General features: G+C 43.2%; 5 protein-coding genes and 1 long non-coding RNA gene across 9 annotated transcripts; 2 read left to right on the top strand and 4 right to left on the bottom strand.

Annotated features, from left to right (window-relative positions):
• Nucleotides 1–11,108: 11,108 nt before the first annotated feature.
• Nucleotides 11,109–37,003, bottom strand: LOC100136463 (growth hormone receptor isoform 2 precursor). The gene is given in 9 exon segments (NM_001123594.1): nt 11,109–12,789; nt 12,909–12,978; nt 13,102–13,192; nt 13,306–13,450; nt 14,259–14,437; nt 24,717–24,886; nt 25,065–25,206; nt 29,681–29,773; nt 36,994–37,003. Coding segments are annotated over 8 exon segments (1,773 nt in total). The 5' UTR covers nt 29,763–29,773; nt 36,994–37,003; the 3' UTR covers nt 11,109–11,895.
• A 2,291-nt stretch (nt 37,004–39,294) lies between these two features.
• Nucleotides 39,295–52,274, top strand: LOC106563327 (succinyl-CoA:3-ketoacid coenzyme A transferase 1, mitochondrial). 4 transcript variants are annotated; one of them, XR_001319233.2, is made up of 18 exons: nt 39,295–39,470; nt 41,920–42,046; nt 42,283–42,373; nt 42,524–42,659; nt 42,836–42,985; nt 43,167–43,273; nt 43,506–43,566; nt 43,693–43,800; nt 43,906–44,020; nt 47,988–48,082; nt 48,217–48,265; nt 48,413–48,485; nt 48,598–48,673; nt 48,768–48,857; nt 48,986–49,066; nt 49,166–49,267; nt 49,401–49,568; nt 51,848–52,274. XR_001319233.2 is itself a non-coding variant. In XM_014128841.2 (17 exons), the coding sequence occupies exons 1-17, from the start codon at nt 39,372–39,374 to the stop codon at nt 49,434–49,436; spliced, it is 1,596 nt and encodes a 531-aa protein (XP_013984316.1). In that variant the 5' UTR covers nt 39,295–39,371; the 3' UTR covers nt 49,437–49,752. The 4 variants fall into 4 exon arrangements, 2 of the variants coding, with proteins under 2 accessions (XP_013984316.1, XP_013984317.1); XR_006757649.1 differs by lacking the exon at nt 49,166–49,267; XM_014128841.2 differs by lacking the exon at nt 51,848–52,274 and having other exon boundaries at nt 49,401–49,752.
• Nucleotides 50,195–51,463, bottom strand: LOC123725189 (uncharacterized). Its single transcript, XR_006757650.1, has 2 exons — nt 51,035–51,463; nt 50,195–50,290 (listed from the first exon to the last, which is right to left on the bottom strand). It is a non-coding gene; the product is annotated as an uncharacterized lncRNA (long non-coding RNA).
• A 4,413-nt stretch (nt 52,275–56,687) lies between the features above and the next one.
• On the bottom strand, nt 56,688–79,008 carry c6.2 (complement component 6, duplicate 2). The gene is made up of 18 exons (NM_001173575.1): nt 78,991–79,008; nt 75,944–76,144; nt 65,353–65,509; nt 65,116–65,257; nt 64,871–65,012; nt 64,534–64,675; nt 64,231–64,440; nt 63,708–63,948; nt 63,477–63,599; nt 63,145–63,311; nt 62,718–62,943; nt 62,301–62,469; nt 59,812–59,926; nt 58,555–58,687; nt 58,171–58,365; nt 57,914–58,001; nt 57,456–57,697; nt 56,688–57,250 (listed from the first exon to the last, which is right to left on the bottom strand). The coding sequence occupies exons 2-18, from the start codon at nt 76,087–76,089 to the stop codon at nt 57,066–57,068; spliced, it is 2,823 nt and encodes a 940-aa protein (NP_001167046.1). The 5' UTR covers nt 76,090–76,144; nt 78,991–79,008; the 3' UTR covers nt 56,688–57,065.
• A 4,709-nt stretch (nt 79,009–83,717) lies between these two features.
• On the bottom strand, nt 83,718–105,643 carry r7bpb (Regulator of G-protein signaling 7-binding protein B). Its single transcript, NM_001139948.1, has 6 exons — nt 105,148–105,643; nt 104,366–104,538; nt 93,987–94,117; nt 93,570–93,714; nt 84,827–84,897; nt 83,718–84,322 (listed from the first exon to the last, which is right to left on the bottom strand). The coding sequence occupies exons 1-6, from the start codon at nt 105,295–105,297 to the stop codon at nt 84,231–84,233; spliced, it is 762 nt and encodes a 253-aa protein (NP_001133420.1). The 5' UTR covers nt 105,298–105,643; the 3' UTR covers nt 83,718–84,230.
• An 11,928-nt stretch (nt 105,644–117,571) lies between these two features.
• Nucleotides 117,572–119,466, top strand: LOC106563372 (5-hydroxytryptamine receptor 1A-beta). The gene has a single exon (XM_014128875.2). It carries the CDS (start codon nt 117,928–117,930, stop codon nt 119,161–119,163), a length of 1,236 nt encoding a protein of 411 aa, XP_013984350.2. The 5' UTR covers nt 117,572–117,927; the 3' UTR covers nt 119,164–119,466.
• Nucleotides 119,467–128,221: the final 8,755 nt, after the last annotated feature.

The raw sequence follows: 128,221 nt of genomic DNA, 5'->3' as shown, positions 1-128,221 counted from the left end.
AAGTCGGCACCAACAATGTTAGGATGAAACAGTCAGAGGTCACCAAGCGCTACATAACATCAGCATGTAAATCAGCTAGAAAGATGTGTCGGCATCGAGTAATTGTCTCTGTTTCCCTCCCAGTTAGGGGGAGTGATGAGCTCTACAGCAAAGTCTCACAATTCAATCGCTGGTTGAAAACTGTTTTCTGCCCCTCCCAAAAGATAGAATTTGTAGATAATTAGCCCTCTTTCTGGGACTCACCCAGAAACAGGACCAAGCCTGGCCTGTTGAGGAGTGACGGACTCCATCCTAGCCGGAGAGGTGCTCTCATCTTATCTATGAACATAGACAAGATTCTAACTCCTCTAGCTCCACAATGAGATAGAATAAGAACAATCAAAAATGTCTTATTGATACTGTTGAAAAGCTAACTAAAAAGCAGCATTCCCCAAGAGAGGATGGCTTTCACTTCAGCAGTGATACATTCATGAACTTCTTTGATGAAAAGATCATGATCATTAGAAAGCAAATTACAGACTCCTCTATAAATCTGCGTATTTCTCCAAGGCTCAGTTGTCCTGAGTCTGCATAACACTACCAGGACCTAGGATCAAGGGAGACACTCAAGTTTTTAAATTCTATATCTCTTGATGAAAATAGTCATGGCCTCTAAACCTTCAAGCTGCATACTGGACCGTATTCCAACTACACTACTGAAAGAGCTGCTTCCTGTGCTTGACCCTCCTATGTTGAACACAATAAATGGCTCCCTATCCATTGCATGTGTACCAAACTCACTAAACGTTGCAGTAATAAAGCCTCTCTTGAAAAAGCAAAACCTTGACCCAGAAAATATAAAGAACTATCGGCCTATATCAAATCTCCCATTCCTCTCATTTCTCTGCAGCAACTCACTGCCTTCCTGAAGACTAACAATGTATACGAAACGCTTCAGTCTGGTTTTAGACCCCATCATAGCACTGAGACTGTCCGCGTGAAGGTGGTAAATCTGTCTTCGTGCTCCTAGACCTTAGTGCTGGTTTTGATATCATCAATCACCACATTCTGTTGGTGAGATTGGGACCCAAATTGGTCTACAGGGACAAGTTATGGCCTGGTTTAGATCTTATCTGTCTGAAAAATCTATCAGTTTGTCTCTGCGGATGGTTTGTCCTCTGAAAATAACTGTACATTTCGGTGATCCCCAAGGTTCCGTTTTGGGACCTCTATTGTTTTCACTATAAATTTTACCTCTTGGTGAACTTTCACTGCTATGCTGACAATTCACAGCTGTACATTTTGATGAAACATGGTGAAGCTCCAAAATTGCCCTCACTGGAAGCCTGTGTTTCAGACATAAGGAAGTGGATGGCGGCAAATGTTTTACTTTTAAAACTCGGACAAAACAGAAATGCTAGTTCTAGGTACCAAGAAACAAAGAGATCTTCTGTTGGATCTGACAATTAATCTTGATGGTTGTACAGGTGTCTCAAATAAAACTGTGAAGGACCTTGGCGTTACTCTGGACCCTGATCTCTCTGTTGACGAAAATATCAAGACTGTTTCAAGTACAGCTTTTTTCCAACTACATAACATTGCAAAATTCAGAAACTTTCTGTCCAAAAATGATGCAGAAAAATGGATCCATGCTTTTGTCACTTTTAGATTAGACTACCGCAATGCTCTACTTTCCGACTATCTGGATAAAGCACTAAATAAACTTCTGTTAGTGCTCAACACGGCTGCTAGAATCTTGACTAGAACCATTTTTTTTTTATCATTTTACTCCCATGCTAGCCTCTCTATACTGGCTTCCTGTTTTTTTTAAATGTAGTTATTATTTCACATTTATTTAACCAGGTAGGCCAGTTGAGAACAAGTTCTCATTTACAACTACGACCTGGCCAAGATAAAGCAAAGCAGTGTGACAAAAAACAACACAGAGTTACACATAAACAAATGTACAGTCAATAACACAATAGAAACATCTATGTACAGTGTGTGCAAATGTAGAAGATTAGGGAGGTAAGGCAATAAATAGGCCATAGAGGCGAAATAATTACAATTTAGCATTAACACTGGAGTGATAGATGTGCAGATGATAATGTGCAAGTAGAGATACTGGGGTGCAAAAGAGCAAAAAGATAAATAACAATACGGGGATGAGGTAGTTGGGTGTGCTATTTACAGATTGGCTGTGTACAGGTACAGTGATCGGTAAGCTGCTCTGACAGCTGATGCTTAAAGTTAGAGAGGGAGATATAAGTCTCCAGATTCAGTGATGTTTTTAAATTCGTTCCAGTCATTTGGCAGCAGAGAACTGGAAGGAAAGGCGGCCAAAGGAAGTGTTGGCTTTGGAGATGACCAGTGAAATATACCTGCTGGAGCGCATGCTACAAGTGGGTGTTGCTATGGTGACCAGTGAGCTGAGATAAGGCGGAGCTTTACCTAGCAAAGACTTATAGATGACTTGGAGCCAGTGGGTTTGGCGACGATATGTAGCGAGGGCCAGCCAACAAGAGCATACAGGTAGAAGTGGTGGGTAGTATATGGGGCTTTGATGACAAAACAGATGGCACTGCCGTCCTTAAGAGGGGTGCGTCACTTGAGTGGGTTGAGTCACTGACGTGGTCTTCCTGTCTGGGTTGGTGCCCCCCCTTGGGTTGTGCCGTGGCAGAGATCTTTGTGGGCTATACTTGTCTCAGGATGGTAAGTTGGTGGTTGAAGATATCCCTCTAGTGGTGTGGGGGCTGTGTTTGGCAAAGTGGGTGGGGTTATATCCTGCCTGTTTGGCCCTGTCCAGGGGTATCATCGGATAGGGCCACAGTGTCTCCTGACCCCTCCTGTCTCAGCCTCCAGTATTTATGCTGCAGTAGTGTCGGGGGGCTAGGGTCAGTCTGTTATATCTGGAGTATTTCTCCTGTCTTAACCGGTGTCCTGTGTGAATTTAAGTATGCTCTCTCTAATTCTCTCTTTCTCTCTCTCGGAGGACCTGATCCCTAGGACCATGCCTCAGGACTACCTGGCATGATGACTCCCCAGTCCACCTGGCCGTGCTGCTGCTCCAGTTTCAACTGTTCTGCCTGCGGCTATGGAACCCTGACCTGGTCACCGGACGTGCTACCTTGTCCCAGACCTGCTGTTTTCAACTCTCTAGAGACAGCAGGAGCGGTAGAGATACTCTCAATGATCGGCTATGAAAAGCCAACTGACATTTGCTCTTGAGGTGCTGACTTGTTGCACCCTCGACAACTACTGTGATTATTATTATTTGACCATGCTGGTCATTTATGAACATTTGAACATCTTGGCCATGTTCTGTTATAAACTCCACCCGGCACAGCCAGAAGAGGACTGGCCACCCCTCATCACCTTGTTCCTCTCTAGGTTTCTTCCTAGGTTTTGGTCTTTCTAGGGAGTTTTTCCTAGCCACCGTGCTTCTACACCTGCCTTACTTGCTGTTTGGGGTTTTAGGCTGGGTTTCTGTACAGCACTTTGAGATATCAGCTGATGTAAGAAGGGCTATATAAATACATTTGATTTGATTTGGTAGACTACATCCAGTTTGCTGAGTAGAATGTTGAAGGCTAATTTGTAAATGACATCGCCGAAGTCAAGGATTGATAGGATAGTCAGTTTTACGAGGGTATGTTTGGCAGCATGAGTGAAGGAGGCTTTGTTGCGAAATAGGAAGCAGATTCTAGATTTAATTTTGGATTGGATATGCTTAATGTGAGTCTTGGAGGAGAGTTTACAGTCTAACCAGACACCTAGGTATTTGTAGTTGTCCACATATTCTAGGTCAGAACCGTCCAGAGTAGTGATGCTAGTCGAACGCGCGGGTACAGGCAGCGATCGGTTGAAGAGCATGCATTTAGTTTTACTAGCATTTAAAAGCAGTTGCAGGCCATGGAAGGAGTGTTGTATGGCATTGAAGCTCATTTGGAGGTTTGTTAATACAGTGTCCAAAGAAGGACCAGATGTATACAGAATGGTGTCGTCTGCATAGAGGTGGATCAGAGAATCACCAGCTGCAAGAGCGACATCATTGATATATAGAGAAAAGAGGTCTGGACAACAGGCCCTCCAATTTGACACACTGAACTCTATCTGAGAAGTAGTTGGTGAACCAGGCGAGGCAGTCATTAGAGAAACCAAGGCTGTTGAGTCTGCCGATAAGAATGTGGTGATTGACATTGTAGAAAGCCTTGGCCAGGTCTATGAAGATGGCTGCACAATACTGTCTTTTATCGATGGTGGTTATGATATTGTTTAGGACCTTGAACGTGGCTGAGGTGCACCCATGACCAGCTTGGAAACCAGATTGCATCGTGGAGAAGGTACGGTGGGATTCAAAATGGTCGGTGATCTGTTTGTTAACTTGGCTTTCGAAGATTTTAGAAAGGCAGGGCAGGATGGATATAGGTCTGTAACAGTTTGGGTCTAGAGTGTCACCCCCTTTGAAGAGGATCACCGCGGTAGCTTTCCAATCTTTGGGGATCTCAGACGATACAAAAGAGATGTTGAATAGGCTAGTAATAGGGTTTGCAACAATTACGGCAGATAATTTTAGAAAGAGAGGGTCCAGATTGTCGAGCCCAGCTGATTTGTAAGGATTCAGATTTTGCAGCTCTTTCAGAACATCAGCTGTCTGGATTTGGGTGAAGGAGAAGCAGATCACTATCAGTCACTCAGTGTGTTTGTGTAATATGTGCTTATGTTTGCTCTTTGAGCACTGTCCACCTCTCTCCTGCGCTGCTGTCACAATCTCCTGCTCCCTCTGGTGTCTCTGTCCCACAGCTACAATCTCTGCCACCAGCCTCTGAACCTCAGCCTCCCGCTCCTGACCACACCCGGTCACAAGGGGGAAGCTGTGGCAACACATTTTGTTTCTCTGTTTGAATCCAAACTATTTAATTATGCAAGGATATAATTGTTCGATTCAGTTAATTTAATCCTTCTGGCCTAACCTCTACTGTCCTCTCACGCTGCTTTTTCAGATCACACACATCTTACAGAGGATAATTAAAAGCTGAAAAGCAGAGTGTTACCATTTAATTTTATTCCAACCTTTTCAAAACAGCTTAGAATTAGACAATAGATAAAGTACTGTATCTAATTGAGGAGACTATTCCCTCTGAGCTCACATGGCTGCTGTTGTCCCCTCACAGTCTCATCTCTCTCTGCAGGACGACATCTTCAGGTGGACTGATGTTACATTACAGTACCACCAGAGGGAGACACAGACTTTAAATATAGTTGTTAAAATAGCGTTTATCATTGAGGCCTATTTACCTTTGAGAAGGACAGCTCCAATACAAGTTCATGTTTGATTGGAACTGGACTTTAGTAAAAGTTCAAGTACTAATGTAAGTACCAACTTTCCTAGTATTGGTCACTTGGTTGGTTATTCACACCAGACCAAAGAGCTATCATTTCAATTCAATTCAAGGGGCTTTATTGGCATAGGAAACATATGTTAACATTGCCAAAGCAAATTAAGTAGATAATAAACAAAAGTTAAATAAACTATGAAAATGAACAGTAAACAGTAAATATGGGTTGTATTTAAAATGGTGTTTGTTCTTTGCTGCTTGCCCTTTTCTTGTGGCAACAGGTCACAAATCTTGCTGCTGTGATGGCACACTGTGGTATTTCACCCAGTTGATAAGGGAGTTTTTCAAAATTGGGTTTGTTTTCGAATTCTTTGTGGATCTGTGTAATCTGAGGGAAAGATGTGTCTCTAATATGGTCATACATTTGGCAGGAGGTTAGGAAATGCAGCTCAGTTTCCACCATTTTGTGGGCAGTGTGCACACAGCCTGTCTTCTCTTGAGAGCCAGGGCTGCCTATGGCAGCCTTTCTCAATAGCAAGGCTATGCTCACTGAGTCTGTACATAGTCAAAGCTTTCTTTAAGTTTGGGTGAGTCACCATGGTCAGGTATTCTGCCACTGTGTACTCTCTGTTTAGGGCCAAATAACATTCTAGGTTGCTCTGTTTTTGATAATTCTTTCCAATGTGTCAAGTAATTATATTTTTGTTTTCTTATGATTTGGTTGTGTCTAATTGTGTTGCTGTCCTGGGGCTCTGTGGGGTCTGTACGTGTTTGTGAACAGAGCCCCAGGACCAGTAAGTGATGGCTTTGTTGTGGAAGGTTTGGGAATCGCTTCCTTTTAAGTGGTTGTATAATTTAATGGCTCTTTTCTAGATTTGGATCATTAGAAGGTATCGGCCTAATTCTGCTCTGCATGCATTATTTGGTGTTTTACGTTGTACACTGAGGATTCTTTTTGCAGAATTCTGCATTTAATGGCTCTGATGCAGAGTCTCAATTTGGTATTTGTCCCATTTTGTGAATTCTTGGTTGGTGAGCGGACCCCAGACCTCACAACCATAAAGGTCAATGGGTTCTATAACTGATTCAAGTATTTTTAGCCAGATCCTTATTGGTATGTCGAATTTTATGTTACTTTTAATGGCATAGAAGGCCCTTCTTGCCTTGTCTCTCAGATCGTTCACAGCTTTGTGGAAGTTACATGTGGCGCTGAGGTGTCTAGATGGTGTCTAGATGTAATTTGTATTTGTGGTCTGGCGACTGGACCTTTTTTGGAACACCATTATTTTGGTCTTACTGAGATTTACTGTCAGCGCCCAGGTCTGGCAGAATCTGTGCAGAAGATCTAGGTGCTGCTGTAGGCCCTCATTGGTTGGAGACAGAAGAACCAGATCATCAGCAAACAGTAGACATTAGACATCAGATTCTAGTAGGGTGAGGCCGGGGGCTGCAGACTGTTCTAGTGCCCTCGCCAATTCGTTGATATATATGTTGAAGAGGGTGTGGCTTAAGCTGCATCCCTGTCTCACCCCACAGCCCTCTGAAAATAAATTTAACCACAGACTTGTTGTTTGTGGACATTGATTTTATAATGTCGTATGTTTTTCCCCCAACACCACTTTCCATCAATTTGTAAAGCAGACCCACATGCCAAATTGAGTTGAAGACTTTTTGAAATCAACAAAGCATGAGAAGACTTTGCCTTTGTTTTGGTTTGTTTGTTTGTCAATTAGGGTGTGCAGGTGAATATGAGGTCTGTCGTACGATAATTTGGTAAAAAGCCAATTTGACATTTGCTCAGTACATTGTTTTCACTGAGGAAATGTACAAGTGTGCTGTTAATGATAATGCAGAGGATTTTTCCAAGATTGCTGTAGATGCATATGTAACCGATGTGAAATGGCTAGTTAGTTAGCGGTGGTGCACGCTAATAGCGTTTCAATCGGGTAACGTCACTCGCTCTGAGATCTGAGATAGTTCCCCTTGCTCTGCAAGGGCCGCGGCTTTTGTGGAGCGATGGGTAACGATGCTTTGAGGGTGGCTGTTGTCAATGTGTGCAGAGGGTCCCTGGTTCAAGCCCAGGTTGGGGTGTGGAGAGGGACGGAAGCAATACTGTTAAACATAACCCACGGTAGTTATTTGGGTCAAATTTTATTTTATTTACTTCTCTGCTCTTTTGCACACCAGTATTTCTACTTGCACATCATCATATGCTCATTTATCACTCCAGTGTTAATCTGCTAAATTGTAATTATTCACTCCTATGGCCTTTCTTTTTTTCTACTGTGTCATTGACTTGTTTATTGTGTTATTGGCTTGTTTATTGTTTACTCCATGTGTAACTCTGTGTTGTTGTCTGTGTCACACTGCTTTGCTTTATCTTGGCCAGGTCGCAGTTGTAAATGACAACTTGTTCTCAACTAGCCTACCTGGTTAAATAAAGGTGAAAAAATAAAAAATAAATAAAATGTTGTTGGTCATGTGGTTTGGCCTCAGGCCAATAAGTCAGAGCAGAGCCTGCTGAGCATCTGGTACATGCCATTGGCTTGGGCTAGTGTAAGAGTGGGGCTTGGGCCTGTTTGCCTTCTCACGGTCTAGGCGTATGTGTGACTTCCATGTTGACGCCCTCTTTGCGGGAGTGGAGGGACATAGGTCTGATCTGAGGGGGCCTAAATGGGGTGTGGGCATGGTTGACTTGGGGGGGTTGATTGATTGGGGTGGGGGTGTGGATGTGGCTGGTGGTGTTGTGGTCTGGATGTAGGTCCTCTCGGCATGGGTCCTCTATGTGTAGGTCCTCTCGGCGTGGGTCCTCTATGTGTAGGTCCGGGGGCCTACACATAAGCGGGGTGTCTATTGATTTGTTGCTCCTATGTGAAGTGTTGGGGCTGCATTTGAGAGCGATATCCTTAAAGCGTCCGGGCGAAGGTGGGCACTGCTGCCTTGTATAAGTGGACCTGGTCATAAAGGCTGTTCAAGTCCAGGGTTGAGTGGTGGGCCAGGTAGACATTTGGTTTTGTGGCACAGTCACAGGAAATACTTGCGTTTACCTGCTGTATGATAGCAGGGTGGAAGCATTTTTGTGGTAGCAGGGTGGATGTAACCACTTGTGTGTTGGAGAAAGTAGAAGCTTTTTCAATCACTTCCTTTCCTGCTGTGCCCACCCTTTCCTGCTGTGCTCTCAGGTCGTTTGTGCCTGTGTGTATTATTATGTGGCCGGGTGACCCTAGTTGGTCCTCAAACAGCAGGTCTAGGGCGCGCTGGGTGTTTGGACACCAAAGTTTAGACACTGTGTTTGGTAAAACGTTTTTTTCTTGTATATATTTTCTGTTTGAGTCCATAAGAAGCACAATCTGTGTCTTGTGTATGTCGTCAATGGGTGTGTGTGGGGGGGGTTGTCAGGAGGGCTATCAGGGTGGCTGATTGGGGTGGGTCTGGGGTGGACTGTTCTGCTGTGCTGTCGAGACTTTTGTCGGGAGCTGAGGTGGGCTGTTCTGCTGGCTTCTCTGCGGGGGTGGCCACCTCTCTAATGGGTTGTTCTCTGTCACACGCCATCCCCCTCTCCCTCTCCTCCAGCAGTCTGATCCTTTCCTCCATCCCCCTCTCCCTCTCCTCCAGCAGTCTGATCCTTTCCTCTAGTGCTCTGTTCTTCTCCTGCTCCTGCTCTTTCTCCTGTAGATGTTGTCTCACTACAGTCCAGAATACAGATATGTCCTCTCCACCTCTAGCTCTCCAGGTCTAGTTAAGGGGGTGTTGTTGTGCTGAACTGTTGTCTGGGTCTGTGCTGACTGGAGTGTAATCACCTGCTGTTCCAGCTCCACCTGCCTTACCTCCAGCTGGGTGAATGTATCCATTTCAATGAGGGAGTAGTACTCTGTGCTGGGAGGTTGACTTTCTGCTTGGGGTTGCTCGTCTGTGGGGGTTATGTAATGAAGAGGTCTGGTCTGACCCGCTCATGGTGGGGGTATCGTTCTCAAGGGAGAGCTATTTCTTTGATTAGGTGAAAGTCCAGCTGAAACTGTTTGTGGTTGCCCTGTACTAATACTATTCCAGACTTATAGAGATTCATATTAGCAGACTCAGAGTCCTCGTTGTCTAGTATCCTGAGTTTCCACCCATCGGTAACACCCCCCCCCCCCCCCTCCTCTTAACAGAGGGGTACTGTGTTAATATAGCACTGTGCCATGCCAGGGGATGGTCTGTGTGGAAGATAATGTTGCTCATGTTCCCATTTTTATAATAGTCAGCAAAAAGTATATTTGTATTATTCTTTACATACAGAGGGTACTGTATTTGAATTACCTCTGAACAGCAGGAGGGTGCTTTTAAGACCTCTCCATTTGGTTGGGGCTCTCCTGCCATTGTTGGGCTCAAGGGCTTTGACACCTCTCGTTTCAAACGTCAGTGCAAATTGAAGTTGTATCTGTTTTTCCTAGCAAGCTTGGTAGCCTTAGCATTCAGTCCTTATAAAGTAAAATATATAATTGTAATGTATTTTTCTTCTGGCTTTTGAAAGTAAAAAATAGCTTCAGACTAAGCATTACTTACTCAGTTCCAGGTTGGATGGTGTTTTCAGGTTTCTGTTTGTTTGACACAGCATTTGCTGTATAGTTTGGGAATAATAATCCTTGGGTGTTGGAAGCATTCCAGGTAATTCCGTCCAAAATCAGGTTGTAGGTCTGGAGTTTTGTTTAGAGTAGCATCTTGTATATGTCCCTGCCAAAAAAATCCAAGTTTGTCTAACTCTAGATCATTTTTTTTTTGACATGCTGAAAAATGTGGGAGCTCATCTGCTCATGACCCGTCTCTCTCCCTCTATCACTAAAGATAACACAATCCTGATAGGTGGCTACTTTAAAATCCATTTAAATGCTACAGATCATAGATTCAAAAGTTTGAAGGCGAGTTCAACATAGCCTACTATGACCAGGATATCTTAACAGTTAACGTTAGTTAGCTAGCTTAACGTTAGTGTCAGTAGTTACTAGGAGTGGTAGGAGTCAGGCGCAGAGAGCAGAGGTAAGGAACTGTGTGTTTATTAAATAAAACACAACACGATCGACGCCAACACAACCGGCGTGAAAAAATGCAAAGTGCCCAGAACAGGTGCACAGCATGCATAAAAATATAACAATAGTAAATCGCCAGCACATCCAAATACAAAACACAACCTGACGCTAAATAATCCCGCACAAACCTGGGCGGGCTAACCAGGTTTAAATAACCAAAAATCAAAAGACCCAAATGAGGAACAGGTGCAAACAATAAGACATACCAAACGAAAAGGAAAAAGGTATCAGCGGCGGCTAGTAGGCCGGTGACGACGACCGCCGAGCGCCGCCCGAGCAGGCAGGGGAGCCACCTTCGGTGGGATTCGTGACAGTTAGTATACTGGCTAGCTAATAGCTAGCTAAGTTAATTGATGAACTAGCTATGTCCTCCTACTTCATGCTAAAGTTACCGGTTCCAGAAAGTTGCAATTATCAATAAACTTGCTCAGACTTACTGCTGTAAACTTAATCTCTAGTTTCAAAATGGGGCAGTTCAGAAAAGAGAGAAACAGTATTTTATTCTCCAATATGCTAAGTTACCTATCAAGTTTATACATCAGTTTTAAGCAATGGTGGGAAATCTTGTCTGTGCATGCCATGGGGTCAGTGTTGCAGGTGAGTGCAATCAGAAGATGTTCACCAAGCGATCGGTATTTGTTGACGCTGTGAAATCAAATGGAGCCTAGTCCAACGCTACAACTCAAAGCATCAGTACTACATCAAATGAATGGAATCAGTACAGTTTAAATGTGAAAGATGTTTATTTATAACATTATAGCTGTACAGTAAAGAACCGTTACCATTTACTGCTACCCAGAAGGATCATCTGACACTCATTCGATAGTCCCCTTTTTGTAAGCGAACATCATAGTAAGCAGAAAAAAATATATAATTTTTGATAAAACACATTTGTGTATATATGGAAAAACAGACAATGACCTACTCATAGACTGGTTGAGAAGCCACAGTCAATCAGCAGAACACAGATGGTGTATTCCCACTTGTTCACCAAATGTTTCCCCTTTGACAATATTCCGATCTGTAAATACTTTTCAGTTGTAAGAACCAATAATTGGGATTATTGTAAACAACATTATCAACAATACCACTAAGTTAACTATCTGTATCTTGTGCTGGCAATTCAAGTCACTTATAGATAATGTTCTTCAAAAATATTAGTAATGTGTTAAGATATTTCATACGGCCAGCTCCTATGAGAGACCATAATCCCTTCTTGTCCTTCTATATCCTTTGTTTTCTCAGTTAAGGTGTTAGCAGACAGGTGTGGCACATCAGTTCAGACCTTGAAGAACAGACCCCTCCCCTGACCTCCCTATCCTTCTTACCAAACCTCAAAATGTCTGTAGCTGTCATGTTGGGAGAAGGAAGGATAAGAGGTGGGGCAGGCAGGGGAACCCCCCTCATTTTTGAAGGTATAACATTTGGCACCCTACTCTTTGATTTATAGTCACTGAATTCCAATGCCACCTCTGATCTGTGTGCAATAGCATAGTCTCTACACCTCTGAGTTATGGTGTAATATTGCCCAGTAGGTCAGGGGTCAGGTACCCCTCTGGTGTAGGAAGGGGCAGCTTGATTAAGACTGGCTGGGGTGCAGGTGGGGGGCTGGGCTTCAGAATTAGGCTGTTCTGTCTGTCTACTTCCTCCACCATGGTGTAGACAGAGACAGGGGGCAGTGGGGAGACGGGAGAGGCAGGTGGGATGGGGGGCATTTCAGCCTCAAAGTACAGGCTCTGGTACTCCCCAAAGGGCTGTCCCTGCGCAAGCCTACTATCCTCTGTTCGAGCAGGCTGGTTGCCTCTCCCAGTGGGGAGTTTAGCACTCATCTTCTCAGCATCTAACTCTGTGGTGTAACCTCCCCCGTCAGCATTCACCACCAGCAGCTGAAACTCCTTCCTCGGCTTCTCTTTCTCCTTTCCCTCAGCCTTCTCCTCTGCATCCTTCTCAACCTTGCTCTGCTCCTCAGGCATCAGCAGCACTTCGCCCGTGGGTCTCACCTCACTCACCTGGGTATAGAGGTCCTCCCTGCCAGGGACAGCCCAGAGATTCTTCCCTGTGGTGGGGGTCTGGACTGGGGAGCTGGCCTCAGTGCTGGCACCAGAGGGCTCCAGGCTGGTGTTGGAGAGGAGGGGATGGAAGGGGAAGGCCTCTGGTTCAGGCAGATCAGGGTCACAGCAGCTGGCCCGGCCAGAGTCGTCATCACCGAAGCCAATGGTGAGAGGGGGACAGTCTGAGGAGGGCGAGCGGTCCATCAAGCACTGTGTGTCCAGCTCAGTCAGCCTGTCGTTGGGCTCCTCCATGTCCAGCTCGATGAACTCCACCCAGGGGTCTTCACAGTACAGCTCTGGCCTCAGGTCAGGGTGGCCGCCCAGGATGGAGGTCAGCTCAGCCAACTTACCTTTCTATGGACAATGACAGATAATACCTCAGAGTTAGTTTAAAGGGGAAACATACATTTATTACAACCTCGCTGGTACTTCATATTGTCTCCCCGCTTTTTTTAATTGTGTCAAATTAATACCTTGAAGAGCTCAGGGTCGATTCCTTTGATTTTGGGACCAGGAATTGGAGGCAGGAGAATCATCATCAACCTTGAAGAAAGATAGAGGAATAATTATTAACAGGCACACATCTTGCATAAGACTTTATATTTATCTGAAGAGGTTGAACATATTATTTTAAGACAGCGTAACAGGCAAAAGTAAATATCTTACTTCTGTTGCTGGGAATAGATGACCAGTATTAGGATGACTGCTAACCCCAAGGCAGCAAAGACAAGCAGGACAGTAACTGGAAATCGGGACTCTGAGCACACATATATATAGAAGGCAATAAATATGATTCAAAACAGAGACATCATATATGTTATAACATGTAACATTTATATGACAGTATATAAAAACTATACATGTCAGTACCTTTAGTGGGGATGTGTATGACTATGGAGTCGCTGAATTCCCCAAAGTTACGAGATGCCAGCGTCTTGCACCTCACCCTGACCTCGTGATCTGTGTTGGTGCGCAGCCCGTACAGCGATCGCTGCATCCCCTTCTCAAGGTCCACCTGGGGGGTGCAGTCAAAACAGAGGTTTCACACCAGTAAGCTGGTGAATAGCACCCACACAGCAGGCGAGACGAACTTACACCTGCAGGTTTCATCCATATAAGGACCTGAATCAACAAAAGCAGTAGAGCCTTGGTATGTCACTTTGGTAGATTACCCCCAAGATTAGACTCATGTTCTCTTGCATGGAGGGAGATAACATGAAAGAGGGAGAATGAGAGGACAGTGGGAAAGAGGCAGTCTGTTCTAAATTACAACGTGGGAGGAGGCATAAGACTTTTGATTATTAGGCACTTTTAAAATAATGCCGTAAAACTTGGTCATGTCAAAATTACATGGACAGCAGTCTTAGCAGGTCTGTCCAGATGAAGGTGTATATGAGCACTGAAAACTACATTTAGGAATCTATTCAATCTGTGTCGCTGAAGCGTTGCAGATTGCCTGATAGAAATGGTAAGGTCAAGGTTAGCTGACAATATACACCGTTTACACCGTAAATGCAGTCTCCGCTAACGTGGGAATTTAAACCATGCTGAACTTCCTCGATACGGATTGAATAGAGCCCTGTGTAAAGATTCTGAAATGACAAAATGGTGGGATCTGCAACAGTTTGACCAAACGAGTCAGAGTCCTCATGGAAGGGTAATCAAATCAAAGTTAATTGGTTGCATACACAGATTTGCAGGTCTTCTGGCAGGTGCAGTGAAATGCTTGTGTTACTTTATCCATAAGTGCAGTAGAATGTCTCGCAAATGTATCATGCAGAATAGCCACCGCTAGTCAGCTAACTGCTAGGGTGTAGACTCACCATCCTCCACAGTGTTGAATTGACCTCACGGTACTGCACCTCGTATTGTAGCGTCATCCAGCCCATCGGCACGTCTGCAGAGTGTGGCGGCTCCCAGCTCACCATGATGTCAAAGTGGCTCCCGGTTAGACCCACATTCAGCAGGGTCCAGTTCAGCGCTATTGGAGGGTCTGGTTCCACTGGAAAACATTCGTAGGTTCATCACTTGAAATGCAGAATGGCACATACAAAATTCAATATATACACACACACACACACACACACACAACTAGGCAATATACTGTACACACACAAAAGTATGTGAACACCAGCTTGTCGAACATCTCATTCCAAAATCATGGGCATTAATATGGATTTGGTCCCCGCTTTACAGCTATAACAGCCTCCACTCTTCTGGGAAGGCTTTCCACTAGATGTTGGAACATTGCTACAGGGACTTGCTTCTATTCAGCCACAAGAGCATTAGTGAGGTTGGACGATTAGGCCTGGCTCGCAGTCGGCATTCCAATTCATCCCAAAGGTGTTTGATGGGGTTGAGGTCGGCTCTGTGCAGGCCAGTAAAATTCTTTCACACTCGTCTGGTAGGCTCACTGGGCAGCCACGCGCTGCCCAGTAAGCCTACCAGACGAGCTAAATGCATTTTATGCTTACTTCGAGGCAAGCAACACTGAAGCATGCATTAGAGCACCAGCTGTTCGGACGACTGTGATAACGCTCTCGGTAGCCAATGTGAGCAAGACCTTTAAAACAGGTCAACAATCACAAAGCCGTGGGGCCAGACGGATTACCAGGACGTGTACTCAAAGCATGCGTGGACCAACTGGCAAGTGTTTTAACTGACATTTTCAACCTCTCCCTGACCGAGTATAATACCTACATGTTTCAAGCAGACCACCATGGTCCCTGTGCCCAAGGAAGCGAGGTAACCTGTCTAAATTACCGCCATGGAACACTCACGTCGGTAGCCATGAAGTGCTTGAAAGGCTGGTCTTGGCTCACATCAACAGCATCATCCCGGATACCCTAGACCCACTCCAATTCGCATACTGCCGCAACAGATCCACAGATGACGCAATCTCAATCGCACTCCACACTGCCCTTTCCCACCTGGACAAAAGGAACACCCATGTGAGAATGCTGTTCATTGACTACAGCTCAGTGTTCAACACCATCGTGCCCACAAAGCTCATCATTAATGACCCTGGGACTGAACACCTCCCTCTGCAACTGGATCCTGGACTTCTTGACGGGCTGCCACCAGGTGGTAAGAGTGGTTAACACGTCTGCCACACTGATCCTCAACACTGGGGCCCCTCAGGGGTACGTGCTTAGTCCCCTCCTGTACTCCCTGTTCACCAATGACGATTGGCCCAACACCATCATTAAGTTGCTGAAGACAACAATGGTAGGCCTGATTACCAACAAGAATGAGACAGCCTATAGGGAGGAGGTCAGACCTGGCAGTATGCCAGGACAACAACCTCTCCCTCAATGTGAGCAAGACAAAGGAGCTGATCGTGGACTATAGGAAAAGGTGGGCCAAACAGGCCCCCATTAACATCGACGGGGCTGTAGTAGAGCAATTTTAGAGTTTCTTGGTGTCCATATCACCAACAAACTATCATGGTCCAGACACATCAAGACAGTCGTGAAATGGGCACGACAACACCTTTTCCCCTCAGGAGACTGAAAAGATTTCGCATGGGTCCCCAGATCCTCAAAACAATTCTACAGCTGCACCATTGAAAGTGTCCTGACCGGTTGCATCACTGCCTGGTACGGCAACTGCTCGGCATCTGACCGTAAGGCACTACAGAGGGTAGTGTGTACGGCCCAGTACATCACTGGGGCCAAGCTTCCTGCCATCTAGGACCTATATACTAGGCGGTGTCAGAGGAAGGCCCAAAAAAGTATCAAAGACTCCTGTCGCCCAAGTCATAGACTGCTCTCTCTACCGCACAGCAAGCGGTACCGGAGCGCCAAGTCTAGGACCAAACGGCTCCTTAACAGCTTCTACCCCCAAGCCATAAGACTGCTGAACAATTAATCAAATGGCCACCCGGACTATTTACATTGACACCCACCCCCATTTGTTTTTACATTGCTGCTACTTACAGTTTATTATCTATGCATAGTCACTTTACCCATACCTAACCTGTACCCTGCACATTGACTCAGTACCGGTACACACTGTATAAAGCCTCGTTATTGTTATTTTACTGTGTTACTTTTTAGTTTATTTGGTAAATATTTTCTTAACTCTTTCTTGAACTGCATTGTTGGTTAAGGGCTTGTAAGTAAGCATTTCATGGTAAGGTCTACACCTGTTTTATTCGGCGCATGTAACAAATAAAGTTTGATTTGATCTACTGCTTAGATTTTTTAAACATGACTTAAATGTATTTAGCCTATGCAACATTAACCAATTAAAAACAGTAACTAGCGGTACTGTAGAAACTAAATACATTACAACGGAACGATTTGATTAGTGTAACGTTAGGTAGCTACATAGTTGTCTTTGTATCAAAGATAAAGGTAAACACAACCACTGCTTGCTAGCCAACTCTACCAGCTACCAGTACTGTATTATTTTTAGTCAATAAGATTTTTGCAACGTAAGCTTTCGAGTTGTGTAGTCCACTTGTGTAGCTAGCAGGACTGACTTTGTTAGCTAGCCAACGTTTAATTATTTCTGCGTTATGAAAGGAACTAGACACGGACACGAATGATCCATTGGTAGTTTGTTGTAACCAAGTATTGGTGCTAACCGTGTGTTATTGGATGCTAGTTAGCTACAGCGTCATAGGACACGGTGCACTGGGTGGGTTTCACGGAAGAATACTGTACCAAGTTATCTAGCTGAATAAACTAAGTTTGAGCCTATTCCTGGACACATTGAACCACTGTAGTTTACATCAATTATAATTTCTAAGTGGAAGTTGGAATAGTTATATTTGAGTGTTTCAGCGAATGGTTAGTGAGGGAGGCCCTGCTCTCACGCTTCCCCAGTTGTTTAGTTAATTTTCTTTCCAATCTCCTTTGCATTAGCGTAGCCTCTCCTGTAGCCTGTCAACTATGTGTCTGTCTATCCCTGTTCTCTCCTCTCTGCACAGGCCACACAAACGCTTCACACCGCATGGCCGCTGCCACTCTAACCTGGTGGTCCCAGCGCGCACGACCCACGTGGAGTTCCAGGTCTCCGGCAGCCTCTGGAACTGCCGGTCTGCGGCCAACAAGGCAGAGTTCATCTCAGCCTATGCTACCCTCCAGTCCATCGACTTCTTGGCGCTGACGGAAACATGGATTACCACAGAAAACACTGCTACTCCTACTGCTCTCTCCTCGTCTGACCACGTGTTCTCGCATACCCCGAGAGCATCTGGTCAGCGGGACTGGAATCCTCATCTCTCCCAAGTGGACATTCTCTCTTTCTCCCCTGACCCATCTGTCTATCTCCTCCTTTGAATTCCATGCTGTCACAATCATTAGCCCATTCAAGCTTAACATCCTTATCATTTATCGCCCTCCAGGTTCCCTTGAAGAGTTCATCAATGAGCTTGACGCCTTGATAAGTTCCTTTCCTGAGGATGGCTCACCCCTCACAATTCTGGGTGACTTTAACCTCCCTACGTCTACCTTTGACTAATTTCTCTCTGCCTCCTTCTTTCCACTCCTCTCCTCTTTTGGCCTCACCCTCTCACCGTCCCCCCCTACTCACAAGGCAGGCAATACGCTTGACCTCATCTTTACTTGATGCTGTTCTTCTACCAATCTCACTGCAACTCCCCTCCAAGTCTCCAACCACTACCTTGTATCCTTTTCCCTCTCGCTCTCCTCCAACACTACTCACTCTGCCCCTACTCAGATGGTATTGCGCCGTCGCAACCGTCGCTCTCTCTCTCCTGCTACTCTCTCCTCTTCTCTCTTCCCTTTGCTCAATCCTTCTCCAACCAATCTCCTGATTCTGCCTCCTCAACCCTCCTCGCCTCCCTTTCTGCATCCTTTGACTCTCTATGTCCCCTATCCTTCCGGCCGGCTCGGTCCTCCCCTCCTGCTCCGTGGCTTGACGACTCATTGCGAGCTCACAGAACAGGGCTCCGGGCAGCCGAGCAGAAATGGAGGAAAACCAACCTCCCTGCGGACCTGGCATCTTTTCACTCCCTCCTCTCCACATTTTCTTCCTCTGTTTCTGCTGCTAAAGCCACTTTCTACCACTCTAAATTCCAAGCATCTGCCTCTAACCCTAGGAAGCTCTTTGCCACCTAGGAATCCTCCCTCTCTGCGGACAACTTTGTCAACCATTTTGAAAAGAAGGTTGACGACATCCGATCCTCGTTTGTTAAGTCAAACGACACCGCTGGTCCTGCTCACATTGCCCTACCCTATGCTTTGACCTCTTTCTCCCCTCTCTCTCCAGATGAAATCTTGCGACTTGTGATGGCCGGCCGCCCAACAACCTGCCCGCTTGACCCTATCCCCTCCTCTCTTCTCCAGACCATTTCCGGAGACCTTCTCCCTTACCTCACCTCGCTCATCAACTCATCCTTGACCGCTGGCTACGTCCCTTCCGTCTTCAAGAGAGCGAGAGTTGCACCCCTTCTCAAAAAACCTACACTCGATCCCTCCGATGTCAACAACTACAGACCAGTATCCCTTCTTTCTTTCCTCTCAAACTCTTGAGCGTGCCGTCCTTGGCCAGCTCTCTTGCCATCTCTCTCAGAATGACCTTCTTGATCCAAATCAGTCAGGTTTCAAGACTGATCATTCAACTGAGACTGCTCATCTCTGTGTCACGGAGGCTCTCCACACTGCTAAAGCTAACTCTCTCTCCTCTGCTCTCATCCTTCTAGACCTATCTGCTGCCTTTGATACTGTGAACCATCAGATCCTCCTCTCCACCCTCTCCGAGTTGGGCATCTCTGGCGCGGCTCACTCTTGGATTGCGTCCTACCTGACAGGTCGCTCCTACCAGGTGGCATGGCGAGAATCCGTCTCCGCACCACGTGCTCTCACCACTGGTGTCCCCCAGGGCTCAGTTCTAGGCCCTCTCCGATTCTCGCTATACACCAAGTCACTTGGCTCTGTCATATCCTCACATGGTCTCTCCTATCATTGCTACGCAGACGACACGCAATTCATCTTCTCCTTTCCCCCTTCTGATAACCAGGTGGCGAATCGGATCTCTGCATGTCTGGCAGACATATCAGTGTGGATGACGGATCACCACCTCAAGCTGAACCTCAGCAAGACGGAGCTGCTCTTCCTCCAGGGGAAGGAATGCCCGTTCCATGATCTCGCCATCACGGTTGACAACTCCATTGTGTCCTCCTCCCAGAGTGCTAAGAGCCTTGGCGTGACCCTGGACAACACCCTGTCGTTCTCCGCTAACATCAAGGCGGTGACCCGATCCTGTAGGTTCATGCTCTACAACATTCGCAGAGTACGACCCTGCCTCACACAGGAAGCGGCGCAGGTCCTAATCCAGGCACTTGTCATCTCCCGTCTGGATTACTGCAACTCGCTGTTGGCGGGGCTCCCTGCCTGTGCCATCAAACCCCTACAACTCATCCAGAATGCCGCAGCCCGTCTGGTGTTCAACCTTCCCAAGTTCTCTCACGTCACCCCGCTCCTCCGCACACTCCACTGGCTTCCAGTTGAAGCTCGCATCTGCTACAAGACCATGGTGCTTGCCTACGGAGCTGTGAGGGGAACGGCACCTCCGTACCTTCAGGCTCTCATCAGTCCCTACACCCAAAGAAGGGCACTGCGTTCATCCACCTCTGGCCTGCTCGCCTCCCTACCTCTGCGGAAGCACAGTTCCCGCTCAGCCCAGTCAAAACTGTTCGCTGCTCTGGCACCCCAATGGTGGAACAAGCTCCCTCACGATGCCAGGACAGCGGAGTCAATCACCACCTTCCGGAGACACCTGAAACCCCACCTCTTTAAGGAATACCTGGGATAGAATTAAGTAATCTTTCTAACCCCCCCCAAAAAAGATATCGATGTACTATTGTAAAGTGGTTCCACTGGATATCATAAGGTGAATGCACCAATTTGTAAGTCGCTCTGGATAAGAGCGTCTGCTAAATTACGTAAATGTAAATGTAATCTAGCAATGAGGTTTGTGCAGTAGGCATTCTCACTGCATATTGGCTGTGTGTGAATTTCCCTGCCAATGTTGTTCTCAGACTTTTGAAATGATATAAAACGGTACCAGATCACTAGTAATAGATAAGTTGTACCTTAGAAATAATACAAAAATGAGTGAGCATAATAATTCGCTTTTTGTTTTATTGGACTGATGGCCTGCATCTGATGGTCAGTCTGAGGGAGGGAAGGAGTGGGAGCAGCGGTGAGTCTGCCTCTCACCCAACTCACCGTCCCTCCGCTCTGCGTCCCTCCACTGAGAAAAGAGGACAGTCTTCCACCTGATGGCTGAATTCAAGTTGCACTGCATTATTTCTGCCTCATGCACCAATTAATGTTGTTACTCCTATGACCAGAGAAAGTGAGATTCATCAATATTAAAAGCCGCTAACAACTACAACGCAAGCTTACCGGAACACTTTGCTATACTCCTTCATTGCAGCTCCAGTGCATAAGTGGAAAGAGAACGTGCATTTTATGGCTTATAAAAATGTTGAACAAAGTATTGTTGACAGTACTGAATAACAACGTTGCGCTCCGACTAGTCGACTCGTGAAAACAGCAGCTCTTAATTCGTTGTCTCTATCTAGTCATAGTTTTAAACATTTTAAAATCTCAGTAGGTACATGTGATTTGCTCTCTGGCCCTGCTGGTTAGGCGGAGTTCTACCTTCAGACATATGAAATGGTTAAACAAGGAAAGACTTTGCCTTCCTGGGGCTAGGGCTGCTGAATCAAGTGCACCTACCGTCAACAGCGGCAAAAAATAAATAGGAACGCAAGGCTTTATCATTGTTTTTTTTACAGAAATGTTTGGTGATCAACTAAGAATGCCTTGGAGATTGACTAGTCGATCGCGATGGACCAGTTGGTGACCACTGGTGTAGATTTTATACATGCGTGTACTGTGCAAAAGTTTTAGACAGGTGTAAGAATGCCATAAAAAAAAATACATGTTAATAGTTTATCAATTAACAAAATGCAAAGTGAGTGAACAGAAGAAATCTACATCAAATCAATATTTGGTGTGACCACCATTTACCTTGAAAACAGCATCAATTCTTCTAGGTACGCTTGCGCACACTTTTTGAAGGAACTCAGCAGGTAGGTTGGCCAAAACATCTTGGAGAACTAACCACAGCTCTTCTGTGGATTTAGACAGCCTCCGAAAGCTTCTCTTACTTCATGTAATCCCAGACAGACTCGATGTTGAGACCAGGGCTCTGTGGGGGCCATACCATCGCTTCCAAGACTCCTTGTTCTTCTTTACGCTGAATATAGTTCTTAATGACTTTTGCTGTATGTTTGGGGTCGTTGTCATGCTGCAGAATACATTTGGGGCTAATCAGATGCCTCCCTGATGTTATTGCATGATGGATAAGTATCTGCCTGTACTTCTCAGCATTGAGGAAACCATTAATTCTAACCAAATCCCCAACTCCATCTGTAGAAACGCAGCCCCAAACTTGCAAGGAACCTCCACCATGCTTCACTGTTGCCTGCAGACACTCTTTCGTGTACCGCTCTCCAGCACTTCGGCAAACAAACTGCCTTCTGCTACAGCCAAATATTTCACATGTTTACTCCTCAGTCCAGAGCACATGCTGCCATTTTTCTACACCCAGTTCCTGTGTTTTTGTGCATAGTTGAGTTTCTTGGCCTTGTTTCCACGTTGGAGGTATGGCTTTTTGGCCGCAAGTCTTCCATGAAGGCCACTTCTGACCAGAGTTCTCCGGACAGTAGATGTGTGTACCAGGGTCCCACTGTTTTCTGCCAATTCTGAGCTGATGACACTGCTGGACATCTTCTGATTGCAAAGGGAAGTAAGCATCATGTGTCTTTCATCTGCTGCAGTAAGTTTCATTGGTCGACCACTGCGTCTACGGTCCTTGTTTCCTTGTGCTTCTTCAAAAGAGCTTGGACAGCACATCTGGAAACCCCTGTCTGTCTTGAAATTTCTGCCTGGGAGAGACCTTGCTGATGCAGTATAACTACCTTGTATCTTGTTGCTGTGCTCAGTATTGCCATGGTGTATGATTTGATAGTAAACTGTCTTCAGCAACCTCACCTTGTTAGCTGAGTTTGGCTGTTCCTCACCCAGTATTATTCCTCCTACACAGCTGTTTCTGTTTCAGTTAATGATTGTGTTTCAACCTACATATTGAATTGATGATCATTAGCACCTGTTTGGTATAATTGTTTAATCAGACACCTGACTATATGCCTACAAAATCCCTGACTTTGTGCAAATGTACCTAGAAGAATTGATGCTGTTTTGAAGGCAAAGGGTGGTCACACCAAATATGGATTTGATTTAGACTTTTCTTCTGTTCAATCACTTTGCATTTAGTTAGTTAATTGATAATATAATCTATTAACATGTCTAATTTTGAAAGTATTCTTACTTTACAGCATTTTTTCACACCTGCCTAAAACTTTTGCACAGTACTGTATATACACACACTACCGTTCAAAAAGTTTTAGAACACCGACTAATTCAAGGGTTTTAATTTATTTTTACAATTTTCGACATTGTAGAATAATAGTGAAGACAACAAAACTATGAAATAACATATGGAATAATGTAGTAACCAAAAAAGTGTTAAACAAATCAAAAAATATTTTATATTTGAGACTCTTCAAATAGCCACCCTTTGCCTTGATGACAGCTTTGCACAGGCTTGGCATTCTCTCAACCAGCTTCATGAGGTAGTCACCTGGAATGCATTTCAATTAACAGGTATGCATTCTTAAGTTAAATTGTGGAATTTCTTACCTTCTCAATGTGTTTGAGCCAATCAATTGTGTTGTGACTAGGTAGGGGGGTATACAGAAGACAGCCCTATTTGGTAAAAGACCAAGTCCATATTATGGCAAGAGCACCTCAAATAAGCAAAGAAAAACGACAGTCCGATATGAAGGTCAGTCATTGCGGACCATCAAGCGCTATGATGAAACTGGCTCTCATGAGGACCGCCACAGGAATGGAAGACCCAGAGTTACCTCTGCTGCAGAGGATAAGTTCATTAGAGTCACCAACCTCAGAAATTGCAGCCCAAATAAATGCTTCAGAGTTAAAGTAACAGACACATCTCAACATCAACAGGCCTTCATGGTCGAATTGCGGCAAAGAAACCACTACTAAAGGTCACCAATAAGAAGAAAAAAAGACTTGCTTGGGCCAAGAAACACGAGGAATGGACATTAGACCGGTGGAAATGCGTCCTTTGGTCTGGAGTCCAAATTTGAGATTCTTGGTTCCAACCGCTGTGTCTTTGAGATGCGGTGTGGGTGAACCGATGATCTTCGCATGTGTGGTTCCCACTGTAAAGCATGGAGGAGGAGGTGTTATGGCATGGGGTGCTTTTCTGGTGACACTGCCTGTGATTTATTTAGAATTCAAGGCACAGTTAAACAGCATGGCTACCACAGCATTCTGCAGCGATACGCCATCCCACCTGGTTGCCCTTAGTGGGACTATCATTTATTTTTCAACAGGACAATGACCCAACACCCCTCCAGGCGGTGTAAGGGCTATTTTACCAAGAAGGAGAGTGATAAGTGCTCCACAATCCGACTTCGACCAAATTGAGAGGTTTGGGATGAGTCGGACTGCAGAGTGAAGGAAAGCAGCCAACAAGTGCTCAGCATATGTGGGAACTCCTTAAAGACCGTTGGAAAAGCATTCCAGGTGAAGCTGGTTGAGAGAATGCCAAGAGTGTGCAAAGCTGTCACCAAGGCAAAGGGTGGCTATTTGAAGAATCTCATAAAATATATTTTTATTTGTTTTTTTTGGGTTACTACAAAAAAAAACTTTTTGATTAACTTTTTTGGTTACTACATGATTCCAAATGTGTTATTTCATGGTTTTGATGTCTCCACTATTATTCTACAATGTAAAAATAAAGCAAAACCCTTAAACGAGTAGGTGTTCTGAAATTTCTGACCGGTAGAGAGTGTATAAAGGTTAAAAATAACCTGTTTACCAGATCCTTTCCTACCAGGAACTCCCTTAGAATTAAGAGGAAAAATCTATCCAACACCTGGCAACGCTCAAATATATATATATATATATATACACACACACACACACACACAGTACCAGTCAAAAGTTTTAAAACACCTACTCATTCAAGGGTTTTTCTTTATTTTGTCTAATAAGTGATATGTAAAAATCTGTATTTCAAAATGTCATTTTTTTTTTAATTCAGGCTGTAACGCAACAAAATGTGGAAAAAGTCTAGGGGTGTGAATACTTTCTGAAAGCACTGTATAGGTAACTATGGTTTAGGAGGTTAGAGGCCAGGCTCACCGATGTCTTCCACAGTGAAGATGACCTCGTCATAGAGATTATCCTGATCTCCAGAGCGGAGTTGGACACTGTAGGTCATCCAGACCTTCGTGTAGCTTTCATTGAAGAAGCACTCGTCTATCCTGTCAGCCATGTAGTTAGGACACTCACTCCACTCTTTGGGAGATATGCTGCAGGCATGGGGAGACAACATGGGGGGTTTAATACTGTGCTGATTGCACGAAAGACTAACGTCATGCACCTGACATGTAGGTAAGAGGGAGAGACTCACATACTGCTAATAACTACAAATGATTTCACAAGAAAAATGATTTGGCTCATCAGTGAACAAACTCTTCCTTCTCTCACTTCTTGTTATTGATGTAGTAGAACATCCGCAGGTCTCTGGGTTCTGTGAGGTTCTGGAATGTTCCGACATTCCATCTGCAGCGGAACGTGTTCATGTCATGGGAGACACAGCCAGTGATCTGGGGGCGGATCTGGGGCAGGGCTGAGAGGGAGAGCGTGAGAAAGAGAGAGAGGTGAGCACACACAGTCTATAAGGCTTGCAAACAGTCAAAACTAACTTAAACATTAACATTTTCAATTATCCTAAAATGACACACACCCAGTCAAGTTGAACTACGCCCGTTGCTGTATATCGAGACCATTTACGGGGCTAAGACAAACAGAGCTTAACATAACTCATCTGAGCGGCATAGCCACAGGGCGGACAGCTGCGTTTTCCTGGAAGTATCCGTAGACCTTCAAATTGTCAGCCAGACTATACTGCCCACAGGACTTTCGGGTAAATCCTCTCCATTACCGGTTCTCAGAACTACATAGTACAAGGTGTGAAACCTCCACTCACAGTAATGGACACTACTGTTCAGATATCTTCTGTTTCTGCAGGAAATGACAGCGGACAATTAAATTGCTCAATTGGAATGATTTTCTCAGAAGCCAATTACTACCTCTACACATGAAAACGCTGTAATATTGCTTATCTTGTTACCTTCTGCTCATTGAGATAATAAAGGAACCAATAAATAAGCTGTAGGAATGGTAAATGAAGGTAAACACTCTTGTCTGTTCACAGCCCTGAGGAGGGACTTAAGTACCATCTCCCATAATGACACTGGGAAGAGCTGTCAGTCTGCCACATCAACACCGATGAGTGGGACAGCACAACAGCTGATTGAAGGGCCCTGGGGCCTAGGGAGATGGCAGCTTCAACGGTGTATTGCTCTTCTGAGGAGTGATGCATACCACTGGCTTGGTTAGCAGCTCAACAAGGGGGGAAGGGGGCGCAAAGGTTAAAAATAACCTGTTTACCAGATCCTTTCCTACCAGGAACTCCCTTAGAATTAAGAGGAAAAATCTATCCAACACCTGGCAACGCTCAAGAGTTTCATACTAGGTACATTTCCTGAGACTGATTAGGATTCAGGGACTAGTTTGTGTGTGTGCGGGCGTGCGTGCATCTGTGTGTGCTATGCAGAAATTGAGACTCTACATCCAGTCTCCATTTTGACTTACCCAATATTTTCTGAACGTAAATGTGCACGTGTAAATATATATGTGAGTACTTGTGAATGTTCTTGAATGTGTACGTGAGCGAGTGCTGTTTGATTAGTGTTCGCCAAGTTCAGGTCGCTATTTTTCACAGAAGCAAAGGTGCGCAGCAGATATCACTGGCTCCAACAAAACGTTGAAGCTCTAACTTCAAAACACTTTCCAAGAAAACATACACTTTTGAGTTCCAGTTATTCTAGTATTTCCAGTCGCTGGAAGGTGAACTCTTTTCCATTACAACCCGTTTACCCTGACATCCCTGAGGTGCAGAGTACATTTAATTGCCTTTAATAACGATACAAAACGTACTCATTTCTCATAAAATCTCTCAAATTAGGACTGAAATGTCAAAACATTCATCATGACTAATCAAAGGAAAGAGAGCGTTGTGTTTGATTGGCTGCTGTCAAATAGGAGGTACGGAGGGAGGAAATGTCTATTTTAATCAAGGGGCTTCTAAATGCACATGTCCCTTTAAATGTAATTCCCTGTAGAGTACACATGCAAGGAGTGCTAGAACTGGATGCTTTAGAGGCAAATTCCCTATTATCTCTCTACAATGTCACTGACATATCCCATATACACATTCACAACTATACAGATGAAAGGGATGGTGCTATTGCCTTAAACTCTACAAATGAAAAACCCTTCCGGGTCTGTTTTTTTTCTCCTTCAATCGCTCAAAACCACTTTTTGTTTAACTCTGATTGGGCTGGGCTGTTTTTTTTGTAGGTAGCTCGTCCTCCACTTTAGGAACATGCCGACTTAACGCAGAAGCTAGAATGACATAGTTATCTGAGAAAATGTATGTGTTACTTTCGTCCCGGTTCTCCCCTTCACACCAGGGGGTATCATCATACTGTAACTGCCTGGCACACAGTTAAACAACTCTGAGGACTAGATCACAGATATACAGTATGAATGATTTAATTACACACTCTGGTTTAAATGTTAAATAACTGCTATATTCAATTATTTATGTGTGAAAACTCAATATGTTTTAAGATAATGCAATGGCACTGTGTTTAGTGTATTATACAGACTAATACAATCTGTTAGAACATGTTCTTTAAATAAGCATGCACGTATGGGAACATGGTGTTGCACAGGGCACGCTGCACATTGAGTGCTTTCCAGGAACTGGATTCCCAGGAATTCTGAAGGGGGGCCGTGTGGGAGCAGTGAGTAGTGCACTGTGGGAAACGGTTTAGATATTCAGAGGCCCCCTTCATTCAAGAGTGTTGAATGAACAAAGATGGAGTGCAGGAAGTTTTATTCCTAGGTGGTTCAGGCCTTTATGATGAAGTCACACTTTCATAAGTGTTCCTTCATGTTACGTAACATTATACACTTTATATTAGAGCTCTTTAGCGATGACTGATTGAGTAGAGGCTTTCCCTCTACCGTGAGTCTGTTTTGTCTCAGATTTGTATAGGCTTTGACAGTGTTGCTTCGACAAAGTTCCTCTGTTTCCAGTAAGTGTTACTTCACTCTGTCAGAATAGTTGGAAGAATTTAAGATCTCAGACAAAAATATAATTGACACTTTTTTCTGAGAATCAGCAGTACTCCAGCCTAAGAGGTTATTGTCTGAGAGAAATGGGTGGGAGGTGCAGGAGGTGGGGACACAAACAGAAAGAAAAACTTTTTAAGCCAAGGTTTTACCTCTCAGTGCTTTAAAGCTGTTCAATTGAAGGAGAATACCTTGGTTGCAGCTACTGCTTTAAAGTGCCCACATAAGTACAATATATAACAGATGTGCTTCACTCAAGCTTTCCTCTACCATAAATGGGAAAATGGCACATTGCACATGTAATTCACTTTTATTTCTTGAACAAAACAGAACAGGTAAATGCTTGCTGTATATTTATTTTAGATGCACATTTATTTTTGGACATTATCATCATTTACTCTCTCACGTTAGGACTGAAACGTCCAAACATTCATCATGACTTTAATCAAAGGGAAAGAGAGGGTTGTGTTTGTACAGCTGCTGGGTAATAGTAGGGACGGAGATAGGAAATGGCTGTTTTAATGCGGAGGGGGACGAAGCGTGCTCCCCTGACAGCCAAGGCAGCTGATTGATGAAGCTTGAACATGTAACTCTCTCTAAATAACCACTGGCCTCCATGTTCTTCGGGAGGCCATTTATTAAATACATCACGCCAAATGAGGAGAAACAACATTGAGAGGTTGTTAAGGTTCCAAATATGTCACTTTCTTAACCCATCTAGTGACTAAATGACAGCATAGGTTTCGAGTATCATGCTAGCTAGTCTTGGGTGTTAGCCTGGGAGAAGTTACAGGAGAAAGGGGTGGGACGAAAGTAACAATGTTAACTGATGAACCTGGAATAAAACGTTTACCACAGTTCATATTGCTTTTATAATGTTAGCAAGATATCAACAAGTGACTGAATGTTTGAACATTATATGACATTAGATTTATGCCTTAATAAATTGACTTGATGGATCCGCTTCTCACATAAGCTTTAAATCAACAAGTTAGTGGTTAAAAATATATACATATATTTATGATTATGTGGGTCAATTACCTTGTGGCAAGCCATGGAAATGTGATAAGCATGATGAGTTTGCCATTTGTGAAGAAAATAAAAAATGTTTTATTCTTTCAAGACACGAGGAGTGCACATGACAAGGACCGCTGGAGCACACCTGATTGTTAGGGCTATGCATGAATAGTCATTTAAATGGTGAAACACATTTCTTTCTACATTCCCATTAAAGTGAGATTAGGAAATTATGATTAATACAGCTATTATGTGATTCATTTTAGTCTGATTAATATTGTACGTCAAAATATTGTGATTGCGCAACATTGATGTTGACGCAAGGTTCATTTTCATACACTTCTAACCTTTAACATTAATTATTCAAATCGACACATGAAATGATGTCTGATAGTACATTTGTTGAAAGTAATGAGCATCACAAACCAGAAACATGGGGATAAGACAGATATTGTGCACTTTCCACAAGCTGTCACTTCCACCCCAAGGCTGTGTTACTCTCGCCCCGCCGGCAGTTACAAAAGTAACATTGCGGTAGTTCTGGTCTTGGTCTATATAATTTCAACTAATTTACCCTAGAGACGAAATTACAGTTGCTTATGGTAGAGGACATATTTCCTGTAAGTTGTTTGTCAAAAAATATGGTGTCTCTAGCTTTATCGATCTCTAAGTAATTAGGGAAATAACTAAAAGTGTTCCTTCCATCCCGGTTCTCCCCTATGTATATAATACCACATAGTGTACATACAAGACTGTCCTTACTACGAATTATACATGCATAAGAAGTACTTGACTTCTAGAAATCTGATAAGTCTGTATTGATCGTCCAGTGAAAGGAAAGCCTCTCTGGTTTGGTCTGGTTCATCATTTATCAAAGGTACCTTGTTCAGAAGTTGGCGACTCCTGCGATACAACCGTTAGGCTGACGAGAAGGCAGATGAAGAGAATGTGGGAGGTTGCCATGCTGTTCATCCCTAGAAAAACATTAGAGAAGAGTTAGTCATTTGACTGTGCTAACCCCACTGAACATCACTCTAAAGCTGGCCCGCTGCCATTAAGTAGGGCGTGCTTACAAACCGAAACATACAGTATAAGTCCAGAGTCTGGTACTGTGATCCCCACCATTGCCTGTATATTTTATATGTATTCATAGTAGCTGATCTATTCTTCTAGGTCTCAGCATATCTTTTGCTGCATTTGAGCCTATTGTCACGTCTAAATATTATGTTACATTCTTGAAGTTTGAACTCTGAGCTTCCATGAAACAAACTGCTCTCCCACTATACACAGAGTATACAAAGCATTAAGAACACCTGCTCTTTCAATGACATAGACTGACCAGGTGAATCCAGGTGAAAGCTAAGATCCCTTATTGATGTCACTTGTTCAATCCTCTTCAAACAGTGTAGATGAAGGGGAGGAGACAGGCTAAATAAGGATTTTTACATTTTTCCTGTGTATTCCGCCTGATAGTAAATGTGAATATAAACAGAGGAGTATATCATGCCGAAGAAGTTATACAAACTACACAATAATTCATACAAAATTATACAAACTAGGTTGTTTTTTTCTTCATAATATACAATTAGTAGGTACGATCTTGTCTCATCGCTGCAACTCAGCAGGGCTCGGGAGAGGCTAAGGTCGAGTCATGCGTCCTCTGAAACATGACCCGCCAATCCGCGCTGCTTCTTAACCCCTGCTCGCTTAACCCGGAAGCCAGACACATCAATGTGTAGGAGGAAAAACTATTCAACTGATGACTGAAGTTAGGAGTTGCTAGAGCACGTTGAGCCAAGAAAAGCCCCCTGGCCAAACCGGACGACACTGGGCCAATGGTGCGCCGCCCTATGGGACTCCCGGCCAGCTGTGACACAGCCTGGGATTGAACCCCAGTCTGTAGTGACGCCTCAGCACTTCGATGCAGTGCCTTACCCTTCTGCCCCACGCGGGAAGCCACAAGATGGCGCCGACAGAGATGGTCGCATCGCTTCGAGTCCTTAGGAAACTATGCAGTATTTTGTTTCTTTATGTATTATTTCTTACATTGTTACCCCAGGAAATCTTAAGTCTTATTACATACAGCCGGGAAGAACTATTGGATATAAGAGCGATGTCAATTTACCAACATTACGACCAGGAATACGACTTTCCTGAAGCAGATCCTCTGTTTGGACCACCACCCAGGACAACGGATCTAATCCCAGAAGCCGACCCAAAACAACGGTGCCGCTGAAGGGGCAGATGGGGCAGCCTCCTGGTCAGGCTCCATAGACGTGCACATTGCCCACCGCTCCCGAGTATACTACTCGCCAATGTCCAGTCTCTTGACAACAAGGTAGATGTAATTCAAGCAAGTGTTCCCTTCCAGAGAAACATCAGAGATTGTAACATCCTCTGTTTCACGGAAACATGGCTCTCTCGGGATATGTTGTCGGAATCGGTTCAGCCACCGGGCTTCTCCATGCATCGCGCTGACAGAGAAACACCTCTCTGGGAAGAGGAAGGGCGGGGTGTATGCTTTATGATTAACGACTCATGGTCTAATCATAACATACAGGAACTCAAGTCCTTCTGCTCACCCGACCTAGAATTTCTTACAATCAAATGTTGGCCATATTACCTCCCAAGAGAATTCTCGTCAGTTATCATCACAGCTGTGTACATTCCCCCTCAAGCAGACACCACGACGGCCCTCAAGGAACTTCACTGGACTCTATGTAAACTGGAGACCATATATCCTGAGGCTGCATTTATTATAGCTGGCGATTTTAACAAAGTGAATTTGAGAACAAGGCTACCTAAATTCTACCAGCATACTGATTGTAGTACTTGCCGGGGTAATACACTCGATCACTTCCACTAACTTATTCCCCCCACAAGGCAATTAAACAAGCGAAATGCCGGTACAGGGACAAAGTGGAGTCACAATTCAACGGCTCAGACACAAGACGTATGTGGCAGGGTCTACAGGAAATCACACACTACAAAAAGAAAACCAGCCACGTCACGGACACCGACGTCACGCTTCCAGACAAACTAAATGCCTTCTTTGCCCGCTTTGAGGATAATACAGTGCCACCAGCGCAGCCCGCTAACAAGGACTGCCCCCCCCCTCCTTCGCCGTGGCCGACGTGAGTAAAACATTTTAAACGTGTTAACCCTCGCAAGAATGATGGCCCAGATGGCATCCCTAGCCGTGTCCTCAGAGCATGCGCAGACCAGCTGTCTGGTGTGTTTACGGACATATTCAATCGCTCCCTATCCCAGTCTGCTGTCCCCACATGCTTCAAGATGGCCATCATTGTTCCTGAACCCAAGAAGGCAAAGATAACTGAACTAAATGGCTACCGCCCCATAGCACTCACTTCTGTCATCATGAAGTGCTTTAAGAGACTAGTCAAAGATCATATCACCTCCACCTTACCGGCCACCCTAGACCCACTTCAGTTTGCATACCGCCCCAACAGGTCCACAGACGATGCCATTGCCATCACACTGCACACTGCCCTATCCCATCTGGACAAGAGGAATACCTATGTAAGAATGCTGTTCATTGACTACAGCTCAGCATTCAACACCATAGTACCCTTCAAGCTCATCATCAAGCTGGAGGTCCTGTGTCTCAACCCCACCCTGTGCAATTGGGTCCTGGACTTTGAAGGGCCACCCCCAGGTGGTGAAGGTAGGAAACAACATCTCCACTTCGCTGACCCTCAACACTGGGGCACCACAAGGGTGTGTGCTCAGCCCCCTCCTGTACTCCCTGTTCACACACTGCGTGGCCATGCACGCCTCCAACTCAATCATCAAGTTTGCAGACGACACAACAGTAGTGGGCTTGATTACCAACAACGACGAGACAGCCTACAGGGATTAGGTGAGGGCACTCGGAGTGTGGTGTCTGGAAAACAACCTCTCACTCAACGTCAACAAAACAAAGGAGAAGATCGTGGACTTCAGGAAACAGCAGAGGGAGCACCCCCTATCCACATCGAAGGGACAGCAGTGGAGAAGGTGGAAAGTTAAGTTCCTCGGCGTACACATCACAGACAAACTGAAATGGTCCACCCACACAGACAGGTTGGTGAAGAAGGCACAACAGCGCCCTCCAAACTACCTGCCTTCCATGACACCTACAGCACCCGATGTCACAGGAAGGCCAAAATGTTAACCAAGGACAACAACCACCCGAGCCACTGCCTGTTCACACCACTACCATCCAGAAGGCGAGGTCAGTACAGGTGCATCAAAGCTGGGACCGAGAGACTGAAAAACAGCTTCTATCTCAAGGCCATCAGACTGCTAAACAGCCATCACTAACTCAGAGAGGCTGTTGCCTACATTGACACCCAATCACTGACCACATTAATCAATGGATCACTAGTCACTTTAAACCAAGGCTCTCCAACCCTGTTTCCTGGAGAGCTACCCTCCTGTAGGTTTTCTCTCCAACCCCAGTTGTAACTAACCTGATTCGGCTTATCAACCAGGTAATTACTAGTATCAGGTGTGCTTAATTAGGGTTAAAGTGAAAACCTACAGGACTGTAGCTCTCCAGGATCAGGGTTGGAGAGCCTTGCTTTAAACAATGCCACTTTAAATAATGCCACTTTAATAATGTTTACATATCTTACATTACTCATATCATATGTATATACTATTTTATACCATCTATTGCACCTTGCCTATGCCGCTCGGCCATCGCTCATCCATATATTTATATGTACATATTCTCATTCACCCTTTTAGATTTGTGTGTATTAGGTAGTTGTTGGAGAATTGGTAGATTACTTGTTAGATATTACTGAAGCACAAGCATTTCGCTACACTCGTATTCAAATCTGCTAACCATGTGCATGTGACCACAAAATTTTTATTTGATAAACTATAGTTGTGTTTGAATACACATACTAACCGCTCTAACCATACTATTTGTGATGTAAATTGAGTGTGTACTATGCTTATTGGTCATAGTATGGATATAGTATGCCAAAAGTTCCCGGATGTCGTCCTACATTCACCAAAATACGAAGTATACAAGCAGTGGGCACGATTTCTGTGCTTTTAGGGCCCATAATGCAATGGCCGTGGCTTCACAACATTTTCTGATTTTAAGAAAATGGCGGAAAATATGCAGCTAAAAATGACGTGAGTGGATACAAATTGCTTTAACTATAAAAATGTATTTTATGACAAATGTTAAGAAAACGTTGAGCAATGTAATAAAGTAATTACTTTTTAAATAAATTAAGTTACACTTTATGTTCATTTGTTAGCTACGCCACAGTAGCCACCCTTTCGAACAGTATAGCATAGTATTACAGTTGCTTGTATGTACCGTTAACGTTAGTTGGCTACTAACACATCAAACTTTCCAGTATATTAACTATATGCTATCCAACTAACTACCCAACGTTTATTGACTTGATTATTCACGTCATTCTTAGTGGTATAGGTGTTGTGCCTTCTCAATGGACATTGTCGTCGTATGATGTCGTAAGATGTCTAGCTAGTATTTGTTATGCTAACAACCTAGCAAGAAGTTGCATAGCAACAGCATAAACTTCCGGTAGACAGGTGAAGCACTAGTACACTCAACTGAAAGGATACTGTTTGTTTATAGTATACTAAAATTAACTAGTTGTATGTAGTATGTTAGTATATTGGTATTCGAACACAGTTTAGGTCTTTTAAATGTACCCTTCGCTAAGCCCAGCCCCCCTTGGTTACTGTCGCAACCTCCGATAACATTTTCCCGGAATGCCCAATTCCCCATTCAACCACTGGAGAAATCCCTTCACAATGATCTCAAAAACGGTGTGTCTAATACACATTTTAATTAAACACAACTACCCCTGGCTGATCAAGAAACTATTGGGTATCTTGTGGTGGACTGTCATTACAATTGCTTCACGGGAACCTGGTTAAAATCTGTAACATTAGTGTAGCTAGCTGAATGGCTCTGAAGTCAATGTGAGCGTGCTGTCAAAGCAAAACTGTTTTATAGCCCTCACTGGCTTTCATGGGATTTAAACATGAACTTGTCGGAGGTGTCGAACTCGACGACAGTTGCAATCCATTGGAGTGCTGCGGTTGGTTGCAGAAACATTTAGGCGCCGGGCTTAGCGAAGGGGCAATTGCACACGCCTATCTGATGTCACGGACAACGAGAGACTTAGTAGTGTGAGCGCTGTCCACAATTCCTGGCTTTCCTGGGGGGTATTGAGGTTGACCGTTCGGTCGCGTTACGAAACATGACAAAGTCAACAGTCCACTGCTGAACATGACATTCAAGATCTGCAGCCAACAACTCTGGGCTGGGTTGTGTCCAGCACTTGTTTGTGAAATCAAACCCTCCTACATCCTGGCCCGATTCAAGTTATTTTCCCCGCTCTATGGAAAATATAGGCGTTGTTCTTAAACAACAATCCTCTCATTTTTATTCAATCACTATTGCTGTATGCCAACCAAAACATATCAGTCTTTAAAAAACTGCCGCAGAGTGGAAGATGTTAATCTTAAACGACAAACAGATTTGTATGTGTTTGTTTTCACTGAAAGATGATCTGGGAAAACACGGTTCGATCGAGGGGAGAGGATATGGGAGGGGCGTGGGGAAGGAAAGGAGAATGGGGCACTATAACGCCACAATAACACAATGGTCTAAATAGCGTACATATTTTAGGTGTGGTGTACTAAGACACTTCTTGTTGTTGTCTTCCTGTTTTTATACTAACAGTATAAACTCAAGAAGTAATGTGTTAATATAGTAAATGCCTAACCATAAAAATACAAAAAATGTTTTAGTCATTTAGCATTCACTCTTATCCAGAGGGCCACACAGTAGTGAATATATACATTGTTTGTACTTCTTCCCATATTGATCCCACCTGGGAATCAAACCCACAACCCTGACGTTGAACTACATCATCACGCTCAGACTTTTAATCGCAACAAGTACGTTTGGTAGAAACCCCTAATACATACTACACACAATTACTTGTCATGTGAACTAATGGTAAATATAACTCCCTTCATGTGACTATAAGCAGAGAACTTAAATTTGGATGCGTTTATTTTCTGTATTCATCAACAGACAGTGTGAGCCATTGCATGCTGTCCCCTCTCTCCTCAATCTAGAATCCCACAGGAGACAGAATGGGTACACAACAAACACCAGTAGAAATCATTAGTAATGATACCAATGACTGTTTTAATTTCTTTTTAACTGTCTGGCAAAGGGCCCAATGGACAATTACACTAAAGAGGGTGGCAGACAATAACATCTGTTCAAAAGTTGATAAGACCTTTTATTAGAAATGTAATTATGTCAATCAGAGTGCATTTGGTGATTTAAATGTACACATTCATATTGTATTGATATTTTAGTATGTTTGAAATGGCATATCTTATTCCTTAATACATACACATGAGGTAAATGATCATTTAGACTGATTGTTGATATCTTACTTGTTCAACAAACATTACATTCTTAGTTTTATATGAGGACAGTTATGTGTTTCAGTCTCCATCTGAGGAGTTCAAGGTACTGCATGCAAAGCTGAATCAGAGGGTTATCATTTATCAATGGATATAAATGAAGACAGTGTAATTGGTGAATACTGTTGTGGAAAAGTCCTGATACTCATTATTTACTTTGGCAGTGTCAACTGTTCTTGTGAGGCCGCCATATGTGTTATTTTATTTCGTTTGGTGTAGGCTACAATTATGAATACAAAACGTGACTTGTCATTGCTTAGCCTATGTACTTTTTTGCACACATTTTACATGTAGGTCTACAGGATTTAGACATTGGAATAATTGAATTGACCAATTCATAGGCAAATTACGTTGAGAGATTGTTTTGAAATTTAGCCATTTGGCTTTAAATGAACAGAACGTGCACATATGCAGTAGAGATTGTATATAGCCTACCGTGAAGAACAAAATACTATAATCTTAACAGTAGGATTTGCCTAGTAGACAAGGGTTCCCAAACTCTGTCCTGGGGCCCTCCGGGTGCACGTTATGTTTTTTTTGCCCTGTAACTACACAGCTGATTCAAATTATCAAAGCTTGAAGATGAGTTGGTTATTTGAATCAGCTGTGCAGTTCTATGACAGATATGGTTGAGAAATCCCTGTACTAGCCCAGTTAGCAATGAGCAATTGGGAGGCCGGTGTCTACTCACCGTATAAGCAAGTTGTAATCGCTGCTGGTTTCTTCAAGACTTGATCAAGCGGAACACTCGTCTCAGCCACGGACTGCAATCTGCTAGACCACCAACAAAAACGGTCACGCCTTGGTAGAAAAAATCCCCAAACTCAACATTTAAACGTTACCATATTCAAAAAATGACATATTGTAGCAAGACGCATAGCTTTCTCTATCTCGTACACTCTTCCCCTTGATTCAATTCTGTCAATCTGTGGCTGTGCGATCTGCGTGCGTTACTGCTGCCATTAAGGGGATTCGATTAATCTGGCCGGGTAAACGTATGAGGCACCGGGTGAAAGTAAATTGCATTCGTTCGTGAGTCGGGTGTCCAGTTCACAGCATACGGCGAAATCGGTTAAAAACAAAAGGGATGTGGGCCTAAAACATAAGTGACATAGGCCTAATTAATCACGTGCTGTAATGAGTAGGATTCTGTGTTTTCACATGCAAAAGTGAATGCTTTTGATAAAAACATCCCCCAATGAAAACTAGTTTGAAAATTCAAACAGAGATGTATGTTTCTGGACGATGCACCATGCTGCCTTGTTGACAACACAACCGAGCTGTGCAGAATAGGCTAGTGTTCGATTTGAGAAGGGGGTGCCTCCCTCACCATGTTTTCCGGTTCAAATCACGAGCCCAGGACCAGATTAAGAAATTTGCAGAAGGCAAACTGACAACCATATAAATATATGTATATCAATGGCAGCCATTGCTAGTGTGCCTGTTAGTTTAACAGTCAAATTGCCAGGTAAAGAGGTTCCAAAATCCCTTCTATGGATTATATGTCTATGGCCACAACAAACTGTTCTATATTTGGCCCACATGCTGCCCAAATTGTGGCCCTGCCGACTGTAGGAATACAGTACCTGCTTGTGTTATACCACAGCTGTTTTTTTTTTTTTTTATAAACTATTGACAACCTGTGGGAAAAATATGCTCTCTGGTGTATTTTGAACATTGTGAGCAGGCTCCTGTGGTTGCAGTAAAATAATATATATTTTTACTTTAGCTGTATTTTTTTCTGACTACGGCCCCCTACAAGATCCTGCATTAATCCGGTCCATAAACTGGTGCCCCGCGGATCAGCATAATCGAATCTACCACTCTGTGGCATCGTGAAAGCGCCACGTGCTGGTAAATATTTAACATAACAGGCAAGACCACAAATAATTTCGGAGAAGTTGTTTACGCATTTTACGCACACAAATTAAATACCCTACAGTTCAGTAGTGAATAGAAACCTTTGTCATAATTTACACCCGGGGACAATTGTCCTCAATTATTTAACGGAAATGCCTTTCGAGATTGTGCAAGTTATTTTTCTTGTTCATCTGTGAGTAGTCTGACCTCTTCATGTCCGCTCTCACAGACGCACATGTGGTGGCTATGGGGCATGTAAGACCCATCCATTGATTTAGGACCCCATTTCCATTGATTTTTTCCTCGCAGTATGGATTGAAGAGTTCAATGAAGAGGAATACTCACTTTCACCTATTCAACGTTAGGTTATAAGGAAGGGATGAGTCCATATTTTTGAACCCTCAGTCTCACCTACTAGAGTGGGCATAGCCTGCACACAGAAGTGCACTCACAACTGCAAGACAAACATTTAGCAGAAAGTGTATACCATGTGTATTTTGTTCATACAACTTGAAATGTATTCCATGTTATTGAAAGTAACATATGGTTTTGACTTTTGTCCCTTCACAAAACAAATCATAGCAGCTGTGGTAAATCTATGTCTAGGCTACTCAAATTACAGTAGATGGAATACATTCTCCTCTCATGCCACTCAGCCCTATGAGAGGTTCTATTATCTAAAAGATAGGGTCTGAAGATGTATTCCTTCACAAATCTGCCCCACTGTTCAGAGTCATTATCTCGCTGGCTCTATAGAGAGAGTGTTTGGCATGTGAGCCCCTGACTCAACTCATTCTCTGAAGTCTGTCAAGTGAGACGCCCTAACCTCCATGCACATGCTTTCATAAATAGACAGTCTCTCTCTCTCTCTAACAAAGTTTGGAATTGAAAGCTTGAAATACTTCTCAAGATGTGGTCTTCCATGTTGATCCTGTGATTATGCTACCTGGTCTCATGCCTTTTTAGGTTTTCACTTGAATGTGGGGGAAACAGGGACTTGCCCTTTCACCGAGGTGCTTTGAAAGCCTACATTTAAATCTTTAGGTCAAGATGGTACTAATAGTCACTTTTAATTGGTCAATTTCTCTGTCACTCCAGGGATGCCCCCACCCCTCCTGGCCTGATTGTTGACTGGGCCCAGGGGGAATGACCTGTACTGCAAACCTCCACCACTCAGTTTTCTGAAAGACTGACAGACAGATTCCGAAAATGGCGTCCTTCAGAATTCTGTCAAAATCAGAGCAATTTCATAGAAATATATCTTCAGTGAGAAGACAAAAAGGAATACTCTCTATGCAGTATGGCAAGGTATGAACAACTTTATAATTTTACCACAACAAATTGTGTTGTGTATAATAAACCTGAACATTAGGTAATATGTTGTTTATTAATCCAGTATATCAAGCTAGTATTGTATTGCTCCATATACAATGTAACGATTGTGTGCTAAATTGTGACTATTGATAGTGTTTAATGTTATGGAACTGTTAGGAACCTCACAAGGGTAGCTGTTCTAAACCTTGAGTGTTTTATTCTTCTCTCTGAAGTACATACAGTGCATATGGAAAGTTTTCGGACCCCTTCTCCTTTTCCACATTTTGTTACCTTACAGCCTTATTCTAAAATTGATCAAATATTTGTTCCCCCCTCATCAATCTACACACAATACCCCATAATGACAAAGTGAAAACAGGTTTTTAGAAATTGTTGCACATTTATTAAATATAAAAAACAGAAATAGCAAAGGGTCTGAAACAGCAAAGGGTCTGAATACTTACATACATAAGTATTCAGACCATTTGCTATTGTATGAGACTTGAAATTGAGCTCAGGTGCATCCTGTTTCCATTGATCATCCTTGAGATGTTTCTACAACATGATTGGAGTCCTCCTGTGGTAAATTCAATTGATTGGGCATGATTTGATTTTTTTCCAGCTAGCAACTGGAACGAGCTGCAACAAACACTCAAACTGGACAGTTATCTCAATCTCTACATTCAAAGGCTCAATCATTGTCATACGCGTCGTAGTGAGTGGACCAAAACGCAGCGGGTATATGTATGCTCATCTTCTTTTATTGAAGAAAATAAAAACAAAAACACTTATACGAAACAAATGACGAAAAACAGTCCTGTCAGGTGCAACATACACAAAACAGGAAACAACTACCCACAAAACCCATGGAAAAACACCCCTACTAAATAGGACCTTCAATTAGAGGCAACGAGGAACAGCTGCCTCCAATTGAAGGTCAACCCAAGAAACTTAAACATAGAAATAGACACACTAGAACAAACATAGAAATATACTAACATAGAACATAAACCAAAAACCCCGAAACACATAAAACAAACACCCCCTGCCACACCCTGACCAAACTACAATAACAAATAACCCCCTTTACTGGTCAGGACGTGACAATCATGGACACTCTTACTGACAGTTGTGGCTGCTTTGTGTGATGTATTGTCTCTACCTTATTGCCCTTTGTGCTGTTGTCTGTGTCCAATAATGTTTTTACCATGTTTTGTGCTGCTACCATGTTGTGTTTCTACCATGTTGTTGTTATGTTGTGTTGCTACCATGCTGTGTCATCATGTGTTGCTGCCTTGCTATGTTGTTGTCTTAGTTCTCTCTTCATGTAGTGTTGTGTTGTCTCGTTGTGATGTGTGTTTTGTCCTATATTTATATTGTATTTATTTTTTATTTTTAATCCCAGGCCCCAGTCTCCGCAGGAGGCCTTTTGCCTTTTGGTAGGCCTTCATTGTAAATAAGAATGTGTTATTAACTGACTTTTCTAGTTAAATAAAGGTTAAATATTAAATAAAAAAATACAATTGGAAAGGCACACACCTGTCTATATAAGGTCCCACAGCTGACAGTGCATGTCAGTGCAAAAACCAAGCCATGAGGTCGAAGGAATTGTCCGTGGAGCTCCGAGACAGGATTGTGTCAAGGCACAGATCTGGGGAAGGGTACCAAAACATTTATGCAGCATTGAAGGTCCCCAAGAACACAGTGGCCTACATCATTCTTAATGGAAGAAGTTTGGAACCACCAATACTCTTTCTAGAGCTGGCTGCCTGGCCAAACTGAGCAATTGGGGAGAAGGGCCTTGGTCAGGGAGGTGACCAAGAATCCAATGGTCACTCTGACAGAGCTCCAGAGTTTCTCTGTGGAGATGGGAGAACCTTCCAGAAGGACAACCATTTCTGCAGCACTCCACCAATCAGGCCTTTATGGTAGAGTGGCCAGGCAAAAGCCACTCTTCAATAAAAGGCTCATGACAGCCCGCTTGGAGTTTGCCTAAAGGCACCTATAGGACTTTAATCCATTTTAGAATAAGGCTGTAACATTAAAAGTCAAGGGGTCTGAATACTTTCCGAATGCACTGTATGCGGGAGTGCTATAATACTGCGAATGGGTCACTCAGAGTTCTTATGGATGAGAACTGTTTGAGTGGAGAGCATTAGAATAAATCAAGTAGGAAACCTACAAGCTTTTCTACAAGTTTTTATTCTAGAATGAATCCTAGTCCATGAGAAAAACCAGGCACTGGGCTACATGAATCACTTTGAATGAACCATTTTTGCCACAACTCTGACATACCCTTTTCCTCTGACAAAATGGGGGCACGAAATAACGACATGCAAATTTGTCTCAATTTCATTGGGGATTGAACTAACTCTATTGATTCACTGGTAAAATCCAGGTTTACTGTGATGTCCTTGTTCAAATTGTCATGTGGTTATTTCAGTGTGTTCCTCACCCTCGGGTGTGTGGCTGTTATTTCTCCACCTCCTGCCCCAGGGATGCCCGTTTCTTTACCGACCCCACAGAGGCAGTGAAAGACATCCCAGATGGCTCCACTCTACTGGTGGGAGGTAGCATACTGTTCCTGCTCTCAGGCCTTTTTCATCACATAGTTATGCTTTAGTCAAATGTCAAGTTCAAACGTTTTGCGTTTCAAACCTCATGCATATCTGCTGCTTCTGGGAAAACAATCTGTCATATTTGTCTAAGCGCTAATCATTAACGCTCCATGTTTGCGCTTGTACATTAATTTGGGTAATGTATAGAATAATTCAGAGTTTAATGTATTCTTCTGAATGTTTTCCAGGGTTTGGTTTATGTGGAATACCCGAGAATCTGATTGGGAGTTTATTGAAGACTGGAGTGAAAGGTATCACAGCAGTCAGCAACAACGCTGGGTAATTAGGCTACTACAAAATGAGTGTGTGTGCGAGTGCCTTTGAGTATAGTTGTTTTTGTGCATGTGTTGTATGTATCTAAGCATGATAGAAATGTATTTGTGTTATTCTAGTGTGGATAAATATGTGGATAAATCTGTGTGTGTGCAGCGTGGATCATTTTGGTCTTGGTCTGCTGCTGAGGACCAAGCAGATCAAGCGAATGATTTCCTCCTACGTTGGGGAGAATGCAGAGTTTGAGAGGCAGTACCTTTCAGGGGAACTGGAGGTGGAGCTAACGCCTCAGGTTAGACTCTAAAGACTGTGTGTCACTCTAAAGTAATTTCTCCATCTGGTTTGTAATGAAAAATGGATTTGCCTGTCATGCTCGCTATAACAAGTTTGTTATAACATGTTTGTATCTTGTTATAGTCTACGTGTTAGATCGTGTTATGATTTTCTTATACCATACATCTACTGAAGGGTACCCTGGCAGAGAGGGTACGTGCCGGCGGTGCTGGGGTCCCTGCCTTCTTCACGCCCACTGGGTATGGCACACTGATCCAGGAGGGAGGCTCACCCATCAAATACAACACAGACGGCAGTGTGGCCATCGCTAGCAAGAAGAGAGAGGTATGCAAAAACGCACAGAGATATTCATATTGAACCTTTATTTACCCAGAATAGTGTCACTGACTTGACATCTTTTTTTCCAAGAAAGACCCGGTAATATTAGAGAGATAGAGGTGGACACTATGGGGTCAGCTCAGCTTTTACTCCTGACCCTGACACATGTGATGTCATTATCCCACAGGTGAGGGAGTTCAATGGCATCCACTATGTCATGGAGAGAGCCATCACAGGGGACTTTGCTCTGATCAAGGCCTGGAAAGCTGATCGAGCCGGTAACATTGTGTTCAGGTGGGGTTGGCTGAGTTTTCGTCAACAATCATAAGAACGTGTTTTATTCAAACTCCACAAGAGGTCAGCATTTTCTAGCATGATGTTGCGCCACTGCTAGTGCTAACATTCAAAATCAATTACAACGGACAACGACTGTCACTGTGAATGATTATATAGGTAATGCACTGACTCTACTTAGCATATCAGCATACAATAAACAGTTCATGATACTGTCTATGTCTTTCTATAGAAAAACAGCACGGAACTTCAACCAGCCCATGTGTAAAGCAGCTAAAGTCACTGTAGTGGAGGTTAGCATGTCAATGAACCAGTTTCAATTAACAGTTTCTTCAACTATCATGTGTGGCCTAAGAGTTTACTGAACCTTACCCCAGACTTTTAAACCCTAACTGGGTCTTCGGTTACTGCTGTCTTAGGTAGAAGAGATTGTAGATGTGGGGACCTTTGCTCCTGAAGATATCCATGTCCCCAGCATCTATGTTGACAGGATTGTGAAGGGGGCAGTCTATGAGAAGAGGATAGAGGTAAGCCTGATTGTCTGTGTCTGTCAGTCTGTTGGTGGCAGATAATGTGCGATCAGTTGTTTTCTCTGTGCTATTGAATGGCAATAATCTCTGTTCACTGTGCAGAAGAGAACGGTCCAGAAAGGTTCTATGGAGACACCCAAACCCAAGAGGAAGGCAGACCTGCTCCGAGAGAGGATCATCAGGAGGGCAGCACTGGAGTTCCAGGATGGGATGTATGGTATCCTTTACACAGGATCAGGGCCAGAAGGAACAGTGTGGATTGATATTGATACATGTGAGGTAAATATAGGGCTGTGGCGGTCACGAAATTTCCTCAGCCGGTGATTGTCAAGCAAATAACTGTCCGGTCTCAAGGTAATTGACAGTTAATTAACAAACACATGTAGCATCTCCTGGCTTGCACACAGCCTACAAGCCACTGATGCAGACCTTTGGAACATCTACATTTGGAAAAAGTCTAATAAATCCATGTAATATAGCCTACACCTTCACAATAAATCCATTCTTTATTTTAGATAGTTCTAAAGAAACATGATATGAAGAAAATGTAGTCTATTTCAGAAGAACAGAATAGTATACTCTGAGTTGTCCTTATGTTAGGTCCTGATCTGGCTATGCCAAATGGCTGTGGGCTACACTAGTTCATTAGGCAGACAAGATTTGCTTAGAATTCCATGGCATTATTTTATAGTATGAAGAATACAATTGAACATAGCTGAATTAAATTGAAAGGATATCTTCTCCAAACGATTTCCAGGGAATGTGCACATGCGGCTATTCTGTGTTGAGAGGTAAACAAAGAAATAGGTACTCCTATATGCTTAATTTTGAAAGACATGAGCTCATGACCTCTGCTCTGTTTTTTTGCGCAGGCTGTTCACATTTCAGTCTCTCATTCACAATTTGACGATGCCTTGAATTTCCCGGCGGCATCCCCTTTGTGGCCGTAATGCATCCTAAAAAAATCCATGCCTTTTGTGGCCAGTGGCCGTTGTGCCCTTCTCCCTGAGTGCTGCGTGCTCCGAAGCACCTCTCACTCACATGGCTCTCCATCACGTGATCGGGTCTTTCATACAGGCTACAAGTGTAGACAGACACATCGGGGACGCAACTGTGCGCGTCCTTATCCAATTCTGAGATTCATACTGGAATAACTGTCCACATTTACTTTTCGTCAGCCAACAAGATGAGAAAGGCCTAACTAACAGCAAAAGCACTAGCCTATGTCAATCGACTATCCCCCATAGTACAAAAGTTGACCTATTCTGTGTGAGAAATAAATATTCCAAACATAGTCTGGAACAGTAAAATGCGATAGATCCAAAATGAATTCAACCACTAGCATCAAAAACGTTTTTTTTTTTACACAATGTGGTGGACCCAACAGATCAGAACATGTGGCAGAAAATGTTGATAAACTATTAGGGTATTTCTTCACATTATAAGCGCAGCAATGCGCACACGGCAGAAGGCTATAAGCGCGAATGTTCCATTAGCGCGAAAACACCTTTATCAAAATAAAATGTATTGGTCACATACACGTGTTTAGCAGATGTTATTGCGGGTGTAGTGAAATGCTTGTACTTTTAGCTCCGACAGTGCAGTAATATCTAACAGTTTCACAACATATACCCAAAATACACGTAAATCTAAGTAAGGAATGGATTAAGCATATATACATATGTCAGAGGGGCATTGGACTAAGATACAGTGACATAGTATAGAATACAGTATATACACAGGAGATGCAATATTTAGGAGATGCAATATTTACACACAATTAAAGTGACTAAGATACCGTACAATTGTACAGAGTACAGTTTATACATATGAGATGAGTAATGCAAGATACGGAGACATTAAAGTTGCTAGTGTTTCATTTCCTTAAAGTGGCCAGTGATTCCTAATCTATGTTTATAGGCAGCAGCCTCTGATGTGCTAGAGATGGCTGTTTAACAGTCAGTGGTGTAGTATAGAATACAATACAGTTTATACATATGAAGTGGGTGATGCAATATGTATTTTTTTTTTAAAGTGACTAAGATACCGTAGAATAATGTGGAGTGCAGTTTATACATATAAGCTGAGTAATGCTAGATACGGAAACATTATTAAAGTGGCTAGTGATCCATTTCTAAAAGTGGCTAGTGATTCCTAATATCTATGTCTACAGGCAGCCGCCTCTGATGTGCTAGTGATGGCTGTTTAACAGTCTGATGGCCTTGAGATAGAAGCTGTCTTTCAGTCTCTCGGTCCCAGCTTTGATGCACCTGTACTGACCTCGCCTTCTGATGATAGTGGGGTGAGCAGGCAGTGGCTCGGGTGGTTGATGTCCTTGATGATCTTTTTGGCCTTCCTATGGCATCGGGTGCTGTAGGTGTCCTGGGGGGCAGGAAGTTTGCCCCTGGTAATGCATTGGGCAGACCGCACCACCAGCTGGAGAGCTTTGCAGTTGTGGGCGGTGCAGTTGTGGGCGGTGCAGTTGCCTTACCAGGTGCTGATACAGCCCGACAGGATACTCTCAATTGTGCATCTGTAAAAGTTTGTGAGGGTTTTAGGTGTTAAGCCACATTTCTTTAGCCTCCTGACGTTGAAGAGGCGCCTTCTTCACCACACTGTCTGTGTGGGTGGACCTTTTCAGTTTGTCAGTGATGTGTACGCTTTCCACCTTCTCCACTGCAGTCCCATCGATGTGGATTGGGGGGTGCTCCCGCTGCTGTTTCCTGAAGTCCACGATCATCTCCTTAGTTTTGTTGATGTTGAGTGAGAGGTTTCCGCAAATGCGATTACGCATATAATGCTTTTATTATACTAATAGTGCATTTTTTAAGGTAAATTCTTCCCCAAACTTGAAACTCACGCGGTCCTTATGTATGACACCACTTGTAAGCAGATTAAATATGCTTAAAATTAAAAAGCATTGTTTCTTGCCTTATGCTGGGCATCATTCACAAGTGAAAATATATAATTCACAAGTGATAGGCTAATATTGGGGGGGGAATAAATGTAATCTATGCACTTAAACAGTGAATTTAGGACACTTCTCCCGTGGTTCATTTTCATGCCAGCCAGGTAGCCTATACTCCTGTTGTAAAGATAAACAATGTGCTTAATATAAGGAAAGTTGAGAAATAAATATAGAAGGCCTAGCCTATAGAAAGCTGAGAGGCCATCACTCTGTTTTCTCATGCATAGCCTATAGAAATGTTGGGTAATCATGAAGTGTTTGATTAGATTTTCGATACATTTGCATTGATGTCAGAGTGATTAGAGGGACAGTAGTGCTGAGTACCAGGCAGTTATCACACAGGAAGCGGCGCAGGTCCTAATCCAGGCACTTGTCATCTCCCGTCTGGATTACTGCAACTCGCTGTTGGCTGGGCTCCCTGCCTGTGCCATTAAACCCTACAATTCATCCAGAACGCCGCAGCCCGTCTGGTGTTCAACCTTCCCAAGTTCTCTCACGTCACCCCGCTCCTCCGCTCTCTCCACTGGCTTCCAGTTGAAGCTCGCATCCGCTACAAGACCATGGTGATTGCCTACGGAGCTGTGAAGGGAACGGCACCTCCATACCTTCAGGCTCTGATCAGGCCCTACACCCAAACAAGGGCACTGCGTTCATCCATCTCTGGCCTGCTGGCCCCCCTACCTCTGAGGAAGCACAGTTCCCGCTCAGCCCAGTCAAAACTGTTCGCTGCTCTGGCACCCCAATGGTGGAACAAGCTCCCTCACGACGCCAGGACAGCGGAGTCAATCACCACCTTCCGGAGACACCTGAAACCCCACCTCTTTAAGGAATACCTAGGATAGGATAAAGTAATCCTTCTAACCCCCCCCCTTAAAAGATTTAGATGCACTATTGTAAAGTGGTTGTTCCACTGGATATCATAAGGTGAATGCACCAATTTGTAAGTCGCTCTGGATAAGAGCGTCTGCTAAATGACTTAAATGTAAAATGTAATGTAAATGTAATGAAGTTTGGTAGGCTACTAATGACCATCAGCAGCATCAGAGCTTGGAGAAGCCTAATTACCATGACTAAACGTGGAATTTGACTGCTTTCATGACTCATGACTGCCGGTGTGGCGGTAATACGGTCACCAAACAGCCCTAGGTATATACAATATTCAGACATGGTGTATGTGATTGGTTATTAATAGGTCCCTTGACTACAGCCTCTTCAGCAAACCTTGGTATTGGGATCCCCATGCTGGCCAGCAACTTCATCAGCTCTGACATCACTGTGCACCTACAGAGTGAGAATGGACTTCTGGGCCTGGTGAGCCATACTAAACTGTTAGATTTACAGATACAAATAGAAAGTGCATTCAGGAAAGCGGGCACCCTCTCTTTGACATAGCCCTGTGTGTGTGTCTGTGTCATTGTGTCGTTTTGTCTATGCATTATAAAAAGGGTCCTTATCCCACCGAAAGTGAGGTAGACCCAGACCTTATCAATGCAGGTGCGTACAGCAAGCCCATACGTAAACACTACACCTACAAAGTTGTAGAAAGTCTTTGGTTGGACATGCTATCCTCAAATCAAAGCTTTCTTGGAAAATCTTTCCTGGCCTTTACCCTCCGAACCAGTCTCTGTTTGTGTTATTTAGGTAAAGAGGTTGTAACTGTGGTTCCTGGAGCTGCGTTTTTCTCCAGTGATGAATCATTTGCTATGATCAGGGGGTGAGTGCTCAAACCACCTACTGTACTCCCCGATCTTTAGCTCCGCTAACCTTAGTATCACTTTTTCCTTTGGAGTAGCTGAAGGTAACATGAACCACCTCTCTACTTTCAGTGGCCACATTGACCTGACCATGTTGGGGGCCATGCAGGTGTCTAAGTATGGGGACCTGGCCAACTGGATGATCCCGGTACGATCATGTCTCTTTCACCCTGGCTGATCGTAGGAATACGTGTATATAATGTGTTTCAACATGTGTATGCTCTCTTCATTGACTTCCAAAGGGAAAGATGGTGAAAGGAATGGGAGGGGCTATGGACCTAGTGGCAAGTGCAGGAACCAAAGTGGTGGTGACCATGGAGCATTCTGCTAAGGTACACAATGACACTACCTCTGGTACTTCATACATATGGTTTTAGACCTTACAACTGTACCTAATACACTATAGGAGTGTACCCTATACTTAACCCTATAGTAAACCTTTTCTCCTTACAAACTTAAGGGGGACAAACACAAAATCCTGGAGAGTTGTACTCTCCCACTGACAGGGAAGCAGTGTGTGGATAGGATCATCACTGAAAAGGTGAGCTTTTTAATTAAAGTTAGGCTTGTCAGCTGCAGGCAGTGTCAATCTCCTCTCCCTGTATGCACAGTCGCTTACACTCCCCCCCCAATCGCCCAGGCAGTTTTTGATGTTGACGAGGCCAGCGGCCTCACTCTCATAGAGATCTGGGAGGGGCTGACTACTGATGACATCAGAGCGTGCACTGGCACAGACTTTGCTGTGAGTTTGACAAACCCATCATCGACAGATGAATCATGGGATAACTACTGACTCATTAAATAAACACTGAATGTTCTGTGCTTCCATTATAATGAATGACTCAACTCTGATCACTGTTTGTGTTTCTTGATAGGTGTCCCCAAATCTAAGACCAATGCAGCAGATCTGAACCCAGTGACTCCAAACCTTTCTGCAGTGCACAGAAGCCTTCTTTTAACATTCCACATGACCATAGTGCTACAAATTCATGTACACAACGCAACACTGGGAGAGAGTTATAAATAGACCTGCGGACTTGAAGGTATTGATAGTTAAGAGTCAGTCGGCTACAACGTGCCTGTGACTTAGAATCAGCTTGCTGAAGTCTAGGCCTACAATGCAATGACTGGTCATTCAAAGCTGTATATGGTATGATCCATGGCAGATTGTTTTACTCTTTAAAATGGCATAACTAACTCTAGTTGAATAAATTTGTTCTTGAGTGACTCTGTAAAATTATGAAACTCAAGTGCTAAAATGTTGGTTTTTTTGGTTCAGGATAGGATGATACAGCAGCAGATGGCACAGCGATGTATTGTCTGCATGATATACAGTAGATACACTTGAGAGCAACTGGGGTAGTCAAACTCATACAATGTGTCTCTCCTAACTTGGGTAAATTCAGCATTGTGACCTTTGCACTAATGGTGCGGAGCAGAGAGGCTCAACCAGGAAAAACAATTGTTACGCAACCTGTTCCCTACTCAGAAACAAAGTCCCAGTGCTGTTTGAACAAAACCACTTACATTTCATGATTTTACATGCAGTGTTACACAATACCATCATAAAAACAATGACACCACCTAAAGCGAAAGACTAGGGTGGACCAAGTTAAGTACAGGATTGTTGCTGCCACCATTGGTCAGAATGCAATGACGAGATTTGCAGTCTCAATTAGCCATTTAATTTCACACACAGCAAAAAGCAAACTGAGGCGGGGGGGTTGCTCCTGGATTGTAAGGCCAGTAGGTAGGGTGTGATGGTCTAGGAGGAAGAGAGAAAATACGTCAGGGGCAAATCAACATAAAAGTGCATGAACCGAGTAGTGCCAGGTGAATAAACAGGAAGGAAATATGTATTTAACTCAGAGCCGATTATCCTTTTGGGGGCTCCAAGCGAGATTTGGTTGCCCCCTTGTAGCAAAACATTAGTTTTAGTGGCCGCCCCTCTTAAAAGTGGGGATAATGCGTTTTAAAAATGAATTTCCTGCAATTCTACACCTTTTTGCCATGGGGCAGAGAAACTTTGCAATTTTATAACAAATGTTATGCTTTTTCTAGACATGATTTATGCCACGTTAATAGAATATCTGAGTGAGAATGATTTTGTTAGTCAATAGGGAAAGTCAGGGCCCCTGGACACGTGCCCTGTGTGCCCAGTCGGACATGATTACTTCAAGTTTAGATCAAAATTAAGTGACTGCCAGTGGCAAGAGTATAACTGCTGATGCACAACCAAATTGCAAAATTGAGGAGTGGGGCATATAAGCAGACAATGAAAGCTCTTACAATATTCAATGATTATATTTCTCTAAAACAGGCTATAAACTACATGTGCACCACCAAGTCAGAACAGTAGGCGAAAGTAGACCAAATTATCAGGGTGAGACATTGGCTACTAACATCTACACAACATACACTTTGTATTACTTTCTTAGCTACAGTATACATATCTCCCTGGTAAATTCAATCATTTATACAGCAGCATACAATACATTTTTGCACTCACCTGGTTGTGCTGTGCTCACAGGAAGGTGGCGCAGTGGTCCTTCGTGGGCAAATTGTCATCAAAGTCTGGCATTCTCTGGATTTATGGTGCTTTCAAAACAACTGGTAACTGAAAAAACAAGGTCGAATCATGATGTCATTAATCTTCAGGTCATAGCTCTAGATAGAGGCTGGATTTACAATTCCGAGTTGGATGACCTTTCAAAACGTATTTTCCCAGTCGGAGCTCGTTTATTCCCAACTTCCCAGTGGTCTTGAACTCACTGAAGTCAAGTTCTCGCAGTTCCGAGTTAACAGTTGTTTTGAGGACGGCACAAATCATTCTTCATTGACAGCATGGCCAATGTTGAATGTTTACCATTTTAACAGACCCTTAATCCCAGATTTGGGACCATACAGCCACTCCACTGAATAGCAGCCTAGTGATTGCTTTGCTTACAGTTAGCCACTGTCACTGATTCCTTCCAAACCACTGTTGAATTTGCGATTTCCAACTTGTGTAATGTTTGCTCAATGGCTGATGAGCACTGATACATTTTAGCTTTAATTTCTCTTCATATGACAAGGATTAAAAAGGATTTGCCAGTAGATAGTCGACTTGATTCATGACTGATAGCTAAGATTTTGAAAGTAGGATGTTGACATGATCAGTCCAAGCAAAGCTACTGTACATATTTGATGTAATCTTATCTGTGGCCAATGACCTTGAGCCTTCTTGGATTGGCACTTCTAATGTAACTATGGCAGCAACCAAAGGGGCTAGAATTTTCTAGCACCTGGACTTAATCTCCCTGATTACTTCCCCTCTATATAGCAACTCCAGATGTCGTGGGGGTCGGTTCCGGTACCTGTTGGACTGGGAGGGGTATGGTCTGGTGTTGGGTTCCAGTGGACGACATTCTTGAGCCCAACATCATCCGAGATTTCCATCTGGACCGGCACGTTTCTCATCCGTCGTCGTTCTGCTGCTGGAGCCGGGGGTACTGTCACGTCCACTCCCGATCCCCCTCTTTGGCACTCGACATCGCCGGTTTACTAACCGCCGGTCCTGCCAACCCATCCTTATGCACATCTGCACCTTATTAGGCACACCTGGACTTCATCTCCATGATTACTTCCTCTTTATATAGCACTCTATTGTTATCTCCCGCCAGGCAAATATTGTTTGCTTCCGTGCTTAGACGCTATTCTAGTTTTGTATAGTTCAATGTTCTTAGTCATTAAACTCTAACTGCACTTGCTTCCTGACTCCCTGCATCTACGTAAAAAAATGAACAGATTAACACAATTTGAAAGTGCCGAAGCCTTCAGAAAGCCTAATAATATATATTTAGCAATAGCACTTACATATAAACATTCTGCTAATATAACAAGGCACTGATTGTTTCACACACAAAAAGAAAGGAAAGAAACTATGCCATCAAAGGATTTGCTGTGTTCAGGAGTGGAGAAGGTGTTTTAAGGTGAGTTGTGAGAAAAAGGCTGAAGAGTGGTGATTTGGGATTGACAACAGATGTGGGAAAAGGTGTAGAGAGAAGGGGTGTGGCCTGGACTAGAGGTCGACCGATTAATCGGAATGGTCGATTAATTAGGGCCGATTTCAAGTTTTTATAACAATCGTAATCGGTATTTTTGCCCACCAATTTGCCGATTTAAATGTTAAAAAAACATATTTCTTTTACACCTTTATTTAACTAGGCAAGTCAGATTAAGGACACATTCTTATTTTCAATGACGGCCTAGGAATGGGGGTTAACAGCCTTGTTCAGGGGGGATTCGGGGATTTGTTTTTGCAACCTTCCGGTTACTAGTCCAACGCTCTAACCACCTGCCTTACATTGCACTCCACGAGGAGCCTGCATGGCAGGCTGACTACCTGTTACGTGAGGGCAGCAAGAAGCCAAGGTAAGTTGCTAGCTAGTAATAAACTTATCTTATAAAAAACGATCAATCTTAACATAATCACTAGTTAACTACAAATGGTTGATGATATAACTATTTTATCTAACGTGTCCTGCATTGCATATAATCGATGTGGTGCCTGTTAATTTCTCATCGAATCACAGCCTACTTCGACAAACGGGTGATGATTTAACAAGCGCATTTGCGAAAAAAGCACTGTCGTTGTACCAATGTACCTAACCATAAACATCAATGCCTTTCTTTAAAATCAATACACAAGTATTTTAAACCTGCATATTTAGTTAATATTGCCTGCTAACATGATTTTGTGTCACTTCTCTAGCGTTCCGTGCGAGCAGTCAGGGTATATACAGCAGTTTGGGCCGCCTGGCTCATTGCGGACTGTGTGAAGTCCATTTATTCCTAACAAAGGCCGTAATTAATTTGCCATAATTGTACATAATTATGACATAACATTGAAGGTTGTGCAATGTAACAGGAATATTTAGACTTAGGGATGCACCCGTTAGATAAAATACGGAACGGTTCCGTATTTCACTGAAATAATAAACGTTTCGTTTTCAAAATGATAGTTTCCGGATTCGACCATATTAATGACCAAAGGCTCGTATTTCTGTGTGTTATTATGTTATAATTAAGTCTATGATTTGATATTTGATAGAGCAGTTTGACAGAGCGATGGTAGGCAGCAGCAGGCTCGTAAGCATTCATTCAAACAGCACCTTCGTGCGTTTTGCCAGCAGCTCTTCGCAATTCTTCAAGCATTGCGCTGTTTATGACTTCAAGCCTATCAACTCCCAAGATTAGGCTGGTGTAACCGATGTGAAATGGCTAGCTAGTTAGCGGGTGCACGCTAATAGCGTTTCAAACGTCACTCGCTCTGAGACTTGGAGTAGTTGTTTCCCCTTGCTCTACATGGGTAACGCTGCTTCGAGGGTGGCTTTTGTCGATGTGTTCCTGGTTCGAGCCCAGGTAGGAGCGAGGAGAGGGACGGAAGCTATACTGTTACACTGGCAATACTAAAGTGCGTATAAGAACATCCAATAGTCAAAGGTATATGAAATACAAATCGTATAGAGAGAAATAGTCCTATAATTCCTATAAACCCTCAAGCTGCATGCTGGACCCTATTCCAACTAAACTACTGAAAGAGCTGCTTCCTGTGCTTGGCCCTCCTATGTTGAACATAATAAACGGCTCTCTATCCACCGGATGTGTACCAAGCTCACTAAAAGTGGCAGTAATAAAGCCTCTCTTCAAAAAGCCGAATCTTGACCCAGAAATTATAAAAAAACTATCGGCCTATATCGAATCTTCCATTCCTCTCAAAGATTTTAGAAAAAGCTGTTGCACAGCAACTCACTGCCTTCCTGAAGACAAACAATGTATACGAAACGCTTCAGTCTGGTTTTAGACCCCATCATAGCACTGAGACTGCACTTGTGAAGGTGGTAAATGACCTTTTAATGATGTCAGACCGAGGCTCTGCATCTGTTCTTGTGCTCCTAGATCTTAGTGCCGCTTTTGATACCATCGATCACCACATTCTTTTGGAGAGATTGGAAACCCAAATTGGTCTACATGGACAAGTTCTGGCCTGGTTTAGATCTTATCTGTCGGAAAGATATCAGTTTGTCTCTGAATGGTTTGTCCTCTGACAAATCAATTGTAAATTTCGGTGTTCCTCAAGGTTCCGTTTTAGGACCACTATTGTTTTCACTATATATTTTACCTCTTGGGGATGTCATTCGAAAACATAATGTTAAATTTCACTGCTATGCGGACGACACACAGCTGTACATTTCAATGAAACATGGTGAAGCCCCAAAATTGCCCTCGCTAGAACCCTGTGTTTCAGACATAAGGAAGTGGATGGCTGCAAACTTTTTACTTTTAAACTCGGACAAAACAGAGATGCTTGTTCTAGGTCCCAAGAAACAAAGAGATCTTCTGTTGAATCTGACAATTAATCTGGATGGTTGTACAGTCGTCTCAAATAAAACTGTGAAGGACCTCGGCGTTACTCTGGACCCTGATCTCTCTTTTGAAGAACATATCAAGACTGTTTCAAGGACAGCTTTTTTCCATCTACGTAACATTGCAAAAATCTGAAACTTTCTGTCCAAACATGATGCAGAAAAATTAATCCATGCTTTTGTTACTTCTAGGCTGGACTACTGCTATGGTCTACTTTCCGGCTACCCGGATAAAGCACTAAACAAACTTCAGTTAGTGCTAAATACGGCTGCTAGAATCCTGACTAGAACCAAAAAATTTGATCATATTACTCCAGTGCTAGCCTCCCTACACTGGCTTCCTGTTAAGGCAAGGGCTGATTTCAAGGTTTTACTGCTAACCTACAAAGCATTATATGGGCTTGCTCCTACCTATCTTTCCTATTTGGTCCTGCCGTACATACCTACACGTACGCTACGGTCACAAGACGCAGGCCTCCTAATTGTCCCTAGAATTTCTAAGCAAACGGCTGGAGGTAGGGCTTTCTCCTATAGAGCTCAATTTTTATGGAATGGTCTGCCTACCCATGTGAGAGACGCAGACTCAGTCTCAACCTTTAAGTCTTTACTGAAGACTTATCTCTTCAGTAGGTCCTATGATTAAGTATAGTCTGGCCCAGGGGTGTGAAGGTGAACGGAAAGGCTGGAGCAACGAACCGCCCTTGCTGTCTCTGCCTTGCCGGTTCCCCTCTTTCCACTGGGATTCTCTGCCTTTAACCCTATTACAGGGGCTGAGTCACTGGCTTACTGGTGTTCTTCCATGCCGTCCATGGGAGGGGTGCGTCACTTGAGTGGGTTGAGTCACTGACGTGGTCTTCCTGTCTGGGTTGGCGCCCCCCCCCTTGGGTTGTGCCATGGCGGAGATCTTTGTGGGCTATACTCGGCCTTGTCTTGGGACGGTAAGTTGGTGGTTGTAGACATCCCTCTAGTGGTGTGGGGGCTGTGCTTTGGCAAAGTGGGTGGGGTTATATCCTGCCTGTTTGGCCCTGTCCGGGGGTATCATCGGATGGGGCCACTGTGTCTTCTGATCCCTCCTGTCTCAGCCTCCAGTATTTATGCTGCAGTAGTTTATGTAGGGTGGGAACCACTCGATATGATTGGTCATTGCCCAGCGGTCGCCGCTGGTGATTTGCATAAAGTTGAGAAAAATTTATATTTTTCACCGCACCGCCCACAGGTCCCTGCTTCTCATTGCTTTCCTTCCATTGAAATGAATGGGAAGCAGTGTTTCACCGCACGGCATCCTGTGCTAGTGTATCATGCCCATTTTACGGAGATTCTGGAGCGGTCCCTGAGACAGGGTTTTCCACCACCATCTACAAAACACCAAATAATTTGGAATTTCTCATTGAAGAATGGTGTCCCTCCAATAGAGTTCCAGAACCTATTTTAATGCGCATTGAAGCTGTTCTGGTGGCCCAACACCCTATTTGTAACGATGTATGCTGAGAGTCGGGAAGCAAGTTCAGGGAGTGAATACAGTTAATAAATAAATGAACAAAACAAGAACCACAAACAGCGCACCGACATGAAACAGCAACAATGACGACTGGGGGAAGAAACCAAAGGGAGTGACATATAAAGGGCAGGTAATCAAGGAGGTGATGAGTCCATGTGAGTGTCATTATGCACGTAACCCTGGTGACAGGTGTGCGCCCTAACGAGCAGCCTGGTGACCTAGAGGCCGGAGAGGGAACACACGTGACACTATTAAGACACTATGTTGGTGTATCCTTTATTTTGGCAGTTACATGTAGTTGCAAGTTGTTGTAAATAAAATATTGGATAAAAAAATATTTGTTTTTGTTAAATTCATTTCAACACCACATTTTGCTAAAATTTATTTGATTTCATAACAACACATAAGCAAATAGTCATAAAAGGACATCAAAAAAGACATACAGGTACAAAATAACCTGCAAAGAAGTTAACTTCAAGCTAGATTTTTAACAAATTAAGTTGAACAAAGCTGCAATTGAAACGGGACAAAAATCAGCTCCTTCAGAACGTCAGTCTTTACAGTTAAATTGTGCTGTATGATATAATGGAGAGGGTGATAGAATACAGGAAGAGGAAAGCTACACTATGACCTGGTTATGTGGACTCTTCACACAGGCCTTCGTTGAGAATCTCAAACTCCATTTTTCTACACTTGATGGCAGCCATGAAACACAGATTCACACTCCTCTTGCTCTGGGTCTTCAGCAGCTTCACACAGAACATGTGTTCTCCCTCCTTAGGACAGTCCCGGGGAACTTTACACTGACATTGTTTGGACTCTGATTGCACAAAGACAAAAGGGAAAGAGCACAGGTATATGAAATGATTTTGCTATGTTGAAACCGTATTGACACATTCATCCTTGAAACATAATTAATTGTATTGCATGTAAACTAGTTAACTTTTTGCAGATTAGGTTATTTCAGCTGAAGTGGTCAAGTGCTATCTAAATCTGAGGGGGAATCTGTGGTCAGTCAGTCATACCGGTGCAGCTCTCCCACTCGTAGCAGGTGTCAGAGTCGCAGGGCTCCTGGACTGAGCTCTTGGCAGCCATGCTGACCCTGAACTTGGCCCAGTCCAGGCTGACCACATCCTCGTCACACGGTCCCACATTCATGAAGAAGAGCTGGTCACCATGGCAACGTCCCGAGTGGAAACCACAGTAAGACATCATCACACCCCTGCCAACTTCAGCATTGAAGATGCAGAACTCAGTTTTGTATGGGCTGCAATACACACACACAGGTGGAGCACACACAGACATGGAAATCATTAGTCAATCCAAGAAGAGGACAAATCTAGATGAACAGACTGATTCGGGAACCAAATTATTATGGTGGCCTTCAGATGCATGTGATTAGCTAACGTTAAAAGGCAATTAAAAGTCCATTAATATTGAATTGTTCATGACTTAATTATGATTGATAGGTAAAAGTGCTCACAGGCATGTCTCACGTGCCACGCAGATACATTTGGATCCAACGTGCCACTCTCCTCTCCCACATTGATTGTCCGGAACAAATGGCTTATCTGGACAGACACATTGACAGGACAAACATCCAATTACGTAATTTAATTATATTGTCAATCATGTGATCTCCACTTGATTGCGAAAAACTCTATGAGGACTTTAAAAAGACGCCAACTTTCCACCAACATCCCTTTAATGTTTCTTCAAAGTCCCTTTGAGACAGACTACCTATTTTGCAGTGCAGGTCTTTAGGAAGTGGAGGCTCCCAGGTTAGACTCTTGGCACAGGTGTAGAAGCCCTGTTCGGACGGAACCATGCCTCTCTCCGTGCATTCAAGTCCCACGGAGTGGTCCACCTTGTACTCCTTCTTGGAGGGGTACAGAGTCATACCCTCAGGCACGGCAGGCGGGGAGCACACCTTCCCTAAGATGGAGGACAATATACTCAACAAGACTGGTTTAACATGATTTTTTAATTTTTTTTATTATGCTATTGTATTGGCAAAACATGGATTCCAAAGTCTGTCCATACAAAAGAGGTTTGGTATGGACAGAGTGTTATGCATTCTGTCCGCATTCTATGCAGGGATTGTTCCTAAGAGGACAGACTTACTGATGCACATCCCTGTGGGTGGGGTCCAGGTCCCGTCAGGGCGACAGTTGATGAACTGGTAACCTTCCATTTCAAACCCTGTGAAGCACAGGAACTCCTCCATGTCGCCAAACTCATAGTAACGCTTATCTTTCTGTCATTGAGAAGACAGAGAGAGAGAGACCAAACCTTCCATCATAAAGCCCTAACCTGCAGAGAGATGAACCTAGAGAAGAGGCCCCTCAGCCAGCTGGTTCTGGGGCTCTGTTAAAAAATCCAAACAGATACCACAGAGCCCCAGGATAATTAGACCCAACCAAATCATGTGGGAAAGAATTCATTCCAAAAACTGAAAACATTGGAATGCCATCTCAAATCAAATCAAATCACATTTATTTATATAGCCCTTCTTACATTAGCTGATATCTCAAAGTGCTGTACAGAAACCCAGCCTAAAACCCCAAACAGCAAGCAATGCAGGTGTAGAAGCACGGTGGCTAGGAAAAACTCCCTAGAAAGGCCAAAACCTAGGAAGAAACCTAGAGAGGAACCAGGCTATGAGGGGTGACCAGTCCTCTTCTGGCTGTGCCGGGTGGAGATTATAACAGCACATGGCCTAGATGTTCAAATGTTCCTAAATGACCAGCATTGTCAAATAATAATAATCACAGTAGTTGTCGAGGGTGCAACAAGTCAGTAACACAAGAGTAAGTGTCAGTTGGCTTTTTCATAGCCGATCTTTGAGAGTATCTCTACCGCTCCTGCTGTCTCTAGAGAGTTGAAAACAGCAGGTCTGGGACAGGTAGCACGTCCGGTGAATAGGTCAGGGTTCCAGCAGGTCTGGGACAACAGGTCTGGGACAGGTTGTCCCTAAACAGAGAGTACACAGTGGCAGATATATCTGACCACTGTGACTGACCCAAAACTAAGAAAAGCTATTTGCTTATTGTTACAACACTGTAGTTAACAATATAACATGTCAAACATTTCTTTTAAAATGTTTGTGTGTGTAATGTTTACTGTTAATTTATGATTGCCAAAGAAAGTGAAATAAACAATGTAATTGTTTACCATGCCAATAAAGCCCCTGAGAGAGAGAGACTAAATGAAGAAAAAGAAGAAGATGCTAATAAGTGTATAAACAGGTAAAGGTCACTAAGACTGTGACATCATTGAGAGCTGGCCCAGAGCCTTTGGAAATATCACTCTTTCAGAGATCTTAGTGAGCTCTGTCTCTGTTAGCTTTGTTAGCAGTTAGTGTTGTTAGCTTGTGTCTACCCTGAGGTGACTGTTGGCAGGACGCTTGGGTCTTGGACAGCCCTCCACGCCGGGAGGCAAGCCCTCCGCCCGCCCCTCTGTGGCAAAGTCCTCATCATTAACACATACATTTTGCCTGTGGAGAAAAGACACACCAACAGAAAATCAGAAACGCACTCAGGTATATAAATCAACAGTACGTTTTTAACTAGAAGACCAACACTCTTGTATGTGCAGGTAACTGCCAAAATAAAGGAAACACTAACATAAAGTGTATTAATGAACACTGGAACCACACCTGCTTTCAATATATACTGGGTATACCAAACATTAGGAACACCTTTCTAATATTGAGTTGCACCCTGCCTTTTTTCCCTCAGAACAGCCTCAATTCGTCAGGGCATGGATTCTACAAGTTGTCGAAAGCATTCCACGGGTATGCTGGTCCATGTTGACTCCAATGCTTCCCACAGGTGTCAAGTTGGCTGGATGTCCTTTGGGTGGTGGATAATTTTGATACACACGGGAAACTGTTGAGTGTGAAATACCCAGCAGCGTTGCAGTTCTTGACACAAACCGGTGCGCCTGGCACCTACTACCAAATCAAACAACTGTAGACTTTACCGTGAAATGCTTACTTACAAGCCCTTAACTAACAGTGCAGTTCAAGAAGAAAATATTTACCAAGTAGACTAAAATAAAAAGTAATAATAAAAGTAACACAACAAGAATAACAATAATGAGGCTATATACAGGGGGCACTGGTACCAAGTCAGTGTGCAGGGGAACAGGCTAGTTGAGGTAATCTGTACATGTAAGTGGGGGCGAAGTGACTATGCATAGGTAACAAACAAACAGTGAGTGTACAAAAGGGAGGGGGGTGGGGGTGGGGGGGGGGTCAATGTAAATTGTCCGGTGGCGATTTTATGAATTGTTCAGCAGTCTTATGGCCTGTGGGTAAAAGCTGTTGAGGAGCCTTTTGGTCCTAAACTTGGCGTTCCGGTACCGCTTGCCGTGTGGTAGCAGAGAAAACAGTCTATAACTTGGGTGACTGGAGTCTCTGACAATTTTATGGGCTTTCCTCTGACACCGCCTATTATATAGGTCCTGGATGGCAGGAAGCTTGGCCCCAGTGATGTATTGGGCCGTTCGCACTACCCTCTGTAGCTCCTAATCGTCAGATGCCGAGCAGTTGCCATACCAGGCGGTGATGCAACCGGTCAGGATGCTCTCGATGGTGCAGCTGTAGAACGTTTTGAGGATCTGGGCGCCCATGCCAAATCTTTTCAGTCTCCTGATGGGGAAAAGGTTTTGTTGTGCCTTCTTCACGACTGTCTTGGTATGTTTGGACCATGATAGTTCATTGGTGATGTGGACACCAAGGAACTTGAAACTCTTGACCCGCTCCACTACAGCCCTGTCAATGTTAATGGGGGCCTGTTCGGCCCGCCTTTTCCTGTAGTCCACAATCAGCTTCTTTGTCTTGCTCACATTGAGGGAGAGGTTGTTGTCCTGGCACAACACCGTCAGTTCTCTGACCTCCTCCCTATAGGCCGTCTCATCGTTGTCGGTGATCAGGCTTACCACTGTTGTGTCGTCAGCAAACTTAATGATGGTGTTGGAGTCGTGTTTGGTCACGCAGTCGTGGGTGAACAGGGAATACAGGAGGGGACTAAGTACACACCCCTGAGGAGCCCCAGTGTTAAGGATCAGCGTGGCAGATGTGTTGTTGCATACTCTTACCGCCCGTCAGGAAGTACAGAATCCAGTTGCAGAGGGAGGTGTTTAGTCCCAGAGTCCTTAGCTTAGTGATGAGCTTCGTGGGCACTATGGTGTTGAACGCTGAGCTGTAGTCAATGAACAGCATTCTCACATAGGTGTGCCTTTTGTCCCGGTGAGAAAGGGCAGTGTGGAGTACGATTGAGGCTGCATCATCTGTGGATCTGTTGGGGCGGTATGCGAATTGGAGTGGGTCTAGGGTGTCCGGGAGGATGCTGTTGATGTGCGCCATGACCAGCCTTTCGAAGACACTTCATGGCTACCGACGTGAGTGCCATTGGGCGATAATCATTTAGGCAGGTTACCTTCGCTTCCTCGGGCACAGGGACTTTGGTGGTCTGCTTGAAACATGTAGGTATTACAGACTCGGTCAGGGAGAGGTTGAAAATGTCAGTGAAGACACCTGACAGTTGGTCCGCGCATGATTTTAGTACATGGCCTGGTAATCCGTCTGGCCCAGCGCCTTTGTGAATGTTGACCTGTTTAAAGGTTTTGTTCACATCGGCTACCAAGAGCGTTATCACACAGTCATCCAGCTCTCGTGCATGCTTCCGTGTTGCTTGCCTCTAAGTGAGCATAAAAGGCATTTAGCTCACTGGGCAGCTCACATCTATACCCCGTTCAAAGGAACTTATTAAATCTTTTGTCTTGCCCATTCTCCCTCTGAATGGCACAAATACACAATCCATGTCTCATTTGTCTCAAGGCTTAAACATGTCAGTCTCTCTTACTCTTGGAAGATGGAGATGAAGCATCCCTCCTCCTGTCTGGCCGGTCCCTGGCAGAGTTTGCCCCCCCTCAGGGGAGCGGGGTTGTTGCACTCTCTGGTACGATGTCTCTTCATGGATGCATCACAGGTACTCCATGTCCCCCAGCAGCTCCAGTAACCATCTATTGCCTCTGAGGAAACCACACAGCAAACCACACTCAGACCTGCCTGGTGTTTACAGACCAGAAGCCAAACCACATTCAGCACTGTTTGGTGTGTACTAATCACCAGGAGTCAAACCACATTCAGCAGTGTCTGGTGTCAGTCAAACATACTGAGCACTGTCAAATGACTGTGCAATACACAACAGGGACTATACATAATCCTCATCTTGTATAAAAATGTGTATATCAGTGAGTGAGTGGGTGCTGCTGTGTACCTGAGGTGTAGTCTTTCGCCCGTTGCTCACAGTTGGGCCCGTAGGTGCCCGTCTGGCAGATGCACTGACAGTCTGTGCCAGAGAGGACAGCACGGGCATTGTTAGGGCAGGGGGCACACTTGCAGGAGTCAAAGTCCTCCAGGTACTCCACCAGAGCTCTGGTTAAGTGCCTTCTTTTAGTGGCAGCACATGGGATCCCCTTGACCAGGTTGATGATGGGCAACAGCTGGAGACAGATAGGAAGGAGACCAATTTCTCACAGGAAGTGACCTGTTTTATGTCTTAGGAAAGAGCTGTCATAAACAGAAAGTATCTCAAAAAGATGGTATGGATTCACTATATCACAACTAATCATAAACAATCAATGAATTAACTGGATTCATTGTTTCCATCCTATTTCATTATATTCCATGGAGGGAGTTCTGACCTCATATTCCACAACAACAAGGTTGTCTATGAGTGATTTGACCCAGTTCGTATAAGTGGTGCTGTCAGGGGCAGGCCCTGTCTTATCCCAGGCCAGGGCTTCAGCCTCTCCGCTCCTGCCTCCACGCACCATGGAGAAAGACTTTTCTGACGACTGCACGAAAGAGCCTGACCAACACAGAAGTATCAGTAAATGGTGAAAAGCCAGTTCTCAACAAAACTATTGAGAGAGATACTTAATGAAACCGAACAAGTGAAAAGTCAAGACGACTAGAGCAAGGTGGTCTATCTTGAATGTTCAATTTGTATGTAACGGTAATTAGAAAAACCAACCTTCATGTTTTTCAGTCATTGTATTGTCGGAGCATCTTACAACATTTGATCTTTGCGAGTATATTATTATAACCATGCTCGACTCAGACTTTAGGCATCCTTTGGTATGCTCTTCTGTTAAACCTGTGACAATGAAACACAAAAGAATGAACAGTTTATGAAATCAGAGAGAACAATGCACTAGCAGTGGGTATTGTACCTCCTTTTGACTACAAGGTTGTGCTCTCGTACCACTGTTCTTAAGCTCCAGTCTGCTGTATTGGTAAAGCAGATCATAGTGTCCCCCTAAGGTCCCGGAGCCAAAGTAGTGGGTCCCAAAGTGCTTGAAGATCTCCCTGTAGAGGGCGTAGTTGTACTCCAGAGGCAGGCTGGTCAGAAACTGTAAGAAGTTCTCTGTCAGGTACAGGTCTGAATCCTTCACCCTGAATCTGGATACAGGTAACACCTGGTGCACTCGGAAGAACTGGGAGTCCTGCAGGATAGGGTGAGATTACATAATCATAACGTCAGTGTTACTTTCCCAGCTTTGAAACGCAGTGATTGTATGCCTGCCTCACAGTAAATGCCAGTCATACTGCTTGGATAGAGGGTATGGTAATGTGATCTTAGATCTGTGATTGAGGAAAACCTCTACTTCAAGGTCTGCCACTACATTGTAATACTGTGATCAGGGTGTTTATTTTTGTGTGTGTGATTGCATGCATGTAAGTGATTGTGAATATGTGAGAGTGCATATACTGTAGATGCAGCTTGCCGTCTTCTTTGAAGCTGAAATAGCCTGCTTGAAGTCGCGTGTGTTGGATTGGTGGTGCTTTCTGGAACCAAAGAAGAAGATCGGGAACCAGATTAAACTAGAGTCACCACTGGAGGTACTACTGCTGGCCGAGACTGGTGGGGAGGCCAGGTTGACGGTCTCACTGAAGACTGGCTGGGGTTCCTGTTTAAAGTCATCTGGGATCTCGACCTGTGGAAGCAGAACCACAACTAGAACTGATCCCAGACCAGTCAAACATGGGGAAATAGAATAAGATGAGATCTCTATGCAGTAGTACTGTACCTTGATCTCAAAGCTTTCTACATTGGCTGGGACGCGGTAGTACAGCCTGTAGTTGCCTCTGCTCTTGTTCAGGTTGCAGGTGTCCCCCATGAACATGTTATCCAGTACCGCCCCCCTCAATTCCTCTGCCATGGCATCAAACCTGAAACAGGAAAGTAACACAAGCCAGCAGCATTAACCCTGAAGTTATGTTACTTTTCTTAAAATCACAGGATACGTATCAAGAAATTACATGAAGCAGTCCTGCTCTGTATTCACTGACTACTGCTAAACATCTACTATGAGATTGACCACTGCTCCAGGCAATGTCTTATGCTGGCCTTTGACCTTAACCTACCCATTTTCTATGAGGTCAGCTCCAGGGACCACTCTCTTCTCAACAGGACACACTATTTTGAATTCATCACAGTTCTTCTCGTCTGAGTTGTCCCCACAGTCATTCTGTTTATTGCATGTTAGTTTGGAGCTGATACAGCGACCTGCGACAAGGGGAAATGTACATGAGCAGAGTTTTGTTTAAATGTGCACATGCAGTATTTTGTCTATACTGTATATGTAGTAGGTGAATATATGACTGTTTACCATTGCCACACTGAAACTCTTTGCAGTTGAGTGTTTCCATCTTGCACTCTGTTGATGGGTAACACGCTCTGTCTTCTGTCAGAACAGCATCGCACTCCACACCTCCAAACTGGGAAGGCCTTAGCAGTGACCGAGTCCTTAACTACAAAATCAGAAAACTAGTCAGAGACAGACGGTGGAAGTGTGTGCGTGTATTTCTGTCTGTGTGTCTCTGTGTGTGTATATTCTTTCACTTGCCTGTTTTTTGGCACACGGGGAGCACCCGGACCAGTTGGCCCAATCAGTGAGTTGACAGTGGATGAAGCAGGCCTGGACATTACATGCCCGACTCTCATGCTTCTGACACAGCTGCTCACAACTATTCTTCCAGTAATAGTCATCATATTGGATACTCCTGCAGAGGAGGGAATTGTGAAAACACAGAAAGTCGTATTCTATTGTATTTCAAAAGAGTTTTGTTTAAAACTGAGGTAGTCATGAAAACACTTTTGGCCAACTGACCTCAAAATGAAATGCATAAATCATAAATTACATACAGTAAAATATCCTTCCTTTACGGGGCTTGCGAAGCAAGAAACCCACTTTAAATCATTGACATACTTCTGACTTATTATAGTAAAAAAAGAACAATAGTCAATGTCTGCGGCCCGACGGAAATCTAGTTAGCATAATACCAAAATCCCCATTAAAAATTAATCACTTTAAGCTAGAGATATCTGGTTCTTTGCATGGGCTGCATCTCAATCCACTACATCCCCTGATGTCGCCATTCCGGATCTGCAGGACTCGTCTGAAGTCGGTACATCTGATCTACTGTAAGTCGCTCTGGATAAGAGCGTCTGCTAAATGACTAAAATGTAAATGTAAATCTGCCAACTTCTGTCTGTAGTGTCTGAACCGTTTGGGCTACACACTAACTTAACAACTCGGTGGAAACTTGAGTCTCTCACGAACACGTACAGTTGAAGTCGGAAGTTTACATACACCTTAGCCAAATACATTTAAACTCAGTTTTTCACAATTCCTGACACTTAATCCTAGTAAAAATTCCCTGTTTTAAGTCAGTTAGGATCACCAGTTAATTTGAAGAATGTGAAATGTCAGAATAATAGTAGAGAGAATGATTTATTTCAGCTTTTATTTCTTTCATCACATTCCCAGCGGGTCAGAAGTTTACATACACTCAATTAGTATTTTGTAGCATTGCCTTTAAATTGTTTAACTTGGGTCAAACATTGTGGGTAGTCTTCCACAAGCTTCCCACAATAAGTTGGGTGAATTTTGGCCCATTCCTCCTGACAGAGCTGGTGGAACTGAGTCAGGTTTGTAGGTATCTTTGCTCGCACACGCTTTTTCAGTTCTGCCCACAAATGTTCTATGGGATTAAGGTCAGGGCTTTGTGATGGCCACTCCAATACCCTGACTTTGTTGTTCTTAAGCCATTTTGCCACAATGTTGGTCATTGTCCATTTGGAAGACCCATTTGCGACCAAGCTTTAACTTCCTGACTGATGTCTTGAGATGTTGCTTCAATATATCGACATAATTTTCTTTCCTCATGATGCCATCTATTTTGTGAAGTGCACCAGTCCCTCCAGCAGAAAAGCACCCCCACAACATGATGCTGCCACCCCCGTGCTTCATGGTTGGGATGGTGTTCTTCGGCTTGCAAGCGCCCCCCTTTTTCCTCCAAACATAACGATGGTCATTATGGCCAAACAGTTCTATTTTTGTTTCATCAGACCAGAGGACATTTCCTCAAAAAGTACAATCTTTGTCCCCATGTGCAGTTGCAAACTGTATTCTGGCATTTTTATGGCGGTTTTGGAGCAGTGGCTTCTTCCTTGCTGAGTGGCCTCTCAGGTTATGTCGATATAGGACTTGTTTTACTGTGGCTATAGATACTTTTGTACCTGTTTTCTCCAGCATCTTCACAAGGTCCTTTGCTGTTGTTCTGGAATTGATTTGCACTTTTCGCACCAAAGTACGTTCATCTCTAGAAGACAGAATGTGTCTCCTTCCTGAGCGGTTTGATGGCTGCGCGGTCCCATGGTGTTTATACTTGCGTACTAGTGTTTGTACAGATGAATGTGGTACCTTCAGGCATTTGGAAATTGCTCCCAAGGACGAACCAGACGTGGAGGTCTACAATTTATTTTCTGAGGTCTTGGGTGATTTCTTTTGATTTTCCCATGATGTCATGGAAAGAGGCACTGAGTTTGAAGGTAGGCCTTGAAATACATCCACAGGTACACCTCCAATTAACTCAAATTATGTCAATTAGCCTATCAGAAGCTTCTAAAGCCATGACATAATTTTCTGGAATTTTCCAAGCTGTTTAAAGGCACAGTCAACTTAGTGAATGTAAACTTCTGACCCACTGGAAATGTGATACAGTGAATTATAAGTGAAATAATCTGTCTGTAAACAATTGTTGGAAAAATGACTTGTGTCATGCACAAAGTAGATGTCCTAACCGACTTGCCAAAACTATAGCTTGTTAACAAAGAAATTTGTGGAGTGGTTGAAAAACGAGTTTTAATGACCCCAACCTAAGTGTATGTAAACTTCCGATTTCAACTGTATATATATGTAACCGATGTGAAATGGCTAGTTAGTTAGCGGTGGTGCGCGCTAATAGCGTTTCAATCGGTGACGTCACTCGCTCTGAGACTTGAAGTAGGGTTGCCCATTGCGTTGCAAGGGCCGCGGCTTTTGTGGCGCGATGGGTAACGATGCTTCATGGGGTGTCAGTTGTTGATGTGTGCAAGGGTCCCTGGTTCGAGCCCAGGTTGGGGCGAAGAGAGGGACGGAACCTACACTGTTACATTGATGCTGTTGACCCGGATCATTGGTTGCTGCGGAAAAGGAGGAGGTCAAAGGGGGGGTGAGTGTAACTGATGTGAAATGGCTAGTTAGTTAGCGGTGGTGCGCGCTAATAGCGTTTCAATCGGTGACGTCACTCGCTCTGAGACTTGAAGTAGGGTTGCCCCTTGCGTTGCGCGATGGGTAACGATGCTTCGTGGGGTGTCAGTTGTTGATGTGTGCAAGGGTCCCTGGTTCGAGCCCAGGTTGGGGCGAAGAGAGGGACGGAACCTACACTGTTACATATAGACAGGTGTGTGCCTTTCCAAATCATGTCAAAACAATTACATTTACCACAGGTAGATTCCAATCAAGTTGTAGAAACATCTCAAGGTTGATCGATGGAAACAGGATGCAGTTGAGTTCAATTTCGAGTCTCATATCAAATGGTCTGAATTGTTCGGTATTCTTTGTTTTTTATTTTTAATACATTTGCAAAAATGTCTAAAAACCTGTTTTTGCTTTGTCATTATAGGGTATTGTGTGTAGATTGATGAGGATTTTTTTATTTAATCAATTTTAGAATAGGGCTGTAATGTAACAAAATGTGGACAAAGTCAAGGGGTCTGAATACTTTCCAAATGCACTGTATGTTATCTGGCTATGCACCATGCTATAGGCTTGTTAATTTAGCAGACAAAAAATGCTTATAAGTGCCTTTGCCATTATCTTACATTATATGATTTTATAGTAGCAATAATTTAAATTAATTTATCTGAATAAAATAGAAATAATATTTTTTTCCATTCCCGGAACGAGAGTGCGCACATGAAGTAGCTTTGATGAGCGTGAAAGTGATCATTTGAAACAGGTTCTACCTATAAGCTAGATTTAGAGTTATTTGGCAACTTAAGTTGTGAATGTTGCAAACCATAGAATGCCTTATAAATTAAGATATATGGGCTGTATTATGACTAGGCTATCGATGATTTGAGAAAGTCGAAAAAAACCCAGCCTGTGCTTTGTTCCTTGCTGCACACGTTGTTCTCTCCTCAAGTGATCATATTTTCACCCATCAGACTATTCTCAATTTAAATGTAATCTTGTGTTTACTCATATGTACAATTTGTTTAGATTTAGAATGACCCATTAGCAAATGTACTGGAAAAGGTGCAAGAGAAAAAAGACATGTCATCCTTTTGCAACGGAGGCCACTTTCCCGCAGGGTTCGTTTCACTCATGTCGGGTAGACTACTCCGGTTATTTCGCAGTTTCACTCATGTTGGTAGGCTACTCCGGTTATTTTGCAGATGTGAGGTGATATTCCGCCCAAACTCTGTATGCCATGGTCTCTCCAACCCTGTTCCTGCAGCTACCCACTGCTTAATTTGGGAAACCAAATGAAATCTGTTCGTGAACATCGATAGTAACATGTTTTCACAGCAAAACATATTTCATTAAAACGGTTGACTGCCCTTCTCTGCTTTCTGGAGAAAGGAATGAAGGAGAGAGGGGAGATCTGGAAATACATGGTGGTGAGCTGTTTTGTAGCTAAAGGCAATGTGTCAGCCTATTAATCATTAAAATATTTTTTTTAAACCCAAGTACTAGGCTATTTAAAATACAATACAAAAGTCTTATAATTGTAGGCTAACTCTGAGTTTGTTATTATTAGATGGGACTTGCTAAACTGTAAATCTTCATCATACTCTGATTTTTTATAAATATTATTATTGTTGTTATTTAACACGCTACTCCTCTTAAACCGTTTAACCCTTGTGTTGTCTTAAGGGTCAAAAATGACCTGCCACTGTGTTTAACAGCAGAGAAAACCCCCTAAATTATCTTTCTTCAACTTGAAATTTGATGACTTTTCCTAGAATGACCCCAACATTAGAAAAAGTGAAACATCACCTTTGTTCATATTTCCATGAAAGCTGTACACCACCAGGGCACAAAGATTGTCTTTGGGTCATTTTTGACCTGGCAGTTATAAAATAATTTACACACCACAACAACCACAAAGATACACACACACACACACACACACACACACACACACACACACACACACACACACACACACACACACACACACACACACACACACACACACACACACACACACACACACACACACACACACAATGAGAAATGTAGATTATGTGTGCTACTGATTGAACTCAGCCAGTAGCTCTTGAAGAGGAAGATCACCATGGTTGGCGAAAGAACAAGCCTAAGCTCCCCCCTGCACTCCTCGCAACAAGGGAGAGAGAGGCCTTCTCATCAAAGTTTGCCTTCACCCCACCACCACTCTAGTGTCTTACCTCTCAAAGAGGAACAAGAATGTGGTCCTCCTGAGCACACTGCACAAAATGGCTGAGATCAGTGATCGTGAGGACAGGAAGCCAGCCATCATCCTGGACTATAACCACAACAAAAGAGGCGTGGACAACCTGGACAAGGTGATTGGAACTTACAGCTGCAGGAGGATGACTGCCAGCTGGACCATGGTCATCTTCCATAACATCATTGATGTGTCCTCATACAATTCCTTTGTGATATGGAACAAAATCAACCCTACCTGGATGCCTGATAAGCGGAACAAGAGGAGGGTGTTCCTGGAGCAGCTGGGAAAGGCACTTGTAACACCATACATTCAAAGAAGGGAGCACCTCCCCCACACAGCAGCCTCTGCAGCGCTTGTGAAAGCTGTTCAGGGGGCTGAATCTTGTTCTGATCCACCTGAGGTTGCAGATGGGGCAGGCAAGAGGAGGAGATGCCAATTCTTCTCGCCAAAGAAGGACTGTATAACAAATACTATGTGCTGAACATGTGAGAAATACATCTGCAAAGTCCATGCACACACACATGCACACTGTCCTACATGTGCTACAAATCAGCTACTTTGACCACTTTGCCAAAACCTTAGACAAAAAGTTTGAGGATATGACATCTTGGTCTCCTTCCGTGCTATTCAAATCTGAAATCAGAACAGAATTATCTGGAATGGATCAAATGTTACAGCAGTTTAAATAACTGCATCAGCAACATTTTAAGTTAGAGGGTATGTCTCCTTCTCTGCTATTAAAATCTGTCGTCAGAACAAAAATATCTGTTACCAATCTAACCATACATCTGTATTAGTAGCTGCATTAAAAAAATTGTTTCCTAACTTTTTCCAAACAACTGCGGTTTTGACCACTCCCCCAACAAGACAGTCAAAAATGTATAGCGTATGAATTCTCTGCATTTCACATCTGAAAAAATAACAGGAATCGCTTCTACTAATCAAGAGGTAAAGCTGTTTTAGTAACCCATCGACTGCTTTCATTACAGATGCAGTAAGTGATGTCACAAGCTAGCAGATTCAGCTATGGTCCTGGGCATAGCTAGCTAGCGCTGGTCTAGCTCTTGTCTGCACTATAATGTATAACTTCTTAAATGTTGTCGTGTCTTTGGCTATGCCGGATTAAGTGATATGACATGCTATTCTATAAAATAATTTCTCTGTAATTAATATTACCTGATTAAGCTAATCATGTAAATGTAATTAACTAGAAAGTCGGGGCACAACGAAATAATGTTTATAGAGCTGTTATCTTCCGAATAAACTCTTAAAGACGTAGTCATTTTTTACATCAGTAGCAGTCAATATTTAATCGTTACTTTATTCAGTCTCATCTGAAAGTTATAAATTCTTGGTTATCTTCACGAACCCTGGCTAACAAGTTGAAACAGCAATACAAAATTTGGTTTAATTATTTATTTACTAAATACCTAAATAATCACACAGAATTACATATACACAGAATGGATCATACATTGATTACAAATTATGTCATAAAGGAAAACGTCCCTAGCGGACGGAACAGATATGATGGCTGGTTACACAAAGAAAGGGGGTTGGGTTTGAGTGAAAGAGCGGGAAGACTGAGGAGCAAAAAGGTTTTGTGTCTCTATCGGGCTGTAGGCAGCTATGCTATCGTAAATACAGTATTTTATGCATTCTAAATAACTGGCCATTTGAAAAAGGAAAATGCAATAAATATTTACTCTGAGCTGCGCTTCGATCGGTTGTTCGTAGATGGAAGGCCGGGTGGTCCAGCATGGATCTCTTGTCCTCTGAAGAATGTCTAGTGGTGAACTGGAGCGTGTTAGAATGGATACTCTGTCCATCCTCTCCTAGCCCACGTTTAGCGGGCGGAGAGGGTATCACTTCTTTAGTGAATAAGAGTTCAAAGTTCATACCAAGTTGCCATACTTTTAAGCTCATGCTATATTCTGGCTGGTATAGTCGAAATTCATCCTTTCGGCGTGTGGATCGTCATCTTCACATTGAAATTTGATGCTAATTTTGTTAGGTTCTTGTCGTTCAACCAGAGCTCACGCTGAGGGTGGCTTAGTTCTATAGGTGATCTTTGTCCTTTCAACGTGGGGACCGCAAGTCCGCACGTCCTTGGAACAGGAAGTTGAATTTTCGTCAACGGGTTTATATTGTGGTGAAAGAAGGGCGTGTTTCATAGTTTACAACCAATGTCTGTTCACTTGGGCAGGGCCTCTGAGTGAGCAGAGTTTCTCTATGACAAACCGTTCTCTCATTTAATCTTTAGGATAGGGGGCAGTATTTTCACGGCCGGATAAAAAAACGTCACCGATTTAATCTGGTTATTACTCCTGCCCAGAAACTAGAATATGCATATAATTATTTGATTTGGATAGAAAACACCCTAAAGTTTCTAAAACTGTTTGAATGGCGTCTGTGAGTATAACAGAACTCATATGGCAGGCCAAAACCTGAGAAGATTCTATATGGGAAGTGCCCTGTCTGACCATTTCTTGGCCTTCTGTAGCCTCTTTATCGAAAATATAGAATCTCTGCTGTAACTTGACATTTTCTAAGGCTCACATAGGCTCTCAGAAGGCGCCAGAATGGGTAATGATAACTCTGCAGTCCCTGGGCGAAAAACAGTAGGGCTTTTGGAAAGTGGTCGTTCTGAGAACAATGACACTGGTGCGCGCGTGCATGTGAAGACTCCATTTTCTATTTTCAGTGTTTGAACGAAAACAAGGTCTCCCGGTTGGAATATTATCGCTATTTTACGAGAAAAATCGCATACAAATTGATTTTAAACAGCGTTTGACATGCTTCGAAGTACGGTAATGGAATATTTTTAAATTCTTTGTCACGATACGCGCCGGCGCGTCACCCTTCGGATAGTGTCTTGAACGCAAGAACAAAACGCAGCTATTTGGATATAACTATGGATTATTTCGATCCAAAACAACATTGGGTGTTGAAGTAGAAGTCCTGGGAGTGCATTCTGACGAAGAACAGCAAAGGTAATCCAATTTTTCTTATAGTAAATCTGAGTTTGGTGAGTGCCAAACTTGGTGGGTGTCAAAATAGCTAGCCATGATGGCCAGGCTATCTACTCAGAATATTGCAAAATGTGCTTTCACCGAAAAGCTATTTTAAAATCGGACACCGCGATTGCATAAAGGAGTTCTGTATCTATAATTCTTAAAATAATTGTTATGTTTTTTGTGAACGTTTATCGTGAGTAATTTAGTAAATTCACCGGAAGTTTTCGGTGGGTATGCTAGTTCTGAACGTCACATGCTAATGTAAAAAGCTGTTTTTTGATATAAATATGAACTTGATTGAACAAAACATGCATGTATTGTATAACATAATGTCCTAGGAGTGTCATCTGATGAAGAATATCAAAGGTTAGTGCTGCATTTAGCTGTGGTTTTGGTTTTTGTGACATTATATGCTAGCTTGAAAAATGGGTGTGTGATTATTTCTGGCTGGGTACTCTCCTGACATAATCTAATGTTTTGCTTTCGTTGTAAAGCCTTTTTGAAATCGGACAATGTGGTTAGATAAAGGAGAGTCTTGTCTTTAAAATGGTGTAAAATAGTCATATGTTTGAAAAATTGAAGTTTTTGGATATTTGAGGTGTTTGTAATTCGCGCCACGCTCTATCATTGGATATTGGTGAGGCGTTCCGCTAGCGGAACATCTAGATGTAAGAGGTTTTAAGAAGCTAAAATTACATTTCTTCTTTACACAAATAGTTTCATATTTAAACATTTAAATTGCACAACAATTCCATGTGAATCTGATAACTAGAATGTGTAGATTTTCCAAGATACAGTTTATGTCATCCTATCATCAGTAATCATGTCTCAGACGCCAACTGATCTGACATCATATTCATTAAGTACCAACGCATATTTTCAACTGGTTGGATTACCGAAATATGGTTCCGTTTCCCACCCTTTGATGTCACCAGACTCTCTATGTTAACAAAGGCTTTACAAGAGTCAACTCTAGAAAGTAGAGAGAGAGAAAAGGGGAAAGGTATTTATGGGGGTCATAAACCTCCCCCATCAAGCCAACATCATGACAGTGTGCATACATATGCATATACTGTAATACCCACCAACAATAATTGTAACTCTTGAACCGTTCAAGCAAGAGACACCAAACTAACTTTCACATGTTCAGGCTGCCCATTCATCTCAACCAACCAATCAATCAATCAATCAATATTTTAGTCGACTTACTTTTTCAACTATTGGGCTCCCGAGTGACGCAGTGGTCTAAGGCACTGCATCTCAGCGCTAGAGGCATCACTACAGACCCTGGTTTGATCCTGGGCTATAACACAGCCGGCCGTGACCGGGAGTCCCATATGGCGGCACACAATTGGCCCAGCATCGTCCAGATTAGGGGAGGGGTTGGTCGCGGTAGGCCGTCATTGTAAAATAATAATTTGTTCTTAACTGGTTTGCCTAGTTAAATCAAGGTTAAATAAAAAATTAAAACAGTCACCACCATTACTCTTGCAAACACTATCACTACTATACCATTTAAAAACCATACATACTTTAAAATAAGCTAGCAAGCACACCACTTTTCACTGTTAGTCTAAAGAGTTTATTTATTAGATAGAACTACAACTAGCTATCATTAGGTCTACATACGAACCTATTGTACACAGTTCTTCAACTACAACAAAAATACTCTTAAAAAGCTGTAATCACTAGATGCACCATCATATTTCTCTCCCCAAATAGCCTAAAACTTTCTAATCATTACATCGTCGTTCAACTGTTGTTAGGTTAGATTACTCGTTGTTAGGTTAGATTACTCGTTGGATATTACTGCATTGTCGGAACTAGAAGCACAAGCATTTCACTACACTCGCATTAACATCTGCTGTGTATGTGTATGTGACAAATAAAATTTGATTTGATTTGAACTAAAACTAAACTTAATTTACACTGAATGTTTTACAAAAGCAAATCTATCTATTTATCTGAAACCCACAGCATTAATGATTCAGAGTTGCTTTGCACATTCAGAGTTGCTGTGCACATAATCCTGCCTATTATTCCCATCTTCTGACAGAAGATCACATTGTCATACAGATGTAGGATCTTAATTAGATTATTCTTTTGTTGCAGAGAATTTTCCTGCACAGCAGAAAAAGCAAACTTGTATTGTATTCAAGGTTTAAAAAGGATTCTAAAGTTTGTAATTTCCACTTAAAATGTAATTATTTGCCTCCATGATAAATGTATCAACCCCTACAGAAAATGTCCATTAATTACAAACCACATAATAATTCCCATTTCCTGTTGCTGCACAATTATTTTCCTGCTGTAGCAAACTGGCTCAAATTAAGATCCTACATCTGTATGTCTTCTTTCAGTGTTCAAACGCATCAACTGTAGTTTATACATTTTTGTGATCTAAGTTCCCAACAATCCAAAGTAATCAGGTTTATATAGTAGTATATCAAAGTAATCAATTATTTTACAAAATGTTACTTTGACTATACAGTATGTAACTACTTTACTTTAAATAGTACAGTAAAACATTTCAGCTTCTTCCACTATCATAACAATACTTGGACAGAGATAAAGCAAGCCCCACAACTTTACTTCATGTAAAGTTACCATTTAGTTCTGCGCTATCTCTCTGCTCATACTAAGTTGTGTATTTTACCTGCGGCGCTCCTGGGTCCCGTAGTTGCAGGTTCTTGTGCAGGTGGACCATGAGCTCCAGGCGTAGTGGTCACAGAAGCAGCCCAGGCTGACCGTAACTGAACCCAGGACATGCAGCAGTACCAGGAGACTGTTGGTACGGTCCATGGAGAAGGATGGTCCAGGAACAGCTCACACTGTGGTCAGGACACTTCTGAAAGAACTGGATGGAGAAAGATAAGGAAGTGGAGGAGGAAATAGATAGTTGAGCAGGATTTACATCCAGGCACACTCAATGAAATCCATGCACTTCATCCCACATGATACCAGAGGTAGGACCAAGTCACTATTATTCGAGTCACAAGCAAGTCTCAAGTCACAAGGTCAGAGTCTCAAGTCGAGTCCCAAGTAGAACAGGTCGAGTCTCGAGTCAAGTGCAAGTCGTGCATTCTAACAGCAAGTCGAGTCGAGTCACAAGTTTTTTCAAGTCAAGTAAAAATGATCTATACATGCAATGACTTGTTCAACTACAAATTGTTGTCTATTTATTGAGGCTACCAGACAACCCTTTTCATTATTTTGTCTACAAAATGTAATTGATGATGTAATTGTAAAATAGGGTCCTTATAGCAGTCGTAAGGGAGTGACATTAGCAGAAGGCAAGGCAGGTTGACGTGCTCAGAGTTTGAGTTTATTTTATTTTTACAGGGACAGTGCACATTAATCAACGTTTCAGTAAAAGTGCCGGTTTTAGCCAGCCGGCTAATTTTCAACCGCAGTCCCTGGGCGTAGATTTATTTACTGGTCTTGGTGATCCAATGGCGAAAGCTTCATATCATACAAAATATACAAGTAGATTTACCAAATATACATGGGTCCAAAAGAAATAGCCTCTGTATCAGGCTTAACCTGTCCTATCTGAACGGACACAGGTAGAGGGCAAGACTGCACAGTCTCCCCTTGAGAAACCAAATCGACTGTGTCTAACAGGAGCTCAAACAGGTACATATAAGCACTTAGCCCCCCCCAGGACCATACAATTACCCAATTGACAATTACAACTAATAAACTGGTTCTACAATGTAAAAGGCAATTTCCACATCCATTGTTACATTGGTACATTAGACTTCATTATTATTAATGACATTTCATCACAATTCATACTTGGAACACCAATTTTCTCTTATTCAACATACTAGCCTATTTCTATATGGACTGAGGCACACTCGCTCCTATTAGCATAGCCAGAATGACAGAGACATAGGACACAGACACACGGAATTCCGACATAACCTGGGAAATATGAACAAAGAAAACCCATAGAGAATGATAGAGGCCACTAGTGGCCAAAAGGCTGCTTTAGCATGGGTGGTGCCATTGAGGGCTTCCACCCTGCTTCTGCCATTTTAAAGTAGTCTAAGTAGTCAACTTGGTAGGGATTCCTGTTGGTTTGAGCCTCAATGGTGCTGTCACAGACACTGTAGTGGCACAGATATAAAGATGAGTGTTCTATCTATGAGGAAACCATACAATTAATTAAATAAACAGAACTTCTAGCTCATGAGTCTTGCAAACCTTCATGTGCACAATAAACATCAAGCCCAGTCAGAGAACATTTTTAAATAAAAATGTATAGTATCAAACATGAAACAGAAATGTGTAAGTGTTACAATAAACAGTACAAGGCATAGCTGTGAGAAGTAGGGCTGCTGAGAGCACCCCTTGAACCTCCCCCACCAAAAGTAATTTTATGTTTTACAAAAGTAGTGCACTGTGCCTTTAATATTCATGTATGTAGCGTGGACATTTTTTTTATCTGCACCCCCCCAGCCCCCTCCCCCACCCCTGGGGGGTCATATAAGAGGGATGTGTACATTTCACTAGCCAGTCTGTTGCAGTTTTTTTTTGCAAGGGCGATGCTGCGGCTACTGTCTCTGGCTGAGTGTAGAGTAATCCACAGAAACTCTGTGTCACAAAATGAGTGACAAAACGTTACAATACCAGGCCAGATCATTTCAAGTCATCAGTCTCAAGTCAAAATCGAGTTCCGAGTCTTGAGGCTCCAAGTCCAAGTCAAGTCTCAAGTTATTTTATGTTCTATCAAGTCGAGTCCCAAGTCGACAAATTTGTGAGTCCAAGTTAGTGCTGAGAGATTAGTGCGGTTCGGTTTCGTTTAGATTATAAAAAAAATAATCAGTTTTCGTTTTCTATACTTTTTTTTTTTTACATTAAATGCACTTTGCATTATGTGGGTTGAATGCTGTAAGAACAGAATAAACAATTAATAAAAGTCCCATGACTACCCATTACGGCTTATCACACGTTAATCATAATTTATTCACATTATTTTATTTTAATAAAATATTTGTTTAGTTTGATGACTTCATTATTTCTTTCCAAGTCATCATCTCATAGAGCTGCTGCCTATGCTGTCTGACAAAATCACTATTTTACTAGTTCTTCAAAGTAAATAAGGCATACTTTTATGACTGATTAATACCAACCATCAATCGCTTATATCATGTATTTTCAGGTAGTGATAACTAGCGAAACAATTGCTTTCTATCCCTCTCGATTGCAAGTTCTCTCTTCTATCCGTCTCCATGTCTGCTCCACACAGACCGGACAAGTAAACTGGCACGCAGTGGATTATGCTCATTATTGTTAATTGCCACGTTTTCTGAGCTAAACTATGTACAATATTGGCCTGTTGTAAAATAAAACTCCCTATTGCATCGCACAGTTCGGGGCTTGATCTGATTTATCTCTACAGAAACTGTGCATTCAGCTCACAGAAAAAAAATACGAACAATATGGAATTCAAATAATTTTGTCAATTCGTTCTTTAAAAAACGAAAATAACAGAAATGTTGGTTAATTGCTCAGCACTAGTCCAAGTCATGTGACTCGAGTCTGCATCTGCATGATACTATATTAGAATTTAGGCATCAAGGGTTAAATTCCTCCTCATATATAATCCATAGTTTTGCAAAACTACGCGTTCTAGATACTGTCCCCTTCCAGATAACAAACAGATTGTCAATACAATTCAAACAAATTCTGACTCACCACAGTGTTGACTCCTCGGCCACTAGATCCTGAGCTCTACAAGAGTGTGTGTGCATGTGAGTATGTTCATGTTCAATAGCTTGAGGGGAACTACTTCATATACCTCCCTAAATGATCTCCCAAGGGAATCGGACTGTGAAAACGATTGGTTATTTGACTTGCCTACCTCTTAAACAGGAAACCCACTCCCTGTAACAGCCATGAACCCAGCCGAGAATATACACCAAAAAGACTGAAGGCTAAGCAATGACAACACAAAGTTCAAAGTTTTGAATCTCAAGTCTTCCAAACCCTCCTTTCGCAACCCTCCATCCTGTCCTGTTACTGGAAAAAGTGTCTGGAAATGTCAGATTCCGGTAATATTCACCAGCTGTAAGTCCTCTCTACAACTCCTTGTAACCCTTTCCTGCAGTCAATGACTTCAAGCGTCCTCTTTGGCCTCATGGGTGGAATGTTATTAAAACCTCTTAAGGATCACATTTTTGTTGACAAAAATCGGGTGTTTCTATGTCAAACAGTTTTGATATATTTCAGTGTTCTGTGATGTATATAAAGCGTAATATTGGAATGCAACCTCAAAATTGAATACATTTTAACTCTATATATATTGTTAAGCCCATAACCATGTGTATACTTTTGTTTCAATGTAGATTTGTTTAAGACTACCAACAATCACTTTGTGTGAGACTGATTTAGTCCACTGCAGCAAAAGTTTAACTCTCCCCCTATTGACACCACACCCTTTAACATAGTCCTAGAAAGAGTGTCGAAAGAGAGAGGTCATGAATCAGACACTGCATTCCTGTAACCCTGATAAAAATGAAAAGGGTTTCATGCTGTGATGAAGTTTATAGCTCTGTAAGTATCCACAATTTCTCTCCATCATTGCCCACATGAAAAAATATGACACTTTACTATATAATACTACAGTGCTGTAGAATATACTGTAGAATACTAAAATACACACTGTAATATCCCTTGATAATGTGTAGTACTTACTATAGCATGTTGTAGTATACTGTAGAATACTATAGTAAATACTACAGTATTATCCACACAAAAAACACTGAAGTAAATACTACAGTAATGTCAGCAAAAACACTACAGTCTGCAAATACACAACTGTTTTTTTAACTATAGTAAATACTACAGTATTTAATTTGCATATACCTGCCCATTTCCGTCCCCCATATCCCAATTTGTGCCACCCATAAGTGAGAAATCTACGTGCCAAGTATAGACCATACTATACTGTGTTCCCTACAGGCTATAGAAAGAGCAGAAGCTCTGAACTATCCATTTAGACCCCAGTCCTACCTACCTACAGGTTATCGAAAATGAGCTCTTTTAGTATTTCTCCAGTAGGTTTAATCAAGGAGAATGCCTCCACTTCTATGCCAAATATATTAAAACAAAATTACTATAGTAAATACTATAGAAATGTCTGCAAAAACACTACAGTAAACACTAAAGTATGCTACAGTACAGTCCGCAAAAACACTACAGTAAATACTGCAGTATACTACTGTCTGCAAAACCAATACAGTAAATTCTACAGTATACTACAGTCTGCAAATACACCTCAGTAAATACTACAGTATACTAAAGTATGCAAAAACACTACAGTAAATGGATCTTTCTATAAACTAGGGTAAGGGTGAGATTTTTTTGTAGTGGACAACTGTTTGGAACTGTTACAAAGTCATTAATGAATAATTAGCCATTTTTGTCATGTGAATATATTAACATACAAAAGGGGAACATAGATACAGTTGAAGTCGGAGTTTTAGACCTCCACAAGTCTGGTTCATCCTTTGGAGCAATTTCCAAACGCCTAAAGGTACCACGTTCATCTGTACCTTGGTGCAAAAGGTGCAAATCAATCCCAGAACAACAGCAAAGGACCCTGTGAAGATGCTGGAGGGAACAGGTAGAAAAGTATCTATATCCACAGTAAAACGAGTCCTATATCGACATAACTTGAAAGGCCGCTCAGCAAGGAAGAAGCCACTGCTCCAAAACCGCCATAAAAATGGCAGACTACGGTTTGCAACTGCACATGTGGACAAAGATAGTACTTTTTGGGGAAATGTCCTCTGGTCTGATGAAACAAAAATAGAAGTGTTTGGCCATAATGACCATCATTATGTTTGGAGAAATAAGGGGGAGGCTTGCAAGCCGAAGAACACCATCCCAACCGTGAAGGACAGGGGTGGCAGCATCATGTTGTGGGGGTGCTTTGCTGCAGGAGGGACTGGTGCACTCACAAAAGAGTTGGCATCATGAGGAAAGAAAATTACGTGGATATATTGAAGCAACATCTCAAGACATCAGTCAGGAAGTTAAAGCTTGGTTGCAAATGGTTCTTCCAAATGGACAATGACCCCAAGCATACTTCCAAAGTTGTGGCAAAATGGCTTAAGGACAACAAAGTCAAGGTATTGGAGTGGCCATCACAAAGCCCTGACCTCAATCCCATAGAAAAATTGTGGGCAGAACTGAAAAAGCGTGTGACAGCAACTAGGCCTACAAACCTGATTCAGTTACACCAGCTCTGTCAGGATTAATGGGTCAAAATTCACCCAACTTATTGAAGGAAGCTTGTGGAAGGCTACCTGAAACGTTTCACCCAAGTTAAACAATTTAAAGGCAATGCTAGCAAACACTAATTGAGTGTATGTAAACTTCTGACCCACTGGGAATGTGATGAAAGAAATAAAAGCTGAAATAAATCATTCTCTCTACTGTTATTCTGACATTTCACATTCTTCAAATAAACTGGTGATCCTAACTGACCTAAAACAGGGAATTTTTACTAGGATTAAATGTCAGGAATTGTGTAAAACTGAGTTTTAATGTATTTGGCTAAGGTGTATGTAAACTTCCGACTTCAACACTACATTCAATATAATTCATGCTTTGAATCCAAACCTATGTTTAAATCCTTTCTCATGCTTGGAGTCTTCACAGATTTGGCAAAAATCAGTTGACATAAAACACTACCTTCCTTCCTTACATTTATGATACTGTTGTTTGTTGTTATATCATATACTAAGCATTTAACAAATGAATTACACATTGAACTTGATCCTATGAAATTTCTGGATATTGCTGTCAGATTCTTTTTTTGTCCGGAGATCTCGGAAGTGTACTGTAACCTCGTAACATTTTGTATTTCACTATGTTACGGTGTGAAAGTTTTTATGGGCACACATATCCAAAATAATGTACTGCATGTGATTGCAAAATCCAATGCTTCTAATATAAAGAGGAGCTTTAACATGATTAATAAAACAAAAATCAATACTGTCTTTAATTAAAGGGGTTCTTCAATAATTACTGCATAATAGTTGTTTGATGCGCGTTTGATGTCTAGCTGTTCAGCTACATGGGGACATTTTCTCGCAACATCAGCTGATTCATTAAAGGATAAAGAGCTTGTGTGATACCGCACACAATTTAACAACAGCCAAAGTGTGGGAATGAATGTTGATCTCGAAGATTGACAGAACATTTTGGTGTCCATGTTGTTACGGTGGTCAAGATAATTAGGTGATCAAGATAATTAGCCTACATCATGTTAACGTTAACTCAAGAATCCTGAGATAAGATTACGGTTTGTGTACATTTTGATCTAATGTTTTCTGAGTTAAAACGGAGCAATCGGGAACGTGAAAACGACTTGTTTATTCCTTGTTGAACAGACCTGGCTACTAGCCATGACAAAGAAACAAGCAGTATACATGTTTCATGTGACATTTTGAGTGACACCGATGTTTTGCTGTTGCTAGGAGTTATGGTCTCATTGTGCCTACCTAGACTCTTTTTCCTGTAACTACACATGTGAAGCTGCAAGAAAATCATATTTAAATATACGTATATCAAACCATTTTGAAATGTTTACCCTGATGTTACACATTTGCCACTTTATTTATAGAAAGACCCAAATACAACAGTATACTACAATCTGCAAAAATAGTACATGAATTATAGTATATACTACAGTTCTTTTACAACAGTATTTATAAATACTACTGTATACTTTATACTGTAGTATACTAGACTTTAGTCCACAAAAACACTGCATTGAATACTACAGTAAAGTCCGCAAAAATGCTACAGTAAATAATATAGTATTTACAGTACCTTCAGAAAGTTTTCACACCCCTTGACTTTTTCCACATTTTGTTGTGTTATAAAGTGGGATAAAAATCGATTTGTCATTTCTTTTGTCAACAATGTTCACAAGATTACACTTTGACGTTATTGTGTCTAGGCCAGTGACATTAAATCTCAAATGAATCAATTTTAAATTCAGGCTGTCAAGGGGTGTGAATACTTTCTGAAGACACTGTATACCATAGTATACTATAGTATTTTTTTTAGATGGGTGTATCCTCTCAGTGGACATCACGTATTGGCTCTGAATCCAAACATCAAGATACTACAGATCAGAGCCACTGTATAAACCAGACAAAAACTATTATTTCTATACAAAAAGTTTATTCACATTATAAAATGGCCTATACATACTATCATTCATAGAATAATCTATAGCGCAACATCTATACACTACAAATCTACAACAGTACTTTGAGCAATATTCATGCTGTACTCTTTCTGCCAAGACATACCAAATAAATAGATGCAAACACTTTACAGTAGACATCAAATCTTCAGATCATCTAAATAAAAATGATTCAAAGAAAGTTTCATACAAAACAGAATTTTGACCATTGTTTATATATTTTATTTACATTCAATGACAAATGGCTTTCATAAGTAACATTGCAAAGCCCTTCTGATGGAAAATGTACGTTGGAGACCGATTTCCTTTTCATGGAAGACTGCAAAAGAAGCATTGCACAGTGAAATAAATATAATGACATTCTGAGGAAGATGTCTGAAGGCAAAGTTTAGGCGAAGCCGTCTACCAACATACTGAATCTCTTATGTCATCAGCTTGGCACATCTGTTTGGGCTCGCCTATAGACCTATAAAGGTTCTCCTTTTCTACAAAGGGAGATGGCTTGAATAACATAATAGCAAAATATGTATAACATCATTATCCTTTGAATAGCTTTTTCTACACCGAATCATATACAAAAGTAAAGTGACTGATCAGCTTAAGATAAAACAAAGTTCCTTTCCTAAATGGCAGTAATATGTTGGAAACGTGTAAGGTGTTGGGTAGGGTTGGTGTGTTTCCCTTGCTGCTACCTGCAGGACCTATCAGGCACTCAGCTGGACACTAGGCAGCAGAACCCAGAGAACCGCCTCTTCCTCTGCCTGACCAGCGGGTATGGAGTGAGATTCAGCAGACTGCTGTCATCTAGACAGAACACAGACAGCAAAACCTGAGTACAGTGCAGTGCAGCGCCTTCAATGTTGTGTATTTTTTATGATTTAATCCACTCATTGTCACACCCTGATCTGTTTCACTGCCCTTGTGGTTGTCTCCACCCCTCACCAGGTGTCTCCCATTTCCCCCATTATCCGCTACGTATTTATACCTGCATTTTCTGTTTGTCTGTTGCCAGTTCGTCTCGTCTTGTTAGGTCGTACCAGCATGTTTCCCGTTTTTCCTGTTCTCAAGTTTTTGCTTTCTAGTCTTCCCGGTTCTGACCTTTCTGCCTGTCCTGACCCTGAGCCTGCCTGCCGTCCTGTACCTGCCTGACTCTGACCTGCTTTACGAACCACTGCCTGCCCTCAACCTGGCTTCTGCCTGTCCCTTTTGTTATAATAAATATTCTGAGAATCGTACTATCCGCCTCCTGTATCTGCATCTGGGTCTTATCCTGAGTCGTGATACTCACACCGTATAAATGCCACTTACCTTGGTTTTTCAGTGGCAAAGGCATGGTCTCCCTGAGTTTGCTTAGTAGGTTTCTCATCTCTCGCATGTCCCTAGGGAGACAGGGTGAATCATGGTTAAATCCATTTAGGGAAGAGTGGGGTATGTTGAGCTAATGGGGTAAGTTGGGCCACCCTTGTTTGTAGGAAACCATACACAAAATTTATTATTTGACCAAATATTTAGGAAGAGGTCATAATTTCATGGAGACTGAAGGAACCACATGGAAAAAGTGGTAAGCAGGCTAGGTAAAAACCAAAAAAGATTTTCACCAAGTCAAATGTATGCATTGTGTTACAGGTTGAGTGATGAGTGTATCTAAACCAAAGTCAATTATTTTAAGATTGTTCTATACATCAGTTGGGTTCTCCATAAGCTTCAATATGAGGTCCTACACTTTCATGGTAGGTTTATCATTGTATCTGTGTGGGCTAATATAGTCAAAATGTTTGCCTTGGAGTAAGTTGAGCCAATGGCCATGGGGTAAGGTGAGCTAATGGTTTAGCCAATGGCAAGTTGAGCAAATATCATTTTTTCATGCAAGGCATTATTGCTGGGATATCTGGTAACAACAGGTCCTGGCCTATGTTCAAAGTGTAAAAAATAAAGTGTTTGTTCGGTGTTAAGTCTGTGTTAAAACATGCTTAAAATGGTTAAAAGACAAAAAAGTGATTGTGATTGTGTTGAATTGTGTTTGGGAAATAAAGATAGACATGGTTTAAAAAGGTAGTGGTAATATTTAATTTAGTACAGAAATTTGTGGGCGGCTTAATTTACCCCATATCCGGGGGAAGTTGTGCCAACAGACCACTTTTTTTTGACAAGTTATGTTTTCAAAACTTTAATGTTTACATGAATTCTGATTGTTTCCAGGGATACAGAACCTCCTGAAATATACTGTATGTAGATATCTTTGATAGAAAGAATACTATATTTCTCTTTACGGTTTGATGCTTAATGTAAAAATGGCTCAACTTACCCCAGTCTCCCCTACCACCTCTAAATGGTCACAGGGGAAGCACACACAAACGGAAACACATGAACTTCTACTATAACCAGCCTGGTATCAACTGACATACATCATTCTGTGATGCTTTTAAAAAAAGGTATAAGTCAATACATTGCATTCAATGCAAATAGTTAGTGTTTTCAGAAAGTATTCACACCCCTTTACTTTTTCCACATTTGTTGTTACAGCCTGTATTTAAGATGGATTCAAATTAGATTTTTTTTGCCACTGATCTTCACACAATACCCCATAATGTCAAAATGAAATGTAGTTTGTAGAACATTTTAGAAATGTATAACAAATTAAACGCTGACATTTCTTGAGTCAATAAGTATTTAACTCCTTTGTTATGGCAAGCCTAAATACGTTAAGGAGTAAAAATGTGCTTAACAAATTGCATAATAAGTTACATGGACTCATTCCGTGTTCAATAATAGTAGTTAACATGATTTTTCAATGACTACCCCATACTGTACCCCACACATACAGATAATTGTAAGGTCCTGCAATCGAGTAGTGAATTTTAAGCACAGATTTAACCACAAAGACCAGGGAGGTTCTTCAACACCTCGAAAAGAAGGGCACCGATTGGTGAAAAGAAGAAAACCTTACAATGAATATCCCTTTGAGCATGGTGAAGTTATTAATCAGGCTTTGGATGGTGTATCAATACACCAGGTCAGTGCAAAGATAGATGCGTCGTTCCTAACTCAGTTGCCGGAGGGGAAGGAAACTGCTCAGTGACTTAAAGATTTTAAAGAGTTGTGGAGTTAAAGAGTTTTCTCATGGTTGTGATATGAGAAAACTGAGGATGGATTACTCCACAATACTAACTTAAATGACAGTGTGTAAAGAAGGAAGCCTTTAGATGGGTGAGAAAAACAATCTATTTAATCAAGGACTCAGACCATGAGAAACCTGGCACCATTCCTACGGTGAAGCATTGTGGTGGCAGCATCATGCTGTGGGGATGTTTTTCAGTGGCAGGGACAGGGAGACTAGTCAGGATCGAAGAAAAGATGAACAGAGCAAAGTACAGAGAGCTCCTTGATGAAAACCTGCTCCAGAGCACTCAGGACCACAGATTGGGGCAAAGCTTCACCTTCCAACAGGACATTGACCCTAAGCATACAGTACAGCCAAGACAACGCAGGAGTGGCTTCGGGACAAGTCTCTGAATGTCCTTGAGTGGCCCAGCCAGAGCACTGACTTGAACCCGATTGAATATCTCTGGAGAGACCTGACAATTCAAATAGTCCAGGTAGCCATTTGATTAGCTGTTCAGGAGTCTTATGCCTTGGGGGTAGAAGTTGTTAAGAAGTCTTTTGGACCTAGACTTGGCGCTCAGGTACCGTTTGCTGTGTGGTAGCAGAGACAACAGTCTATGACTAGGCAGAAAGCTTGGCCCCAGTGATGTACTGGGCCGTACGCATTTGCGGTGCGGTTGGAGGTCTTGCGGTTGGAGGCCGAGCAGTTGCCATACCAGACGGTGATGCAACCAGTCAGGATGCTCTCGATGGTGCAGCTGTAGACCTTTTTGAGGATCTGGGGACCCATGCCAAATCTTTTCAGTCTCCTGAGGGGGAATAGGTGTTGTTGTGCACTCTTCACGGCTGTCTTGGTGTGTTTGGACCATGATAGTTTGTTGGTGATGTGGACACCAAGGGACTTTAAGGTCTCAACCTGCTCCACTACAGCCCTGTCGATGAGAATGGGAGTGTACTCAGTCCTCCTTTTCCTGTAGTCCACAATCATCTCCTTCGTCTTGATTACATTGAGGGAGAGGTTGTTGTCCTGGCACCACACTGCCAGGTCTCTGACCTCCTCCCTATAGGCTGTCTCATCATTGTCATGATGGTGTTGGAGTTGTGCTTGGCCATGCAGTCATGGGTGAACAGGGAGTACAGGAGGGGACTGAGCATGCACCCCTGGGGGCCTCTGTGTTGAGGAGCAGCATGGCAGATGTGTTGTTACCTACCCTTTCCAACTGGGGGCAGCCCGTCAGGAAGTCCAGGATCCAGTTGCAGAGGGAGGTGTTTAGTCCCAGGGTCCTTAGCTTAGTGATGAGCTTTGAGGGCACTATGGTGTTGAACGCTGAGCTGTAGTCAATGAATAGCATTTTCACATAGGTGGGAAAGGGCAGTGTGGGCCAGTGTGGGGTGCAATAGAGATTGCATCATCTGTCGATCTGTTGGGGCGGTATGAAAATTAGAATGGGTCAAGGGTTTCTGGGATAATGGTGTTGATGTGAGCCATGACCAGCCTTTCAAAGCACTTCATGGCTACAGACGTGAGCGCTACGGGTCGGTAGTCATTTAGGCAGGATACCTTGTTGTTCTAGGGGACAGCGCATGCCAGTTGGTCAGCGCATGCTTGTACACGTCCTGGTAATCCATCTGGCCCTGTGGCCTTGTGAATGTTGACCTGCCTAAAGGTCTTACTCACATCGGCTATGGAGAGCGTGATCACACAGTCGCCCGGAACAGCTGATGCTCTCATGCATGCTATAGTGTTGCTTGCCTCAAAGCAAGCATAAAAGTTATTTAGCTGGTCTGGTACGCTCGTGTCCCTAGGCAGCTCGCGGCTGTGCTTCCCTTTGTAGTCCGTAATAGTTTGCAAGCCCTGCCACATCCGACGTCGGAGCCGGTGTAGTATGATCCAATCTTAATCCTGTAAACGCTTTTTCTGTTTGATGGTTCGTCAGAGGGCATAGCAGGACTTCTTATAAGCATCCGGGATAGAGTCCTGCTCCTTGTTAGCGGCAGCTCTACCCTTTAGCTCAGTGCGGATGTTGCCTGTAATCCATGGCTTCCGGTTGGGGTATGTACAGTTGAAGTTGGAAGTTTACATACATCCCTGTCCTAGGTCAGTTAGGATCACCAGTTTATTTTAAGAATGTGAAATGTCAGCATAATAGTAGAGAAAATTATTTATTTCAGCTTTTATTTCTTTCATCACATTCCCAGTGGGTCAGAAGTTTACATACACTCAATTAGTATTCGGTACCATTGCCTTTAAATTGCTGAACTTGGGTCAAATGTGTCGGGTATCCTTCCACAAGCTTCCCACAATAAGTTGGGGGAAGTTTGGCCCATTCCTTCTGACAGAGCTGGTGTAACTGAGTCAGGTTTGTAGGCCTCCTTGCTCGCACACGATTTTTCAGTTCTGCCCACAAATGTTCTATGGGATTGAGGTCAGGGCTTTGTGATGGCCACTCCAATACCCTGACTTTGTTGTTCTACATCTAGATGTTCCGCTAGCGGAACACCACTCCAATATCCAATGATAGGGCGTGGCGCGAAATACAAACTCCCCGAAAACTTCAATTTTTCAAACATATGACTATTTTACACCATTTTAAAGACAAGACTCTCCTTTATCTAACCACACTGTCCGATTTCAAAAAGGCTTTACAACGAAAGCAAAACATTAGATTATGTCAGGAGAGTACCCAGCCAGAAATAATCACACACCCATTTTTCAAGCTAGCATATAATGTCACAAAAACCAAAACCACAGCTAAATGCAGCACTAACCTTTGATGATCTTCATCAGATGACACTCCTAGGACATTATGTTATACAATACATGCATGTTTTGTTCAATCAAGTTCATATTTATATCAAAAACAAGCTTTTTACATTAGCATGTGACGTTCAGAACTGGCATTCCCACCGAACACTTCTGGTGAATTTACTAAATTACTCACGATAAACGTTCACAAAAAACATAACAATTATTTTAAGAATTATAGATACAGAACTCCTTTATGCAATCGCGGTGTCCGATTTTAAAATAGCTTTTCGGTGAAAGCACATTTTGCAATATTCTGAGTAGATAGCCCGGCCATCACAGGCTAGCTATTTTGACACCCACCAAGTTTGGTACTCACCAAACTCAGATTTACTATAAGAAAAATTGGATTACCTTTGCTGTTCTTCGTCAGAATGCACTCCCAGGACTTCTACTTCAACAACAAATGTTGGTTTGGTTCCAAATAATCCATAGTTATATCCAAATAACGGCATTTTGTTCGTGCGTTCAAGACACTATCCGAAGGGTAACGAAGGGTGACGCGCCGGCGCGTTTCGTGACAAAAAAATTCAAAATATTCCATTACCGTACTTCGAAGCATGTCAAACGCTGTTTAAAATCAATTTTTATGCGATTTTTCTCGTAAAATAGTGATAATATTCCGACCGGGAGTCGTTGTTTTCGTTCAAAGACTGAAAATGTAAAATGGCCTCTTCACGTGCACGCACGCACCCGTCTCATTGTTCTCAGATCGACCACTATCCAAATGCGCTACTGTTTTTCAGCCAGAGACTGCAGAGTCATCATTCAACGTTCTGGCGCCTTCTGAGAGCCTATGGGAGCCTTAGAAAGTGTCACTTTACAGCAGAGATCCTCTGTTTTGGATAGAGATGACAAAGAAGGCCAAGAAATGGTCAGACAGGGTACTTCCTGTACAGAATCTTCTCAGGTTTTGGCCTGCCATTTGAGTTCTGTTATACTCACAGACACCATTCAAACAGTTTTAGAAACTTTGGAGTGTTTTCTATCCAAAGCTACTAATTATATGCATATTCTAGTTTCTGGGCAGGAGTAATAACCAGATTAAATCGGGTACGTTTTTATCCGGCCGTGAAAATACTGCCCCCATCCATAACAAGTTAAGCCATTTTGCCACAATTTTGGAAGTATGCTTGGGGTCATTGTCCATTTGGAAGACCCATTTGCGACTAAGCTTTAATTTCCTGACTGATGTCTTGAGATGTTGCTTCAATATTTCCACATGATTGTCCTTCCTCACGATGTCATCTATTTTGTGAAGTGCACCAGTCCCTCCTGCAGCAAAGAACCCCCACAACATGATGCTGCCACCCCCGTGCTTCACGGTTAGGATGGTGTTCTTCGGCTTACAAGCCTCCCCTTTTTTCCTCCAAACATAACAATGGTCATTATGGCCAAAAAGTTATATTTTTGTTTCATCAGCCAAGAGGACATGTCTTCAAAAAGTGTGATCTTTGTCCCCATGTGCAGTTGCAAACCATAGTCTGGCTTTATTATGGCGGTTTTGGAGCAGTGGCTTCTTCTTGCTGAGCGGCCTTTCAGGTTATGTCGATATAGGACTCGTTTTACTGTGGATATAGATACTTTCGTACCTGTTTCCTCCAGCATCTTCACAAGGTCCTTTGCTGTTGTTCTGAGATTGATTTGCACATTTCGCACCAAAGTACGTTCATCTCTAGGAGACAGAACGCATCTCCTTCCTGAGCGGTATGACGGCTGTGCGGTCCCATGGTGTTTCTACTTGCGTACAATTGTTTGTACAGATGAACGTGGTACCTTCAGGCGTTTGGAAATTGCTCCCAAGGATGAAACAGACCTGTGGAGGTCTACAATTATTTTTCTGATGTCTTGGCTGATTTCTTTTGATTTTCCCATGATGTCAAGCAAAGAGGCACTGAGTATGAAGGTAGGCCTTGAAATACATCCATGCGTACACCTCCAATTGACTCAAATGATGTCAGTTAGCCTATCAGAAGCTTCTAAAGCCATGACATCATTTTCCAAGCTGTTTAAAGGCACAGTCAACTTAGTGTATGTAAACTTCTGGCCCACTGGAATTGTGATACAGTGAATTATAAGTTAAATAATCTGTCTGTAAACAATTGTTGGAAAAATGACTTGTGTCATGCACAAAGTAGATGTCCTAACCGACTTGCCAAAACTATAGTCTGTTAACAAGAAATATGTGGAGTGGTTGAAAAACGAGTTTTAATGACCCCAACCTAAGTGTATGTAAACTTCCGGCTTCAACTATATGTACAGTCACTGTGGGGACGACGTCATCGATGCACTTATTGATGAAGCCAGTGACTGATGTGGTGTACTCCTCAATGCCATCGGAAGAATCCCGGAACATATTCCAGTCTGTGCTTGCAAAACAGTCCTGTAGCTTAGCATCTGAGTCACTGGTACTTTCTGCTTTGTTTTTGCTTGTAAGCTGTTGCACCTTCTTCACCATGCTGTCTGTGTGAAGGGACCATTCCAGGTTGCCGGTGTTGTGCATGCCGAGGAACTTGAAACTTTTGACCCTATCCACTGCGTTCTCGTCAATGTGGATGGGGGCGTGCTCTCTCTGCTGTCTCCTGTAGTCCATGATCAGCTCCTTTGTTTTGTTGACATTGAGGGAGAGATTATTTCTTCGCACCACTCCGCTAGGGCTCTCACCTCCTCCCAACTTTGTTGGTAATCAGGCCTACCACTGTTTTGTCATTAGCAAACTTGATGATTGAGTTGGAGATGTGTGTGGTCACACAGTCATGGGTGAACAGGGAGTACAGGACTGGGCTGAGCACGCAGCCCTGTGGGGCCACCGTGTTGAGGATCAGCGTGGTGGAGGTGTTGTTGCCTACCTTCACCACTTGGGGTTGGACCGTCAGGAAGTCCAGGGCCCAGATGCACAGGGAGGGGTTCAGACCCAGGGCCCTGAGCTTAGTGATGAGCTTGGAGGGCACTATGGTGTTGAAGGCTGAGCTGTTGTCGATGAATAGCATTCTTACATAAGTATTTCTCTGGTCCAGGTGGGATAGGACAGTATGCAGTCTAATGGCGTCATCCGTGGATCTGTTGGAGCGATAAGTGAATTGTAGTTGGTCTAAGATGTCGGTTAAGGTGGAGGTGATATAATCCTTAACTAGCCTCTCAAAGCAATTCATGATGACAGAAGTAAGTGCTACGGGGCGATAGTAATTTAGTTCCGTTACCTGTGCTTTCTTGGGTACAGGAACAATGGTGGACATCTTGAAGCAAGTGGGTACAACAGACTGAGATATGGAGAGATTGAATATATCCGTAAACACTCCAGCCAGCTGATCTGCATTTACTCTGAGGACGCGGTTTGGGATACCGTCTGAGCAGGAGAACAAGACCACACAGTCCTTGTGAGCGTTGGGGCCCCGTGTCCGCTGCTCGATGTTGTTTTCCTCAAAGCGGGTGAAGAACGTGTTTAGCTCGTACGGGAGTGAGGCGTCTGTGTCCGCGACACGGCTGGCTTTGCCTTTATAATCTGTGATGGTCTGGAGGCCATGCCACATACGTCTCGTGGCCTGAGCTGTTGAATTGTGACTCCACTTTGTCCCTGTACTCTCGTTTTGGCTCTTTGAGGTCGTAGCTGGTCTGTTTATACACGTAGCTGGTCTGTTCCTGGTCCAACTTTTTGGACCCAGAAGACCTCTAAGACATAACCCTAACTTCATGTTCACATTCCAGCTCAACCCTGACTCCCACCTCAACCCTAACCATAATCCTGTGGCTAGAGTTGAGCAAAGATGTAGAGACAAAGCAAGGATTAAGGTTAGGATTATGGCGAATGTTGAGCCGGGATGTGGATATGAAGCTAGGATTAGGGTGAGGGTTAGGTTTAGGGTTGAGATTAGAGTCTGCCTGCCTGCGTCTGTCTGTGTCTGTCTGAGTCTTTCACCAATTTACCCATTGCAGCTTTATCACCAATTTTTTTCCGCCATTATGCATCAAAACCGCACATAGTTTTGCAAAAGCATCACAGACTAAAGCTCATCAATGATATCATGTTGACTATGATGTCCAATCTGTTGATAATCCTATTTATGTATGGCCTATACTCATGTGACCTGGGCATTCTCACTATGAGAGACCATGAGTGTATTAGCATTTTGCATTATACTCTACCTCTCTATGTTTTCAATATCGGTGCACACCAGCCAGGACTCATGTTGGTAGTCTACAGGTGAGGAGGAGTGCTCCTCCAGAATGGGCACATCAGAGCTCTCATCCATCTTGAAGTCCAACCTGGGGTCTGGGTATGAATCTTTTCCTGTGAGGGGGATTTACATATGATCAACATATAACACTGGGTAACCTGTGAATAGCTTGTGAATGTCTGAACTGCATGTCTAAATGTTCCATTGCTTTGTCTGAGATATAAGAAAACTATGGAATTTGGCTTTTATGCCTTCATGTGTGCCATACTACAGTAGCTACATCTTATTTCATTGTGAGAAGATACATTACTCTTTATCTTGGTATGACACAGAACATTTTATTCTGGACTACCCTGCCCTCTGCTGGTTGAGATTGGTATTGCACCTTTCCTGTGGAGCTGCAGCACTCCCAGCAGACACATGGACTTGAGCATCTCCGTGATGAACATCTCCAGGCAGCACTGCAGCTGAATGAAGAGCCGGCAGATCTCTGGGTGGATCTCCCCATCCTCTGGCCTAAAGCACATATACACAGTTGGAGAATGGACAGTTTCAAATCTGATCACTGGCTCCAATCCTTGGCCCTTCTTGAATCCCCCTGGCTTTAAAGCAGGGGCCGGCAATAGGTGGCTTACGGCCAAAACCGTCCCGCGAGTGAATTATTTTGTCCCCCCAAAGACTTTCGAAAATAAATACTATATATATATATACACACACATACACATACACAGTACCAGTCACTAGTTTGGACACACCTACTTTTAAAGGTTTTTCTTTATTGTTACTATTTTCTACATTGTAGAATAATAGTGAAGACATAAAAACTATAAAATATAACATATAGTATCATGTAGTAACCAAATAAGTGTTAAACAAATCAAAATATTTTATATTCTTCAAAGTAGCCTCCCGTTGCCTTGATGACAGTTTAACACACGCTTGGCATTCTCTGAACCAGCTTCATGAGGAATGCTTTTCCAACAGTCTTGAAGGAGTTCCCACATATGCGGAGCTCTTGTTGGCTGCTTTTCCTTCACTCTGCGGTCCAACTCATCCCAAACCATCTCAGCGAAGTTGAGGTCGGGTGATTGTGGAGGCCAGATCATCTGATGCAGCACTCCATCACTCTCCTTGGTCAAATAGCCCTTACACAGCCTGGTGGTGTGTTTTGGGTCATTGTCCTGTTGAAAAAACAAATTATAATCCCACTAAGCGCAAACCAAACAGGATGGCTTATCGCTGCAAAATGCTGTGGTAGCCATGCTGGTTAAGTGTGCCTTGAATTATAAATAAATCACAGTGTCCACAGCAATGCACCCCCACATCATCACACCTCCTCCTCCATGCTTCACGGTGGGAACCATACATGATGAGATCATCCGTTCACCTACTCTGCATCTCACAAAGACACAGCGGTTGGAAACAAAAATATCAAATTTAGACTCATCAGACCAAAGGACAGATTTCCACCGGTCTAATGTCCATTGCTCGTGTTTCTTGGCCCAAGCAACTCTCTTCTTCTTATTGGTGTCCTTTAGTAGTGGTTTCTTTGCAGCAATTTGACCATGAAGGCCTGATTCACGCAGTCTACTCTGAACAGTTGATGTTGAGATGTGTCTGTTACTTGAACACTGTGAAGCATTTATTTGGGCTGCAATCTGAGGTGCAGATAACTCTATTGAACTTATTCTCTGCAGCAGAGGTAACTCTGGGTCTTCCTTTCCTGTGGTGGTCCACATGAGAGTCAGTTTCATCATAGCGCTTGACGGTTTTAGTTACTGCACTTGAAGAAACTTTTAAAGTTCTTCAAATTTTCCAGACTGACTGACCTTTATGTCTTAAAGTAATGATGGACTTTCGTTTCTCTTTGCTCAGTTGAGCTGTTCTTGACATAATATGGACTTGGTCATTTCTTACCAAATAGATCTATCTTCTGTATACCACCCCTAACTTGTCACAACACAACTGATTAGTTCAAATAAATTAAGAAAGAAAGAAATTCATGGGGTCACTTAGAAATGTCCTTGTTTTGAAAGAAAAACAATTTTTTGCCCATTAAAATAACATCAAATTGATCAGAAATACAGTGTAGACATTGTTAATGTTGTAAATGACTATTGTAGCTGGAAACGGACGATTTTTATGGAATATCTACATAGGCATACAGAGGCCAATTATCAGCAAACATCACTCCTGTGTTCCAATGGCATGTTGTGTTAGCTAATCCAAGTTTATCATTTTAAAAGGCTAATTGATCATTAGAAAACCTTTTGCAATTATGTTAGCACAGCTGAAAACTGTAGTTCTGATTAAAGAAGCAATAAAACTAGCCTTCTTTAGACTAGTTGAGTATCTGAAGCATCAACATTTGTGGGTTCGATTACAGGCTCAAAATGGCCAGAAACAAAGAGCTTTCTTCTGAAACTTGTCAGTCTATTCTTGTTCTGAGAAATGAAGGCTATTCCATGTGAGAAATTGCCAAGAAATTGAAGATCTGGTACAACGCTGGATACTACTCCCTTCACAGAACAGCGCAATCTGGCTCTAACCAGAACAGAAAGAGGAGTGGGATGCCCCGGTGCACAACTGAGCAAGAGGACCAGTACCGAAACTGCGCCACGCTTTCTCTATCTGATGCTGTCTGGTCAGAAAGAATATGACAATGTTGCCACTGGTAGCACTGAATGCAAGTGAAGCCAGCAAGCATTTGGCCTCCCTTGAAGCCTAGTGGTTAGAGCATTGGGCCAGTAACCGAAAGGTTGCTGGACTGAATCCCTGAGCTGACAAGGTAAAAATATGTCGTTCTGCCCCTGAACAAGGAAGTTAACCCACTGTTCCCCGGTAGGCAGTCAATGTAAATAATAACTTGTTCTTAACTGACTCGCCTGGTTAAATTAAAAAATATATATATTAACCAATCAGCGTTCAGCTAAACTGAGTGAGCTCAGCTGTGAACGGTCCTGGTGTACCAAAAAAACTGGAAGCCAGTTTGGATTTGGCTTCAGACCAATTAAACATCAATATTGACAGAAAGAAACTTGAAATGTTGCATCTCGATGTCACTGTCCACCGGTGGCTAGCTAGCTAGCTAAATTCATCCCTTTCCTAAATTAACCATGGATAGGTTTACACGGACAAGTTCTGGCCTGGTTTTGAGCTTATCTGTCGGAAAGATATCAGTTTGTCTCTGTAGATGGTTTGTCCTCTGACAAATCAACTGTACATTTCGGTGCTCCTCAAGGTTCCGTTTTAAGACCACTATTGTTTTCACTATATATTTTACCTCTTGGTGAAGTCAATTGGAAACATAATGTTAACTTTCACTGCTATGCGGATGACACACAGCTGTACATTTCGATGAAACATGGTGAAGCCCCAAAATTGCCCTCTCTGGAAGCCTGTGTTTCAGACATAAGGAAGTGGATAGTGGCAAATGTTCTTTTAAACTCGGACAAAACAGAGATGCTTGTTCTAGGTCCCAAGAAACAAAGAGATCTTCTGTTCAATCTGACAATTCATTTTGATGGTTCTACAGTCGTCTCAAATAAAACTGTGAAGGACCTCAGCATTCCTCTGGACCCTGATCTCTCTTTTGACGAACATATCAAGACTGTTTCAAGGACAGCTTTTTTCCATCTATGTAACATTGCAGAAATCTGAAACTTTCTGTCCAAAAATGATGCAGAAAAATTAATCCATGCTTTTGTCACTTCTAGTTTAGACCACTGCAATGCTCTACTTTCCGGCTACCCGGATAAAGCACTAAATAAACTTCAGTTAGTGCTAAACACGGTTGCTAGAATCTTGACTAGAACCCAAAAATGTGATCATATTACTCCAGTGCTAGCCTCTCTACACTGGCTTCCTGTTAAGGCAAGGGCTGATTTCAAGGTTTTACTGCAAACCTACAAAGCATTACATGGGCTTGCTCCTACCTATCTTTCCGATTTGATCCTGCCGTGCATACCTACACGTACGCTACGGTCACAAGACGCAGGCCTCCTTACTGTCCCTAGAATTTCTAAGCAAACAGCTGGAGGCAGGGCTTTCTCCTATAGAGCTCCATTTTTATGGAATGGTCTGCCTACCCATGTGAGAGACGCAGACTCGGTCTCAACCTTTAAGTCTTTATTGAAGACTCATCTCTTCAGTAGGTCCTATGATTGCGTGTAGTCTGGCCCAGGAGTTTGAAAGTGAACGGAAAGGCACTGGAGCAACGAACCGCCCTTGCTGTCTCTGTCTGGCCGGTTCCCCTCTCTCCACTGGGATTCTCTGCCTCAAACCCTGTTACAGGGGCTGAGTCACTGGCCTACTGGTGCTCTTCCATGCCGTCTCTAGGAGGGGTGCGTCACTTGAGTGGGTTGAGTCACTGACGTGATCTTCCTGTCCGGGTTGGAGCCCCTCCTTGGGTTGTGCCGTGGCGGAGATCTTTGTGGGCTGTATTGGGCCTTGTCTCAGGATGGTAGGTTGGTGGTTGAAGATATCCCTCTAGTGGTGTGGGGACTGTGCTTTGGCAAAGTGGGTGGGGTTATATCCTACCTGTTTGGCCCTGTCTGGGGGTTTCATCGAATGGGGCCACAGTGTCTCCTGACCCCTCCTGTCTCAGCCTCCAGTATTTATGTTGCAGTAGTTTATGTGTCGGGGGGCTAGGGTCAGTCTGTTATATCTGGAGTATTTCTCCTGTTTTATCCGGTGTCCTGTGTGAATTTAAGTATGCTCTCTCTAATTCTCTCTCTCTCCCTTTCTCTCTCTCTCTCTCTCTCTCTCTCTCTCTCTCTCTCTCTCTCTCGGTGGACCTGAGCCCTAGGACCATGCCTCAGGACTACCTGGCCTGATGACTCCTTACTGTCCCCAGTCCACCTGGCTGTGCTGCTGCTCCAGTTTCAACTTTTCTGCCTGCGGCTATGGAACCCTGACCTGTTCACCGGACGTGCTACCTGTCCCAGACCTGCTGTTTTCAACTCTCTAGAGACAGCAGGAGCGGTAGAGATACTCTGAATGATCGGCTATAAAAAGCCAACTGCCATTTACTCCTGAGGTGCTGACCTGTTGTACCCTCGACAACCACTGTGATTATTATTATTTGACCCTGCTGGTCATCTATGAACATTTGAACATCTTGGCCATATTCTGTTATAATCTCCACCCAGCAGAGCCAGAAAAGGACTGGCCACCCATCATAGCCTGGTTCCTCTCTAGGTTTCTTCCTAGGTTCTGGCCTTTCTAGGGAGTTTTTCCTAGCCACCGTGCTTCTACACCTGCATTGCTTGCTGTTTGGGGTTTTAGGCTGGGTTCTGTACAGCACTTTGAGATATCAGCTGATGTAAGAAGGGCTTTATAAATACATTTTATTGATAGAGATAGGGATTTGGACTTGTGGTTTAACTAAATTCTCCGGAATGGCCAAGGATTATAACGGCGATTCTGACCCAACCATAAATTCATACATTGCGCCCCTGGCCTGAGAGGATGGAAGTTCAACATGTAGCTAGATGTAGTATGCTAATGTTAACTAGCTGGCCTGGCGTTTTGTTGCCAATGAAAGGAAGTTAGGCTAGCGAGCAAGTATTTTAGCCAGGTAGTCTAGGACAACAAAAAATAAAAGTGTGTACTGTATGATAGAGTCATAGACCGTTTAGGCAACATGGAAGATGAGGATGGCATTGGCATTTCTCTACAAGTAGGGTGAGTGAGTCAACATGTTTTTTCTACTTACACACACACACACACACACACACACACACACACACACACACACACACACACACACACACACACACACACACACACACACACACACACACACAGAGAAAGCAGCTCCTGTTTTCTTTGCGACTTGAGGTATCTTTCTGTTGTTCTAAATAGTTTAATATGCTGAAGAACAAACATCAGTACATATCTTTCCATATTTTACCTAAGGATGAAAAACAAGCTTTGCTTGACTTACAATCCGATAAGTCAGTCCTTACCCGCCCTGCTGATAAGGGTGGGTCGGTTGTACTCATGGATAGGACAGTTTTTGTAAATGAGTGTCATAGGCAACTGCATGACAACCCATCTACAAGAAACTCAGAAGTGACCCCTCTTCCCAATTTCAGAACACTATATTTACTGTCCTAGATGGTATTTAAGTTCTGGTCAGATAACCAAAAAAGTAACTATTTGGCTATTCAACACCCTAAAATTGCCACTTTCTATACTTTGCCAAAATTACACTAAAATGTTACAAAACCTCCAGGGCGCCCTGTTGCATTGATGCAGTAACAGCCCCTTTATCGACTATTTTATTAGACCACTCGCAGTGCAGCTCCCCTCCTTTGTAAAGGACACCAGCAGTATGATCTCTATTATTGAATTTCTTGATCCTCTACCTGAGAATACTTCGATAGTTACTTTTGATGTTAAGTCGTTATACACTAATATTCCACACGAGGGCGGTATTGAGGCCATAGAACATTTTCTGCTACCTTCCAGTCCGTGCATTATAACATTGGCTGAAATAGTGCTCACACACAACTATTTCATGTTTCTAAAGTATTTCTTTATTCAGACGAAGGGTACTGCTATGGGATCCCTTATGGATCCTAACTATGCTAATTTGTATGTGGGTTACATCGATAAACAGTAAATTCTCAATCCTCTCAAAAATGTTTTCTTGCCTAACAATATTATTTAGAAACGGTACATTGATGAGATTTTTGTTCTATGGAAGGGTGATGCAAAACAGCTCGAGGCATTACATGCTTTTCTTAACTCTTGTTCTGAGCACCTGAGATTTACTATGCAATCTGACACACCTCAAATCATTTTCCTTAATCTTCTGATTTTGTGTGTGGATAATGTTCTATAAACTGATCTTTACAGGAAACCTACTGATCGTAACAGTTTGTTGAGGGCTGATAGCTGTCACCCGCTTCCCTTGAAAAACAAGTTTGCCCTACAGCCAATTCTGTCGAATCAAAAGAATTTGCAAAAAATGGCTGAGACGCAAAGAAAATTCAAGGAGCGGGGGTAAAAAAAAACGGTCAGATTAATACTGCCATTGAGAAAATCCAAAACAAATCGAGACATGCTCTCTTTCAAGGACAGCGCAAAAAGAAGCATTATTGTGTTCTTACTGCCCACTATTCAAAGTTCTCTGAACAAATTAAGGGAATCGTTCACAAACATTGGCACGTTCAAAGATCCGATGACAGTATCGGTCATGTGTTTTCGGACCCTCCCATGGTCGTATTCTAGCGGGGCAGGAATCTCAGAGATCAATTGGTCAACTCTGATTTACCACCCCAAAATACCGCTGCACAACGTCTAGTCTTACCTTTACCGGATGGAAACTACAAGTGGCTGTGCTCAATGCAATGACACTTACAAATGTAGACCCTTCAAACACCCCCTAACAGGGAAACAGATTCCAATCAAAGGTGTTATCACGTGCTCCACTAAGGCAGTTATTTATCTTATAACTTGTCCTTGTGGTAAAAATGATGTGGGTAAAACGAAGCGCGAATTAAAAGTATGAATGTCAGAGAATTGTAGGTGCAAAAACTCGACGTACCCAGTTGCGGCCCACTTTTTGGAAGCGAACCATTTTGTCTCTATTTTCTCCCTAAGTTTTATCGGCATCGAACACATCACCCTCCCTAGGAGAGGGAGTGACCTTGACAATTTATTCTTAAAACGAGAGGCTGCCTGGATCTTTAATTTAAAGACCCTTGCTCCCTTCGGTCTCAGCATAGACTTTGATCTGAAGCCATTCTTCTGATTACTGTGATTTTGCTATCCATTGTAAATGTTTGTAGGCCCATGTAGCCAAATTGTATCTATGATCGTATGCTATCTATTCATGTTTTTTTATATGTTCTATTTATATCTGTAAATTAACCAATGATATCAAGCCACACCCGGCCATGATTACTGACACCTGTGAGTCCCCTTTGAAACTATATAAACTAGTGACGCGCAGCGTTTGCCATTATACCCTGATGAAGACAGCTCGTCTGTCGAAACGTTGGTTATTAGGTTATTACATTATTGCATCTGAGCTCATAGAGCGTGCGGCTCTGCTTTTCTTTTTTAATAGTCCGAAATGTTCAGAAACATTACATTGCTTGACGATGCTGTAGGTTATGTAACTGTCTGTTATATGCAATATGTTATGTGGACTTCACCTGAGAGATGTTGCGCTCCGGGATTGTAATGAAACGAATGTGTGGTTTAATTAATTCTGCCACTGTGTCTTCTTGTCTCGGCCTCAGGCTTATATATATCATGGTGTCAAGGCATATGAACTAACAGGTTATAGAATAAACAACACAATTATCACAACACAGGTTGTAATATGGCTTTTTTTCTGGATTTGCTTCCCGGGTGATTTTACCCACGCACCACTACTGTTTTGGTGACCCCCCTATCAAAATGCAACATTCCAAAATGTAGCTTACTGTGTTCTGCAAGTTGTCCTCTAACCAGTGACGTAAACATGTCTCCAGTTTCCATGTGGTTTTTGAGTTAGTTTCAACAGCGCATTCCTCACCCCCTTAATCAATGAGAAATGTATTAACACTTGTCAAAACAACAGGGTTTTTGATGCATGTGTATTTATAAGATTCTCGTTAAAAAAATACAGGTCATATTATTACCTTTGTTGCGCATGTAGGCATTTTGTAGATAGAATGTACTATGTTTAGGTTTTCAATATATCATCAACTGTTTCTGCATATTGGTTATTGATTTGGACACTGTAAAACTTTGTTTTGACATGGAGCTATTTATCAATAGGTCTTGTCAACAGGTAGCGACAGCATCATTTTCCATAAAACGCAATCGAAAAAGGCATCAGAAGTAGTGGTGTATATTCATGAATACCAAGAGAAGTCAGCCCCCCCCCAAGAGAAGTTAGCAAGAAATACAATTATTATAACAATAATTTATCTTTCTCTGTGTACATTTCCTTCAATTCACAAATGGCTGAATGTATCTCACCAGAGAAAGCATCCAAGCGAGAAAAACAGCGCCCCTCTATCTCTTTACGTCTAGGTCATCTATCTGACCCTGTCTGGTCCAAACGAGTAACACATTTTTGCCGCCCGCAGCATTGAATGGAACGCAAGGGGAGCAGCGAGCATTTAGCCTCCCTTGATAAAAAAAAAGTATACACAAATTGCCAATCAGCATTGAGCTAAATTGAGCGAGCTCAACTGTAAATGGTCCTGGCAAACCGAAAAAAAAGTGTCAAGGGAAGCCAGCTTGGATTTTGACATCACTCCTATCAAATCGCTTTGACAACCTATGTCATTGACAGAAACAACTTTAATTGTTGCATCTCGTTGTGTTGTTGTCCTCTGGCTCCGGTGGCTAGCTAGCTAAAATTGTCTCTTTCCTAAATTAGCCATGGATGGAGATAGGGATTTGTGGTTTTTCTAAAATTCTCAGTACTGGCCAATGATTATAATGGTGATTCTAATCCAACTATTAGCCTAATTCATACATTGTTGTGACCCTGGCCTGAGAGGATGGAAGTTCAATATGTAGTTAGATGTAGAAGGCTAATATTAACTAGCTTACTTTGCCAATGAATGGAAGTTAGGCTATCGAGAAATAATTTTTGCCAGGTATCCTAGGACAACAACAACAAAAGCTTGTACTGTATAACAGAGTGATAGACCGTTTTGTCAACATGAAAGAGAGTAGGATGGCATTGGGTGAGTAGGGTGAGTCAACATAATTTGCACGAGCACCACCTCACACACGCACAGAAATCAGAACCATGGACAGCCACATCACATTTAGCTTACATTGATGGGACTAAATTGTTTTTGGTATGTTTTAGTTGTCACTGTATTAGACTAAGCATAGGGATTTGATGAAGTTGAATAGACTTGCGGTAACTCTGTGGTTCTAAATCAATAGTTTAGTGATTCAAAAATATCGGAAACATTAACTTGCTTGACCATGCTGTAGGCCATGTATCCGGTTTTGTGGTAAAACAAAGCTGTGTGTGAATTTATCCTTGCACTGTGTATTCCTATTGGCCTCATATATCTCGGTCGCAATGCATATGAATTAACAGGTTATAGAGCAAACAACGCAATTATCATTATGTTGGCTTCCCCAGTGATTTTACACACGCACCTCTACTGATCAGAAGTTAATTAATCCACGAATAAGAATACGATAATTTTACATCTATCTTAAATTAGGGAGGGCAAACCCGTTTTGGTGATTTCTCATATATCATCAAAATGAATAAATCATAGTACGATTTTTTTATTACCTGATTAAGTAGCCTACAATATCATTGGAAAATAATGTTGAAAGTTAAATTTATATTCCTATACATGGAAATGTCAACATTATTTTCCAATGGTGTTGTACTTAATCGGGTAATTAACTGTTGAACTGCGGTTGATTTTGATGATATACCAGAAATCACCCCCATAATGTTTTTCCTTATCATAAACCTTCAAAGGCATTGGGTAAAAGTAAATTAATCCACTAATAGGAATATATAATTTTACATAATATCTTAAATGTCGCGTTTTAATGAATTTGATTATATAATAGGGGTATTGAAGGCCTTTCAAAACAGTGTGGGAGATGATCCAGGAAGTAGGCGGGACTTTCATACCATGTAGCAAGCTGTTATCTCGAATAGCGCGCCTTAAAATGACATACACTAGCACCATGGACAGTTCCAGTGACAATTGAAGAAGTCAACATATCATGTTAATTAAACTGTATATCCGTATATCGTAGATTCCTTACCCAGATCCAGATATCACGGTGAGGTTCTGATGGGCAGCTTGGGCCATGGTACATCCTTTGGTCCTGGTGCGGTGCAACACCGCCAGTAAAGAGGGATAATCGGCCGAAATCTCCCCAATAGTGATGACCTGTTCTCGGTACAGCGCCACGAGAGTGTTGAAATCTTGGACTGTCTGAGAAGCAACATGGACAAATAACCCTTTTCAGCAAGTCAACGCATAGCACCATACATTTCCAAGGGAGATTGGAGCGACAAGATTATTGCATACGCAAGTGGACACGCAGTAGATCAACGTTATGACTGCCACCCGACCCGTATAGGCCACATAGCCAATTGCACGTCACTAATCATAATATAGCCTACACTTGAATAATAACAATATTGCGCTACATAGTATAGCCTATTCCTATAGACTATATATAGCCTTCCTAATTGAGGTACATTGGTGTAATATTACACCAGCTCTCCTTGTGGCATGCCCTTGTGAGTGCAACATACATTATTTTGTTTATCACACCTTAAAGCGCTAAGACACCAAGGACAGTCTTATTTAAATCGCTCTATGGTACCTGGACTCACATTTACGACTTAGTTGGCAGGAAAATGTAGCTTGGTAAGAAATATGTCTATGCGCATTTTAATTTGTCTTTGTGGTTTAATAGAACACGTGATTTTCATGGGGGAAATATATAGGTTACAATGTGTCTGCTGTTATACTAGTATGGCAGCGATTACTCTATAGCTATTACCACTACCAACGGAACGATACATCATAACTTACCATCCTACATTCTTCTACGGCCCGCTGGGCTTTCCGCGTACTCTCGGTGCTCTCCCGGCGTTCCGGGTCCCTCTGCAGTGGTTTGCTGAGCTGAAAAATGTTCGCTGCGGATCTGGGGCGGTTCTTGCGCCCGTTCGGAGCAGAACACATGCATACACAGCCACTGATAAAACCCAGCGGACAGCCTATCTATAATATCCCCCGAGGTCGCAGTCGAGGTGGAGGCTCTTGTCGATGTTCCTGCAGGGTCTAAAATGTTCAGTTTGCAGGATGTGCGAGTAGCGGACAGCTTCTCGCAGCTCCCTCTCTGCAGCTCTCCCCTCAGCGGCTAGGCGAGTCACCTTCACCCTGCAGAAGGCCAACTGTGGCTGAATGTGGTCTTCCGTTGTGCTTTCACGTGAGAGGCGAATACACTCGGAGCCTGCCATTCGTCACTGCTCCGTCATTCGAGGCATCGACGTCTCCAAAACATGCGAGTCTGTCACATGAAAGCGTGAGTAGACGCAAATACCTCAAAATATTACTCGTATCTGGCAGGAGTAAGAGCACACTCAAAGACCAGCAGTAATATGCTCAAAGTAGATCTCAGAGTTTACACGCACATCGAAGCCTCCCGACTGAAGTGTGAGATCGATAGGGCCTACATGTGGATGATTATAAACATATAGGCCTAGGCTACTGTACAAGCAAACCAAAAAATTGTCACCACAAATGCAAACCAATGAAAACTGTAATTTGTTATGGCAATTTGGCAATTTGTTATGTATAATTGATTTAATATGTCTGGAAATACACTGAATGACACGATATTACAATGAGTTCCTGGAACACACAACATTGCAAAAATACTAAAACACTTAAAATATGCCTATTATGTCTCGGTGCAAAGCTATTTCCCAACCAGATTTTTTTGAACAATCATCATTTTTGTTCTTTCATATTAACTTCTATAACACTTCTATCACACTTCTATCCCTCATAAAACAATTGTGGATTTGACAGTGAAAAGATTGATGGTGAAACATGCTCAACTGTCACAAGATATGAAATAGGCCTATCTACACAACTGATTCATGTGAAAACTGGACTTTTCAAATTTGACCTTCAGAAATGCACCCAAAAAACAATAGAAACACATTTCAGGCATGCTCTTGATTCCAGTAACATATGGAGGTGACAGGTGAGTTACCTGACAGTAGGCACTAATAAGCACAATGCAGAATACTACATCAACCAGAAAGTACCCAATTGTCATACTTGGGTAAAAGTAAAGGTACCTTAATAGAAAATGACTCAAGTAAAAGTCACTCAGTAAAATACTAATATACTTAAGTATCAAAAGTAAATGTATGAATAATTTCAAATGACTTATATTATGCAAACCAGACGGCACAATTCTTGTTTTTAAAATTTACGGATAGACAGGGGCACACTCCAACACTCAGACATGATTTACAAATGAAGCATTTGTGTTTAGTCAGTCTGCCAGATGAGAGGCAGTAGGGATGACCAGAGTTGTTCTCTTAATAAGAATGTGTATTGGACCATTTTTTGTCCTGCTAAGCACTCAAAATGTAACAAGTACTTTTGTGTGTCAGGGAAAATGTAGGTGTAAAAAGAACATTATTTCTTTAGGAATGTATACAGTGGGGAGAAGAAGTATTTGATACACTGCCGATTTTGCAGGTTTTCCTACTTACAAAGCACGTAGAGGTCTGTAATTTTTTATCATAGGTACACTTCAACTGTGAGAGATGGAATCTAAAACAAAAATCCAGAAAATCACATTGTATGATTTTTAAGTAATTAATTTGCATTTTATTGCATGACATAAGTATTTGATCACCTACCAACCAGTAAGAATTCCGTCTCTCACAGACATGTTAGTTTTTTCTTTAAGAAGCCCTCCTGTTCTCCACTCATTACCTGTATTAACTGCACCTGTTTGAACTCGTTACCTGTATAAAAGACACCTGTCCACACACAAACAGACTCCAACCGCTCCACAATGGCCAAGACCAGAGAGCCGTGTAAGGACATCAGGGATAAAATTGTAGACCTGCACAAGGCTGGAATGGGCTACAGGACAATAGGCAAGCAGCTTGGTGAGAAGGCAACAACTGTTGGCGCAATTATTAGAAAATAGAAGAAGTTCAAGATGACGGTCAATCACCCTCGGTCTGGGGCTCCATGCAAGATCTCACCTCGTGGGGCATCAATGATCATGAGGAAGGTGAGGGATCAGCCCAGAACTACACGGCAGGACCTGGAGAGAGCTGGAAACCACAGTCTCAAAGAAAACCATTAGTAACACACTACGCCGTCATGGATTAAAATCCTGCAGCGCACGCAAGGTCCCCCTGCTCAAGCCAGCGCATGTCCAGGCCCGTCTGAAGTTTGCCAATGACCATCTGGATGATCCAGAGGAGGAATGGGAGAAGGTCATGTGGTCTGATGAGACAAAAATAGAGCTTTTTGGTCTAAACTCCACTCGCCGTGTTTGGAGGAAGAAGAAGGATGAGTACAACCCCAAGAACACCATCCCAACCGTGAAGCATGGAGGTAGAAACATCATTCTTTGGGGATGCTTTTCTGCAAAGGGGACAGGACGACTGCACCGTATTGAGGGGAGGATGGATGGGGCCATGTATCGCGAGATCTTGGCCAACAACCTCCTTCCCTCAGTAAGAGCATTGAAGATGTGTTGTGGCTGGGTCTTCCAGCATGACAACGACCCGAAACACACAGCCAGGGCAACTAAGGAGTGGCTCCGTAAGAAGCATCTCAAGGTCCTGGAGTGGCCTAGCCAGTCTCCAGACCTGAACCCAATAGAAAATCTTTGGAGGGAGCTGAAAGTCCGTATTGCCCAGTGACAGCCCCGAAACCTGAAGGATCTGGAGAAGGTCTGTATGGAGGAGTGGGCCAAAATCCCTGCTGCAGTGTGTGTAAACCTGGTAAAGAACTACAGGAAACGTATGATCTCTGTAATTGCAAACAAAGGTTTCTGTACCAAATATTAAGTTCTGCTTTTCTGATGTATCAAATACTTATGTCATGCAATAAAATGCAAATTAATTACTTAAAAATCATACAATGTGATTTTCTGGATTTTTGTTTTAGATTCCATCTCTCACAGTTGAAGTGTACATATGATAAAAATTACAGACCTCTACATGCTTTGTAAGTAGGAAAACCTGCAAAATCGGCAGTGTATCAAATACTTGTTCTCCCCACTGTATATATATATTTTTTAAATGTAACCTTTATTTAACTAGGCAAGTCAGTTAAGAACAAGGGCTTGGCCTACCCCGGACAACGCTAGGCCAATTGTGCGCCGCCCTATTGGACTCCCAATCACGGCCGGATGTAATGCAGCCTGGATTCGGACCAGGGACTGCAGTGACGCCTCTTGCAGTGCCGTAGACCACTGTGCCACTCGGGAGCCAAAATGAAGAATGTAGTGAAGTAAAAGTTGTCAAAAATAGAAATAGTAAAATTCAGATACCTCAAACTACTCAAGTGGTACTTTAAAGTATTTGTACTTAAGTACTTTACACTGACTGCAAGCAATACACAATATACCTCACCCCAAAAGATGCTGAAATGTTTTCGGCAGTTGGTAAGAGCCCATTTAGCACAGTTAGTTTTTTTACAGCTGTGCTTCCGTGATTGGTAGACCTTTGGAAAGAAAGTTTTAGCTGACTGGTTAAGCTCTGAAAGCAAAAGGCAATTAAACACATTTTGTTAAAACGCTCATCAAAGAGCATCTATACCATTTACAAGTATGGATAAAACAGCTAGTCATTCTCAATAAGGGAACCATTGGGAGGAGTATGCACCATAAATTCACACCGTAGCTCACCTTTCTGGAAAAGTGTGTGAGATGAGGGTGCGGCATAAGGGACATGTGGTGTTGGCGGGCCTGTTCTTGGCCAGCGTGTGGAGGCAGGGCTCACAGAAGATGTGGCCACGGGGGTTGCAGCTATAGGGGCTTAAGTAGACATCTAGGTACTCTCATTTGTTGTCACTGATCATTTGGACAAATAATGATTTCGCAGGTGCTCGCATCGTTTGAATTTTGGAAGGGGAGGGGACATTAACATCTCTTTTTTCCCTTTGCACATGATGTTCACATATGATATGAGAGCACTCCAATCAGTCTGTCGAGTGTCATTGTGAGAGAACACTCAGAGGCAATAGAGAGTCGTTCGTTTTGGGCAGAACTGAGGGCTTTTTGACATGCACTAGTCCCCCCAATTCAAATACCCATATCACAGAGACAGACTGCAACACATGAAGAGAGTGGTTTGTGGAAGGGCTTGAGATTAACAGCAATCAACCAAAACGAATTGAACTCCTCTTGGAACAAGAATAGCAACTTTATCAAAAACACAAAAATCAACCGCTAGTACAGACGTCTTCCTTACCGTTGCTTAACATTTTTTCATTGGTATGTGCAGTGCAAGTGTGTGTATCGCGCACCATAGCAGGGCATATTTATACTCCAGATTATAAATGAGCACCAAATATATTGCAAGCCCTGCACCAATAAAGCAGTGAGACAAACCTCAGAAGAAACCCTTCACGGCCACTGGCTGAAGAGCCTTACAGTAGCCACGTATGGTGACTTGAACCTGGGTATCTCCACAAGAGAAGGCGTTGCTCTTTTCTACAGGTCAGTCAGACCAGAACCAGAGTAGTACCTGTAGTCCACACTGCACAGTAGTGTAAGTGTCTCTCAATGAAATACACTGCAGCTCCTGTGTGGCTCAGTTGGTAGAGCATGGCGCTTGCAACGTCAGGATTGTGGGTTTGATTCCCATTGGGGACCAGTATGAAAAAAGGGGGGGAAAATGTATGCACTCTACTGTAAGTCGCTCTGGATGAGAGCGTCTGCTAAATGACTAAAATGCTATGTAAATATTGGCCACTGACAACCGAACAATCTCTCTGTTACATGGTTTAGATGATGGGTGACGACATTATCAAAGACGAAGGTGTAACTTTGCCCCTTTCCAGACACGGTCACAAAGCAAGGTCAGGAAATGTGTGCTTGTTGTAAACAGTGTAAAAAAAAAAAGGACTCCACTGTGGTCTTCTAGTCTGCTCAACAAAATGGTCAAAAATAATCTCGCAAAATACTAAACAAACTAACCTGTATGAATGTTTGATTTACCATTACACACATAACTCCATTATTCTGTCTTTCTTACCGGCACTTGTCTTTCTTACCGTGATCCCAAACCGGCTGTGCGTGTGTGCCATCATACATACATTTATTTTGTCCCCCCACACCAAACGCGATCACGACACGCAGGTTAAAATAGCAAACAAACTCTGAACCAATTATATTCATTTGGAGACAGGTCGAAAAGCATTACACATTTATGGAAATTTAGCTAGTTAGCTTGCACTTCCTAGCTAATTTGTCCTATTTAGCTAGCTTGCTGTTGCTAGCTAATTTGTCCTGGGATATAAACATTGAGTTGTTATTTTACCTGAAATGCACAAGGTCCTCTACTCCGCCAATTAATCCACACATAAAACGGTCAACCGAATCGTTTCTAGTCATCTCTCTTCCTTCCAGGCCTTTTCTTCTCTTGACTTTATATTTCGATTGGCAACTTTCATAAATTAGGTGCATTACCGCCACTGACCTCGTTCGTCTTTCAGTCACCCACGTGGGTATAACCAATGAGGAGATGGCACGTGGGTACCTGCTTCTAAAAACCAATGAGGAGATGTGAGAGGCAGGACTTGCAGCACGATCTGCGTCAGAAATATAACTGATTTCTATTTTAGCCTTTGGCAACGCAGACGCTCGTTGGTGCGCGCGAGCAGTGTGGGTGCAATAATTGAATAATGTAGATTTCTACATTTATTTTGCAACACTCGTGCATGCGACGTGAGCAGAATAGTCAGCCTGTTACAGTTGAAGTTGGAAGTTTACATACACTTAGGTTGGACTCATTAAAACTAGTTTTTCAACCACTCCACAAATTTCTTGTTAACAAACTATAGTTTTGGTAAGTCAGTAAGAACATCTACTTTGTGCATGACAAAAGTAATTTTTCCAACAATTGTTTACAGACAGATTATTTCACTTATAATTCACTGTATCACAATTCCAGTGGGTCAGTAGTTTACATACACTAAGTTGACTGTGCCTTTAAACAGCTTGGAAAATTCCAGGAAAATATGTCATGGCTTTAGAAGCTTCTGATAGGCTAATTGACATTATTTGAGTCAATTGGAGGTGTACCTGTGGATGTATTTTAAGGCCTACCTTCAAATTCAGTGCCTCTTTGCTTGACATCATGGGAAAATCAAAAGAAATCAGCCAAGACCTCAGAATTTTTTTTTAGACCTCCACAGGTCTGTTTCATCCTTGGGAGCAATTTCCAAACACCTGAAGGTACCACGTTCATCTGTAGAAACAATAGTAAGCAACTATAAACACCATGGGACCACGGAGCTGTCATACTGCTCAGGAAGGAGACGCGTTCTGTGTCCTAGAGATTAACGTATTTTGGTGCAAAATGTGCAAATCAATCCCAGAACAACAGCAAAGGACCTTGTGAAGATGCTGGAGGAAATAGGTACAAAAGTTTCTGTAAAACGGGTCCTATATCGACATTACCTGAAAGGCCGCTCAGCAAGGAAGAAGCCACTGCTCCAAAACCACCATAAAAAAGCCAGACTACAGTTTGCAGCTGCACATGGGGACAAAGATCATACTTTTTGGAGAAATGTCCTCTGGTCTGATGAAACAAAAATAGAACTGTTTGGCTATAATGAACATCGTTATGTTTGGAGGAAAAAGGGGGAGGCTTGCAAGCCAAAGAACACCATCCCAACCATGAAGCACGGGGGTGGCGGCATCATGTTGTGGGGTGCTTTGCTGCAGGAGGGACTGGTGCACTTCACAAAATAGATGGCATCATGTAGTAGGAAAATTAGGTGGATATATTGAAGCAACATCTCAAGACATCAGTCAGGAAGTTAAAACTTGGTCGCAAATGGGTCTTCCAAATGGACAATGACCCCAAGCATACTTCCAAAGTTGTGGCAAAATGGCTTAAGGACAACAAAGTCAAGGTATTGGAGTGGCCATCACAAAGCCCTGATCTCAATCTTATAGAAAATTTGTGGGCAGAACTGAAAAAGTGTGTGCGAGCAAGGAGGCCTACAAACCTGACTCAGTTACACCAGCTCTGTCTGGAGTAATGGGACAAAATTCACCCAACTTATTGTGGGAAGCTTGTGGAAGGCTACCCGAAACTTTAGACCCAAGTTAAACAATTTAAAGGTAATGCTACCAAATACTAATTGAGTATATGTAAACTTCTGACCCACTGGGAATGTGGTTTTTGCCCTAGCACTACACAGCTGATTTAAATAATCAAAGTTTAACCCCACGCCCCCAAGGAAATATAATTAGCACAATAAAATAATCCCCATAATAATCTGTCAGTTTAAGCTAGAGATATATGCATTGGATGCGTCTCAAACCACCACATCTGCCAATGATGCACTGCGGTGAAAGGTGACAGAGCTAGAGCAATGTTTGTCAGACGATGAGACATCCCGAAAATCGGTCTTCTCACAAAATCGTCTGTAGTAGGCTACAAATTATTATGACCCCTCTATGGAAAGATGAGACTCTCACGAACACGATGGTGTTCTCCCGTTCTCCCTTTCTATACATCTCTGTGAAAAGGGGAGACTCTCACAAACATGTACATATCGGTTGTTGCCCACAGGCCTCACAAGATTTGCCTTAAGGTCCCCCGATATCAGTTGAAAAAAATCTATGGAAGTACAGCACATTCGGAAAGTATTCAGACCCCTTCCCTTTTCAAGATTTTGTTACGTTACAGCCTTATTCTAAAATGGATTAAATAAAATGAAGTTATTGTCAATCTACACACAATACCCCATAATGACAAAGTGAGACATTTTCGCAATACATTTAAAATACCTTATTTACATAAGTATTCAGACCCTTTGCTATGAGAGTCAATTGAGTTCAGGTGCATCCTGTTTACATTGATCATCCTTGAGATGTTTCTACAACTTGACTGGAGTCCACCTGTGGTACATTCAATTGATTGGACATGATTTGGAAAGGCATACATAAGGTCCCACAGTTGACAGTGAATGTCAGAGCAAAAACCAAGCCGTGAGGTCGAAGGAATTGTCTGTATAGCTCCGAGACATGATTGTGTCGAGGCACAGAACTGGGGAAGGGTACCAAAAAATGTCTGCAGCATTGAAGGTCCCCAAGAACACAGTGGCCTCCATCATTCTTAAATGGTTGAAGTTAGGAACCACCAAGACTCTTCCTAGAGCTGACCGCCCAGCCAAACTGAGCAATTGGGGGAGAAGGGCCTTGGTCAGGGAGGTGACCAAGAAACCGATAGTAACTCTGACAGAGCTCCAGAGTTCCTCTGTTGAGATGGGAGAACTTTCCAGAAGGACAACTATCTCTGCAGCACTCCACCAATCAGGCCTTTATGGTATAGTGGCCAGACGGAAGCCACTCCTCAGTAAAAGGCATATGACAGCCCGCTTGGAGTTTGCCAAAAGGCACCTAAAGGACTGTCAGACCATAAGAAACAAGATTCTAGGGTCTGATGAAACCAAGATTGAAAACTTTGGCCTGAATGCCAAGCGTCACCTCTGCAGGAAACCTGGCACCATCCCTACGGTGAAGCATGGTGGTGCCAGCATCATGTTGTGGGGATGTTTTTCAGTGGCAGGGACTGGGAGACTAGTCAGGATTGAGGGAAAGATGAACAGAGCAAAGTACAGAGAGATCCTTGATGAAAACCTGCTCCAGAGAGCGCAGGACCTCAGACGGGGGCGAAGGTTCATCTTCCAACAGGACAATGACCCTAAGCACACAACCAAGACAACACAGGAGTGGCTTTGGGACAAGTCTCTGAATGTCCTTGAGTGGCCCAGCCAGAGCCCGGACTTGAACCTGATCAAATATCTCTGGAGAGACCTGAAAATAACTGTGCAGCGACGCTCCCCATCCAACCTGACAGAGCTTGAAAGGATCTGCAGAGAAGAATGGAAGAAACGATGCAAAGCTGCCATCAAGGCAAAGGGTGGCTACTTTGAAGAATCTCAAATATAAATATATTTTGATTTGTTTAACACTTTTTTGGTTACTACATGATTCCATATGTGGTATTTCATAGTTTTGATGTCTTCACTATTATTCTAAAATGTAGAAAATAGTAGAAAAATTCAAATAAATGAGTAGGTGTGTCCAAACTTTTGACTGGTACCGTATATGGAGACTGTTTAGTGCCAAAAATAAGGGGTTAAATACATTTTAAGAAAATAATAATACATGTTTCCTGATCCTTCTTATATTTCTCAGATATAGGACAGACACTTCAGAACAAACTTCCTTAAGATTTTTTAAGCTAATACATCATGTCATAGGGCTGACAGCCATCAATACAAATATATACAGTAGACCTACTAGTGACCAACATTATAGCAGCAGCACAAAAGTATAGCAAGCCAAAGTTGCCTAATAAGTAAAGTGCTCTGTGCATTCTTAGATTGTCTCGTCAATGACATATCAACAATGTGCTGACAAAAACAAAAACATCATCAACATATTACCATCGTCGTTGTCAACATCATCGTTATCCCTAGCCTACCTCCTTCTCGTCCCTGTATTCATGAACTTTATAAGGGAATGACAGGATTATTTGGACTGAAGCTACTGACCTTTAATACAGGGCATTTCCATGTAAAAGGCCCTATGAGGACCAATGTGTGAAGTTCATAGGAGCATATCAAATTGGGGGTCAAATGAAAGCTAAGAGTCTATATTTTTGGGAAATGAAAGCGTAGGTAAAAATGTTTTACAATTTTCAATCTTAAAAATGTGGAATAAGTAAAGGCTTTGATTTCTGGTGAAACGGATGGAAAAGGGGTCTTAGAAAACATCTAACAGAAAATTAAAGGGTATGAGAAACACATGAAAACACAATCATGTTGAATTAAAGACCCCTGCCAACTAAAATCAACACTTATATTTAGTTTTGGGGGAATAATTTGCCTTCTGTAAGTTCAAAATTTGCTATCGTTTGGGGCCAGAGCTCATTAGAATAATAGCCAGTGAAGAATAATACCCAAATATGCGAAGGAGGATATTGCATATTTCTACCTATTCAGGATACATCAACATCTGTGTAGTACAGATCAAGGACCTATGATGTAATTACCATTACCATAATTCTGTTACCGGGTGTAAATCCACTTCACTTCCTCCAGTTCAATAACCAAAATTGATTTTATTCAAACTGAAGGTGTCATGTCATAGCTGACACCCCATTCTTTCTTTGAATCTCAATTCGGAGAAGATATTTAACTGAGTTTTAGAAAAATGTTTTTCGCATAAAAAACTGAGGGAGATTTACATCTGCACAGTTCTTCCAGTAAATGTGTAACATTTTCAGTGGAAATTGTTTAAAGAAGTCATTGTGCATAGAGTTGTATGGTTTGTTAAAAGGGGCAATCAGCATTAGAAACAATAACAAACTGTTCTTCCCTGCTTCGATAAAAAGCTGAGGGATGGGTATGGAGAAATGTAACCACTCTCAAATTGATAGAGCTATGGATGCAAGTGTAACAGTATAGCTTCCATCCATCACCTCGCCCAGAACCAGGGACCCTCTGCACACATAGACAACAGCCACCCTCGAAGCATCGTTACTCATCGCTCCACCAAAGCAAGGAAACAACTACTTCAAGGTCTCAGAGCGAGTGACGTCACCGATTGAAACGCTATTAGCGCGCACCCCGCTAACTAGCTAGCTATTTCACATCGGTTACACTCACCTATCCATTTCACATCGGTTACACAAGGACTGACCTTCCATGATATCAAAATTACAGTTTTAACCATGTTTTGAGGCTATATAGTGTTTGTTTTGCATTTACTTTCTTTACAAACATTGACAATTAAAAAAATATATATTTCAGGTTCTGATGGGGTATGACATTTGAACTAAAGATCGTAAGGCATTAATAAGTTATATTCTTCAAGAATCAATGGGTACATATAATTAATGTATACGTACAAAAATGGATGTAGCAACTGCAGATTGCCCCTTTAAACTTTGAAATCAAATTTTGTAACTCTGTAAATCTGTTAACGTGGAATTTCCCTACACCCACCATTACTTGGATGTTTTTGCAGTCTAAGGCAGGGCACATCAGAGTAAACATCTCAGAGTATGGGTGCTGATTTAGGATCAGTTTAGCCTTTTAGTTCACAACGAATAAGAGTACATGGACAGGGGGGAACTGATCCTAGATCAGCACTCCTACTCTGAGATGTTTGATATATACGGCCTCTGAACAACTGCCTTGGGAGTCATAACTAGAATCATGTCCTATGTGCTTTCCATACACAATGCTAACTGGAAAAGTAACCCACTCTCACCCACCGGATGCATGTTCCGTCAACAAAGCCTTTACGAAACCTTCTGCAGCAGAAAATAGCCACCTTCCCTGGTTTGACCATGGAGCCCTATGTCTGATTCTGTGGCAGATGAGAACAGCAATGAAAAAGAGGGCACAGTAGGCTACAGGCCAACACACAGGCACGGAGCATCTCTTTCCTCCTAAGGAAAGGATACCAGAACATTGGATATTCGTAAATGTGTATTAATATGAATTTGGCGTACTATTTATTTTATAGGGATAGCCAATAACAAAACTATCCAGTTTGAGCTAACGTTAAATCCACCAAGCAAAAACCAAAACAACAAAATACCCCTAACGTTAGTCTCGGGCGGCGATTAAGTTGATAGCCCAACATTTGTAAATGTAGCCAAATAATTTCTATGCAAATGTTTATGACGATGGTATTTCAATCAATGGCCATACTTAAGACATAAAATATCCTACCTGGAATTTCCAAATTCCTTTGCATTCCCTCAAAACGAGGAATTTTCATTGAAGAATAATTTGGTGGAATACAGAAAGTTAGAGGACAATTACGTCATTGCTTGTAGTTACGGAGAGTCAGATGCACTATACTAACAAACAAAAAAGAATAAAAATATGTACCATACCACACAAGTCATCCACGCTGCCATCTAGGCCTACGCCAGGTGGCAGCATCAGCCCTGCTGCTCACATCGAGGTGTATAGAAGTTTCCTCTCTGATCTGAGGGGAAACTTATATACATTCAACATCTTTATTTTGAAGCAAGAACAGCAATGGCAGATTCGTTTTTATTATTTTTAACATTGAGAAAGGCTAGGCATATGTAGCCTACTGTTTCCGTTCTAGTTGTGGTTTTCGAGAATAATTGCTATTGCTCTTGACAAAACATTGTGAATAATAAATACATAAACCTTTAAAATTGGTGTGTGTTTGGGGGGAGGTGGGATATTCCATGCCAATTCACTGTCATTGCTGTTCTATCAAAACCTGTTGGTAATGTCCTAGTGACGATAGCGCCTGCATCTCACTGCCCGCACTCTCCCAGAGAGAGCCCACCTGTTGGTGCGCACAGAAAATCGTTATTTCAACCTCACAGGCAACTGACGTATTTTCCATCACTGGTATAAATATACGGTTTCGTCAGTCTTCACCCCCCGGCACAGGGAGTGTATGCAATGCTATGCGAAGGGCGCAAAGAATCCATCTCAGATCACCAAATGCTCTCCAAGGATGGAGCTCTGTTGCGCACTGGAACTGAAACGTAGTAACTGAGGAGCGCATCCTTTTTAATCAACATGGAGGAAAGAAACAACACGACGGCCGCATGGTTTCCATTTGATTTCCAAAACGAAACCTCGACAGCTGATGCAGAGGAGGTGAAACTAAGTTCCCAAATCTTCACGTCCTTTCTCCTTGCCGTGCTTATCCTCTGTGCCGTATTTGGGAACGCGTGTGTGGTTGCAGCCATCGCCCTGGAGAGAAATCTTCAGAATGTAGGGAACTATCTGATCGGGTCTCTGGCCGTGACTGATCTGATGGTATCGGTTCTGGTGTTGCCCATGGCGGCCCTTTACCAAGTCTTAAACAGGTGGACTCTCGGACAGGTACCATGTGACATTTTCATCTCTTTAGATGTGTTATGTTGTACATCATCTATACTGCACCTTTGCGCCATCGCCTTGGACAGGTACTGGGCCATTACCGAACCTATAGAGTATATGAAGAAGAGGACGCCCAGAAGAGCGGCCGTTCTGATCAGTGTCACTTGGTTTGTCGGGTTTTCCATCTCTGTTCCACCAATGTTGATCATGCGTTCCCAGCCGAGTAGTAAAGCGGAGGACATAGCTAATCCCGAGCAGTGCATGATAAGTCGAGACCCCTGGTACACAATCTACTCGACATTCGGCGCGTTCTACATTCCGTTGATACTCATGTTGGTCTTATATGGACGGATATTCAAAGCCGCCAGGTTTAGAATCAGGAGAACAGTGCGTAAAACAGAGAAAAAGAAAGTGTCTGATTCTTGTTTGGCACTGTCCCCTGCTCTTTTCCACAAGAGGACCAACGGGGACCCGAGTAAAAGCTGGAAGAGGAGCGTGGAGCCCAAACCGACCCCCTGCGTAAACGGTGCGGTCAAGCACGGCGAGTTGTTGGAGATCATCGAGGTTCACAGCAACTCAAAAAACAACCTGCCACTCCCCAACAACCCCAATTCCGAGCCGCTCTTTGAGAGCAGACAAGATAAGAACATGGAGGCAAAGAAGAAGATGGCCATGGCCAGAGAGCGCAAGACAGTGAAGACGCTGGGTATAATTATGGGCACTTTTATCTTTTGCTGGTTGCCTTTCTTTATTGTCGCCCTGGTAATGCCCTTTTGCCAGTCGTGCCAAATGCCAAAGTGGCTCGAGGACGTCATTAACTGGCTCGGGTACTCCAACTCTCTACTGAACCCCATCATTTACGCATATTTCAACAAAGACTTCCAAAGTGCCTTTAAGAAAATAATAAAATGTCACTACTGCAAACCATAAGCATAATACATAATCCTTTTATGATGTAAAACGGTTGACTGCAGACTTGGGACTGATGTATGCAGAAGACAAATCTTACAACCATTTCAGTAGCATTAGTCAGTCAAATATGGGTCTACTGAAAGATGGAAGAGTTGATAGTAATGTTGTTTCATAAAAAATAATTGTATTATTATTAATATTGTTCTTATTATAGCAGGAGTTTTTTTTACGAAGCTGTATAAACAGGTTTGCAGGATGTCAGAGCTGATCACTCATGCCCATGTCAAACATGCTTTGTAGTGTTCAATAAACCATGTCCTATTTCAGAATCTTCTGTACTTCTGTGTTGATTTGTGTGCTTACTTGGAGCTTCGTATAATCTCTTAGGCATTTGCCATAGCATTTTAGGGGGAAATAGTTTTTTGTGTTGAGTCACCTACAGTTACAAGTCTATCAGCAACAGAAAGCATTATGGAAGTATAAGCATCATTTTGTTTTTCTTGTAGGAATAATTGTGTATAGAGATATACCCAAATCAGCCCACAGCAAAGAATCACTTTTTTTCACAACAGACTGGTGGATGAGCTAATCACAGAAATCACCAGTAACATCCCTGAACTACTTACACACACAAAAAAATGTATAGGCAACATAATCAGATATGAAAATAAGAAAAAAATCGAATGCGTGATGTTGATATCCATCACTGACGTGCCAATTGTCTATCCTAGTATGAATAATTTCAGGAAGTTCAAATTGTATTTTGCAATTGAGGCATGTCACAGGGATATAAAAAAAAGAATGCAAAGGAATTCAAAACTAGTGACAGCAAGTCAAAGTTGAAAGCTCCACAATAACAAGCTTTAAAAACCAATAACATAGTAAGCTTATGACACTCCCCTACTATAATGTGTGTGTGTGTGTGTGTGTGTGTGTGTGTGTGTGTGTGTGTGTGTGTGTGTGTGTGTGTGTGTGTGTGTGTGTGTGTGTGTGTGTGTGTGTGTGCACGCTGATATGAATGGTGGACATACACTACCGTTCAAAAGTTTGCGGTCACTTAGAAATGTCCGTGTTTTTGAAAGAAAAACATTTTTTTTTGTCCATTAAAATAACATCAAATTGAAACAGATGCCTCACAAGTCCTCAACTGGCAGCTTCATTAAATAAACCCGCAAAACACCAGTAAAGAGGCGACAACGGGATACTGGCCTGCTAGGCAGAGTTCCTCTGTCCAGTGTCTGTGTTCCTTTGCTCATCTTAATCTTTTTTTATTTTTATTGTCCAGTCTGAGATATTACTTTTTCTTTGCAACTCTGCCTAGAAGGCCAGCATCCCGGAGTCGCCTCTTCACTGTTGACATTGAGACTGGTGTTTTGCAGGTATTATTCAATGAAGCTGCCAGTTGACGACTTATGAGGCGTCTGTTTCTCAAACTAGACACTCTAATGTCCTCTTGCTCAGTTGGACACCGGGGCATCCCGCTCCCACTCCACTTCTATTCTGGTTAGAGCCAGTGAGTAGTGCATAGCGTTGTACGAGATCTTCAGTTTCTTGGCAATTTCTCGCATGGAATAGCCTTCATTTCTCAGAACAAGAATAGACTGACGAGTTTCAGAAGAAAGTCATTTTTTCTGGCCATTTTTAGCCTGCAATCGAACCCACAAATGCTAATGCTCCAGATACTCAACTAGTCTAAAGAAGGCCAGTTTTATTGCTTCTTTAATCAGGACAACAGTTTTCAGGTGTGCTAACATAATTGCAAAAGGGTTTTCTAATGATCAATTAACCTTTTAAAATGATAAACTTGGATTAGCTAACACAACGTGCCATTGGAACACAGGAGTAATGGTTACTGATAATGGGCCTCTGTTTTTGGAATATCTACATAGGCGTACAAGGATCCGTTTCCAGCTACAATAGTCATATACATCATTAACAATGTCTCCACTGTATTTCTGATCAATTTGATGTTATTTTAATGGACAAAAAAAATGGCTCTTCTTTAAAGAACAAGGAAATTTCTAAATGACTCCAAACTTTTGAATGGTAGTGTATGTATATTTTTTAATTACACCTGCACTCTGTGGTTTCATTAGAGAGAGTCAGAAAGAAAGAATGCGAGAGTGAGAGAGAGAGAGGGAGCGAGAGAGAGAGAGAGAGAGAGAGAGAGAGAGAGAGAGAGAGAGAGAGAGTGCACTGGACAGAAATGATGAGGAGAAGAGAGAGAGAGAGAGGATCTAGTATGGTGCGATGTGTATGTTGGAGTGTTTGTGATCTGATCACTGCTATAAAACAAGATGCTAGCTTGATTGATTGTGTCATTATGCATCTGGAAGCCATTGTATGGTCTGTAGTGGGGCATTAGCATAGCAACAAAGATGGGCTATTTGCACAGCGTAGGAGACCAATTCAACTCAGCACAGGGCTTTTCTCTGTGCAAAACACACACCAACAGACCCACACACGTCCCTCTGTGTGATTTTCTGCAAATCTCCGGAGGGTGAAGGAGTCCACCCATGCAAAGGGTGTCCTATCTTACATTTTAAATGTAAAACTGTATTCTAATCATATACAGACCTAACTTTCACCATGAACCTGATTCATTTAACACTGGCATTACATATAAAATGCTCTTTTGTGTTGGTTTTCAAAGGGATACAATATAACTGGCCAGTGTGCCCCATGGAGCATGTCACGCTGTTTCCTTCAGCAACCCCGGCAATCCTTCCCACACAAGCTAGACCCACTAAAGACTACTCAATGGAAAAAGAGGATGGAGAGCCGCGTCGCCATAGCGACTCTCAGAGCCTTCAAACTCTGGGTTTGAGGGGCAATTATCTGATCAAAGGACGTCTAGAAAACAGGAACACAGAGGAATACAGAGGGCCCACGTGGGGCCCCACAGCTGGCCAGACACCACCTTCCTGAGGAGCCCCATTTAGTTTTTACAGCCCTGAGTACCACAGTTGGGGAATTAAAAACATTGTTAAAGACTACAACTTGGGCCCAAAGTTGTTCATGCTCTGATTGGAAAAATAAGGAAATCTCCTGGCCCTATAACCATACCCAAGACCCACTCCTCGCAACAACCATCCACCTACATTTGTCCCATCTCATCCACTCTCCTCTTATTCTCCAACAAAGCACAGTGTTTGTCTAAGGGTCTACTTGGGGTGCAAATAGCCAGAGATCATTTCAGACAGACAGAACCATGATGGAGAATGAATCATAAAGCTGCCGTTCAGATTCCTTTGCAATATACAGTGCACTTCTCACTAAATCACTGTGTGGATTGGAGAACAGGAGAACATCATTCATGTGCATTTGAGCTGCTCAGTTATGCTTCCTCCGTGGCAGTGAAGAACAGCCCCCGGTGTTCTTCTGTCAGTACCATTAGGTTCCAGTCCTTCAACTAAACCTATAAACCCATGGCAGAAGAAGAATTGGTTTCCGTTTTGGTCTCTGCTTGCTAGTCCTTACACAATAGCTTACAGTATATGAAAATATATAAGTACATGATGAAATGAGGTACTCCTGAGTTAGTTAATCATCATATGAATAGATGAAAAAGAGAAATACATACAGTATATATCCATTTCTGTCCCTCATTTTTTCTCTACTCTCTCTCTCTATGTCACCTCCCACCCCTGATTAAAGCTCACACCAGTGATGCAATTTGTAGGAGCAGGAAACAGATGAACACTTGATATTAAACAGAAGCTCATTGTTTGTAGTGTTGCTGTTTGTACCTTCGGCAGGTGCTGTCATTCAGCATTCTGCAGGGGCTGCTCCCACTCACCTGTGGTCTATAGAGAACAATGGGACAGGAAGATTAAAGATGACGACACATACATCAGAGAAGAAGAGGGCACATATACACACACAAACAGGTGTAAAAAAAGTCTGTGTTATTTGATTTATTCGATACTGTCACGACAGTGACGGATGGTGGCGCCCCTCCTCGGCCGGGCGGAGCTCGGCGGTCGTCGTCGCCGGCCTACTAGCTACCATCGATCCCTTTTTGTTTCACTTTCGTTTGGTTAGGTCTAGGTAGGCACACACCTGTTTTGGGTTAGTCATTAGTAAGGGGGGGTTATTTAGGTTAGCGTAGGATGTATGTGGTTGTACGTGATTGTGTTGCTTGTCCGGGTTTTGTGTGTTCGTAAGAACGTGTATTTAGTTTTTCCTTCTGCCAGTGGTTTCTTTTATTTTGTGTACACCACCGCAGAATCGTTCAGGGCTGCGCCCCTATACCTTGTCGACCACGTACAGTGCTTCAAATAAAGAAGGGTGGTCACGAACTCTCTCTGTCTTCTGCGCCTGACTCTACCTCTCCTGTTGTTCCTCGAGCCAGCCCGTGACAGAAATCACGTACCGTAACTAAATGGAGTCAGCAGGAGCTTCAGCGCCAGCCATGTCCATGGAGGAAACCGTCGACCAACACTCCACCCTGCTCCACCGGCTGGGGAACGCCATGGATCAGGTGTTGGCGCGCATGGAGAGCTGGGACCGACAGCGCTCTCGGCCCCCTGAACGCGGCAGGTCAACAGCCTGCGCCCCCACCAGCACCCACAGCACCCAGTACCAGTGGGGTGAAACTCGCTCCCCCAGGGAGTACGATGGAACGGCCGCTGGGTGTAAGGGCTTCTTGCTCCAGTTGGAGTTATACCTGGCGACCGTTCGTCCCTCTCCCTCGGGGGAGGAGAGCGTCAGCGTCCTCGTCTCCTGCCTCACGGGTAAGGCCCTGGAATGGGCAAACGCCGTGTGGGACAGTCCGGACTCAGCCAGGGACAACTACCCAGAGTTCACCCGCCGCTTTCGGGCAGTATTCGATCATCCCCGGAGGGGAGAGCGGCGGGTGAGCGGCTGTTTCACCTGAGGCAGGAGACGAGGAGCGCGCAGGACTTCGCTCTCGAGTTCCGGACCCTGGCCGCGGGAGCAGGGTGGAATGAGAGGGCCCTTATAGATCACTACCGTTGTAGTTTGAGGGAGGACGTCCGCCGGGAATTAGCCTGTCGGGACACGACCCACACACTGGACCAACTGGTGGATCTGTCCATCCGACTGGACAATCTGCTGGCCGCCCGCGGACGTCCGACCCGGGCCCTGCTCATTCCACCCTCCAGTCCTCCTGCTCCCACGCCTATGGAGATAGGGGGGCAGCAGCCAGGAAGACTGGAGGGGGAGGTCGCTCCTGCACCTCATGTGGTCGCAGAGGGCACACTGTGGACCGGTGCTGGGGAGACTCCCCTAGGAGTCCAGAGGGCAGGCAGAGCGCTCCTTTGACACCTCAGGTGAGTCAGCACCAGCCTCACCCAGAGCCCCCTGTCCGTCACATGTATGTGTCAGTGTCCTTTCCTTGTTTCTCCCCTCACTCCCGGTTTAAGGCGCTAGTCGATTCAGGCGCAGCAGGGAGTTTTATGGACCGTGGGGTCGCGGCTAAGTTAGGGATTCCCCTGGTCCAGTTGGACCAACCCTTCCCCGTGCACGCCCTAGACAGTCGACCACTAGGGTCAGGGCTGGTCAGGGAGGTCACTGTGCCTCTGGTCATGGTAATGCGGGGGGTCATGAGGAATGGATTAGTCTTTTCCTCATCGATTCCCCAGCATTTCCAGTGGTTCTAGGGATTCCCTGGCTAGCCACTCACAACCCTAAGATTTCGTGGGGACAGAGGGCTCTTAAGGGGTGGTCAAATGAGTGCTCGGGCAGGTGCATAGGAATTTCCATCGGTGCGACTACGGTGGAGAGTCCAGACCAAGTATCCACCGTGCACATTCCCTCAGAGTATGCCGATTTGGCTATCGCCTTCAGTAAAACGAAGGCGACCCAATTACCACCTCATCGACGAGGAGACTGTGCGATAAACCTCCAGGTGGGCGCTGCCCTTCCTCGTAGTCACGTTTATCCCCTGTCTCAGGAGGAAACAGCGGCTATGGAGACATACGTCACTGAGTCCTTGAGGCAGGGATACATTCGGCCATCTCACTCACCCGTCTCCTCGAGCTTCTTTTTCGTGAAGAAGAAGGAGGGAGGTCTGCGCCCGTGCATTGACTATAGAGGTCTAAATGCCATCACAGTGGGTTTCAGTTACCCACTACCTCTCATCGCCTCGGCGATGGAGTCATTTCACGGGGCGCGCTTCTTCACGAAATTGGATCTCAGGAGCGCATATAATCTGGTGCGTATCCGAGGAGGGGACGAGTGGAAAACGGCATTTAGTACCACATCTGGCCATTATGAGTACCTCGTCATGCCGTATGGGTTAAAGAATGCTCCCCGCAGTCTTTCAATCCTTTGTGGATGAGATTCTACGGGACCTGCTCGGTCAGGGTGTAGTGGTGTACATCGATGACATTCTGGTCTACTCCACTACACGCGCCGAGCATGTGTCTCTGGTGCGTAAAGTGCTTGGGCGACTGGTGGAGCATGACCTATACGTCAAGGCTGAGAAATGTGAGTTTTCCAAACCAGCCGTCTCTTTCTTGGGGTATCGCATTTCCTCATCAGGGGTAGTGATGGAATGTGACCGCGTTTCAGCCGTGCGTAATTGGCCGACTCCCACCACGGTGAAGGAGGTGCAGCGGTTTTGGGATTTGCCAATTACTACCGGAGGTTTATCCGGGGCTTTGGTCAGGTGGCGGCTCCCATTACCTCACTGTTGAAGGGGGCCCGGTGCGGTTGCAGTGGTCCGCGGAGGCGGACAGGGCCTTTAGTCGTCTGAAGGTTTTGTTCACCGACGCTCCGGTGCTGGCGCACCCGGACCCCTCTTTGCCCTTCATAGTGGAGGTGGACGCGTCCGAGGCTGGGGTAGGAGCCGTGCTGTCCCAGCGCTCGGGCGCCCCCAAAGCTCCGCCCCTGCGCCTTCTTCTCTAGGAAGTTGAGTCCGGCGGAGCGTAACTATGATGTGGGGGACAGGGAGCTGTTGGCTGTGGTCAGAGCCCTGAAGGTGTGGAGACATTGGCTTGAGGGGGCACGTCACCCTTTTCTCATCTGGACTGACCACCGCAATCTGGAGTACATCCGGGCGGCGAGGAGACTGAACCCGCGTCAAGCCAGGTGGGCGATGTTCTTTACGAGATTTCGGTTTAACATCTCGTATATCCCAGGTTCCCGGAACACTAAGGCCGACGCACTGTCTCGTCTCCATGACGCCGAGGAACGGTCCACCGATCCCACTCCCATACTTCCAGCCTCCTGCCTGGTGGCACCGGTGGTCTGGGAGGTGGACGCGGACATCGAGCGGGCGTTACGGACGGAGCCTACTCCTCCGCAGTGTCCAGTGGGTCGTAAGTACGTTCCGCTCGATGTTCGCGATCGGCTGATTCGGTGGGCTCACACGCTTCCCTCCTCGGGTCACCCAGGGGTTGAGCGGACAGTGCGTGGTCTTAGTGGGAGATACTGGTGGCCCACCTTGGTGAGGGACGTGAGGCACTATGTCTCCTCCTGTTCGGTGTGCGCTCAGAGTAAGGCTCCCAGGCACCTGCCTAGAGGGAAATTACAACCCCTCCCGGTTCCACAACGACCATGGTCCCACCTGGCGGTGGATTTCTTGACCGATCTCCCGCCGTCTCAGGGCAACACTACGATCCTGGTCGTTGTGGACCGGTTTTCTAAGTCCTGCCGTCTGCTTCCGTTACCCGGTCTTCCTACGGCCCTGCAGACCGCAGAAGCCTTATTCACCCACGTCTTCCGGCACTACGGGGTGCCCGAGGATATCGTCTCAGATCGAGGCCCCCAGTTCACGTCCAGAGTGTGGCGGGCGTTTATGGAGCGACTGGGGGTTTCGGTCAGTCTGACCTCGGGGTTTCACCCGAAAGTAATGGGCAGGTGGAAAGGGTAAACCAGGAGGTGGGCAGGTTCCTGCGGTCCTACTGCCAGGACCGGCCAGGGGAGTGGGCAAGGTTCGTGCCATGGGCCGAAATGGCTCAGAACTCTTTGCGCCACTCCTCCACCAACATATCACCATTCCAATGTGTGTTGGGTTATCAGCCGGTCCTGGGGCCATGGCATCAGAGCCAGACGGAGGCCCCTGCGGTGGAGGAATGGGTTCAGCGCTCAAGGGAGACCTGGAACGCTGTGCAGGAATCCCTGGAACGAACCAGGGTACGACAAAAAGCGGCGCTGACCGGCACCGCAGCGAGGCCCCGGTGTTCACCCCAGGGGAGAGAGTCTGGCTCTCGACCCGGAACCTGCCCCTCCGCCTGCCCTGCCGGAAGCTGGGTCCGCGGTTTGTGGGGCCATTTAAAGTCCTGAGGAGAATAAACGAGGTGTGTTACAGATTACAACTTCCTTCTTATTATCGCATTAACCCCTCGTTTCATGTGTCTCTCCTCAGGCCGGTGGTAGCTGGTCCGCTGCAGGAAAATGAGGTACGGGAGGTCCCTCCACCCCCTGGACATCGGGGGGCCCCCGGCGTACACAGTCCGGTCCATCTTGGACTCCAGACGCCGGGCGAGGGGCCTGCAGTACCTCGTGGACTGGGAGGGGTACGGCCCGGAGGAGAGGTGCTGGGTACCGGTGGAGGACATACTGGACCCAGCGCTCATCCGGGAGTTCCACAGCCTCCATCCGGATCGCCCTGCGCCTCGCCCTCCGGGCGTCCTCGAGGCCGGCGTCGGCGCTGCGGGAGCCGCGCGTCAGGGGGGAGTACTGTCACGACAGTGACGGATGGTGGCGCCCCTCCTCGGCCGGGCGGAGCTCGGCGGTCGTCGTCGCCGGCCTACTAGCTACCATCGATCCCTTTTTGTTTCACTTTCGTTTGGTTAGGTCTAGGTAGGCACACACCTGTTTTGGGTTAGTCATTAGTAAGGGGGGGTTATTTAGGTTAGCGTAGGATGTATGTGGTTGTACGTGATTGTGTTGCTTGTCCGGGTTTTGTGTGTTCGTAAGAACGTGTATTTAGTTTTTCCTTCTGCCAGTGGTTTCTTTTATTTTGTGTACACCACCGCAGAATCGTTCAGGGCTGCGCCCCTATACCTTGTCGACCACGTACAGTGCTTCAAATAAAGAAGGGTGGTCACGAACTCTCTCTGTCTCCTGCGCCTGACTCTACCTCTCCTGTTGTTCCTCGAGCCAG

The sequence above is a fragment of the Salmo salar genome, chromosome ssa11 (genome assembly GCF_905237065.1).
Source record: "Salmo salar chromosome ssa11, Ssal_v3.1, whole genome shotgun sequence".
In the NCBI taxonomy this organism is placed as follows: Eukaryota; Metazoa; Chordata; class Actinopteri; order Salmoniformes; family Salmonidae; genus Salmo; species Salmo salar.
This window is presented reverse-complemented; position numbering and strand designations above follow the sequence as displayed.

Excerpts from the sequence above, each read along its gene's own strand:
- LOC106563327 (XM_014128841.2), top strand. The coding sequence starts at position 39,372 with ATGGCGTCCTTCAGAATTCTGTCAAAATCAGAGCAATTTCATAGAAAT. Across the intron at positions 48,083-48,216 it reads AGAATGGACTTCTGGGCCTG|GGTCCTTATCCCACCGAAAG; the intron begins GTGAGCCATACT and ends CATTATAAAAAG. Across the intron at positions 49,067-49,165 it reads ATAGGATCATCACTGAAAAG|GCAGTTTTTGATGTTGACGA; the intron begins GTGAGCTTTTTA and ends CCAATCGCCCAG.
- c6.2 (NM_001173575.1), bottom strand. The coding sequence starts at position 76,089 with ATGGACCGTACCAACAGTCTCCTGGTACTGCTGCATGTCCTGGGTTCA. Across the intron at positions 64,441-64,533 it reads TAGAAAGCTTTGAGATCAAG|GTCGAGATCCCAGATGACTT; the intron begins GTACAGTACTAC and ends CTGCTTCCACAG. Across the intron at positions 58,688-59,811 it reads CTGCCAACAGTCACCTCAGG|AAAGATAAGCGTTACTATGA; the intron begins GTAGACACAAGC and ends TCTCAATGACAG.
- r7bpb (NM_001139948.1), bottom strand. The coding sequence starts at position 105,297 with ATGTGTTCTGCTCCGAACGGGCGCAAGAACCGCCCCAGATCCGCAGCG. Across the intron at positions 104,539-105,147 it reads CCGTAGAAGAATGTAGGATG|ACAGTCCAAGATTTCAACAC; the intron begins GTAAGTTATGAT and ends GTTGCTTCTCAG. Across the intron at positions 94,118-104,365 it reads ACCGTGATATCTGGATCTGG|GCCAGAGGATGGGGAGATCC; the intron begins GTAAGGAATCTA and ends TATGTGCTTTAG.
- LOC106563372 (XM_014128875.2), top strand. The coding sequence starts at position 117,928 with ATGGAGGAAAGAAACAACACGACGGCCGCATGGTTTCCATTTGATTTC.